At 40.9% G+C, this 144,179-nt stretch overlaps 2 protein-coding genes and 1 long non-coding RNA gene across 10 annotated transcripts; all 3 read right to left on the bottom strand.

Annotated features, from left to right (window-relative positions):
- Positions 1-5,539: 5,539 nt before the first annotated feature.
- On the bottom strand, positions 5,540-11,513 carry FADD (Fas associated via death domain). The gene is made up of 2 exons (XM_013194898.3): positions 10,897-11,513; positions 5,540-10,469 (listed from the first exon to the last, which is right to left on the bottom strand). Exons 1-2 carry the CDS (start codon positions 11,195-11,197, stop codon positions 10,183-10,185), a joined length of 588 nt encoding a protein of 195 aa, XP_013050352.3. The 5' UTR covers positions 11,198-11,513; the 3' UTR covers positions 5,540-10,182.
- A 12,284-nt stretch (positions 11,514-23,797) lies between these two features.
- Positions 23,798-101,668, bottom strand: ANO1 (anoctamin 1). Of its 8 annotated transcripts, none has more exons than XM_048058602.2 (27): positions 101,532-101,668; positions 66,971-67,149; positions 63,533-63,859; positions 61,429-61,527; positions 60,168-60,319; positions 58,843-58,897; positions 56,404-56,455; positions 53,808-53,873; positions 53,254-53,309; positions 51,536-51,577; positions 48,338-48,402; positions 47,611-47,745; positions 46,374-46,534; positions 42,583-42,665; positions 40,802-40,813; positions 39,886-39,957; positions 36,839-36,913; positions 35,792-35,993; positions 34,968-35,079; positions 34,207-34,264; positions 33,998-34,098; positions 33,371-33,516; positions 31,892-32,044; positions 31,076-31,128; positions 29,399-29,583; positions 27,456-27,561; positions 23,798-26,447 (listed from the first exon to the last, which is right to left on the bottom strand). In XM_048058602.2, the coding sequence occupies exons 2-27, from the start codon at positions 67,076-67,078 to the stop codon at positions 26,187-26,189; spliced, it is 2,937 nt and encodes a 978-aa protein (XP_047914559.1). In that variant the 5' UTR covers positions 67,079-67,149; positions 101,532-101,668; the 3' UTR covers positions 23,798-26,186. The 8 variants fall into 8 exon arrangements, with proteins under 8 accessions (XP_047914559.1, XP_047914558.1, XP_047914560.1 ...); XM_048058601.2 differs by lacking the exon at positions 101,532-101,668 and adding an exon at positions 101,096-101,215; XM_048058603.2 differs by lacking the exon at positions 101,532-101,668 and adding an exon at positions 38,008-38,085.
- A 3,505-nt stretch (positions 101,669-105,173) lies between these two features.
- LOC106044748 (uncharacterized) lies at positions 105,174-109,258 on the bottom strand. The gene is made up of 3 exons (XR_010831657.1): positions 107,138-109,258; positions 106,633-106,742; positions 105,174-106,531 (listed from the first exon to the last, which is right to left on the bottom strand). It is a non-coding gene; the product is annotated as an uncharacterized lncRNA (long non-coding RNA).
- Between the last annotated feature and the right edge of the window lie 34,921 nt (positions 109,259-144,179).

Here is a 144,179-nt window from a genome sequence, read left to right on the forward strand (position 1 = left end):
CTGCTCTAACTGGAGTCAGAGTTTATAGAAGCAGAATGTGGTCCTTGACTGGTTGGTCCCTGTGGGTCACTCCCTTCAGTTCAGGCATCTTACCAGAGTGCATTTATCTGCACCTGAGGTCTGATGCAGTGTGCACTCAGTTGCCTTCAAGGTCTTAATGGGTAGTCTTTTGACTCACCTTAGCTACCAACAGAAGATTTGCCCCTGTGTTTTGTCAGATAATACTCTTAGTCACTCTGGTTTTCATTTTGCCTTCTTCTGTTTGCCTGAATGTTCCTTTGTGTAGAGCTATTTACACAGCTTTTATCAAATAATTAATTAATGGCAGTTATTAGGTAAAAAGACACTTGCAATCTAGCTGCTGAAAGATTACATGGTGTGGAGCTTGCAAAATAAATAAGAGGAAAAGATATGAAATGTAACCCTCTCTCAGCTCTTGGTCAAAAGATCATTATTTCTAGGAAGTTGGACAAAAGCTGAAAAAGCCCTGTCATTGTCTTCTCTCTAAGCCACATCAATTAGTTAATCCTTAAACAAAGGGAGAATAATAAAAAAACATTTAGGAAATGGCTGAAAGCCATCCTGGGTAAGATATAATGAGGAATAACTCATAATAGAAAAAACAGCAGCCCTGACATAGCTCATCTATGCTGTAACAAGCAGGGCAAATGATTTATTTCAGAGCTAAATTCCTCGTTCTCCTGAACACAGTTCATATTAAAGACACTTTGACCATACCATATGTGTGCATTGTAATTCACGTTTAAAAGAGTCAACATAAATATTTACCTATGAACAGGTTCTAGCTTCGGTCTGTAAGTTAAGCTGCCACAACACACCTGAGCTCATGTGCAAAGAGGCAGAGAACGTTGCTCTCTTTCCTTTTGTGTGTTGCACACAGTCAGCCAGCCAGCACTCCAAACACAGGTCAGATCCTCTTGCAAATCCAAATAAACATAACTCCCTTTTGTCCCTTAAACAATTTTAGAAGATAATGCCTAAAACTTCCGGGAATTGTTAACATTTCTTCATATACAAACACAAAATATTAAGTCTAGACAAGGTGAGATTAATTTGGCAGTTTCAGTTCAGTGAACTGTTGCCCTCATCACAAAAGCCATCACGGAACTTCGTGCTAAATTGTTCTTTGTACTCTTTATCAGTGAAGCCAAAGAGTGAAGCGGCCAAGACTCACCTATCTTCTGCCTTAATCATTTACGGACAGGCTGGAAAGCGGCACCGCTGCTGAGCTGTGCTGCTTATGGCTCAGGGGTGAACGGCACGTGTGCCACGGACAACACAATTTAAAGTGTGCAGAAGGAGAAGGAGGGATTTTTCTGTTCACTTTGGTCATGTATGCTGCTTCTAAAATGTGCAGTGCTTACTGAAGAATTTCTCTAGTGTCTACAGCTGCTGCCTGCAAGAGCAGGAGTAATGGGGGAAAGAACAGAGGGTTAATGTCAGCATCACAAATTTGGTATTGGCCTAAAGTATTACACTGAGGGAAAAAGCTGAACATAACAGTAAACAATCACTGCTCTAATGTATACTAGGAATTAAGCCAACTTTTGCATTTAAATCTGTGAGAATGAAACTGTATTAAAATCACTTTTGCTCTGCCTAATCTTGAAGATGCAGCAGCTTGCCCTGCATTTGTACTTATTATTTAGCGTTGGCTCAAAAATGCAATCCAATTGTTTCTAGCAGAAGTAGTATACAGCTTACAAGTGATAGACATAAGTCTGAGAAACAGTATTGAGAAATAGCCCTGTCAGGAAAGTCTTGTTTTCCAGATTGTATCAAATAACTTTATTTAAGGGTGTGTGCATGTATGCATATGCATACACACGCTATATATACATATATACACGGAGATGTGTATATACACATACACAAGCATATCAGGATTGGGGAGGCACAACATTTTCGTGTCTAACACTTTCTTTGTCTCATGATAAATCATACAGTTTTCTTTCACCAAGATAGCCCAGCACAAGTTTGATTGTAATGTATCTTTAAGCCGTGTACAAACAGTTATGTTCCCTTCATGAGAAGTTGGCAGTTATGTACTGCACCTACCTGCTATATATCAGCTAGTAAGGGGAATATTCGGTAAAAGTTATCCAACCAAAAAATGTTCTTCAATACCAAATTTGTGCTGTAACAAGATCCATCAAATTTCATACCAACCAAAATCTACAGTGCCAATTTAAAGTTTCAGGTAACAAATGTCGTGATACTTTGCCAGACCGGGTTATTTTATCATACCTTCTGCAGAAAGGTCAAGATGTATGGTAGCTGCAACAGGGAAGGGACTGCCAATTTTAAGTGCTCATAGAGAGACAGCATCTCTTACTTGTATCAGTTTGCAGCCAAAATGCAGCAGAAAAACCTACATACACAGACACCAGGTAGTTCTCCACAAGGTTTATGAGTGCACAAAGTTTTGTTTTCAGCTCCTATGGCTCAGTTTGGTTGCATGATTAGAAACTGTTTTGCCTGCCTTCAAGAACGTCACCTCTAATACCAAAACACATGACCAAAAGAAGCTGGCAGCATTTTTCAGCCAGCAGCAGCCCATTGATTCTCTTTGCATGGAAAAACAGGAAGCTGTCACTGCTGCTGTAACATGTGATGTGATAACATTTCAAAAAAACAGGATATTCCCTGACCTGCTTACAGGTACCGTGGCAATTCTACTGGTGCCCATTTTCCCCTAGCTGAGTCTGTCGTAATCCTGTTTGAAAACATTGAAAACCACTGGATCAGGCTGTCTGAATAACTAGGGATGATTCAAGCAATGTCAAAGTCCTCTTCAAACCACCAAGAAAACCAGTGTTTGCCCTCCCTCAGGCCTATGTGTTATAATTATTCAACATTTAACGATGTGGGGGGGGTGTGAGTTTGCGGGAGGGAGATAAGGGATGAAAGTAACCTTTTAAAGGAGAAAATAGAACAAGCCCATGAGGCACTTCAGGTGCCGTTTAAGCAAAAGAAAGTGTGATCTAATTTCTCCATAATTCTTTCTCTAATTCATCTGAATTAGCCCATGGGAAGTTCTCAGACCTCATAAAACAAATTGAGCTCCCCACAGCTCAAACCTGAGCAGCAGACATCTCACCTTGCAGGCAAGTCCTGCACAGGAGGCAGGGCTCTGCAGTGCTGGAGTCTCTGGTTACTAGAACAGTCCCCCTTAAAAATGCAGGCCGACCTAAATACATCCCTAATAACAACAATCCTCTACAAAGCTGTAAGAATACTAACCTAGGAAATGCATTAGCAATGGTATTACATTATGTGTGAAAGAGAAGTCAGAGCTTTCAAAGGTGTTGATTGACACTAAAAATAGGAAAGCATTCCAGCTGTTTTTGCAGTGGAGTCTACTTTGAGGCTGTTGGCCTAGATGCTTCTGCAAGCCTTAATTCACATGACAGAGGAGAGAGAGGTGAATCTGTCTCAGGCTTTCAGTCTCCAGAATGACCTGCTCTTTTCACACTACTTAGTAGCTTATCCAGAAGGAATGACTACTTGAGAATCAGGAATTCCCAGGGCTGAGGATCTCTCACCCTGACAAAGATCCCTGCACCTGCTCCCACTTTAAGCAACGTGAGGAGAAAGGAGGCATTCCTAGGGAGAAAATGATGGCCAGAGTGTACTACGCCATGCTCCAGCTGCTTCTAGTTACCCACCGAGGCTGCAGGGAGCATGGCATCAGTTACCTACATGGATGAGGAGCTCAGGGGCTGTTTGGGATCTTAGCGCAGGAGGTGGGAGGCACAGAAGCAGCTGGACACCTTCCTGCCATGCTGAACCAGGATGGAAAGGAGGGCCTCGTCCACAGCATCGCTCTTACAGCCAAGTCCATTGTTTGCAGGTGCCTCCTATTCGCAGCCAGGTACTCATGCTAGACTAGCGTAACACACTGCCAACAGAGAACTACGGGGTTCGAATTCTGACTCACCTCAGTGGTCTCATTCAGTCGTGTGAGTAAAGGCTCGGAGTGAGTCAGGGCTGGAGTGCTGGTAACGATGAAGTTCCAGGAAATGAAGGGGAAAAAAAAACCACTGTACAGAACAAAAGGGCTTATACAAACAGTTATCTATAACATACTATAACATTTAATATCCCTTGACATTCACAGCCCAGGTGTGACATTTGCCATTTTGATGTAATGAATCACACGTATCACATATGGAGACATGACAGTCTTTAGCATTCAAAGTGACATTTTTTTGTGAAAATGTTATAAAGAAAAATATATATAATCAAGTCCACTTATTTAGGTAGCACATAACAGAGCGGCAAGTAGCCGTTAGCTAGAAATGTATGCTTTGTTGTTTTTAGCTCTCATTAGTTTTAATTCATCTGCATACATATTAGTTACTTCATGCACAAACATGCAGTTAGACACACAAGTCTGAATTTTACAGCCCAAGTTAGATACAGAAAAGGAAGCACCATATACTCAGCTGATGTTTAGAGAAATGTCAAAAGTCAATTCCTTAATTCTAGGCCCGTGCTCTCTCATGTGTCTTGTCCCAGTGGGGCAGTGAAGGGAGAAAATTAAGTCAGGAATTCTGCTTTTTGTTCCTGCACTTGGAGCTGGGATTTTTGACATGGTCAACGACTGGAGACGGCAGCAAGTCTCCCAATTAGTAACAGCTTCCAAACATTATTCAGCTAGCTGGGATAGCCAGAAGGTAGTAGCATGCTGCAGCCACATGCCCAGTACACTCCAGCGCAGAGCAGTTGCCATGGGAATAATGGCTTTGAGGGCAATTCCAGCTAACCAGGGTTTTGCACACTAGGGACTTTACAACCAGGAAGTCGTGACTAAATTCTGACCCCCACTTAGCAGGGCATCAAGAAAGAATACAGGAGTTAGATCCCAGAAACCATAGGTCCAGACCTGCCAGGTGCTACACCCTTTTCATTCCCATTTGCTCTGTAATTTTTTTAAAATTTGGCAATATGCCTAGAAGCTACAGGAAGTGCCTCTCAGGGAGGCTACTGGTTGGGGAAAAAAAAAAAAAAGATAAGCATTTAGCTCTATTGTTCAGATACTAACTTCTTTCTTATTTAACAGATGGATATAGGTGTGGGATCCTATTTCTTAAAAAAAAAAATAAATTCTGAAAAAGAATGGGAAAAAGATGAGGTTCTTATTGAGTAGAACTGAAAGAAAAACAATTAATACTCAAAAATTCAAAAGGTTAATGACAATAACAGTTTTGTAGCTTATTTTTTATTCAAAACCCTCCTTATTGTCTATTTGTTCACTGTACATAAATCTAGTACCAGGTTTGCAAAAAAAATCACTTACCCACTTGTGTATTGAAATGTGGTCCCCATATACCACTTTGGGCATGTCTTTGCCACAGGTTGTGTGTACACTCACAGAAAAACTTTTAAAGCCATACTAGAAGTTAGATCATAATAAGAAGTACTGACTTATTAAATTCTGAAAATTATTTCCTAAAGCTAGTAGTCCTGCTGAGATCATTAGGAATAATGGAATTAAGAAGCAGAAATGCAAACATCATAAAAAATGTGAACATTTTTAATTGCAAGGTTATTGCTTTGCATAAAAGTTCTGTACAAGTGGTCACCTGTAAATGTGTAGCCAACAACAGAGAAGTCCTGTTTAAGGCTTTATATATCTCCATGATAATGCTCCAAATTTATCCTCCTATAGTTTCACACAGAGGAATAGCCTGGTCCTGAAGGCTTGAATGGTATGAAGTAAAAATGCCAGTTTCGGAACTTCTTGAGACCTGAGACATACAAAGTTGAAATTAAGCTGCTCTCCTTAGCAAAAGTACTTATTATGCTGTATTAGAAATGTAGTCCTCAGGAAGGGCTTTATAGATATATTTTTATATACTGATCTCTTCAGAGTCTTGGAGAATGCTTTCCAAGACCTTAACTTTGCTACAACAGCTGGTTATTCTGTAGAATGAAAGCTGTCCTAAATACTGTGAGCTGCCAGAAACAGAGTAACCCGTTTCTTCCATAAACTCCAAGCTGAAAGAAAGGAAAGCTGTGTCACCATCAACACTTAGGACTGTGCACACGGCCTATTTGGATAACAATGAAAAAATTCTCAACCTCCAATGCTTATCCAATCACAGGAATTGCTGACTTTAAACTCGACCAGCAATACCAACTTAACATATTAAAATAATGTGTATTATATAAAATTTTACAAGAGCAGATGTCTGTTATTTTTAACCCGACTGTTTCAAGAAATCATGAGTAACGTTCTTGAGAAGAAACAGTGGGAGAAATAGTTCTGCGGAAGAAACTTATGCCTCTGCACTTATTAAGAGTGCCCGTGAGTTTATTCCACAGAGATCCGCCCCCCCATGAGCCTGTCTTTTGATTCTGCATTAATCTGAACTTTCCTGGCAGCTGAGCAAAGCTGTGCTTCCTTTCTTCTAAACCTACAGTTCCCAGAACCCATTGCAACATACCCTCTCAACATTAAGTAATCCTCAGCTATGAAAATCGTTATAAAAACAAAGATTCTTCCAAAGTCCTTGAACTTTCATTGCTTGCAGACATCAAAACCCCACATCTCTCATCTGACCTCCATAATTCCTATTCTTATGGTATACAGTTGAGGCAGTGAACTAGTTTCTGCAATTCTACCAGTGCAGCCTTAAAACTTGCGATAAAAACATTGGCAGAGGAAAGAAGTAATAAATCAAACAGGGAAAACAACTTGGAAACATGTTTTCCATGCTGGAACATATTTTAAGAACATAGGTGATCTATGCAGGGGACTGGAAGAATAGCGCAAACCACCTTTTAGTAATTAGGAACGAGACAAAGACAGTGATTAGAAATTAAATTCAAATTGAAAAATACTCAGCCAAAGAGTCTGAATTAAGGACATGCTGAGTGCTAGAGAGAGCTCTGAGATACAGATACAGCATGCATTACTCAGTTTTTTTGTGCTTGACAATTAAACGAAGCAATTAGATTTCATAAAATAGCCGATTACTTTAGGACTGAAACAATGGCTGGAGGAAGTACAGCTGCCTGTGTTTTGGGAATGGAGAAGAAGGAATATAAAACATTGCATTCAAAATATTCATGACAACCAATTTGTATAAGAGTAATTTTAATTAAAAGTCTAGAAAATTTCTTTTACTTCTGTCATGAAAATAAGCGACTTCTGAAAAAAAAAAACGCCATCACAATGTGCAGTATATAATTAGTGATATTTTCAAGCATCATGGGAAATGGCAAGCAAGTACTCAGACTGCAAAGGGACCCGAAAAAACAATCCATCAAAATAAGAATTCTCCTGAAAGAGTAGTTTTCACTGTCAACATGTTTTGATGTGCTGTCTTTTGAAGGCTGTAAGGAAACAAAGACTCTCAAGAGAAATTAAAAAAATAAAAATAAAAAGCAGATATGCAGGCAGACATTCTTGCAGAGTATTGAAGAAAGAATTTGATAAAATGGGTAAAGTCATTTGCCTTATGCATTCAAAGTACATGCTAACACTCTAGTGCTAGTATAGACTTCAGGGAACACCAAAGCGTCTATCAATTTAACTTCTGAACACATCCTGTAGAACCCTGCAGGTTTAGAAAAGAGGCATAAACTGTAATTTTAATTAATTATAAAACAACTACAACACCCTTACCAGAGCATGACTAGTGGAGAAAAATAAGGAAAACAATTTTAATACAGTTATTCATTGAAGGCCTGTCTCCCATGCATACATCACACTCAATTTTAGGCTCCTAAGGGCTGGCAGAGAATTTTTCCCAAGCAACAGCATTCAAAAGCTACTCCTGCATTTATTATCATTTTTTTTCTCCTTTTTCTCCCCTTCTCCTTTTTGATGTTCCGAGGGTGACATGGTAATATAAGACCTGTTTAGCACCACTCCTTTCTTTAAAAGTGTCCTTAGCGTTTATTTTCTCCTAATTAGAGATCTCATCATAGACAGCAATTCTATAAAACAAAGAAACAGTTCCATCTAATTTAAGGAAATAGTTTTAATGAAATATGCACAAAATTATACAGTATAAAACTTTAATTCTAGCTATAAAAGTGAGTCCAAAATACTGATTTTGAAAATAAAGATTGCTGACCAGATGACAACGCATTTCTTTATGAATTACACTCTTCTAAAACTAAAACGTTTTTGTTCCCCTTGATTTTGTTCTTCTCACAATCACCTTTTCAATCTTTAATAAAAATAGTTTTTAATTGGTCCTGAAGTACTAAGAAATTGCTGCAGTCTAGATCTTTGCTTTCAAACAACCACTATGTACAAATCCTTGAGTTTTGCATTTTGAGGCAGAACATTTCTTGCAGATGAGCACTTGGCTACAACATCAGTTCCTACTGATTCTTAAAATACCCTGATCATATGTAGTAGGCAGTATAGTTTTTAATATTCCTGCTATGTTTATCTTTTGTGAACCAGAAAACTTAGGACAAGTAGGTAAGGAAAACACTGGACAGATTGAACTTGGAACTGTTGCAGAGCTGCTTCATCACAAACAACTCATTTTGCTAATTTCTCTTCTACTCTGCTCAGAAAGATAGCTTAGATGCTTGAAGAAAAAAGTCTGCAAATTTTATTCAAATACTGTAGAATGAAGACCAAGTCTATTAGAAGTCACTAAAACTTTTGAACTAGTCATTTAGTTGAAGTGCAGCATTTCATCTTCTACCAGAACTTTGGAATTGACAACTGATGCTGACAAAGTATCAAAGGGAGTACTTAAGGAACTGCACATGCCAAAAAAACAGACAGGTGGAAACTTTTGTTACCCATTGTTCCTTTGCTTGCGTATCATCACTGATACTTAGCACACTAGGATTAAAATGATTCTCACAAGTATTTTTCAAGAAAAAACTCTAATAAAAAGTCAAGTTCACATTACAGCGGTTTCCCTTCTACACTAAAAGCACCAAATTCAATAAAAACTTGAAAATTGTGAGTGTCACAAACAGTAGTGATGCATTACATTCTGACACACAGCTTTCACAGTGATAGCATCGTGTAACAAGAATTTGAAAGGGGCTAAGTCACACAGGTACAGTAGCAAAAATGAAGCCTCTCCCTTCAGGTATCTATTTATGTAGTTAGAAGGATATTTGCAGTAACAATCCTATTTCAAGATGACTTGATATGAAAAATCTTAAAACATTCAAGGCATTAAAAAAAAGTGCTGTAAACATTTGTGAGATGCTTAAAATTTCTTTGATAGTTTCAGGAGAACATTTCCCTGAGGATGATGTTTTCCATCTAAACATCAGGAAGCACTTTACAATTTTTATTTGCTACAGGTGACAGAGCACCGGCACAGTTTGCCTGGAGAGGTTGAGGAGTCTCCATTCTTGGAGATTTTCAAGGTCCTTGGCAACCTGCTCTAGGTGGTGCTGCTGCTTGAGCAGAAGGGCTGGATAACGTGACCTCTATAGGTCCCTTCCAATCTCTACCATTCTGATTCTCTGCATGAAGGCACTTGATACAGACAGTTGATTTCAACAAGTTCATTTTCAAACTGAGCATATTTTCTGCCAAAAAAAAAAAAAGCACCACAACAATAGTTATTAGCTCTTTTGCACTGCCATCTTACAGACTGAGGTTACAGTCTTCTTAGTATCCTTCTACTGATAACAAAGGTACTCAACAAATTATGGAAGATAATATATGCCACCTAAAACAAAAAGAAGACCCACTACACAGCAAAGAGCTCTACCTCCTTACCCCTTTCACACTACAGTTACAAACAGGCCACTAAAAAAAAAAACCAAAAAACCTCCCTATCAAGTTTTAATTTACAGCTCCCTCACAAGTGTCCCATGGATGTATTCACAGAGAAGTTACCGGAAAAGTACTTGCAATAAAGCAAATATTATTTTCAGGTGAGAGGCTGAACTAAAGTGTAAGGATTTTTACACAGGCGAGTTTAGTTATTCTGAATGTTAAAATCACTTAAAGGGAAGCATCAGCTACAAAGCATTACCTGAAAGGAATTTGTTTTTGTTAGTCTTAATCTGACTGCAAATTAAGCTATTAATTTAAGGCACATGAATGAATTGCAGAATTAACAGACCCAATCACAGTGATTTTGGTTTTGAACATGAGAAGACACTTCTGCTTTTTTACTTTCACATCACAGATGTGAATGAGTTTTTACACTGATTTCACTTGGTTTCAATGTTCAGTTGCACGAGCTTCTGTTCAACTAGGTCTGCCACCAAGTTCATGTTACAGTCTCGAAGAGCTTTTGTTAAGTCAGTCACCTTTGCATCTTTCCCCTTCCATTTCTGCCACTCTCGAAGTGACTGAACCAATTGTTCCTTCAAATTAAGGGGATTGGCTGCTATTATTCTGTCCATTTTCACTTCAGAAAAGCCAAGTTTCCGCACCAGCATTTTCCAGTCTCTCCCAACATTTTCACATATGACTTCAATAGCTACCTTCTGCAGACCTGAAATAGCAAAAATATGTTAATGATGGATTTCCAAAAGTAACATTAGATAGTATTTTTATTAAGCAAAATGCTACTACTTTTACTGTATTACACACACTGTATGTCACATCATGTCTGAAAAGCCACTGCATATACCAGGAGGTCCAAGTATATAGCAAACATTCAAGTGACCATTAGGCGTAACAGAGAAGTAATTCCCACTCTGGCAAGCTGTTCACAGCATATGCTGCCCTCATGGTACTCTTCCAGGATATAACACTGTCCTGTGCAGCAGTTAAGTAGCAGAAGCACTGTCAGCAGTGGACTCAGCCACAGCAGGCAATCGTGCTCCAAGCAGACCCATGTCTTGAGGATGTGTATGTACTTATTGTGCTTATTTTGGAAAAAAAAAAATGTCAAAAGAATAAAAAAAAAATCCACCTACGTTTTTCATTCACATCTGGTTGATCATCAGGTACATTAGCTTCTCCTTCCTCTACAAAATGCTCTAGCCGTGTAGTCAAATCTTCTCTTTTAATGACCATAAGCATCGTTTTGAGAAAGTCCACATTGTGGCTTGATATCACCTGCTGCTCGAGGAGGAAGTTGAAGAGCTCCGCGCCGCTTTGGACAGACTCAAGCTTCCTCTTCCCAATCTTGTCCTGGCAGAGGAATTTCAGATCACGCAGCTCCCCGGCCGACAAGCTCGAGGAAAAGGAATGCAGCAGGGTCAGAAACGGGTCCATGGTACCGAGGCCTACAGGGGGGCCGGCGCCAGGCGAGACGCGGGCAGCAAGGGAAGGCTGGCGGAGTCCCGCCTCCGCGAGCGGATTTCGTTCCTGTTTCCGCTGAGCGACTCCGCGGGGAGGCCGGACACTGCAGGGACAAGAAACGAAACGAACCGAAGCGAAGCCCGGCCCGGCCCCCGCCCCGCCGCGATGGCGGAGCGCTGCTGCCCCGGCCCTGCTCCCGCCCGCCGGCAGCCGCGCGATGGCAGCACCGGGCTCCCTGGCGGCGCTAGAAGATGGCGGCCGACGCCTTGGTGCTGGGCGGTTCCGCCCCGCAGGCGGGCCCTGCTGGCGGCGTCTGGCAGCGAGAAGGCCCCGCGTGTTTCAAAATAAAGAATTACGAGGAAGCGCCCCCGTCGCCTACGGGTGCCCGGACACCTCAGCCCACGGGTGTCAGCAGCGGGGCTGCCTGGCTGTGCGCTAGTTCATTGGAAAAATAACCCTCGCCGCCTCTCAGTCTCCGCGTGGGGTGTCTCGGCTGTTGCTCCCGGGGCCGAGTCGCCGTGCTGAGGTGTCAGAGGCGGGCTGCAGCCTGCTGAGCTCCCTGCCACCCGGTAGTGCCTGAGGCGCTGACAGCACCAAAATGCCGGTCGCCGTGCTCACTGCCAGCTGGTCTGTTATTAGGAGCCGCACAGTGCTCTGAATACCTCGGAGATTAACTGACTTGTTATGTGGTACTGAATTAAAAATGTGTGCTTGGAGCCAGGTTTGACACTGCCCGTCTCCTGCTGCACAAGTAGAGCCAGCTCCCTGCATCGTAGGTTCCCCCGTTAAACACAGAATTATTAGCCTTTTCGTGAGACTTATCACTTATTTAATGTTTTACATACCGCCTAAATCTACAAGGGTTATTTTGGGAGCTTTTTTATTTATTTTCTTTTTGCAAAGGGGGGAAAGGAGACCAATTATTGATGAACAGACTTGACAGAGCAAGAAAGGCAGTATCAGAGACCCTTTCCCAAAGAGACACTGCTATTGCCATGGTATCTCTGGCAGCCACCCAGGAAAGCAGCCTCTGCCCTCCACGCACTGGCTCTGCTACCCGCAGAGACCCAAGCCTTAACCTAGAAACACAGGACTTGTCGTGTGGGCCTTGTTGCTCACAAAGGTTAATTGTGACATGAAATAACTTCTGACCTTTACAACAGAAGTAGGGCAAATTTTAAGTCTCCATGTCTTAAAGCCAATTTTTATAGAAGGTGAAAGGTTGTGAACTTTTCTTGAAAGGGAAAGTTCAAGTTCGTGACATCGTTTTGTAGGTCTGCAAAATTCAGATCAACTATAATGGTTTACGGCACAGCATAGATAGGAACAAGGAAAGTCCTGAACTACCTTTTGTTGATTCCCGAAATTATCCCATTACTAAGTTGTTCCCAGTGCATCCTTTAATATATTATTGTTGCAACACACAAATAGAACTCTGGTCCATGCCATAAAGATATTGCAGTCTCAGATACACAAACTTGGGAGTTATCATTTTCCACATCTCCTTCTCCAGTCTCACATTCCGACTTGAGGAACAACTCCTACTCCCAAAACGTTTCTAAAATTCCCACAGGCACAAGCCCTCCTTAGATAAAATTGCTAGATTTTCAGCATCCTGTTTCAGTCTGTTACACAGAGCCAGTCTTGCACATGATCAAGAAAGCCAGTAAGTGGAACTAGCTACATGCATGAAAGCCATTTGTGGACTAAACAAGCTTAAAGCAGATTTTTTTGAGTCCCTAATTGCTGAAGAATGGAGGGAATTAACTTGTTGCAGGGTCACATAAACTGGGATTAGCTGTGCCTGTGTTGAGGGTTGTATTTTATCTCTGCAGTCCTGAAGATTCTTTAATGTGGAGGAATGAGCATGAGTAAAAAAGTGTAGTATGATGCCAAGAAGAAATATAGTTGCAGTGTGTGAATTAACTTAGAAAGCAGATATAAGTCCTAATAACAATGTAAAAAGTACAAAATCCAGTTTAAAAAAAAAAACTCATTTTAATATTGCCAAGAAAAATGACTTCAAAACAACGTGTAAAGAGGAACAAAATCACGTCACCTAGCTTGTGCCTGGTGATATTAGCAGGCGAAATTCAGAGACAAATCTGCACGAAGGGTGTCTAAGTCAGCGTAATTTATGTCTTTGTCACTTGACAAGCAATTGAAACCATCATCAGCTGAGGCTTGTATGAACTTAGTGGCCACATTCAGCACTGCTGTATGATGTGTGAAAGTAATCCTATATATCAGTGTAATTCTCAGGGAGTCTAAGTTAGTAACAAACATGGAACTAAAAGATATAAATCATCATTTAGTTAAGATATAAATCACCACTTAAATGCTTTTAAACTCACTTCTAATGTCTGGCATAGTGATTTAGTAACCCCTCTTGTTATATCTGAACCTGGCCTGTTAACTCTACACATTCACAGATGAAAATACCAAAGGAATGTGCTTTCCTCCAGTTATTTCCTTTGAAAGCGGTTTGGGGCAGGGTCAGTAAAGAAAATATTTGCCAGGGTCAACAGATCATAACGGTTCCACATTAGAATAAAATTTAATATAAATGATTTACTAGATCAGCTCAGATTTCAGTGCAATTTTCCCAGAAATTGAGTGCTATGAATGATCCAGTTCCTCACCACGTAATTTATACGTTCCTTGAGGCAAGACGATTCCTTCCAAAATGCTGCAGAGGGAGCTCGAGGCTTTGGAGTGCTCAGTGCTGAACTTTTTGACTTGGTTTCCACAGAAAGAGCAGGGCAACGAGAACAAAATGATTCATTTCTGCCGATACTTCACAAAGATGTTGGTCACCAGGACATACAGGAACAAACACACATTTAGGGAGTGTGGAAGTGAAGCAGCAAAGCATGGGGCTGCCTTTCTCAGGGGCTGTGTGCAGCCACAGTGTGTGGATATGTGCCGAGTAGCTAAGAGTTGCTTGCGAGGGTTCACGACGTATTAAACAACTGCTTTAAAAAGCAGTGTGTTAGTCTACGTCTTGAAGAGTAAGAATGTTGTGACAAAATGTTTGTGGCTGTCCTGACTGTAGGTGATTTACATCAATTTGCATAGAATTTTTGGAAGATGCTTTGTGCTTTCCAGCCAAGGCAAATTAAATTTTTGGTTGCTCTTCTTCTTTATTCTAGAATCAGTGTAATCTTCTACACAGCTGTGGAAATGTTTGACAGTTTCTCCAGGAGCTCTAATCTGATCCGATGTAATCTAATTTGCTATTATTGCTCATTAGCAAGTATATGAGTGTTTGAGTCCAGCTTTGATGACTATTTTCTCTATTACTGTCAAGCAACTTATTCTTGATATGACAAATAGCTTTCTGTAAATATTAATAGCTTGCCTCTTCTTTTCAGCCAGTCCCTCTTCTCTAACAAGGGATGTGCATCTAGTGTACTGTTGACACAGAAGAACTACTTTTAAACCAGCTATTTTGGGTGCTGGTTGCAACATAGTTATTTCAGCACACTAAATAGTGTGGTCAGATCAGAGATAGTAGCACAGATATTCAAAGAAATGACTCCTTTTTGAGGCCCATAGCAAGGGTTACACACAGAGGTATAGTTTCCAGTGTTAATCTATGTTTATTTTTTTTTATTTTTTTCTTTGCTTTTGTTTTGAGCTACATACCTGCTGCTTTGTATGTATTTTGCTTACCTTTGATAAGTTTGGACTTTATAACACTGCTATCAGGTCAGTCTTGTCCCATAAGAGCAAAGCTCAGCTACCGGGCCTGTAAGATGCAAACGATGAACTTCTGTAGGAATTCCTATCTGTTTTTTTTCAGAGCAGAGGGATGTGAAAGTCTCCATGGATCATGACTATATCTTTACAGACTTGTGAAGGACTATTACTGATATTGTAGTTGATTTTAATAATATGCAGGATGACGAGATGGTCAACAGGTGTCTTCAGAACTGGAAACTGGAATCAAGTCAAGGAGAGCTTGATGTTCTACTGCTGTTTCTTTACAAGCTACTTGTAGGTACTTGCTAGATTGTCTGGGATGACTGTCAGGGGTGAGGTTGAATTGCCAAAGGCGTATTTGTTTCATTTTTTAGCAAATGGAAGCAAAAAGGTGAATATCCATATGGTGGGGGTGGCATCAAAATCCAAAGCATTCCATTATTATAAGATAAATCTATGTGCTGCTGGATACCTTCTAGGTGGATTGCATGGTGCTTTGAAAAGCCCTGCTGCTAGAGAGGGGAGCACCTTGGCCTTTTTGACTAGGTAATGAAAAATGTGGTGGGATGCAGTTCCTAGTTGCCTGAGTCCATAGAAATCAGAGTACTTAGGTGATATCCTCTTTATGAATGAAGCAGCTTTTGTAACTTTTCTAACATACCAGACAATTCAGTAACAACCCAGGGATAATTTAAAATTCTCATCCTTGACAGTATTGAAAAACAGGTTGGACAAACTTCTTGGCATAGACTAGATATATTTAATCCTGTCTCAGTACTGAGAAATTGTCTATCTCTTGAGGTTCAGTCATTTGTACGCTTCTTTTATTGTAACTTCCGTTCTCTCTCAAGGGACTTAAGAGCATCTCAGTTTTTCTTTGTTGTTTTCAGGTTAAGAGCAGTAATAAAAAAATGCAAAGCACTCTCTACTAATTTAATTAGGCATTAATATTTTTTTTGTATATATGCTTGTTTTTTACTCTGTGGTAAATAAACTGACTTCCCTAAAATTTCTTAACCAACCTATTCAATGCCTCACATCTATTGTCTGCAAAATCATAAAACATGTTTTCAGCAAAGAAAATATAAAATATAGTGTTTTTTTTTTTTTTTAATGGTGAATGAATTGAACTGTCCATATTTCCTTGTAAGAGATTACCTCTTTGTTGCTATACTGTCTCACTTAGAAGGAAGTGCTCTCTGGTACAGAAACTGTTTGTGAAGAGACTTAGGATCCTAGAAGAAAACTGCCCATGATAAAAGGGACTATAGGAAATGTCAAATTATTGTGGGTTGAAGGAGAGAAAATCAGAAGCAGGCTGTGGGAAAAGCAAATAAGTATTGAAAAGAAAGTGAACTCCAGCATGAATAGGTTGTATACATATAAAAGATCTGGCCAAGTAACAACAACAACAAGCAATAAGTTGTTAACAGATGCTTGAACTTAATATTGAAACAGAAGAAGTGTTGATATAATTCTGTTGATATAATTCTTTTGTGTTATTGTTGGCAGAAGACGTTAGTTTAACTTTAGGGGAAGGGTAAATCCTAGACTTTTGTTTATTTTCTCCAACTAAAAATCTCTGACTTGACTTTTTTACCTATTTTTGTAGTGACTTTTCATCTTACTGTGTAAGTATGAAATCATTCAGACAAACATTTCACATGTCAATAAAGCTATGTGTATATATTAGACTAGAATGTTTCATTCTTCTAAACTGTATTTATTATTTAGGCTATGTAACATTAATTTTGCACTTTGAAAGACAGAACAGAGAAAACAGAAAATGAGGGTTGTCTACACAGGAATGTAAGTGTAAAATAAGCCACGGAGGAAATAATAATAATAATTAAAAAACAAAATAAAAATAAAACTTCCCTGAATAGTAGTGAATTATCATATCTCTCTTGGGGAACTAGACTAAGCAGACCTGTATAACACTGGAAGTGCCCATGCTCAGAGGGTTACCTCAGCAGCATATAATAGCTCTGGGAGGTAGGTATTTTGAGCAACTTCCTCATGAAGATGAACCTTCAGGAGAATATGATACAGAGACGCCAAAGCTTGTGTTAATCTATGCCAAAGCCTGTCCACGTGCCTGTCTTCCGCAGTGTAGTGCAAAGATATTAGTGTGGATCTGAAGGCAAAACATCTCCATTAGGGTGGTGAAGAGCCACTGTACTGAAGTCATTTGTGTGTCCAACACTAGCTCAGAGCCAATGACTCTCGTACCTACCTTGTACCTACTGGAGACTGTTCCATTGCGCAGTGGTGTGCTCTGTGAGTGACTGAGAATGAAGCAAATGAAATTAAGGTACAATCTGGAGGTTGCTATGAATCCAGGGAAATAATCCAGCAGTTCTGATTGCCAGACTGCTAAACTAATATTAATTAATTTCTGAAGAGTGTATACGTTTGTTCTTTATTCTTCTGGACTACTGTATTGCAGGTTCACAAGCCCAATAATAGCACAAAAAGGTAAATAATTGCCATGTTAAGATTTATTTTCTTGTATATAAAATAAATGGAGGAATTTGTCTTTAGTCTCTTTTGCTTTGGAAAGTACAACATTCTGAGTATCAATAAAAGTAGTTTAAGGTTAGCTTAGCTTAAAATTAACTACTTTAGAGAAAATCAGTTTTTCACTAGATTGCACCACTTGGAAGTATCTCTTATAAGCATGCAAACAGTCCTAGGACTTCATCCTCCCCCTTAAGGAAAGGGGGTTCTTCCCCCTTCCTTACCAAGTACAGCACTGCTCAGTTTTTGTCTGTGAATATTCCTCCTTTAATCTCTTATGAATTGGAGCTAGTCATTGTTATTCTGCATATTGACTGCAGAAAGTGTCATGAAAAATGCAACCTTTTTCCCAGACAGGTTTCTGCATCCATCCTGCAGAGTGGCCTGTTCATAGACCAGAAAATTTCTTTCAGAGTTAGTAAAATTTCACCTGAATGAAAATAAAAGAATGAGCCTGGCCACACTTGCTTGAATTTTGTGTGAAACTCACATTTTGTGAGCTCCCTATGTTGACTGCAACAAACCAAGAGGGGGATACATTTCTTAAAAACAAGTATTACCTCAAATACCGTGATTGGCAACAGAACTACCAATTGAAGGAAAGATCGGTGCATTTTGGTTCTTCCCTTCAAGAATGTGCCAATACAGTGTTTTCCGTCTGAGTCATTATCTCACCGTCATTGAAGTTGGAAGGTGCAAGTTTTTTTTCAAATCCGATTAAAGAGGGAGTGCCTTGTCTGCTTGAACACAGTGTGTTTATTATCTGGAGCAGTCATTTCCTTTTAAAACGTGAATAGTTTTATGCAACCATTAAGTGACACAGGATATGACTAGGTTAGTTACTCACATGAATTTAGAAATAATAAATAAGAAAGCAAATCTGGTTTCATCATGCCCCTCCCTTGATTGTTAGGAGAGGGGGAGTAAAAAGTATTATTTTCTGTTCTCTAAATAAACTCTTCAATTTGAGCTAGTCCTTAGCATTGTAGTCACAACCACATACAAGTTAGGCTTAAGCCACAATTTGGAATTCATTTTTTTTTTTACACAAACACAATGGAAAATTGTTGTTTGTTCCCAGAAATGAAAAGTCTATGAAGCAGCATGGTATGCTGAGAGAAAGGATTAATATCATACAATACATAGGATGTGTATTTATGTATATATACTTCACCTACAGTTGGTATACCTTAAAAGAAAGAAAAGTTGCACATACCACAGCTTTGTCTGCCTACCCTCAAAATTTGTATACCGCATTTTCTTATTTTCCTGAGAAGCTCTCGTTCAGAGACACAACCGTAATAAAGTGGCCTGCAACATGAGATCACACCCATGTTCACACTCTCTCTCGAATACACATATACGCATCCACATTTGTTGTTTTTCAGCAATGTTTGAGTGATTTTTTTAAGCAGAAGTAGCCTTTATTACATCTTTACCAAGTACCTGATCCTGGAAGCAATTAAGCCCCACAAGAAGCCTCAGAGATGACTATCAGCTTAGCTCTCCAACTCTCTTTGGTCAGATCTAAAAGAAACACATTGTAAAGCTGTGGAGAAATTTGATTTCAAAACTAGAATTCAAAAAGACAGAAGTGGAGAGATTCAGTAAAATTTTGGGGCTCTCAGTCTTACTTCTTTTATTCCCTGAAGCCAGGAAGAAGATGTAGCTGAAACTCACATCCGTTTGCTCCCATTGTTCCTTTCCCTGTTACAAATCCCTCTCTCTCCCAACAATGCTTGTGTAAAGTAAAATACCTGACCACTTGTAGGAGTGTAGCCTGGAGTCCACCAGCTTGTAGAGCCACTTCGTTATGCACATAGTCTCTTTGTGACCCGAAGATTTGTGCTTTCTTGGTGGCACAGGGGATCAGCAGAGGAAGAAGAGCAGTAGGTGAGGACCAGTCTGTAATTTGATCTTCACTTTAGGAAAAGTCACTTCAGGGAAACATGTTTTTGAACTCTTTCAAGGTAAAAATGGCTTATACCTCAGTTCTCCAACTCCCTGATATGTGATCTAATCAATAAAAGGCAGGTGTCCTCATTTTAAATTGATTGAAATTTGTTCTTTAGGAACCCACAGTTTGAGAGAAACTTTGGCCTTTAACCAACTTTCTCAACCTTTAAGCTTCAGACAGGCCTGAAACCTCAATTTCTCCACTGGACTAAGCCTTTCTTATCATTAAACCTGGAGCAGGCTAGTCTGCTGAGATTTATTACTTTCCTGCTCGATGGTTAATTACTTGTGAGTAATTATATTTCTTTATGTACAGATGTGTTTGGAAGATTAATATATTAATAAATGTGAGCAGCTCAGCTAATTACACACTCCTACCAGAACAGACGGCAATTCCATACCTGTGAGCACAGCAAAGCAATGATGCAATGTTGCCATCTTGGCTCCAGGCTGTCGGCACAAGCAGAAGCCACTCACCTGCACGTTGTCTGGGAGGCTTTAGAGACTCAGCTGCTGAAGGGGCTGCATTAACTGGGGTCTGACTTCAATGCTGGAAATGGCATGAGAGTTCATAAATCATTCTGAGCAAAGTTAAAAATAAGTGTGTTCCTAGAGGAACATGTGAGAAACACAATGATTGCTCTGGTCTAACACTAAGGACTCAAAACTGGTGTGCCAAATCTAGGATTAATCTGCAAACAAAATGAAAGATGGTGCTATTTGGGTGATTGTTTCTCTTTCTGGGCTTCCGAAAAGAGACGCTTTTTTGAGCAGAAAAGTTGTCTGACATGCTCTCAGTGAAACGCACCTGTTTCACTGCACCTGCTTATTTTCGATTGCCAAGGCTCTCAGTGTTATTTGCAATGCAATACAGTCGGTGGAGAACACAGTCACCAAGGCTTCACTGAAGCCTGAGAGATCTCCCCATTCTTACTGTGTTTGTGTTCCACTTCTCATCACCTTCCAACTTTCACCTGAACATAAGATCAACAGTATTGCACTGCTTGGCACAATGAGACTGTACATTGCTCAGAAAAGATTGGCAAAGGATACCTTGATAACCTACGTACAAGACGGACTTGCCTTAGGAAGCAATCCTCGTTTCAGAAATACAACCTCTGTGACTGATCTGCAACTCACTTGGATCTAAAAACATCAGTCAAAAGTCTTTTCTTCCTCTCTTCCCTATCTGCCACTCTTCCCTAGCCTCTATACTTCAACTAGGAAAGATGGCTATTCTTTCATTTAGAAGTAAAAATATGGAATAACCTTCTCTTCCATTCTAAGAAAGTTGGCTTCACTATGCAAGTTTAACTCTTGCTCTGAAAAATGGGCTTTGTTAAGCTTTTAAATTTGTCTGCACAATACTTTATGTTTTGATTCTTTTTCTCATGAGGATCTTGATTGGTACATTTCCCATTTTGGCACAAATTTTCTCATACATGTGGTACTAAGTAAGATGAAGGCTGTGGCCTCAAAAACCTTCATACTTGTGTAACTAGCTAAGTTAACATGACCGTGTAATGTCTTAGATTTTCTCAGCCCTTTTCCTCATGGAAACTAACACAACGGTATGTAGAACTCTACTGCTTACACAACTCATGTGCATCAATATATTTTGGCTTTAGCTGACCCTCTGGGTTATGATAGTACCATAAAGCGAGTACTAAGAATTTTTATTAGAAGTGGAACCAATCATTCAGTAAGCCATGCTTAGTCTTGCATGGAGTATATTGAAGTCAAAGGGAGTCAAAGAAAACATTTTCCTTGGCTTCAAGTGGCCTCGAATAAGGCTGCATGCATGGCATTAAAAATTAAGGAAGAGCTTAAAATTAAAAAGCCACTTTTATAGTTTTGTCTTCAGAAAGGCCTGTTCAGCTAAAAAAAGAAGGGGAAAAAAGGAACATTATTTTTTCTGTGCTATACTAAAAATGGCATATTGTGTTTTGTCATGGAATAAATTGTACTTGTGTGTGAAAAGAATTGAATCAGAGCTTGAATGGAATCCATATAAATTTTAGGATATGTTTTCTTCAGTGGCAAAAGGGAAAATAATTGTTTACTTTGAAAACTTCATAGGGAAATATAAATGTGCTAAAGTGATCTACAAAACTTCAGGAGAGTTTGGACTCCTGAGGTAACAAGATGAAAAGTAAATTATTTCATTATCTTTTATTGGAAATCAGAACAGCCTATGTGATCATTAACAGCTCAGCACCAGAGAGAACTGAGGGCTTAAAAATAGAAATGTATCTGTGCCTTGACTTGAGACTTATTCACCCTTAAGCTATTTAAGACTGCAAAATATTTGTAACACAGTCTCTTAGAAACACAATGACATTGAAATTCAGAAGATTCAGACTTGTACTGTCAACACAATAGGGTGCATGTGATTTCCTCCTCAGATGTACCAACTGAAATTCTGCCTTTTACACAAACTTTGGGTAGCAAAAAGCAAACACTGTATTTTATCAATAGTTGAAGAGAAATGTTCTACTTAGCAACTTCCAACTGTAATATTTCCTACTACTGTCTGTATCTGCATCTTCTCATGAAGACCTCCACTCTATAACTAAATAAACCACTATAATTATTTCCCTGTTTAAATTTTTTTTTTTTTTTAATGAAGGAAGCAAGGGAGCTGGGATATGGGGTTTTGTACTTACAACTTTTTTGGCAGAAGCATGTCAAAAACAGTTTGCATACAAGTCACGGAGATGTCATCAAATCAATACTGAATTTCGCTGACAAGATGGATACAATATCACTATCTTTCTTCAAGCCTGTCCCATATGGTAGCTGCAAGTCACCATGAAAACTGCTGTTTTCAGTTATTTCTTGGTCACTTCCAGTTCCCTGCTTCTCTGCATTATCTTTCTTGCCCCCTCCCCCCACCCCCCAGCATAATTCTTACTCAAATTTGCTATTGGTAAAAACAAAGCTTGTTTCTGCTTGCATCACAAATATGAAAAAAAAAAAAAACTTTCATGAAAAGTAACACAACAACAGTGCAAATCTCTTTATGGAAGATATTGTCTTATATCTCATGAACTCAACTTGATAGGTTTGTCTTTAAGAACTGAGAAAACCAAACCCGTTTCCAAATAGGCAGTGATTTACCTGCTCCTACAAAAGTTACACAGAACGATGAAAAGTATTTCGGTGCAGAATTTTATGTTTGATATGGATTATTGCTTAACTCAATGACGCATCTTTTGTAGAAAACTAAGGTCTTACATTTGTTTGGATAGCAAACAAATCCAAACATGATATGAACTGACTGAAGTGAGACTACTCATGCTCCAAAGGAAGTATTTTGCCTGATATGTTGTACCTAGCTCCTACAATTTAACAGCTGCAAGATCTTGAGAGTAGTCTAGGAATAGATTTTCATAGACATTATCTCCGAACAGAATTCCCACCTTCTAAATTAAATTCAATTACAGCTAGAGGTATTAATATTTTCTGTTAAGAAAGGAAAAATTGGCATGAAGCTTCACTCTTAGCCTTCTAACAACAGTTAAAAAAAAAAAAAAAGGAAACTGTAAGCCAGACTCTGTGTCCAACTCTGCTTGTACAGGTCTCACAGCGCAATAAAAATGTGAACAACTCAGCACAGCTTTTCTGCTTCCTGTGCTGTGTCACTTCAGGGCTGTCACTCAGCAGTGTGTGGTCAAGGGAATCACTGAGTTTTGTTACTTTAGTTTTACCATTCATACTTTTTTTTTTTCTGAAAATGAATACATTTTTCAATTTAAACAGAGAAACCAAGCAGTATTCTTCCTTGTTATGAGCCCACTTTAAATGTTTTAGTGAATACTCTTACACACTATATTTAGTTAAATACCTATGACCAACGTAAAAAGAAAATGAAAGCTCCCAGGATAGGATTCTTCACTGAATGTTGAGTGTATGCACCATCTATGTCTGTGCTAGAAGCCAAATCCCCCTTTGTGCTCATGGAGATGGGAACATCTAAGGTGGGATGCATTGAATCTCAAAGTGTGATTTGATCCCACTCGATCCCACAAATCTAGAGCAACTACAACACAAGATTTGCAATCTGAGTTGTTAGGAAGATGTCTATAAATCAAGTAGTTAATACCTGATAAAAATCAAGTAATAAAAAGCCCATCTCTATTCTGGTCTCTGTTGTCTGAGTACACAAGGAGCACTGACTGCAAAAGGTATCAAAGATCCAGTTTTAGGCAAACTGTAACATAAGTTACTATATTTCTCCAGTCTAATAGTACTCATAGTTGCACACAGAGCACAAAGAGGATTGGGAACAGAAGCTGTCCCACAGGAGAAACTCTAGCAGATTTAAGTTTATTTCAAATAAATGTTCAAATGAGAAAAAAAAAAAAAGAAGAAAAGAAAAACGAACTAAAAGAGATTTAGTAGATATTTACTTTTCTTAAAAAATGATTCCATGAAAGAGTTTTATATTTATCTAAGTAGTAATACAGTTTTTATATACAAAATTCCATTTCAAACAATTTACTGTACAAAAGAAAGTATAAGCCACTGTTACTATTTCATGATTTCAGCAAACAATGAAAAATTCTGATAAGTATGTGTTCAGGATATAGTTCTACCATTTACAGGAATGTCAGTATTAAGCTGGGAACACTTTCAGATAAGTATTTACAGATGAAATTCCCCTAGAGGAAGTTCCCTATGATGTCTCTTCAGAATAGGTAGTTCATGTTTGGCTTTCTTCTGGATCTTTTGGGCTACCAAAGGATGAGAAAAAGAACACTTCTTCAACAGGATTTACCTAATTTATTTGCACTCATATTTCTACTGCAGTCCATGGGTCTGATCTTGTAAATGTTTACTGCCAGGAATAATGCTTATTGTGTGAATATACCAGGCAGGATTTGGCCCTATAGTTGTAAGATACCATAAATTACAAATTTTAAAAATAGTGACATTCCTGCAAGTCAAAATACAACAGAAACAAGAGTTAACAAAATATAAGCCCTTTATTAATAAAAATCTTTGGTTGAATCAATATTTTAAATAAGTTTCAAGAATATTTGGTTAATACCATTTTCTTTCTTCCACATAATATCTTTTCTGGTATCTTCTTTGGACAGACTACAGAAAAATATCAAGTTTATTACATACTTTAAAACAAATAAATATATCAAAAGCTAGATATGGCTTTTTTTTTTTTTAAGTTCTAGCATTAATCTTTAAATTAGTTTGGCAAAGGGAAAAAAAAGGAAAAAGAAACAAGTAACTGAAAACAGTCTTGACGTCGTTTGGTTTTGTAACAAACCATACAGTAGTTAGACTTTAAAGAAATCTTTACATTTTATTTTATTCAGTTTTATATTCATAATGCAAGTGCCATGGACAAGACAAAGCGATAAAAGAAATGAGGTTAATTGCACCAATATTATTTGGAAGTGCAGTTTATCATTTGACAAAGCAAAACTAAAATGTACTATACTTAAAAAGATTTGAACTGATGGGATTTAGATAGGCTTCTTAAGTAAAGATTTTAGACTTGTACTTTAAGGAAGCTCTTTGTATAAAAGATAGGGTATTTTAAGACAAAAGAAAAGTCCTGTAACTAACTGAAGGTCTGGTCCTGTAGCCCCATTGCAGGCAAAACTTCCATTAAAGACAGTAAGTGGTACATGTTTTGGACTTACTCCTCTGGCATAGCTTCTGGGAAATGCCATTCAGCAGTTCAAAGTCTGCAGGGGAAACTGGCTGTGAAAGATGCGCGCAGACTCCCGTCTCCTGCAGAGCATAAAGGGCTACAGAGAAAAACCTGGCTAAGAAAGGGATGTGCTAAAACAACGGGAAAAAGGGATTCTCCTCAGCAAGAATGGTGTCCGAGTACTAGGCAGGGCAGTGTGACTCACTGCAGCTCTACATGTGCTCATTAATTCAGGGCATTTACCAAAATACTCCATGGTAATCAACCTGCTGGGAAGATCTCCCAGATTGTGCTGCTGCCACCTTGCTATGAGCTAGGAGCCTCTGGAGGACCACTCAAACACACGTGATGCAGTCTGGGGCACCAAGGTAGCTTCCACCACATCGGTTGTTCATTGGTAAGAAGGACTCTTCCAGATCCACTTTCCTGATGCTTGTGAAGAGAGCAGTGCTCAGCGGAGGTGTCAGGCACACAGCAGAATGCCACAAGTGCCCCAGGCATGTGTTTGACTCTAAAGCTCAATGGGAGCTTTGTTTCAGACCTGCGGGTTCATAGATGTCTGCTAGCAGAGCTACACCATATCTTTGAAAGCAAGTAAGTCTGGTAAACTTTGCACGGTTCCTCTCCTCTCCTGCCAAAAGGAATACTAGGGCACACTCTAAAGCTGATTTTGCATACAAAGTTGTCCCACATACTTGCAAGCCAAGGGCTCCAAAAATATTTTAAATTAGTAGTAGTATTATTACTTAAAATTTACCTTTAATTATTTAGTTGTCTAAGTTCAAATTCTTAGAGAATATCTCTATCAAGATGTACTAAGTGCATTTATTAATGCACATCAATGTCAATAGTGTTATCTAATGATGACATACAAAAATTCCCTGCATTACTGCTTGTGCAAAAGAGAAAAAAAAAACACAACACATTATCAGAAATAGATCATGGTCCTCCCCATTTGTAAGAAGAGCATTTCTCACAAAAATGGGAGTAAAATGGCAGCACATCCTTCAACATGCACCAGGTTGTCCATTTGTCAAGTCCTGCCCTTTACATGATGGCTTATGTAACAGTGGAATGCCCCAACATGCTCAACTGCCTCCTCTTCTATACGTCAACAGGATACGAGTGGCAGGAGGACAAGCTCCCACTGTGGCTCCTGGAGAGTCTGGGGCTGTGATTGTTACAGTTTTCACCTTTTTTCTTGTCCTTGTCTTTCCAGGTTTCCAGCATTTGCAGCTTCCCTTGCTCTTCTCTCATGAAGACCTCGACCATGAGAACCTTCTCTTTATGAATCTGCTGACTAATGTCCTTGGGAATGTCTGGGATAATCCAGTCAACAAAGTCACTCATAAACATGACCAAGTTCTGAAAAGTAAATTGTGAGAAAACATCAGCAAGGTCAAATGCAAGGATGACTGTAAGGAAGGGGGCCATTTTCAGTGTATTTGAGAAGGAAGAATGAAGAAAGGACAATATTTGAGTTGGGCTCAACTGCATGTCGCAAATGTGATACTGAGCCAAATCTACCCCGACTTCCTGTTCATCCTAGAAGTAGACAAAAATGGCAGGCACAGATCTCTATGATTTAAGTACAAATATGATCATAGCTATTTGGAAATCAAAAGGAAATACTGTAACTGATAAATAAAGATTAACATCAGCAAGGCAGAAGCACATAGCAAGAGGTAAAACGAAAGATGGCAAAAAAAAAACCATTCCAGTTAAATGTTTCTGATTTAAAATCTTGGTTCCATGAAAGGGAAGTGTTTCACATTAAAATATGTATTTTGTTGAAAAAGGAATAAAAGTTTTGAAATAAGTTGTTTAGATAAGGCAGAATTAAACATTTGTATCACAATAACTAGCATCACTGTTGTGACTGAACAATGTCACAGTAAAAAATTGCAAGATTCTTTTCACTAAAAGAATTGCAAGATGCCTTCTTGTTCAGAGGTGAGATAAAATACAATTGGGAAATTTTGGAAATTTCATTTCTGGGCTAGGTCTAGACATTATTTTGGAAGAAATTTATGCTTCTTCACTATACATGTTGATGTCCTGCTGGAGAAACTGGTGGGACCTAATTAGAACCAGTCTTGTGCTTTCTTGCTCACTAAGGTCATTAAGTTGCTTCTGGATCAAACCAGTTCAGGGAATCACTGAGGACAAAGCCACTGGGGATACATCTGGATTGTATGGGAGGCAGCAGGAATGTGAACAAGGATGGGCAAATTCCTTTGATTTTGCAGGAAAGAGCTGTGAAAGAAGATACTTTCTTTGGCCTAGTAACTTCTTTCCAAAGGCGGCTTGCTCTATTTAGCTGAAGAGATATGGTAACTTTTTCATATAAAAAGTGCAAGCAGTAGAACATACCTGGAAAACTATCACAAATGCTAATCTTGCTGCTAGGACAGCCCAGAAATCCTTTGAAATGTCATACTTGTTTTCAGACCAGGGGGGTTCTCGGTAATCTTTGTATCTGCAAAACAAGACTCAGTAGATTAGTGATGTCATTCAAACATTTTAGCACAATGAGGAATTAACACCAAATGGTTGAACAGTAGATCAAACCATCTAAATGCGAGTTTGCTATGACAGCAGTGCTCTATATAACCTCTCACAAACAAGTTACAGCTGAAAGCCTCACACAGCCTTCAAGTTTTAGTCAAAATTAAAGGTCTGCAATCTTAATACCCTCTGATTATTACAAATAATATAAACTCTGCATAAAGATGGAGTAAACTACACAGCTCAAATTGTTTCTTGGTTTTAAAACTCAACTTTCAATGAAAATAAATTAACATTTTTCAGACTAATATTAAAGATGAAAATACAGATTCAGGTTCATAATGTATGCTATACTATATGGTGTTCTGCTTAGTTCATGACTCACAAAAGACCACCACCAAATTCTGCTGTATAGACAGAATATGACAATTTTGCCTTAGCTGTGGCTTCCAGAAAATCTATGAGCTAATCAACAATAACCTGTTAGGAATGGGACCAAAACCACCACCAACAACAAAAAACATTACATTTAAACCACAGCATCCTGTCAGTACTTCGCAAGAATTAGGGCTTCATATTTTCAAATGATTTAAAAATCCCTGGAAAATGGGAGAAATGATGAAATGGGAAGAGGAAAGGCTGTGACTAGAAGGCAGATAAAGCTGCTGTTTTGACAAAGGACTTTGCCACTAACACTTCCCTTCTTTAAGTTTTGTGCTAGAAACATGTTTGCCAACCTAATTTATCCTCTGTCCAAAGATCACGAGAAGGAAATCAGGAGAAATTAAAAGCAAACAAAGCTAATACATGTACAATTTTGGTTGTTTTTGTCTTTTATCTCAGAGTGATTTTTCAGCTTAGCAGTCATTTCAGCCTATCAAGCTTGCACTATGACAATTTATAAAGAATATAAATTTTAAAATAATACAACTATAAAGGTGTTTTGTTTCCTGGTCAGTCTGTGTAATTTTTCAGTGTATGTATACCAAATAATCTTTCTTTTTATCTTTTTCTCTGTTGGTATGTCTCTTCTGCCCCTTCTTGCCCCCATTTCTCTGTATTATTTAGTCTTTTGGTTTTTGCTGTTCCAAGTGCTTCCACTGTTACATTTGGCTTTGGTCCCCAATTATAAGCTTGAAAACATTTGCTTTGAAGGTGATGCATATCTAAGGAAGCCCAGGCAAAGCACACATTTCAGTACTGACTTAGATTACTTGATAGACTGAAATATGCAAACAATAATTTGTCTTTAACAATTAAAATAATACGTAGAAATCATTACAGGCGTGCACATTTCCTGTACAATCACACTTTAAGTGGGTCTTAAGTTCCAGTGCAGATAAGGCTGCTGTTACTGTCATCAGGAATTTCTACAGAAACCAGATAAGAAGAGGTATACTATGATGTCACAGTCATTGTATCAGTAGCATGTGATACAACACCGTGACATCAGACTAACACCATTTCGTTCCCTTAAAGTGTCATTAAGCTGTTTATTGTTATTTATCTCCTTTCCTGAAAAAGGGAATACATAATCGTAAAAATCTTTACACTGACAAACACGGAATTTGATAATGCTACTCTTTATTTCCCAAAATAAGCAGTACGTCATATTCAGGGTTTGTGGTTGCTTAATCTGTAAGGCAAGTCTTTCAAGGCAACAGCTCTACCTGACAGAAAACCCTACCAAGGTGCTCAAAAGGTATTGAAAGTACAAGGGACCAAGGTCTACCCCAGGAATGTAAGAATTTGTCATGTTCTTAACCAGCTGGGAAAACACTTAAAATTATTATCATTCAAGAGAGTACCTGCATATCTGAACCTCGTAGCCAAGATCCATGGGGTCATTTGGAGCTGTTCCTGCTTGAAAATCGCTGACATTAAAAGAGGATAGTGTATGGTTCACGAAGCCATGCATGGTGCCATTCTCACTGTACATATACAGGTACACGAGGCGTGGAATGAAGTCGGATGTGAATGAGATCACAAATGCCTAAGCCATAAGAGTAGAGAATGAGCGCAATATTCAGGCACTGTTTAAGTTAATAATACACTCAAGTATGTCTTGCCCACACCGCTTGCACAAATCAGGATGGTCAGATAGGGGCTGCTGCAGAAAACAAAAGGGGGAGTGCAGCCCACAGGTCCCTGAAAACGGAGCATTTACTGCTGTAACAAGGTGGTATTTACTGTTGACAATTTTGAGCTGCAGGACACGACATGGAGCAGTTCCACGTTGACTGAAATTTCTGTGTGGTAACAACCTGAACTCTCCGGAGCATGAAGGTGTCGCACCCCCAGCATCAGAGCAAAGCAAAATAATCTGCTGTTTCCCTGCGCCCCAACCACGACTTGACCCTCATGCATCGTATAAAGCCTAACCGATTGATTTACGTGGTCTGTTTTGCTTTTCTGCAAACAACTTACAGTCAGTTGAATCTTTAAATTCTCATTGCATTGCAGAAGCCCATTAACTTTGTGTGTTCTTTAGCTCTACCAAAGTAAAAAGATGAGCAGACTGAGCCAGTTTTATTTTATGGTCACAAAAGTTCCATGTTTGGTTATTTAAAAAGGTTTTACAAAAATGTCGTACACAAAAAGCAGAACAGCCAAGTCAGAGGATTTGTTCACAACTCTCGCTGTTCTCGTTTATCATTACTGTGAAACATTCTCATTGGTATAAGTCTCATGTACACGTGGAACAAACACAGTACAAAATGTTTTACTTATTTTATGATAAAGAGGGATAGTACATAGATCAAAGAGAAAATAACACTGGATAATGATGAAGAGAGATTACAAGGAAGAAAAGAGAAAAATAGAGAAATTATTTCCAAAGGAAAAGAGGAGAAATGGTAAAGACAAGTAAGGCAGCATCCTAAATAACCACCAGCATGGTTTGGCCGTAGAAGACCAGACACCTGCTGGCAAAGCTAAGGGATTTCCACTCTGGACAATATGGAGAAAATGAGAGGGCACGTCCACACATGGTGATAAGCCCTGAGTGGCTGCTATTTTGCTGCATTACGAACATGTTTTCAGCTTGCCATTCTTTATTTTTCATCTTTCCCCAGGCATGGTGCAATGAGGATGATGAAAGTAGATGTATATTTATCTAGGATAATAGAAATTAATATAATGGAAGGAAAGTGAGAGATAATCTGTTCTTATAGCCACAAAATACAACTTTTCTGAAGAATCAAGATGATGCAAGAAATGCTGATATTAAGGTGGGCTTTCCTAAGGGATAGGACATTCAATGTGGAATTAACCAAAAATATCTTCATTGATTTTCAGAGCTGAGTGAGAGCAAAACTGTCACGACCTTAAAGTAAACACTGGATCTGATTCTCTAATATTTTAGCAAATTTCTAAATCACATACTTTCACTGAATTTGAGGGATTTAAGCTGAAACTAAACTAATGGAGCCAAATGGAAAAGCCAGCCTACTGAAGTAAAATTGCATTTGTGCAGAATTACTTACATTTATTATGACAGCAAGCTTTCCTATGCCCCGGAGGATATTATACCAGATTCCTAAGGGAGGAAACAAACTTATGAATATCACGCCAGTCATTAAAATTAAATAAATTATATTTTCAGTTAACAGTGCTAGGACTGTGCCAAACTAGAGTTATATTTTAAATAAAAAATAGCAATTTATAAGAGATTAATTAAAAGACCTGCAAGCAAAGTGAGCCCAACTCTGTCTTTCAAAGCTATACTTAAGCACCTTTTTTTTTTTTTTTTTTTTTAAGGTTCTGAGGGAAGGGGAGGACTGGTTTGCTGCTGCCTTATGACTGCAGAGCCAGCTTCTGGCTGGCCTCACCCACAGCTTTCCAGCTTCAAGAATAAGTAGAGATAAACGTCATTTGAGTGGGGACGAAGAGCCACGTTTACCCACAGACATTCAAGTCTTCTCTCTTTCCCCTGTGTATTTCTCCAGCCCAGTCCAGAGCTGTTATATGCAGAAATTTTTGCTTCTGCAAGAAAACCGCACTGCTAGGAAGAACAGTTGGTGTGCAGAACCATGCAAGATATTTCACTATTGTATTGATCACTTTGATTTGAAAAATGATATTTATCTAATAAAATATTAATCTGAATTTAAAGCACTGGTCTTTCTATTTTGAAAATAAAGTCTTGATAAGTTATGACAGTTCACAGTTAAGCCACAGTCTAATGTTTTGAATTGTCCTATAAATATCTTCCTGTTAATGAGACTAACTCAGCATAATAATATCCTGCCATCAATCCAGGAACAAACAAGCAGGGAGTCTGTGCAGCAATGCACACTTACCTATATCCTTTGCTCTGACTGCTACCGGTCTCCTCAGCTCTGTAACAAATTTTTTTGCATCTAAACGGATTTCAATGATGTTGTTCAACAAAGCAAACAGAGGTGCCAGTGGGAAGGATGCAACAAACAAGGTTACAAATCCAAACTGAATAACTGAGAAGAAAAAAAAAAAAAGAGGAGAATTTCAGTGGATTTGGTGTGTATTTGTCAAATGCATCCATCATCATGTCAGTGCCATTTCACCAAATTCTAACAAAATGACACTTGCTGGGAGACTAAATTGCATTTTCTGCATGAGGCACTGTTTGCCTGGCTGCTGCTCCATTCAGGCACTTAAGGGCCAACTGCCCCTCTTGCAAAAGCCGGGGCTGGTGAGGCAAGACCCAAAAAGTGACCAGAAAGACAGAGAAGCTCCTAACACAGCTTCCCTGTGGGCAATGCTGGCACAGCCCCTGTGCGCCTCTGGCAGGGCAGGGGCAAGGGGACGCTGTGCCACCAGCTGCAGCAGGACTAGTCACGCTCATGTCATACTCATCCCATTACTTCTTTAGTCACATCTTTCTCCTCCTGCTACTTACCCTGCTGATCTCACTAACTGCATATTTTCTAATTGTTAGCTGCTGGTAACATAGCCTTGCAGTCTGCAGTACTAAATTTCAATCTGTTTCAACCACTCTGAACACCAAGATATTCTAATTCACCTCTGTATTTGCCAGGCATGCCCACTTTGGGTATTAGTGTATTTCATTATTCTTTTCCAATATTTTTGCCTAGTCATTCCTGAAAACACTAAACAAGGTTGCTCTTCTAAGACTGACCCTTCAGGAACCTCAGATACTATCACAAACAGCATTATACAGAGCAGTCTTTTCCGCTTTTCCAAGATGGCATGGTGGAAAAGAAATGTAGTCTTAGGACCTCAATAAGGCAGACCTGATATCCAGTGCTTAAATTCCGTATCAATCGCTCAAGATGATACATTACTTGCAACACAATCTATGTAATCTGTCAAGTACAACCTGGTCTACAGGCGCATCTCTGAGAAGATTAAGTCCAGATTTTACAAAACAGAAACAGTCTGGTGGGGGAATATACAGTGGGAACTGTCAAATCTGAATTAAATTAAATAACTTTTTTCCCTTGTAGGGTGTAATGGATGATGCAATCTGGCCCACAATCTCAGGTTTACGCTAATTATCATTGTATTTAAAACTTGACAGTAACATGTCACATAGATCAAAAGAAAGTATCTAAAATATAGTGCTAGAGATAAAGATCATGTTCACCAGATAGCACAAGTCATCTCTGAAGCAGCCCATGACTGGCTGAAATATTCTACATTCTTAGACTATACACTTTAATAATTAAACTCTGCACCATATCCACTGCCTTCCAAATCTACAGTTTGAAAACCTCAGCTCTCCAACGCATTTAGTCAGAATAATTCCGCCTGAAATGCCTTCTTTCCACCTCACTCACTCATTTCCATATATTCAGGGGTAAGTCCAGCAAAAGGCTCCAGGTTGTAGTCCACTTCATAACGCTGCTTTTTTTTCATGTGTTCCTCATGGTCTAAGGAACGCCGGCGCTTTAGTTTCATGTATCGTATAAATTTCTTCATTTTCCTGGGGGATATGGAAGTGATCCAGTTAGCGTGCAGCTCTGGTCACAATGCCCATTTTTCAGATAGATAAGGAGTGACAAGTACATTATTTCAACAGACACACTGAGCTCTGTATCTACTTTCATAAAAATTGTATGAGTGCCATGATATGCTAAAAGAAAGTATCAGGGATCAGCGTACACAGGTATTAAAACGTGGTTATGGTTAAATCACATGTTCAGAATTACACCTACTACTAGCCAGTAGGAAAACAATAGATTTCCTAACTTGTTTCAGACACATGCATTGCTGGATGTCATTACAGTGACATTGGTGCAGCTGCAAAACAGTAAGGATAAAGTATTTGCTATACGGCAGACAGAGGCTCACTGCAAAGGTCTTGCAAGGTTCTTGCCCCTTCATATCAAGGGGCCATAAATACACAGTGTGTTGTACACATCATAAAAACCACGTTTGAAAAAAAAAAAAAAGTCGCTACTTACGGGATGCCAATCTCAAATAAATTGTTCTGAATCAGCTGCTTGCCCAACATGATGATACTGAGCTGGATGCACAGCTCCATCAGGCAACCACCCGGCGCGCACTGCAGCGGAAAGAGGAAAGGGAAGTCAGGACATTTGCTGCACCTTGGCCACAGGGGAAGAGGGTGCTCACACGTGGTATGAGCACAGGCAGGGTAAAATGCAATTACCTCTTCCATTCGGAAAGAATGGAAAATGTAGACATAGTCTCCTGGACGTCCAACAAATCTAGGGCACAATGGGTAGAAATATAAAGTTCATATAGATTTTATACTTTTCATACTTGATTCCTGAAGTCATTTATGTGAAATTCTATACCTCTGGGTGGAACCACCTAATGCTTAGCCCTGAAAAAGGGAAGGTGAGCAATTAACTTGGAAGTTTTCTGTGTTTTTTTTTTGTTTTGTTTCGTTTTAAAGACTAAGTCCTGTTTACTGAGTAAACAACTCAGTAAAAACTGCAAGCCATGTGCCCTACAATAGTATAGGCACATCTTGACAGAAATCCTCTAAGGTGCAAAAAACAGGGAAAAAATCCCAAACTTAAACGTAAAATAAGAGGGATAGGAAAGAACAGCTGGGAAATAAATTATTTGGGCTTGCTTAGAAGAGTGGAGACAGTAAGCTGCCCAGGCCGAGCACTAGCTGTCAACCTCAGCCCAGTTTCCCAGGCTAACTGCATGCTCCACAATCCTTAGGAGTATGCCTGAGCACCATCCTATCACTCAGAAATCACCCCAGAGCCAGAATCTGGCTCGGACTACGTATGGGAACCCAACCTCATTTCCGTTGCATTAGCCAGACCATGCCCCATGGAGTCTATTGTCACCCATCCCAAGGTGTCTTCTTTATCACCCAGCTGTGGCCTTAACAACACTACCGCAGTCTCAAGCAACAAGCTGAAACACCGAACAGCATTTTACATTACTCACCGGCCTTTGAAAAAAGCGACATAGAAGATGGGTGTGTAAGCATTGACAAATTTCAGAAGGAAAGCCTTAAAAATCAGACGCTCTTCAAAATTCTTGTCAGTTTTTGGCACCTCTGGAACCAATGGGACATGGGTAAGAAACATTTGTTCTTATCTGAAACATTTCAAGGTGTTAAAAATATGGACTTTGGAAAACATTTTCAGCAACCCTTTAAACAAAGAGGTATATATTTGCAGAGAGGTAAAGTAACATGGCCTCACAGAGGTCAGTGGTAAATCTGCTAAGGATCCTATTGTTCAGCTCCATTACAGCAGCAACTCCAATGTCACTCCACATCTGGCAGATCTCCATGACAATCATTTGCAGAGTGGACAAGAACTGACTGAACTGAAAAGATTTCTGGACCTTTCATCACTGATGATTCTGATGTTTTGGAGATTTTTTTTTCTGTACTTTTTTTTTTTTCCACTTACAGTTTTCCATTTCTTGACATCTCTTATGCCAAGTAAACAATGGCAGAAAATGAAAGCAGTAATTTTGTGATATAGACAAGTTGAGGTCAAGAATAGGTACAGGAACTTCTGCTGTATCCCTGTCACACATAACTGGGTAAGTGATTAGTACCGTCACTGCTGAAAGACAGATTTTAAAAATAAAGCTGAATCCATGTACACTTTGATGTTTGTAAGTGACTGGTGAGACTTCTAGCCACACATTTGAATTTCCTGGGTTTGCTCACCATTTTTAAGTTAATAATGAAAGCCAGTCCTTTTGGTACTCTCATTTATAATTACTCCAACAAATACCACTTGATCTGCACCTACCGATCTGAGTTAGCCACCTTGCTATGCAGCCGTATACTTCATCCAGGATGATGATGACGACCAAATTGATGATGACAGCAGTGGCAGTGACAGTGACCCTGACGCTGGACCGGCCTGACGGAGTTGAGCTGATTGCCAGTGCTGCTGCAGTGGAGATTCTGTATATTATGACTCCAAACACTATAGCAAATGTCAGCCCCACCTGCAAGTAAGAGCAGCACAGCCCCTTATCAGAGATTTAACTATAAATACTTCGCATGGGACTTAGCCGTGACCTTAAAAAATGTGATCTCTGGGCCACAACCCAAGCCCACCAAATTCTGCATTAAGGCTCCCAGTCACCGTGACCAACTGTAGAACAGATCCTCTTTTGCTAGTAATTTGATCATCACAATCCCCTAAAAACACATGAACGAAAGGGCTTAATCCTTTTTATCCAGTTGCCACTCTGACCTACGTCTGGAATTATTTCTTTCAAAGTTTATTTTATATGTTGATGTTTTATAAGCAAATGGAAAAAAAAGACTGTTCTAATAATTAATTTTCCTCCTTTTCTTCTTCTTCTATTTTTTTCCCAATTAAACATTCTGTTTGCAATTCTCCTGTTGCATGGCATAACCTCAAATTTGACTGATTTAATTAAAAATGTTGGCAAAAAGGATTGTGATTTCCACATCAATTCTTTCAAAAAAGTTTGGCATAAGAATTATGCCATTCTCTACTTCCTGAGTACTTCCCAAGAGCACTCTGCATATGTTTTAAGCTTTGTCCCATCAGTGATGGTGGTAACCTCCATTTCTGTGCCCTCATTTTTCCCTTGCCATGTTCAGATGTGCTTATTTCTTTACTGGAATGAGATGGCAAAGCGGTACTTCAATTTCTTTAAAAGTTTCTATATTATAAAACTAATAAAACATTTGAAATTTTTAACTGGGAAAAAGTCATTGCAAACTATGGCAATTTGATAAATCTGTCACAGTATATTACTTCTGTTCTTTACAGTCATTCAGTAACATAAATTTCAGGTTTTCTCCAGGCGATGCTTACCATGAAGATAATGCCAACAAAATTGGTCAAATAGGCTGGAAAACGATCCTTCCATGTCAGCTTTTCTTTATCTGTCTGAAATTTTTTTGGGGAAAAAGGCACATTTACTAAAGATGAAGCACGTGATTTTGTACATGTGACAAAAACACAGAGGGGAACAAAAGGCTAACAAACACACACCCCGTTAGCAGATGCAAAGACACAGTGTTTACAGTTACAATTCCACACAGGCAAATTGTTTACTCCAAATCTAGGTTCAAATTTGTCAAGAGCCTGCACTGCAAGTATAAATAAAACAGATTTTTCTGTATACTTTTTGAAGGAAACATGCAAATAGCCTGTCATAAACCATGAAGTAAGATCTCTCCCACTGTTAAATATTTTATTTTGCTTTCCCTGGAAAAATTCTTCCTCTTCTTCCCTTGTCCCACCCCAGTCTGTATTTGCAGCTTTGCAATTACACAACTGGTGCCACTGAAATAAAGATTCTACCCAAAAAACTTCAGGATGAGTGTACAGTTGATGGAAGACCTTGTTTTGCAGTGCAATCCACTTCAAATTGCTTCAATGGGAGTAAGTTTTGATTACCTGACTATCCACATGGTATGTGATGGACCATGTCAATGGGAGTTAAGATACACATGTGTAGTAACAGTTTGTAGGCTATCCTAAACCCAGTCAACCATCCAGTGACTCTACCACACTGAATTTGGGGAATTAAGATTTCATTTAGAGCAGTATTGCTCATCTAGAGTCTTTCCTGAACTCTCATGCCGGGAATTGTTTCTAAACACCAGAAAGTAAACAACAAAGTAGCATTACTGAAGATGACGCACATGTTAAAATGAACATAAAAATATTACTCAAAATCCTATTTTTATCACATGCACGTTGCCTCAGGGAAGTGCAAGCAGCTCTTCCAACACACGGGCCATGCTCCACTGCAAAACATAACATCAATCCATCATGTACACCTAAGATTAGCCATGCAGTGCCATTCCAGATGCAAGAAACGTTGGCTAAAAGAGTGCTGAAGAAACAAGGAAGGGGAAGAAACCCAAAACTGAATGTGAATATTAAACAAGGGTTCAACAGCCAAAAACAATTGATTTGTGTCTTCCATAATTACTCATAATTTGAGTTTCCTCCTAAGTTTGAATAAAAAGAACCAATTTCACCCCAGCCATGACTGTCTTAACTCTTTGTCTCCATTTGTTTGCTGCCTCTTCTGGAAAATACCGATGCTTCTGATGGCAATCAAAGGAAACAAAAAAGGATTGGGCAACATAGCATTACAAAGTGATGCTAAATTAATCTATATACTCTCTACTGACTCCACATACCCAGCATTTCAGCCATAAGTCAGCACTCTGTTAGTTTGCTCAATGCTGTGCGCTACGGCTTTAGGTTAATAAAAAATAACAACAGAAGACAAACTGTTGCCCCAATCTTGGAATAGGTCAAACTGTCCTGCAAAGAATTTCCTGTTTTTAATTTAGGATTGTGCCCTTCTTGTTCCTTTATGATGTGTAAAGGAGGAACACTTTGGTCATCCCTTAAAAAGTACATATATATATTTTCAATCAGACTTCTTTTGAAAAAAATACGAGCAATTTCTGGGTTGGCTGTAGATAGTTTTCCTTTAAGTTGTATGACAACTCAGAAATCTGATGTTGAATTTGAACTTGAACACTCTAGATCCCAATGAAAGATAATTACTGAGTCTTTCAGAAAAACTCCTTTTCTCACGTTTCCCAAATTAGTAACATCCAAATTGAACACAGCCCAAAAAGTTATAAATAGTCAGGTTTAAAAAAAACCCTCCCTTTATTGCTCAGCTTTCATATGCTGATATTTTGAGGTCACCATTCATTAATTGTCTGATCATCCCAACCTTCTACATTTAAGAACTAAGTTCCTAATACACCAAAAGGCACAGCAAGCTGCAAATTTTTAGTATACAACAAAGTCTGTGTTCAAACGTTGTTTATGTAAGAGAGCAGCAACCCAAATTCTTTTTCTCCTGTAAGGGATTTTAAAGCAGTGCTGCAAGTCTGGTATTCCACATTGCACTGAGTGGCTTGCACAGTGCAATGCCTAAAGTAGCTAGCAGGTATTGGCATCAGCCTTGTGGCATCTTGAAAAGGGGGCCCAGCAGTACTCAAGCTGGTCAGAGGAACTGCACTGACTGAGGGCGAGATGTGTGTCCCTGGGACCAGCAGCACCTTTATCATATCCCCGGAAAGAGCAAGTTAAAAGCAGAAGTGAGCGATACCTTACCCGGTGAAATATAATGGAAGTTATGCTTTTAAAAGGCAGAAAGTTATTATCAAAGCTGGAATTGGGCAAGAAAACTGGTGTTAGTGTTCTTAATTATGCTCCAGTAATATTTTTACTAACAAAACAGTCCCAAGACCTAAGCATAAAAAGTCAGACCCAGCTCAGCAGCAGGACGCTCATCTTCTACAGCTGTGTTAAAGCAGTGCCCAGTGCCTGATCTACGCTCCCAGCAAAAAGGCAAAAGCAGGTGTTAGGGCTTCCCGGGACAGCCACGACACCACCAGATGCTGCCCTGCGCAGCCAAAACCTCAATATGCAAAGCACCACAGATTTTGGCCCCATGGGTTAACCTGCTGGCAGAAGGATGACAGAGAACCTCTCCTGAGATGCTTTACTTATAATAGCACAGAACAAGACGTTTTGCTATATTTTTTCTCAAACTTGATTTGTTAGCCCAACAGAACACCCCTTCCATCAGACTTGATGAGCTTTCTTAAACCACACCTCTGTATCTGACAATATCATTGAAGACATCTCTAGACTTAATCAGGTCTTGAGTAAGAGAATGGACAAAGTACCATATGTATGCCAGGACTGAAAACAACTGGAATTTAAACACATTACGCAGTCTCTCTCTTTTTTTTTTTTTTTTTAACCCATTTCCATTCTTTTTCCCGTAGTCTTGGGTCAGCACCTACTATAAATGACCTTCTTTTTCAAAGTTTTTTTTTTTTAAAAGGTGAAATAAATTAATATTTTTACCATACCTCTTTATGTTTGTGTTCTTTTCTCAGTGATTTTTCTAAAACCTTTGCTTCGTATTCTGCTCTTGGATGATCCTGTAAAATAAGTCATATTTAATAAAAAGGAGTCATCTGTTTTCTGTATCAGCTACACATGAATCATTTGCAGGTCAATTTCCTGATAAACTCCAAGTTTCTAACTCACTCAATATGTCATTTATGTCAATTGATGGGATGGTCAACTGTACATTTAACAAAACGTCAAATACCTTATCATTTGCAGTACTACAGCAGCAACCGTAGGGTGATTTGCTATCAGACACCTACCAGTAACCCTATATACATTTAAATTTAATACTTAAGAGTATACAGCACATCCTGCAGGCAGGTTCAAACCACATGACATTATGCTTGGATTTCCATGACCTGCCTTTCTCATGAAAATTAGATTTTGCATTAACTGTAATTTCAGTGACACTCAACTCTTGAAAGAAACACTTATTTGCTGTAAATATGAAAAACACGTTGCTTTGGGATCCCAGAAAACTGTCATCTGGGGCCTTCCCCTAATCCTGTCTTTGACAAAATCCACACAATTACCCATGTGCATTGCAGGAGAGGGTGTAGGAAATGCTCAAAAGTAAGAGACAGCCAAAAGATTTAGAAAGATTCACAGCTTCAGAATTCACAATAACTATGCATTCACAAAAGATGCAGAATTCACAGTTATGCATTGGATGGAAAACAGAACAGATCTGAAAAAAGTCTGAACAAGTAGAGAGGGGGAGGATGTAAAGGAAAAGCAATCAGTGGGAGTTTTAAGGAAAATTGGAAAATTTGATGCTCGAAAAAGAAGAGGTGGAGATCAAAAGATGGCATTCATCAGTGGACATGTAATAAAAAAGGCAGGAGCAATTAAAAAAAAAGATGTTTTCCAAACCTTGACTGCCTCCTTCAGGAAACCAGAAAAAAATAAAAAGAAAAAAAGAAAACAAAAATTTGATTACTAAACTGTTGCAGATTATCTTGGATTTATATTTTTAAAATTACATGGAACAATCACAAGTGCAGTGGATGGCAAACACTAACAGAGAAAATCAGTCTACACATGTTCTACGATATCTGTTAACATCACTGTACATGCTGCATGACATAGGTGTCCCTAAAAAACACCGGAAGATGAAACACTTTTTATTTTAGTATATCACTTAAGACCCTGGCTCTTTACGATGATACTAGCTTAAGTTTCACCAAAATCTGAAATAGGAGGGGCTCAAATTCTTTGCTAACCTCATGACTGTATTATCTAGAATTGCCTATACAAAACAAAGAATAAAATATACTTTTTTAACAACTGCTGCCTTTGGTCACACAAGGTTTTAGGCTGTAGAGCTCTGAACTTGAACACGAAGGAGATAGCCGTCAGAAAGATACAGTTAATCCTTTCCCCTTTCATGTACGCTAACAGCAAGTTGCCAAAAATAAAAGGGCAGTACAGTATCCAGGAAATAAATCCCCGTATTCTCTCCCAGTAGAATAGGTATGGTCTAGCAAAGTGCATGGCACAGAGGCCGCTTGCATAGCATGCCTAAATATATTAAGGAGGAGTTAAATATTTTAAGAGGAGATAATTCAAGCAGAAACATTTTGGGCGTGAGGGAAGCAATAACTGCCCAAGGCTCAGCAAGCTGCACGGCACCCCGTAAAGCCCACGAGGTTTTTGTTACGAGGGAACAATATTTGTTGTGTACCTACTCAGGACAGCTCGTGATATGACAAGTGCAGCCGTGCTCCTCTTAAAAACAACAACAGCAAAATATCCGGACATGCAGGCAGCCGGGCAGCGGCTCCGTGCCAGCTGGGGTGCTGCAGCCACCGCGCCACATGCCAAGGGCAGCGGGGTGACACAGGGGGACCCATCTCCCCAGCCTGTACCTGAGACTGCTTCGGCTGTCACTGTACTGGGAGCAGGGCAGGTGAGCACTTTTTGTAAAGTGTGATATTAGAAACAAAAAGGTGTGAGCATTTTCTCTCCTTTCCTTCTAGAACTTCACTGATTTTTTAATATCCTTTTTCATACAAATTTGACCCTTTCCCCTTTCAAGCTATTTAGTGTATTTATTATAAACCTGGGTAAGGATTATTATTTTTTTTGGTATATGAAAAAAAAAAATACGCCTTAACATTTATGTCCCTCCCAGTGCCCAAAGCCCACATGTCTGGCAGTATTTTCTCAGGTATTTGCCAAGTCAGAGCTTGATCCTGCATCATTAAAGTTAATAGGAATTTTTCAGTGCCCTTTTTCTTTTCTTTTCTTTTTTAGACACAATGCTGTAGCTATCAAGTTCCATACATTCACTTCTGATTTACAGCCGTGTGAGATGAACAAGGTCTGTGGTTGTTAGCGCCCTGACACCAGGCAGGGAGTAACATGTGAGCCATATATTCCATGCATGTGCTGCTAGGTGTGACCTGGCTGCACATTCACCAGAAGAAAAAAAAAAAAAGAAAGAAAAACACTAGTTTTTGTAGCTATACAATTACGTTTCTATGGCAATAATACGTACTAGTCATACCCTTGCTATAAAAACCTCAAACGGTTCATGCATGGGATTTTCCTGTCTTTTAAGCACCCCATGAGCCAATGTCTGGCGGCTCAGGGCAAGGAGGGACTGGTAATGCCGCGGTGGAAAGCAAAGAGTCAGAAAGGAAGGGACAAACCTCCTCCTCTTCAAACCCAGTCAGGTCCCACCTGTAGTTGAGGCGCATCTGCTTTCTCTTCCAGTGTTCCATAAAGGTAGCAGCTGAAACAACAGGTTGACAGTTATTTGGGAGTTTCACAAAAAGCTTCGGAAGTCATACCAGCCTCGGGGACGTGCCTTGAAGCTGCACCTGCCAGGAAGATGCCCATGTGCATGCTCCCTGTTGCCACCGGGAGGTCCCAGCAGGTGCAGCATTACACAGCACACCCGGCCAGCCTGACTCCTCTGTGGCTGCTCGCTCATTCAGCGGTAACGTCTGCCTGGGAAGTGCCGGTAATCGGTGCTAGCAGCCAACTTTTCTACATGAGCTAAAAGAAAGGGCATTTGCTGTACCCACGTGGCTTCATGCAGAACGATGCATGCAGTTTTTTAAGGGGTCTAAGAAAGTCAGACTCCTAAACTTATTTAAATATTTGTGTGTGACTAATGATACTGCTTGTCTTCATCTGTACGTAATTCTGTCTGTGAGCCCAAACAAATCTGTCTTTCATCTCTACAAAATACGACTGATTTAACTAGCCTAGTACTGTTGGTATAGTTATTCCCTCAAAGATATCAAAATAAACCGTTTTCATATTATAATTCCATCCGTCTAGTATTCTTAATAGTACTGTTAGCTCTTATAATCACACCCAAACCAAAATATTCATGCCAGTGTAAAAGCTGCAGGTGGGCAGGCTGTTAAAGAAGCCTTTTATATATATATATATATATATATATATATATATATATAATTAGTAGAACTAGAATTTTCTTTTTTATGGGGAAGAATTCCAGAGAAGAAACCTCATTAATGCAGTTCTTGAGTCACAGCAAAAGATCCCAGTCTATATCAGTCTATCTGCCTCTGAGACAGAGCAAGTTCTCAGAGGACATATTTAGATGCTGGGAATACACCAGTACCGTATAATAAATAAGTGATTATGAAAGAGGCAAGTCTACCCAGAAGTGGTGTTCCCAGGGGAGCTTCCCGCAGTGAGCATTAACAGATGTGCTCAGAAACATTCACCCCCCACATTCAAAAAAAAACAGAGGCAGGGAGAGGGCAAGAAGGTTGAATACAGAGGAAAGGACACCCTCGTGACTGGAGCCTGGCTATGGTCATGACACTCATTCATCTTCTAAGTGAAACTCCCACCTGCCAAGCTTACAACTGAGTCCCTGCACAGGCCATATGCTTCCTGTAAATCTGAATCACCATAAGCGTCTCTTGAGAAAGACCACATTGGGTTTCCAGGGCTCCTTCCCCATCCCATGCTGCTGCAGCTCCTGCCCTGGGGTCTGCAGTTTCCACCCATAGTGAGGAATACGGGAAATGAGTAACACCTCATTTCTTAGTGCTACTAGGAATCATTTCATGGCACTGCCTTACAACGATGCAAAACGAAAATACTGCATCTGAAATGCAGCCAGCTCATTTCAAATGCAGCGGGCGCACGTGCCAGGTAAGATGCAGTAGCGGAGCACTGCCTCTTCACCGGGCATACTTGCATTTTCATATTTCATCTGGGCCCACCAGCAGAAATGGAGCTCAACAGTTGCCAAAGGTTACTGTCCAGATGATGTTATTTTCTGAGTTTTTTAATGACATTTAAGACCACAGCTTCAGGTTTACTCCTTTGGAAAAAAGCCAGTATCACTCAGTACAAGGTAAGATTCAGGGCTGGGCCAAGGAGAGCCTGCTATTTTGGGGAGCAGCACTGGGCTATGGTCGATATTTAATGCTGAACCTGTGACAGAGGCCCAGCTCAGTGCTGTAGCTGCTGTAACTCCCACACGAGTAGAGTTCTCCAGGTTGTTGTAATAACACTGCAGAAAGAAAGCCTGGCCAAGTGGTTGCTCACAGGGATACCTCCAAACCTGGAATAATTTCTCCTTTGCTATGCCAAAGAGACCCTGAGTCACCCAAGCAGGTCAGTTAGCTTCCCTCTGCCTCACTACTTCAACTGCACATCAGCCTAGTAAAACTTCTCCTTACAGGCAGAGGTGCTCACAAATGGATGGCACTGAAGACTACGCGTGTACCTACACTTAGAGACAGACAATTTTCCTTAAAAAATAAAGTGTTCCTTTCATTTTTTAAAAAAATACTTTGACAAATCCTTTAGAAACTGTTTGCAGTAATGCAAATTCATAACCTTGTGGAAAAAGTTCAGATTTCCCAATTCAAAATGACATTTTTGAAAAAAACAAACATTTATTTTACATGGTATTACTCCAAAATAAAATTTTATGTTGACCCAGAACAACTCAGGAATTCACATTCCACTCCAACACTATCTCTAATATTAAGCCTCATTTTGTACACAGCACAGAAACTGGCTTCTGCTAATATTCCTGCCTTTGCCCAAGAAGGTTGAAAATGGATGGAGGGACCCATACCTTTTTGCGAAAGAAAGGGAGGTAAACAGCCTCACTCTTTGGATAATAGAGCATTATGTGCCAAGAACTGTGTGTGGGTCACGATAACAGTGAACGAAAGAGACCAAAACTGATACTTGACTCTCCACATGACAGCATCAGACTATTTAAAGCCTCTGACATGGCACCCTGCTTTGGGGTGTATCACATTTCTCCCTGTATGTTACACGCCCAGATGATCCTGAAGATCGCAGTCGCTCCTCCCTGCTGTAAAGTGGTTCAGTTCAACCTCCCCAACTCTCCAGCTTTCCTTCTGAACCTGTTGCACTCCCAACACTCCACTGCCCCTTCAATCTATCTGCAGGACTCCTTTTCCTTGCAGTCATTGACAATGAGCTCTTAGTAAGTGGAGTTACACCAATGTGTGCTGAAATCAGATCCGGTGAATGTGAATGTAAAAAATGGTACATTACAAATAAAAACCTGTGTTGGGTTTTTAGGATTAAATATTACCCAAAACAGTTTCTTTGGTAGCTCACAACAAGGTTGACAGGAGGGACAAATGTCTTCTGCCCCTCACCAACACTGGGAACATGTAGCTGTTGAACTTCACAGCTGAGGGGAATAAAGCACACGTCCCTGTTCTCCGCAGCATCTCTGTACAGGGCTCCCAGTTACAACCACAGGTTTTGGACCCAACAGTTCCCATTTATCTAAACAGGCCCCATTGCCTCGCAGCAGGGATGACCACGGCTCACACAACCCTCTTAACCGCCCCTGAACCACTCTCACAAAGGTTTCACAATGCTTTTAAATAAGTTCCCCAGATGAGAAAAGAAAGGTTAAGTGACTGGCTCAAATACAGGGCCAGTCAGCATCAGAAAAAATACCTATAACAACATGGTTGCTGGTCCACACGCATGATGTCTGCTTGCTGATAAACTTAATTGCTTCTCAGATCACACTCAAGAATCAATCTTGGTTTGTCCGGAGACGTTTAAAGGCCATTACACTTCCCCGCGGAGCCCTCCCCTCAGCCCCAAAGTACATCAATACATTTCTTCTGTAATGTTCTAAAGTGGAAGCTGGCTCTGCAAATAGATTTTTTTTGGCAAGCTATGCAATCCAGTTAATGAAATTTTGACATACCATGCTGCAGTTTTATGACAGATGCTTAACAATCTCATTTGATATTCATCTTGAGCAACTTTTTTGAATTTTAGCTTTCGGTCCAGAATATAAATTTTGGGGTGACAGTTTCATGTTGGGGGGGAGAGTTCTTTACGTAATTAACTGTCTGGGTATAAATATACTGCTTTATCTCTTCTGTTTCTTCCTGTTGTGATTTAAATAATTAAAACCTTAACATCAAGGCATTTATCTTCTTACCCCAGAGAGCCATGAAGACTGAGAAGAAGACAGTTGCAGGGTTATCAAAAAGATGACTTGCACGAGCTGTTGCACAAGCAGAGCTCATCTTCCAGTAACTGCATGTTCTGTCACACAAGGGACACATGGTGATATTGTTTCTCTGGTCACACATTTCCATACTGCAAAGAGACAACAACACGTGTGAAAAGCAAGGTCAGTACAGCTCATCTTCCATACTCTGACAATATTTTTTGATGGGCCATTCTCTTTGGCACAGCATCTATTTCTGATCTTCAGGACCATCAAATGCTACTCTTGTAGTGATTCTCTTTCCTGGTCCAGTGAGAAGCTCTGTCCATAACCTACACTGATACAGGGGCTGAAATAGGAGATTCATAAGGGTCTATGCTTTTTATTACAGCAACTTAAAGCTAAAAACATAAAAAATAAATAAATCATTCTTGTTTTAATATACTAAGGACAGCAATAGGTAAGGTAACAAGGGAAACATTGAGTGTTAAGAGATGAGCTAACGAATTTAACCTCTCTGCACTCCAACTCTGAAATAGCAATAGTGACGCTCTCCTTGACTTTCTTCCACAGTTGGAAAAAGTACAAAAGGAATATTAACAAACAAAAATAAATTAATCTGCATTAATCTGCTTTGTTAATCACTGCTTATAGTTGTTGCACAAAGTATGTTATTTTCATACACAGCTGATGATGCATGCAGGACAAAATGCAAAATCATAGGGCTTTAAAAATTATTATAATACAAAACTTAGTAAAGTTTAAAAATAGTAGGACATCAAGATTTTGTTAATCTGACCACAATTGCTTAGTTTAGACATGTATATTCTTTATTTATCTTCCTGCCACACAGCACACTTGTCAGCATTTTAAGATGGAAAGCACTAAAACCTATCATTAGCAGCATTTTGTTGGTTTGTTTTAACATAATGATCTTAGTTAGGAAAAAAAATACCTGAGCAAACAGCCAAGAATTATTTTTAGCACATCAATGCAACTCAACAAATAATATTAACAATAATTGCTAATGATTTTAAAATACACTTCAGTTCTGGTGCCTGCGCTCAGCTATTGGTAAGTCTCCATTGCTTATTGGAAACAGGAATTGTTGAGACTGGGGGCTCCCCTGGCCCGGGGAACTTGCCCTCACCTCAAGTGCACCTCCCAAAAGATGAAGCATGCAAAGGAAGACAAATCTGTTTTTTTCCTCTTTGTTTGTTTTTACCTTGGTATATTCTCATCCACAGTTGCACAGCCATATAGGAAAACAATAATCCCTACAATGGAAGCTGGAATAAGCATTTGTGTATAAACTCCCAGCCAGGCAAAATATAGTCCAATCTTCTCTCCAAAGTATTTTCTGAAAGACATTAAAGATTTAAAGAGAGAGAGAGAAAAAAAAATGTTTCCTATTTCTTAAAATATATCATGGCTAAAATTATGAATCACAGCTGGATTTAGCATGGAGAAAGTAAGATCCAATGACCTGTGGGAATGTTTTCCCCTCAGAGGACTCTCTTTCTCATGATGCTTGGAGTTAATCCAGTGATGAAGGCACCATGAAAGCCAGTCAGTCCAACTGGTCATTTTTTTCCCGTCTTTCTGTCGTGTAAACTGGTATCTTTGGACCTCCTGAGAGCTATTCATCTTACAAAAGCCCTGCATTTTCTGTAACTCAGTTGCTCTATAGAGTCTCCACTCTCACCCAGAGCAAACAACACTCACTGAGAGCGCTGAAGCCCTACACAAACTTCCTCCCTACCCAGCCCTGCTCCCCTCTTTTCCACCAGGCTAGCCGGAGATGCAGACGTGGGACTATTCCTGGGCACAGCACCACAAGCTCACAGTCGTCCATCCTCAGCAGGATGGGCACCAAGGGACCCGCACGTGCTGCAGAGCATGGGTGGGAAGGGCTGCGGCGCGGGAACCCGACCTTGGGGCTAAGCTCTCACCTCACCAGGTCAATGGGCTGGTATTTATAGAAGACTCCATAGCTCGCCCACTCCTCGCACAGGAGCTGTAAAAGAGAAAAGAAGGTCAAAAACAGAAGCAACACATGCGTGGCTGACTTCTCCTTTGCAGTGCTCGTGCTGTGATCCAGTCTCACCTCTCTTCAATTTCAAAACATAACTCAGATCTGCCAATACACAGTCTGCATTAAGTATTAAAAACAAATTTGGTGATCTGGCATGCTATAATGCAGTGATGAATTCTAGTACATTAAAAGGCTCTTCAGCAATGGAATTGATGGATAACTACAGCAGAGATGGGGAGAGCAGTCCTGATTTTATGATCTGCAGAAAGTATCTAGCTGAACAGGTGCAAAAGATGAACATGCTTTGAGTTACAAGATGGAGAAAACTAGCATAAGTGGGTTTGTTTTCACAGCGTGAATATTCAGCATCCATCAAGAGGAACTGTGCAGAGGTGCCCGGAAGGCTGCATTTAATAGGTGTTCAGCTTTAAACTAGAAGAACGTGATGACTTCCACCCATCCTTCTGGTTAGGATACAGGCCAAGGAAAACAATGATCCCCACTAGTGATTTATAAAATTAAATCCCTCACAAAAAATAGTTTCCTACAAGATCTTCAACTTATCCTTTACTTTCTAAAACACAGAAATAGTGCTTCTATGATCTGATTTTTAAAATATAGTTCAACTAACAGAGTGAACAAGAAATCTGTGTGTGTGTCCAACAAATACTGGATGAAATAACCGTGCTCACTGGCTACCTGTTGCCATCACCTTCCCTGGGATGAGGGGACTGGCCTCTCACCATCTGCTTGTGAATTCACATCTTTACTTCTTTCCTTGCTTCAACCCAGTTACAAGAGCTAGGGAGCATGATGTTCCTGAACTAATTACTAATATTTCAAGGAGATGCTCCGATGGTAATTTCTGAGACCACTTCTTAGGAGACAAGCCCAAGCAAGATGCCACTGATCAAGTCCATACGCTATGTTATTGCAGCAGGGAGAAGGCTTGGCATATGTGGCTGTGCTCCTCCAGTGATGCGCAGCAAAGCAAGGTCAGGCAGGCTGGTGCTCCAGCCTCTGCCACACACAGTCCCCCTCTAGCATTGTACCACACAGCCAGCAGGGTTTCTAGACTGGGTCTGCAATTCTTCTGCCAATTTATCAATACAAACCTTCCAAGCTAAACGGCTGTACCGCACTTTCAAATCATTCAGACATACAGCCTTCCTTCTACAGGAATGTGATGTCAAAAATACAGGTGGACTACGGATCTTCCCCTCCTTGCCCAAAATAATTCATCTTTATTAGTTTCCTTACAACCACAAGGGCAGAAACTGAAACCTGAAAGGCAGGCTTTTATTAAATATCAACATTCTCGCAAGTGTGATTTGAATTCTGTTCTAGGTTTCTTTCAACCATGTTTCCAAAAATTTAAGGTCAGCTGCCTCTGCCTGGGAAACATGCAATGATTCAGATACCTCAACATCCACGTACATGAGCAGAGGCTTTTCCTTTTATTATCTGGAAACAAGATAATTCCTCAGTGAGATAAACTGGTCAAGCCTATCAGGAAACAATAAACTGAGGAGATTTTGCATCAGTGTCATTTTTCACTTTTGTACGGCACTTCAAACAAAATTTGCATTTATAGTACAAATGAATTATTTCATTTATCCTGACATTTATCAGCCTGTTATTCAAAGCACAGCTTCAAAGACATGATAATAGAAGATCAGTTTGCTAGTCCTAAATATTTACTTCATTTCTATGCTTCAAATTTAATTCTGTTGCAAAAAAGGCACAGCCTGGCCTAGCACTGGATTAGATTAAAGAAAACTTCAAGAAACCAGAAGAGACATGCCAAAGCACACCAAAGGATTATTTGAAGGAACTGGAAGCCAAAGCAAAGGTAAACATTTCAAAACAGACAGTGAACTTGTGAAATAAGTGGATTTGCGAGGTTAGTAGTAAAGATGATAATCCAGACGCTTTACAAAATGCGGACTTTCATCCTGTTCTTGTTTGAGAGATGTATTGCTCAATGATGACATGACAACCATGTGGTATTTTTAACACAAATCAATGGGGGTGGATGGGTGGGAGGGAGAGAATCAACAGCAGCTGTCCCTTGGTGCGCCACTTGCACATCAAGGCCCAGCAGACCTCTAATTTTGGGTACGTATTTTCATATGGCCACCCTTGAGGGCTTGAGATCTGCTTCTCCCATGCCCTGAGCCACACTTTTCCACAGAATCTTTCTGGGGATGTGATCATGAATCAAGTCAGAAAGGCAAAGGCAGGGTGGTGGTGCTGCTAGTCTGGAAGCCCATGTATGTGGCACCAAATTCAGAAACTCCTCCTGGAAGTGGGGAGGTTATGAGTGGACTTAAGCTCTCATCTGCCACACTGAAAATGAGAATTTGCTTTAGAGAAGCGTGGTCACAAGTATGCAGCACTTCCATTCTGAATTTAAGAATCTGACATTTCTGCACAGTGTAGAAAAATTTGCATTTTCTGATGAGAAGTATTCCCTCAGAATTGTTCCTAAACAAATGCCCTTGAGTATACAGACACTAAAAACAACTTAAGCCACAGACTTATGTGGAAAGTGATACAGGGCATCAGCATACAACCATAAGACCATCTCTGGCTGAACTCCACAGTAAAGCTTAGATGCAAATGAGAATTTATCAGGAATGAGCCATTCTTTACCCTTCCCAATAGCCATCACCTTCACACTCATACTTTGGGTGGTCCCCTCCTCTGTCCAGAGCAGCAGCACATTAATTCACCAGAGACTGCAACGCTTTTTGCACAGGTCGCTGTGGCATGAAGCAGGGTTTGTTTCAGGTATGCATATCAGAAGATGGCTGAGCATATTCTCGTCAGTGCAGGCCTGACATTACATCACCCCAACTTTAGCAGACATGTCTAAATGCTGTCAATACTTGCCAACACAGCAAGTAATGCATTACCACCAGGCTGGTACTTTATACATAGCCACATCGTGCTCCACATTCAGGCAGATTGAAACGTTAGGAAGTATTCATGTACTTCTGCACGGCATTTTCATGCTATTTTGTGTGAAATCCTGGCAATGCCCGGATCCCAGTTGGTGACTTCAGGCTGTGACTCTGGCAAGAACCTGTTAAACCCCGTTACATCCACTTACTTTTCTGTCATTGGGTTCGACGTTTTCACCTTCATAGTCACCCTTTAAAAAAAGAAAACTTGTGTCATTCGGAGAGTCGCACCCAGAGCTGCTATGCCTCCTGCAATGCCCGTGTATCCTGCTCACTTAATGCATCGAAAACAGAAATGCAATCTGTAAAATAATGCTGTATTTTAGGAGTTCATTTGTCATAGCACACTTTGTCTCTTGTCGTTGGACACATTAAGAAAGAGTAATGATGTCTGTCACCAGGGAAAAAGGAATGAATAAGTGATAAAGGTGGCCTAAAAATGTCCAGGGAAAGGATGTGGTATTTCCACGGTGTTTGGGGTTCATCTCAGTCCACTTGACAGAGGAGAGAGCAGCTGAGAGAGCCGATCTGTATCCAGACTCTCCAAACACTCAGGGCTGATTAGATCTGAGGTTTTAATATGGAGCTATTTTTAAATACGATAAAGGAGTAAATGAAGACAACTAATAAATTGCTTACAACAGAGCCTATCAGTAGCTGTCTAAAGATGGGAGGCCAGTACATGCAGAGATGTTTATTTAACCTTTTTGGATTTTTAAGTGATATCACTGTAGCTTGCAAGTGCCTGATGTTTGTGATAAGCATCGGGCAGATGACTAGCCTGTTGTGATCACTGTTACTCAGAAATAAAACACTCAAGACAAAATGAGCAGGGCAGAAAACTAAGATGGCACACTTCATCTGCACATTTCCCATGGGGAAATCTGCACTGGGCTCAGTACTCTCTGTATGCTTACACAGCCAGCACATCATGAGCAGTATTTCTGCAATGTCCCCTTGACATCTGCCAGGCCTTTTTTGCAAGGCTCTGGCTGAGGGTGTGTGTTTGTCAGTTCTAGCTGTGCTGTGAACCCCCAAGTTAAGGTGACACCAGCACCCAGCTGTTGCATGCCTCCCACTCAGGGAATCACAGGATGGCTGAGGTTGGCAGGGACCTCTGGGGGTCACTGATCTAAATTCCCTGCTCAAGCAGGGACACCCAGAGCAGGGTGCCCAGGACCATGTCCAGGCGGCTTCTGAAGATCTCCAAGGAGGAGATGTCATCACCTCTCTGGACAACCTGTGCAACTGCTCTGTCACCCACAGGGCATAGCAGTGCTCCCTGGTGTTCAGACAGAACCTCCTGCGTCCCACTTTGTGCCCGCTGCCTCTGGTCCTGGCACCGGGCACCGCTGAAAAGAGCCTGGTTCTGCCTTCTTTGCACCCTCCCTTCAGGTATTTATAGACATTAATAAGATCCCTCTGTGCCTTTTCCTCTCCAGGCTGAACAGTCCCAGTTCCCTCAGTCTCTCCTGAGGGAAATGCCAGAGAGGTTTAGATCTGGGAGTGAGCCCCTTGGTGCCCCAGGAATACATATGAATCTCAGCAATGATGCCAGAGACCTTGGGAGCAGGCCAGAAAGTAACAGAACCATTCCATTTCCCAAGCCACCAAAGCAACTCCTCTAATATCATTTTAAGACATCATCTGTGATCATCAAAAGTAGGACAGAGGTGGGGAATTCATTAAAAGTGACCACAGTGATGGAAACAGCCTGCAGAGGTTACTATAGTCATCCATCCTACAAGCAAGCAGGAAGTCAGGGTCCTGAGCACTGATGTTTGGGATGATGCCATTAATACATAACACAATAAGGACTACTTGTGTCAGACAGTAGACATGTAAAATATATTCCAAGATCACTTACATCATGCAAAGGATATGCAGCACTGTAAACTCCATTGGCAAGCAGGCTGGTGATCCCTTGAAAAATAAAGACATAATAGTTATTTACAATTTCAAGGCCAGACAGTCTCATGTCATCATCCTTCCTGGAGGTTTCCCTCAAAATAACAGTCATCTGCTCAGATAATGATTTTTCTGTCATCTCATTCCTTTTCATGTACTTTCATTTTTAATCATATAGGTTATTAAACATAACTCATTTTATGAAACGGAAAACTGCAGAGAGCAAGAAGAAGTCATATATATTTGAGAATCAAGAATTAGAAGCCAATGACTTGAAATTAGTCATTATAATCAACTGCATTTTCTGAAAAGTCAGTTTGATTTAAGGGCAAGCCTGCAGATTTGAAAGTGTGTAGCAGAAGGCTCGATCACAAGAAGAATACAACTGGAATTGATGGCATACGGGACCACGCATACGCACTCACCATACACACAGAGTTTTGAATTTAGATTTCAGATTGATTAGAGAAATTGTAGGGAAAGCCTTTGCAAAGACCTTGGCGTAATACTTACCATATTTACCACATTTTCGTCTTTTATTTAAAAGGGTAGTTTCCTTCTTTCTTCCCTCTCCTTTCCCTGTTTACACATCCGTTTATTAGTTACATGCATGAGCCTGAAAGCAGTTAATGCTTCATCTACACACCGTATGTGGCACGTGGGACTCTGAGGTCCTGCCCTCTCAGGTGCGGCTCCGCTCCTTCACCAGAGCCAGAGCACAGCAGCGACAGAAGGATGGGAGAAGGCACAGGGCCAAGGGCACGTCTGTGGTGCACCTCTCCCAGAAGTCGCCTGGCCAGACCCGGACCTCTGAGGGCTGTAGGGCACAGCCTCTCACACGCTGCTGCCTCTGCTGGCATTCATATAGCTACTCCCAGTGATGGAGCGGTACCCGCGTCTGAACGTGTTATCTGTGAAGGTAGGTTGGTGATCTGACTAACTGGTTTGGGGTATGGAGTCACAGCCTGTTCAGGTCAGTCGGTGCAATGCCAAGCAGTTCTCTTTGTACAAGGCTAACTAAAAAAAAAAAAAAATATCTGGCATTGTGGAGAATTTCAAAGGACTTCAAACAAAGAAAAATGATGTGCTACGGTGTGCTCCACGCTGCCTGTCTGTTCATTGCTACCACGAGTGCGGGACAGCGAGCATGAACCAGGAAGCAGATCACTGCAGGTTCAGGAGACGTTTTCAATTGTTCTTGAAAGAACAATTTTTCAAGCTCACTAATATTTTCAAGTTCACTCATATTTTTACTGAGCACCTGCTGCAGGAACTGCTCCAGCAGTGCTCGGTATGCTGTATCATTATTTTTTCAAAGTGCTATTTAAGATTATACAGTGCTATGAATTTTCTGCAAATATCTCCACGCTTCTGGCAGAAACAACTAGGGAACAGATGAATTATTCTTCCAAGGCTGTGCTACCAAATAGCTACATAATATACTTGCACGTATCAGCATTTAGCAACTATGATACGTTCACATTTTCACAAATTTGCAAAATAAATAACAAAGACTGCAGTGTTTGCTGTGCTGCTGCCTTTTTCCTGCTGGACAGAAGTGTTGCAGCATTATCTGTGTTTGCTCAAATCCGTTTGCAACCTTTGCTGGGTTGTAACCCAGCATTCCAGCGCTGTAACACAAAGGACCTGATTGAGTTATGCTGATTATACCCTTGGACATGCCAGTCTAATGACATTTTTATTAGGTATACTTTGTGACATTGCCAGTCTATGGAAGAAGAACAATCCAGGAATCCTAGCACTTTACCTTCCTCTGCCTTTTCAACCCACCTCTAATTTGTTTCCCATTTTTGGACCCCCCAAAAAATAAAAACAAAAAAGGAAAAAAAAACCACAAGTGAGCAATCAACTCTAAGGCAAGAATTCAAACTGAGCTATATGATCTTCCCCTTTCAAGAGTGTAAATACATAATTTCCAACAAAAATGACCTGACATCAGACTCAAAAAAGGGTCCTGTAAGTCACAGATGAATTTGGATTTCCCATGCTAAAGGGAAACAGAACTTCTGTTAATATTGGCTGAACACCAAGTAAATTTAGTGTATATAAGGACTCAACAATTGTACATTGTATGTTCTCACTTCAACAGAAAAGTCAAAGCAGGGAAATGATTTCTGGCGTAATTATTCTTCTATTATTTGATGGACTTCTAAATGGCTGATGGGTCAACATTGAACAGAACTACCTGTAATTCAAGTTCTCAGTGTTTTACTTAACTGCTTGTAGACAAATAAATGCTATAACAGATTCCAACAGTTATCAAATGCTTTCTCCCATGTTCATGCATTTTTCTCATCCATATATGTTTCTTCTGGTCATCTGAAGGAATTCAGCCTTCCATCTTATATAATTTGGTGTACCAACCACTTCTTACCTTTGGTCCCCCAGTCAAGTATAAACCTCTGCCTCACAATATTTGAATTCATATTTACTTGTATTAGGAATTTAGTTCTTAAAACACCATCCCTAGGGCTGAAATCCTAAAACCACTGGTTGTGGCAGAATAAACTTCACCTGCAGCGGCTGTTTTGAGGACCAAGGGAAGGGTCAGCTTCCAGTGCACACCACAGCCCTTGGCCACGGGGTTAATCTTCCACTTATGACAGTGCTTTGGGCCATCACCAGTTAGAAGCATTTCACTTAAGTCATCAAAAAGCCATCCCACGATAAAAATTTGAGGTCACCACTTAAAGGGAACAGAGCAGCCCACAGACTCTCACAGCAGTTTTGGAAGCGCACAGTAATGCTCGCATCCACTGGCATGAGTGAGAAACTGAACCAATGCAGAGCACGTGTTCCCATGGCTTCAGATCATCTTCCATCCCTGCCATAAAGGACATAACTAACATCTGAAGGGGCTACATGGTCACCTATCATTTAATTTACAATTGAATCTACATATTCACATTTGAAAAAAAATATGAATAGCTACATTAATTACATTAAATTTCCGAATAAAACAATTATATCTACATACATCAAATCAGAGAGCAGAAGAAAAACCTAAACTCCACATCCAGTTACAGCACGCAATTATTTTCAATACCTGAAAACGATATTGATCTTAAACCTAAATAAAATTCCTTACCCATGCTATATTTTGCTTTGGTACATGTCGTTCTTTTCAATATTTCATAAACCTACAGAAGCAAAGTAAAAGAAAGGAAAGGGTTACTTCGGATATGGCCAGTGAAAAGCATAATCTTTCTGTGCACAGCTCAAACATAAGCATTGGCAAAACTGAGATGCTGATGAAGTCATCATTCTTTAATAAAAGTGGTGGCATTCAGGACAGCAGAGTTAAAGATTTCCTTACACAGCTAGCTGTACAAGAGAGGAGGGCTGAGCTTGCTAGCCAGTTGCTATGACTGCTGTTGGTTCGAGGGGAAGGGGACCACATTTAAGCACTTCTGCCACAGAACAGCTGTTCCCCCTCACGTTGACCACCTTCCCTCGCCGCCTGCGCTGCCCCTGGCTGTGCCCTCGCTGGCCACCCTCCGGCCCCGTGGCGCTTGTGCGGCACACGGCAGCTTATCAGAAACCAGGCTAAACAAAACAGCTTGACCTTAAAACTTCAGAGCTTGCACGATCTTGGTGGCAAAACAGGTGTATTTGTTTTACAATTTATTTTCATTTATTGTCAAATAACCTTTGCACATTGGCGCGAGGCTGGGACGGCGGCGGAGGGCAACCTCCGGCTTTTCAGCAGGAGCAGAGGCATGTCCTGCCCACTGCCTGACCTGCCTGGGGAACCGTGGCCGCTGTCCCGGGGAGGTCCAGGGCTGCACACAGCCCAGGAGGGGCAAGCAACACAGCCACTGCCTGCCATGACGGTTTTTGGAGGGCACATGAGGCTGCTCCTCTGCCCGGTGCTGTCTTTCAGCTCCAGCCAGCTGAAGGGCTGTCATGGAGAGATTGCCAGTTATATAACATAGTTTTTATTTTATTTTATTTTAGTAAGTAAAAGGTCCTTGGCTTAGTTTCTATTCATCAAAGCCTCACAGGGAGTGACTGGATTCCTGTTCATTTTGCAGTAGGCGGGAGGGTCAATATTTGCACTGTGGTTTAAAAATACATATGGGAAAGGCAGCAGGGAACTTTAAGAAACAAGAATACAAAGAGAAATGCATGCAGGATAAGATGATGCCGGGCACCACTCAATATGCCTTTTATTACCAGGTTATTTGCAGGGATTTCAAACAAAGCAACATACTATCAGCAATACTGTTATATGCCCAGCGTTCCTTGAGTGGTTTTAAAAAACCATCCCACACCCCTCTTCCTCCCAGCCTCTGCCATTAGCTCTGCTTGCTTCAGCCCATTGCTGCGTTAGCTACCAAGGCTGACCCTCTGGCTCACCTTGTTCTACAGGGTCATTTTGGCTGGCTGCCTTTCTCAAGCATTCTTGTCATGAATTTTAACTCTTCACCTGCTCCCTTAAGTTTCTTACCTGTACCTACAAGGGTTTTTTAACTCTATACATAGACATAACAAGAAAGTCTGCAAACAAAAGCTATGTATTTTTCTCCCCAATCTCAAATGAAATATGCTATTGCAAATAAAATTTGATTATCATCTTTTCCTTTCCATTTCTGTCCTGCTGTATCTGCCTGCCTTGGTCAGACTCCCTGAGCCCTCACAACCTGTGCTCAGATAAATCTCTGCACACCACGCTGCAGGGGCACTGCATCCCGGGGGGCTGCACACTGGAATTTCGTGGCAGGAAGGGGAGGTCAGATATCTTACGCCCCTTATCACCGCAGCAATAAAGTGCAGCTATAACGTGATATAAGCTCTTTTCAAAACCACTTAACATCCAAAAGGCTAACGTTAAATACGAGATAAAAGCATGCTTATGGTCACATTCCAGTGGGCCGATTAGCAGCCCTGAAAGGGGGCAAGGAGTCCGCACTGTACTTTGAAGAAGTGCTGCAGCAAATGCTGCATGGCACGGTCCCTCTGACTGCCCTGGATACCGTGTGGGCTTTCCATTTAAATTCCCCTTCAGTGGCTATAGAGGAGACTGCACCTTCTCCCCTTTCTATTTTATGTTCCATGAGTCACAAGGAAATACTCGGATGTAGCTTGTACTATTTTATTCCTGTGTTAGGCTTCATTTCCATAAGGGATCTGCAGAAACTTGTATAGTTACAACACAAAAATGTATGGTTAGGGAAAGGGAAATGAGACACAGAGGTCCAGGTGGCAGAACCAGTGGCAGAGTCTAAATCTGTTCCTTCCTGGTTATATGGCTACTAGGAAACCATGTCCTACATTCACCTTGAACCAAAAAGAAGATCCAAATTACTGTCTAAAGGTAGCAACCTGTTAGCATCAAATGCTATTCATCATACAAGCTAAAGCTGGAAATGCTTAATTTATTGGTTAAATAATTGATGTCACAGGCATTCCCTGGCATTTGGTACAGACAAACTTGCAGTAGGCTTTTCCCCAAAGCTGGCAAAGGGGCTCTTAACACCAGGACCAAAGCACCATCCACCATAAATTATTTACATACTGTACTTACTATAGTACTTCTTGTTTTGCTGTCAAAGAAGGAATCTCTGTCAGACAAATCAAATCTGTTAAAAGATTAGAAGGAAGCCCATTAGGTTAAAAAAAAAAAAGCCAGTAATTTCCTGTTCTCGCTGACCCCTTCAATGTTATCTTTTCTCCTGGGGATCCCTCATAGCTAACATTAAAGAATAGCTTGTAGAAACCTCATTAAAAGAAAGTCCAACACAACTCTCACATTTTAAAGAGGCTGTTATATGTTTCACTCATTTTATATATTTATAGGTTTTTACACAGACACACAAAAGGCTGTTGATGCTCATTAAAGTTGAATTCCTGCCCACTACCGGTCTAAGATTTCTCCTAATAATCTACATTTGGGCTGAACCTGCAAACCTCTAAGAGCACTTTGTGCTGCTTTATTCAGCAAATATCCAGATGGCCTCACTGAAAAAAGCCACCACTGCAAGCAGTGTAAGGCACTTTCAAACACAACCTAAGGACCATCTTTTGGGCTTTCTCTGAGCCATGAGGCTCCTTTTCTGTAGGAACATCCCACATGCAACACCTGTATAAATACAGTTCCTGCAAGTCTAAGAATACATCAAATGTCACATACATTGACTAGCCCCACCATCAGATATGTGAATCTAATACAGAACTCCATTAGCGTTCTGCATCTCTTTATTAAACACAAAAATATACATATCTAGAGTGAAGAAATCCTGCCCTAGGACTGGTATTTGTTCCAGCTGGCACACACATAAACATGGTCTTCAAAGCTTCTCCTCCGGGATGCTGGCCAAGGAAGAGCAGCAGCAAAGCGATCCAGGGCAGCCAAAACTTAGGCTGGGCCCCACCTTGCGATTTTTTCCTCCACCCACGTCTACAGCTATTCTTACCAATCCAAAATCGAAGGCAAAGCTGCCACTGGCTTCATATCATTTACAAGTCAAGACCCGGTTTGCAGTACATGAGTGAGCTGCCCATACCAGATGAATGGAGTTACCCTTACTGTTATCAACCCACATCTCTGCCCAGAAATTTTACTGAGTATTTTATTTTAAATGGAAAAAAGACTACTGTAAACCACACTAAGTTTTGTTTGGCAGTCTAAAAGTTTAAGTATATGCTTATATAGATATGTAACATATATCTTAACAAGAGTTAAAATGCACAAGGATTGCACACAGAAAAAGTAAATTTACTGCAAAATGGAAATGTTTTTACAGTAACCACTAACAAAGCATCGGCATTTGTTCTCTTTTCACCTTTCCAGGTGCTATCAGAAAAACCCAAACCTGCTGGCATGGCTGCTGCCCCCACGCAGTCACTTACAAGTGCTGCTTCTCCCTGGAGAAGGGGTAGGAGAGGCGCTTCACTGTCTGCGGCTTGTGTTCGGCCACTTTGGGCTGGATGGGCTCTGTTATCTTCTGGATTACGGAGTTGATCTTTTTCAGAAGCCCATGGGTCTGATTGATCTGATACATCTGAGGGGGCAAACAGAAAGACAGTAAAATGTCATCGCTTTCTGGTTATCCACAGAGAGACTGAACTGTAAAAAATGAATTAGATAAATACATCTGCCTAAACTGTTGAGGAGCACAGCTTACCTTCTTGAAAACATCTTAGAACACATAGATGGATGGAAAAGTCAAAGCAAGGCAAGAAGAGGACGCAATATCCTGCAGCTTCCAAGACTTTCCCCCCTTCCATATAAATGAAGAATATTCAAGATACTTTGCTTCCACAACAGTGAAGTCACTAAGACCATTGCAGTTCTCTTTTGATCTGATTATGCTTCTGATTAAAACTGGTGGTAAGTGAGGCAATAATCAGGATTAATAAAAAATCCAAACCAAACATGTAGTTTTAGTCTTCTACTAAGTGATGCTGAGCTTTGAGACTGTCTCTTGTTCCATTATAGACTTTCCGCTGCAGTCTGCGACATGCACTTAGTATGTTTAAATATTAATCTATCTCTAAGCTATGCTCACTGACCAGGTAGTTATCTATCATGGATGATTTAGAACTTAGCTCATAATGAAAATACACCATGATATCTCTAATGATATTTCAATTATTCTGAGAGGTAATTTATTTTGTGGTAGAGTAGTCCCAACTCCTGCAAACATGACTGATGATGTGTAAGTAGTCACCTAAACCCAGTGAGACTACTGCACACAAAGTATTACATTCACTTTTTAGCAGTCCATCCTTTCAGGTGAGAAAGAAAACTCCAAGATATACAAGTAAGTTTCATTATCAATTGCAACCTCTTTTAAAACACACCGAGATGATGAGACTCTCTACAAGATCACTCACATCGTGTACAGATAAAGGCAGGAGACAGGAATTTGTGATTTCCATTCCTCCTTCCACTTATTCCTTCTGCTGTCCTAAGCAAGAAAGTTCATGACTCTCTTGCTTTTCCTGTTAAATACAAGGGGAACACCAGCCTCTTTGCTGGGCTGTGCAGATTAAACTATTTTAAAAACGCTTGTGGGAAGAGAAGTCTACGTTTGTAAGGTGCACAAAGATGAGAATGTGTTTAAACCATGCCTTCTGGGAGGGGAGGAAAAAGAAAACTGGGGCTTACCTTCTTTGTGGGCATCTTGAGCTTAAGAAACTCTGCCTCTCGACACAATACATTCCACGGTGCATGTATTTTTACAAATCCAACCCCATGGATTTTCGTCTTAAAAAAAAAAAAAAAAAAAGGCAAGAGAAAAGGTTACCAGTGAGAGGAAATTAAATACTTTTCCCTTTGCGTTTCATCCACGTTTAAGGAACAGTCTATTACAGCCAACACTGTAAACCTCATTTGTTTGAGATGACCAGTTTCTAACAACAGGACAATCACTGGGCACCTTTCTGTGTAGAGCCGATATAAAACGTGACTCAGAAATGCTATTGTCTTCTAGAACAATCACCACTAGGTTAAACAGATAAGAAGATAAAAACTGTTTGGGAAATAAAAGCTAATGACTATTCACAAATACAGACTAAGCCAGTTAAATTTAATTCACAGGCACCCAGCCAAATGCTACAATTTCTTGAGTGCGTTGTAATGTAAGGGTCACAGCTGCAGCACGAAAGGAGAGCAGAGGCTGCAGATGCAGGCATCAACATCTATGTTAAAACACCAACCATTTTAATTAGGAAAATTGGTTGGAAAAATTGACCACCACCACCACCATAAATATCAGGGATGACAACAGCAGTATGTGTGGATCCCAGCAGTTACCCCAGCTGCGGTTTTCTCTTGCCCACCCCTGCACCCACGGGTGCCTACCAGCCCCACCAGAGAAACCACCTCCAAGACCCTGGACAAACGATGTCAAACCAGCAGGGGAGAAGAGAAAGAAACACTAATGAATCTTTCTAATGCTGTTGCTTTGCACATTCAGGCATTTTTAACAGCTAGCTTTCACTCAGCTATATTCCCTACCTGCCTTCTAGAAATCCATTAATTACTCAGAGGGCATAACTAACTGCCAGCCTTCTAATTAGGCATCGCTTCCAAACCATCCTTGAATTTATTTCACAGAAGAGCATTTAAGTGACTTAATAAACATCATCTGCGAACAAAACCCTTGTTCTTTTTGCAGTTAGTGAGGCCACCTACACAACTCCCAGGCATGCCTGTCAAGCTCCAGTGACTGCAGGTTTCCCCGTCTCTGATGTGCTGGATATGGAAGCTGCTGTAAACCCCCTTCCCTTTCATCTCTATATGTTTCTGATCTGGTCTGATATCTGGTACTAAGAGATACACGCTCTCCTTCTTCGTGGTGCCCTGGCTTGAATGCCAAGCCTTCTGCTTCGTTTGAAATCATATTACATGTCATGGGAGGGGACCTCCCAGCCCACTCAGGACTTTCAGTACCTAGGACTTGGCACAGGCAAGTTTCCAGTTCACTACAACAACCTGACAGAAAGCAATATGTATTTTCACCTGAGGATGGAGAAAAGGAAGATATGTCACGCTGTACCATCACCCTTCCCTAGAATTTGTGAGTTATGTGTGGCAGGTTTATTTGTTTATTTAACACTCTGACCACAGGTCTAACTGCTTAACCTCAATTTTTACACCCTGTGAACAAAACCAACATGAACGTTCACCCTCCCTCACAGGAATTTCAGGCTTATTGGTTGGATCAGTTAATTGTAATAGCTTTCTTTGAAATTAATATGGCTGTGGCTATTTCTACTAATCACACACTGGCAGTACTTCAAACACATGATTTTTTTATGTAGTCTAATAGTCTTTTAATAGAATATGCTGTTTTCAGAGTACAGGTGAAGGGCATTACAAGCTGTACTGTTCACAGCTGAGAATGGAAAGAGCAAAACTGCAGCACAGAGCCACATGCTTGAACCACAGCATTTACCAGAACTCCCTGCACAAATGTGATTCTCCTGAAGGCTGCACTGAGGTGTAAAAATTTCACTGTCTGCATCAGATATTTCTCAGAACCAGAATTACCAGCAGATCCAACCCACCGCATACTGTCAACCCACCGACCTCCGATTAGTGTTTACAGACACCTAAGCCTCGCCTCTAGCTATGGTAACACATCCATAAACCACGTGGCAATAAGGCACGCGCCACAGCGAGTGCTGCCCAAGGCAAGCTCAGTATCTCCCTGGATTCGACCACCAGTCATCCTCCTTATCTTTAGGCATCTGACGCAGCTCCTTACATCCTCGTCATGTTCCAGTTCCAGGCCAGCCTCCACAAGGTTTCCCTCATATTCCTCCCTCCGAAACCTCTTGTCGTCTTCATGAGAATCCGCGGGGGGTTCGCTCTCCCCCATCTCCAGCTGCACGCTCTTCCCAGGAAGCGGGTGGTCCTGCTTGGTGCTTCGCGCACTTGTGTCATTGTGGTGAGTTCTCCTGGCGAGCGCCCTCCCGGACGAGGACTTCTTGTAGTGATAAACTAGGATGTAATCTACCTTTCTCTTGCCGTCTCTGAAGTAAAGTCCATATTTGCAGTCAGCATCTGGATTTTTGGATAGGGAGTTCAACAGCTGGAAGTAGGGAGCAGGGGTGTGGAGAGGAGAGGAATAATTAGCAGAGAGCTGACATCGGCACCAAGCAGAACACATCCTCATATCAAGCACCCCTCCTCGCTGCCCAGAGCACGCAAGGGCCTATCTTCAGATAGCAAGCCTACAGGAGGAGCACCCACATGCTACTTACACAAAACAATTTTGCAAGTTAACACCTGCAATTTTCCTGATAGCCAGCTGGGATTTCATTGGCCAGAAATAAATAGATAAAATGACTGGGATTTAATTTAATTCCCAGCATGCTAGTTCATAATTTAGCTACTGGGTGGATTTGGTTGTCTCCGTTGAGGGTTAATTGCCACTAAGATCATCTGTCCTTTTCCACCCAGGACATCTGTGTTTCGGTTCTGACAAACAGATTAATATCATGTGCAAACACTTCTCACTTCTCTTATCTATCTCTGTGAGTTTGTACCATCTGAGAAAGAGATCATCCCAGATACAGACTGAAGGGAGCCAGCTGGTCACCAAGCGCAGCCAACAATGCACGTGGACTGCAGCCAGGGAAGCGAGTTCGTTGTGACCAAGTTCATCACCTTTCTCCCCGCTTATAAAACCCATGCCACTTTGCAGTCCGCGGGTGGCAAAGGCTTTATTCCTGCTCTGAATTAATGGTGTGCAAATTTGCTCTGCAGTGGTGCAGGATTCCAGAAATCTAAGTCTCAAAACCAACAGCATTTTCAAGTATTTTTCTGAAATTTGCACAGGACAACTGTAGAAACATACCAAAGTACTAACAATTATTAATTTCTGCTTGCAACAGCATAATGCTCATGCATAATTCTACCCTTGGATCATTTAAAAAGTGAAAACTTACAATTGGCATTAGTTTTCACAAAAATTACTAATCACAGGAGTGGCTTTCCAAGGACCAGGAACATTTTCAAGCTCCTAATTTTACAGGAGAACTTTAACCCTCGTGCAAGGAAAGGAATCCTGCTCCAAATGACAGCAATCGTCTCTCATTTGCAAATCATGCTGGTCAAAATCTGCTTGGGATGTGCACTCCTTTTGCTTGTTTCATCAAGAAAACTGGGAACATAACAGATCTGCAAACAATCGTCTCCAAACCCAACTTCTAAGCCACAGATAAAAAGAGCAGCCCGTGAGCTGATCACAGCCAACACACCTGAAACTTCATCCAAACAGCCACTTACTCGGCAGATCCCACTTACTCATTGGAGGGACTGAGCTGTGGAGGGCTGATCAACGTTATTCTGTCCCTCGACCCCAGCTGCATGGAAAAGCTGCTTGTGTTTGTACCACATTGAGACACTACTGTTTAGTTCTTAAACATAACTGCAGTACAGATCACTAATCACTATTGCTTTCTGATTGCTTCATGATTAATGGCATGCATGCATTAATCCAGATTTATTTTTTTTTTAAAGCAAGCTGACAGTGTTTGTGGCCAGCAACTCAGGTATGCAATCTTCTATAGGAACAGAATAGTAAGAAATAGAAACTAACTAGGTTTCAGGATAGTCTCTTCAAAATATTGCTGTAAACAAGATACAGGAGCACTGGGTTTTCTTTCAAGATAACTAATTGTACTATTTTTTTTAAGATTTATTGATCGTATCAATTAACTAAACATCACTTGCTGAAAAATTGGGCTGAGCCCATAGATGTCCAGGTAAATGCAGGAAGATAAAATGAGGAAAAGACTCAGACCTCAAGCACTTCCTACCCTCACTGGCCTGACTTTGTGGGGACAGCCAGCAGCAGTCTGTCCATCTGTCTGGGGAGGAATAAATACAGGAGAGAGGCAGGACTGGAGATGGCTCCTGAAGGTGACAGCAGTGAGTGTGCTGGGTGTTTCTGGCTGCTCGGGGCAATCCAGACTGCTCAGCACACCCTGCCCACCGCTCCTTGTGCCCTGGAGTGCCCTTCTGGTGGAGGCTGAGGAAAGTGGCACTGAAAATGCTGATTTCACTAGTTTCTTTGTGCCACCGCCACCAGGAAGGGATCAGGTCACACTGCAGAATCTGAACAAGCTGCTTCCCATTTCTTCGAACTTTGTTGTTGAAAAGCTGACCATCCTGGGGACTCGCTGATAATACAGATGAGCCTGCTGTGCTGTGTATATGAATGCCTCAATACATTTACTAATGAAAAGAATAGTTACCTCACACTGTAAAAGGGATGCAGCCAAAGGAATCCAAAGGAGCCTGTTGGTCCTCATTTAAAGAAATAAATAGAGTCTTTTAAGGATGTGGTCTTAATGCTGAAAGGCACTCAGGAGGCCACATCCTTTCTTGCAGTGCTGCTGCACTGAAGGAGAGAAATGCATTGGCCAAGACCATGCACGGCCCGTGCGCCTCTGGTTCCAAGCGAGGTGCAGAAAGGGCATCTCAATTTTAAACCAGCAGAAGGGGTATGTGTGCCCTGACACAATTACTCCACCACACTAAACCCTAATTAAGCATAAGCACAATGAATCAAGCATTGCTTTTTATGGTGCACCTTTCTCTAGCAAGATCTGTTGTATAGCTCACTCCACCTCAATTTCTTCACCTGAATAAACCTTTATTTGTGCATTTATGACTTAGCCAACTCCTAATCCTATTGTGTGTTCATGTTACTAACTTCCTTTAAAACTGCTGATAAAGATATAAAGAATTTAACTAAGGCACGATTAATAACACTAGAAATCTGTCCAGTGGAAAAACCTCTCTTGTGTGCTACAGATTATTTGTTTAGGGTTACCGCTGCTAACAATAGCTTTTGCATGCAGTTTTAGGCACTTCTGTGTTTCGCTCAATACGGGCAAAGAGATTTAAAGGTTACCACAGCCTTACTGCCAGATTACTTACTCTGAGAATAACCACCCCTTTTTAGGCTACAGGTTAAAAAAAGGATCCCTTGCTTCCCTTCAGCAGCCCACACACCAAAGCACAAACTCCACCAAATCAGCATGTGCTGTGGCTGACAGCAATCCTCCTCAGAACCTCGGAAAGGGGAGGGAGAAACCTGCAGAGCCTCCAGGGAAAGGAAACACTTGGAAATAAGGTAAAGAGTAAAGAGCAGCATGCCAGCTGTTACACTTCTGTCAAGTCCTCTACTCACTGTGCTTTCATGCTGGTCATATCCTATATCCTCAATAGCTCGGATGTTGATGATGTGGATCCCCTTCTCCTCAGCAGGTAGGCAGGAGTATTTCTTGTTCACCCTCATTCCTGTCTCGTCTGGAGCCTCGCTGAGGTCGTCTGGCAGAAAATCCACCCCATGAAACTCACTGTCTCCGTCTGCAAGGAAAAAGAACAACTTCATCAAGACTCTTTAATCCCAACACTTGCTCCTCCCAGAGCCACCCATGCTGAAACGTATCCTGTTCCTGCCCTCGTCTGCCAATGAGCCTCCATGCGGGGCTCCCACCCCTTGCCTCCGTCTCAGCGAGCCCACAGCCCTGAGCCCTACCTCCTCCTCCTCAGCAGGAGTGCTCCCCCTACACCTTTGCCACAGTGCTGTCCCACAATTAGGTTACCACGCAGCCTCTTCGCCTTGCAAAGATTTGATTTTATCTCTTGGCAAGAGAGGGGAAAAGGGGGAAAAAGAAAAGTAGTCTGAGAATTAGCTGGCGAATAAGGGAGCATGGTGTTTTCCCCCTTTTACAGTAAGCATGTTCTCCTTCAATAAGCAACTTCACTTGTTCATGCTGAAAAAGTAAGTGTGCTTCCCCTCAAGTACCTATGTATTGCATAGGATGTGCTGAACCATTCCTATTTAAGGAATCTTAAGGATATTCTGAATATCAGATTTCTTCCCTCTTGCCCTGCCAGAGACTCTTCCTGTTTAGTATTTAACTATATAGACGGGCTAAAGAATCTCACATAAAAATTTAAGTACAAACTGAGCAACCAGATAATTGATGAAATACAAACCATTGCTTGTATGTGTGAATTTATGCATTCAATAGAAGGCAGAGTTTTCTAAGATTTGACTCATTTTGACGCTGAACCAGAATACTGCAGCACTATGCATTTTTTCAAACTGTTTGGGAGCAGAATTTGCTTGTCTGAGGAGTGGAGATAAAGCAGGAATTTTAGAATTTAGCCTTGAGTGGATACTAAATTAACTTTCCCCCTCAAAAAACAAAAACATGCGGAGGAGCACAAGCTAGCAGCTAGACTGCAACAGTCTCGCTGTAGCTAGCCCAGTGCTCAGTCTCTGGAACAGGGATCTGCAGGAACTGAACAAATTACACACACTGCCCCTGGGCCTGACACAGAATTAGCCTATTAGAAAAACTATTGCCCTCATACCTAGAGCTGCCACTAAGTTTAGGGTGAGGTGAAGACAGACATCACATTTTAACCAGCAATTTCTTAGCCTAAGAGGAATGCTACTCCTCTTCACCAAACCACCCGTCTGGTTTTGATGGAGCTTCAGGGATGACATAGCAAGGAGAGACAGGGAAGATCTCATGCCCCAGCAAGCTTGCAGATGACACAGAACTGAGGAAAAGCTTGGTAGGCTGGAATGTAGGGCTGCCACTTAGCAGGGTCTCGACAGGCTGGAGAAATGGGCTGAGAGCCGCCTTATGAAGCTCAACAAAGTCAACTGGGAAGCCCTGCGCTTGGACAGACCAGTCCCATGCAAGGAGCTGAGTGGATGAAAGGTGGCTCTGCAGACTTGGCGGTCAAGAACAAAGTGAGTCATCAGACCTTCAGTGGAGAGGGATAACTGCAGACTGGACTGCATTAGTAGGACAGCAAAGCCAGCAAGGCCAGGGAAGTGATTTTCCCGTTTAGCACCTGTCAGACCACAGGTGGAGTGCTGTGTCCAGTTTTGGCTTCCCAGCACAAGAAGGACATTGACAAGCTTGAGCGAGTCCAGTAGAAGACCACCAAGGTGGTCAGGGGGCTCAAGCCCTCAATATATGAGGAGAGGCACTTATGCAGCCCAAAGAAGAGAAGGTAAGGGATGGTGCCCCACTCCTGCCCTCAGCTGCCCACTGAGCAGTTACAGGCATGGCAGGGCCAGATTCTTCTCACAGGTGCACAAGTTGCAACAAGGGACATTGTGACAGGACATTAAAAAAAAAAATCATTAATTCTTTAACAATAAGTGCAACAATACAATGGGAAAAAGTACCCAGCAAAGCTGCAAATCTCCATCCACCCCTGGAGACAGTCACAACTTGACCGCACAGGGCCCCGAGCGACCTGACCAACTTTAACACTGTGGGGTTGGGCACTGCATCAATCTGCAGCCCATGTTCTTCTCCACGATATGCAGGGCTTAGTATGGACAACACCTGCAGCAGCAGAGGAGGAAGGTGTGGTGCTTTTTGGGCTTGTCAGTTCAAGGAAAGTGTTCTTGGTAAGAAAGTCATGCTTGTCTGGCACTGTCAGACCCATTTCTCTGGAATTTGCAAGTCCCATGAGTTTGTGGATCTTCATTTCAGCCTCTGTACTTGGGAAATCTGCTGCCTCAAGTGACTTAAGTAACTTTCTACAAGCTCCACAGTTTCCCTTGGAGGGCTGAGGCATTCCTAGAAACTGCAGCACACAAATCTGATGTCTGCTACCCACACTTTTTTTCTGTGTAACTTCATAAATTGAGCAAATCACTCCTGGACCAGGCATGGAATTTTAATTCTGACACCCCCCTTGTGATCTTGCGGCAGGATGTTCAAACTCAGCAAATCATCTGAATAACAATTTATAATAGTTAAATAACCTTTTTTTATGGAGTAATACAGAAATGCAGCCAAAAATCTGCTATATTTTAGGGAGCAACCAGCATATTTGTAACAATTCCCTACACATCTATGCCCTGTTTTTCCCAACATATACATGCATACACACACCGACTCCCTGAACACTTAAGAACTTATACATACATGATCAGCTACAGAATCCTATGTATTCATGCCTTTGTTCCATAGCTGTAAAATACTCATATAATAATACAGCAACTTTTGGAGCTTCTTACACATAACAACCAAAGCTTATATTTGGAAGTATGCCTGAAAAATACCTAGAAAAAAATACCTTAAGTGCTATAAAACTCCTCTTTCCTTCCTCCTCCTCTCACGCGTACAAAATAAAACCCAGGTACTCAAGTGGACTGCAAGGAACATTAGAAGAGAAGCACCAATTACTGACTCATGAATCTGAACATTTTTCCTACCTTATAATAGGTCTGTGAACTGAAAAGTGCTAGTTTAGAAATCACAGCTAGGATGAAAAATGTTTAGAATGGAAAACCACAAGCTTCAATGAGCCCAAATGAGCAGCCTGTGCTCTCTTGCACTTCTCAACTGCATTTGTTAAGTCTACAGTACAGAGCAAGGAGACCTGCTCCAGTGATTCAGTACTATTGTGCAAGTCCAAACAATCACCCATCCGCAAGCATATATTTACATTTCTGTTTACACATCAGTAGCCTGGCAATATCTGAAAGAACAAGTGCTTAAGGTAGGCAATGAATCATAAAATTTTGTTTTATTATGACTACTGGAAAAAGATGCAAAATATGAGAACTTTATTGATACCATCTTAATTACAAGAAGTTTGATTTGTGCACTTAAAGATGATGTCAGGATTTAATGCTAAGTAAAGCCATCCAAACCACTTTGGTAATTACAAACGCACAGGGATTATAACATATGCTGATTTGGCAGAGGTCAAAGCATTCTGTTGCAGAATACAAAACCTCTTCTGGTACAGAACAGAATATTTCAAAGACTTATAAATCTCTATTTTGCATTAATCATATTACACAAGGACAATAATTTAATCTAAAAATAAATTTATGTTCATAATTAGTTAGGACAAGATAGTAGACATGATCTGAAGAGCACAAAGCATATTAACATCCTAATTCAGCTACGGTCACATCTTAATCTCTTTGTTGGGAGCTGAAAGAGGAGGAGTATTGTGAAAATTGTTAGCTTTGCAGCCTTCTAGCATTGACTAACCCACTCTTTTTCTATTTAATAACCAGAAAATTCTACAGCAAAGACCTGAAGAAATGTTTGACACATTTCAGCATAGCCATATAACCAGCCAGCCATTTACCCTCCCTTTCCACACTTGACATTGTTCAGAAACCCATGGATTTCAAGACAGCAGGAGTCCCTAATATTATAAAATCAGACCCACTCAGTGCTTCTCCTACACTTTATTATGTATTGCTTTGTCATTTCTTAATGTTTGGTATAAATCTCAGAAAACCCTGCCAAGTATACACTACATAATGAAATATTTTAAAGTACTCCTTGCCTGTCTCCAAACATACACATGCTGTACGGGTGCAGAATGTTAAAAAGCCATTTTGATAAGACTTGATACCAATTTCAATCTATCCCTGAACCGGGTTTGAGAAAGTATTTGGTCAATGGTGCATGTGTATAGAACTTCTCTTTTCCTTACCACAGGCACTGAAGGGTAATTCCTATATTTGTTGCTGCTGACCGTGTGTTTTTCACAGGTGGTTCAGAAGAATGGACACAATGGGCTTCGTGCCGTTTCCAGTACAATGTAAGCAAGCACTACATCCAGCTCAAGTAGATAAACTTGTATGGAGCACAGAGATGAGAGCATGAGGACAGAAGCTGCTGAACAAGATCAGAAAAGACAGCACAGAGGACCTGTGCATGTCCTGCATCTTTGGTCCACCTAATTCTTCCCTTGAATCTCCAATGAGTCTGTCACTGAACAACACTGGAAACAAGACTCAATTACTAAAAAATAATCGCAAACATCTGCTTCTTTGTGCAAACTTCAGCTGCAGAACATCCATGAGCAAACTCCTCTCAAGTTTTGCAAAAATTAACACTAATTAACAACAAATTTTCTACCACAGAAATGTGGCACATTATGCTGCAAGCTGCAGACATCTAGACAATGCTTCTTCATTGGACTTTAGTGACCAAGTGAACAAGAACTGAAAATCCACTCTAGAAATAAATGAATTTTTTCCACTACTAGCCGCAGCCTTGATCGACTACCTTCTCAATATCATAGTCATAATCTCTTATAACCACTAAATATTCTCTAGGAAAAAAATATATATTTTTTTTATTAAAATAAATGGAAAATTGCATCAACACAATGTAGTTTTATAGAAACGTCCTGCCCTCGTTCTAAAACAAGCATAAGTATATATAAACAACCAGACAACTATTTCACTATTCAGCCTGAAATTCATAGTGTAGCTGAAACTGGCTTCTCTTATATCCTTGTTTTCTTTTTTTAGGGAGCATGTTTAAGAAAGTGACTAGAACAAAAAAGTCATAAAAGACATCTAAGCTAGCTGTCCCAGTTGCTCTCAACAAGGAAGAACCAGGACAGTTACAAGACCATGTGATTTAAGACTTTCTAATCTCCAGATTGTTATCTTTTTGCCTTATATAAACAGTGAGAGAATTAGGAAGGAAAATTCAAAAATTATTCAGGATAGGTTCCTTGAACTAGTAATTTTAAAGGAGCCACAACAGGAGCTCTTCTGAAACATTAGCACATGATTTTTAGATTCCTTAAACTGAAGACATTACTTTCGTATGAATTATGATGGAAAAATGCTGTGCATATGCCCTGATATTGACAGTGATCCTACTGCGACGGGGAGGAAATATATTAAGAAAGACACACACACACATTAAAACAAAATACAACACACACATATACATATAAATATATGTATATAGGTTGCATATTTTATTTATACTATCCTTTTTCTGCAGAAGAAATACTAATATAGCAAACTGTCAGGTATTTTTTTTTTTTTTTTAAACTTCAACAGATACAGAGTGAAAACTCTTCAGCGTGTTTTTGCTTAATATATATTGCCCCCTAGCAGCAGAATCCTCCTTTAGCAAAGTCTTACCCATTTCTTTACTTCCTGTATAGTCCAAATTCAAAGCTACAGGTTAATACTTGGGCTAGGAAGGAGGAAAAAAAAAAATCTGACAACTGACTCGCACATTACTCTCCCTTCCTCCTTCCTCCCCCCCTCCTGATTCATTAAAAGGTTTTGGCTGCCAGATTTGGAGCCCGAAATCTCTGCTTCGTCCTCACGAAAAATAAGGCAAGGCAAATGTCAAGGAAGCCTCAAACATGCCTTCCCACCCATGTGTCTCATTTCTGACCTATGGGTCACCCCTCCTGACCCACTAAATCCTGCTGCAAGCACGCCAGTGAGGATACCCGCTGCTGGCACAGGGGCAGTTCTTTTTTGGGAGGCTGACACCTGTTTACGATGTGCTGGCTGGAGACCAATGTCCCGGTCAGGAACCACTGCGATCTCCAAGGAGCACTCGTACATGTCCTGAACTTTTGTTCTGTTCGAAGTCAGGGAGTTGAGAACTGATTATATCCACATCTGGGACCCTCTGATTTAAACCTTCCCTTGCATCTCCAGCCACTGGCAACCAGCCACTGTCTCTGGCTGCACCACTTCTGTAGGTGCAGGAGGCTGCACCAATACCATCAACAGGCAAAGGGCTGCTGTAAAAGGCAACCGACCTATCCTTGGATGAGATGAATGCTTTCGGTGATGTCGACATCTTCTCGACCTGCCCACAGAGATGTGACTCCCTCTCCCTTTCATCTTCTGTGGCAGCCTGCTAAATAGGACACCCTGGAACTCGCCCATCTCCTTGCTTCTGCATTTATTTTAAAACTTGGCTGTGGCCTGGGTCTGTACAGAGCATTACCTTAATGAAGTGAACAGAGAGGTATGATCCAATTCATTTAAAAAATAAAAAATAAAAAATAAAAAAAGTAAAATAGGGTTGCAAGGAGAGTTTCCGTTGCAGAATAGAAATACTTCTAAAGCAGAACAATTTTCATACATCTGAAGCTGACAACTTCATTAGCACTTCCAATTATACTGAACAGCGGAGCCCATTTAAAGACTTTGTTTGTATCCAGTATTTGGGAGTCTGAAAACCAACCCCTGTCACATGGGTGGAGACAAGTCAGCTCCTGGCAGGGTTATTTGAAACATCAGCTTAGGTATATTTCTCAGTACAGACATATCAACAGTGGGTCTCCAGAGCAGGGCTGGAGTTTTCCTGGAAGGCTGTCCACAGCTTTAATGTTATTGATCTATTATTATCAGCAACATGTTAAGAGGTGGCTAGAAGGACAGACAACTATGGCAACATTTCTATTTCTGCCCTTCTATTTTTGCTTTTAAAGATTAATTTACCCTCTTTACAATATGCAGGCCTAGGTTTGAACACTTCTGACCTGACATCGCCCTTGTGAAATCTGAAAATAAAGAGCACATTACCTAAAATATATAATGATAGTAAAAATGAACATTTGGGGTGAAATGGAGTTTTCAACAGCACATAAAAGACCAGTGAATATCAATTCTATCACAAGTAACGAAATTCATCCTACCAATTTATGTTGACCCTGGAAAATCCCACGTTTTATAAAAAACAAACAAACAAACAAAAAAAACCACAAAGCCTCCCCCCCACACCCCCACCTAAGACAAAGTGCACTTTTTTCCTCCAATTACCAACAGCTATTGCACTACTTATTAAGTACGTCTCTTTTCAGATATATTTCTAAAATAGGAAAATTCAAGCATGCTTACTCTTCTACCACCAGACACTGGAAAAATATTTTAGATTTGCAACTTTTGCTATTCCAAGAAAAGTAGTATTGGAGACCACTTTCAAGTCCACTGCAGTCTGTTCTTTGTAATTACAGTTTTATAAATTATTTACATACTTCTGTAATTTGATAGCACTTTACAGAAAAGTAGACAAAATAAGCAAAATTCTTCTCCCAGTTACTTTGATACATGTACAGAATAATCCTTGCAACATTTTTTTTGCATTTCAACTAGTTTTAATGAAAACAGAAGCACCAGTGTGATTCACTGAGATGCCCTGGAACTGAAGGCTGTAACTCTCTTTCTTACACAAGTTACGGCTGCCTTCCAACCCACCTACTGCTTACTTCCTTGAATGCACTTTGCAATGTCATGTCCTTATGCATCTCATGGGAACAGACGGGTGCAATAGGTAAGGAAGACCAATGGCATCTGAGTCCTATGGATCCTGGTAGGCACGTTTTGATAGGTTATGATGCTAATCATTTTTGTTTGTGTGTTCCAAGTGAAGGCAAGTGTTATTAAAGGGAGCGGTAAAATGAAAGGAAACAATTACCAATTACTAGAGAAGATATTGTGAGGAGAATGTTGGTGAGTATTAGGACAACGTATATCCAAACTCTTGTAGCTTCTAAAGATACCTAAATACATTTAAAGTACTAAACACATTTTCCTTTACCAGACTATTACAAATAGCTCATTATACTGAATATATGAAAATGAGGATCCAAAGTTTTACTGTTAAAATATGAGGTATACACCGCAATCTGGGACAAAGGTCGTAGCATATACTGACTGGTAAACCTGCTCTTGATCCAAAAGGTTTCCATCTTTTAACCTTGAAATATTGGCACTTACGTTTAAATTTCCATCAAGGTCACAAGGGCATTCAGACAGTGTAGACTTAGGCCTTAGACTCATGGCAGCAGAGGATGTGGCTTAGAGAAGACAAACTTTTATGATAATCAGAAATACACAGGACACCTCTTGAAATGCTACAGTTCCTTGAACCTCCTCATGAGTCTAAGTGTTCTGGAAGGTTTTGGCTAGTCCAGTAAAGATGTTTTTGACTACAGTCACTACGTTCAGTAACAGGAGCTCTCCTACATTTGCACTGAAAGAGCCAACGCTCTCCATCTGAGTCAGCCTGGGTGGGGTCAGGTTTTGCATGGCAGAGCTCCACATAATGTATGTTATTTGGGTGTGCCAAAACAGGTGGAGCTGATTTGATAGTGAGGTGGTAGTAAGTGATTTTTAACCGAGGTCCACTACAGCCTTCAGCTCTGTGCTATTTGAGGTGTCTTTCCACAGGAAATCAAACTAAAATCCTGGGCTGGGCAAAGCCTGAAGCTATGCTACCCAGCTTTTAGCAAGTATTCTTCAAACTGCTGCAGTTTTAACTAGGATGCAGAGAAAAATTTCTGTGCAATAACGCACTGCAAAATTTCACTGGCAATTGAAATAAGTCTTTATCTCTCACTGAGCAGGTAAGCATAAATGAGTGAGGGGGAAAAAGCTCTATTAACTCTTGCCTATCTGAGAGAATGCCATTCTCTGTGTTCCTCAGTCTTAATCCACCAAGCCTAGGCATGCCAGAGGCACAAGACTTAAGAAGTGACTATGCAACCAGGCAGTCTCTTTCATGTTTTTAAGAAAGAGCAGAGATGTGGCTGCCACAAACAAGGTGATATTCCAGGGAGACGCCACGCCAATCAGCTAGCTTGCCCAGTGCCTGAAGATGCAGACACGCTACAGAAACGCAAGATACTTCTGTTTAGGACTTCTGGTGGTCCCATCTTGGGTTGCAAAATTCTTGGAGCACAGAACTAATCCGTGAGTGAAGCCAGCTTCCCTTGGGTGCCGGCAAGAGCAAGAATTGGGCCAGGGCCCTTGGTAAGGCATGTCGAGACCCCCAGATGAAAGGCACACTTTAAATGTTTGAGCAGAGACACACATTCCTCGCAGTTTGGCCATCAGCAGGGAAGCTGGTAATGACAGCAGCACCAAGCCTAGACTCACCAAGCTTTTGACAATCTTTTCACCCTTAACAAGCTTTTGACAGTCTTTACTATCTGTTACATCTCTATATCAAACAAGCAGTCAAGACCCAGTGTAAGTGTAAAATGCTGCACTGTAGATTTTGTAACAGGAGACAGACTGATTAAAGTCTAACCTAAAGGGACACCAGTCAATCTACATTTCCTACAGAAGAGTGAAGAAGAGGACTGCCAGGAAATTCATTTTGACTATAAAATGGTAAGAAACAGAGTCAGAAGAGTGTGGAGGAAACTGTGGGTGCTGCAGTTGGTCAAATCAGCTAGGCCAGAATATCCCAAATCTTAGGTTTCATTCCCAACTTGCTCTTATTTGTTTGTTCTGCAGCAGTACTTTTCCAAAGGGAGATGAGAATCCATATCAAAGAGAATCCATATCAAAGATATGTGCCTTGAAGAAGCATATTTCTGCTTGAAGGCAGTCTTTTCCACGGCTGCTATATAGGCACATAACACTCCCTCCTCCCCCCCTCCCCCCCCCAAAAAAAAAGACAAAACCCTATGAATTCATATCATAACCTAAGACAGACATATTTTGAAAGACTATACTCAACCTGTGTATAAACAAGGACATCTTGGCAGAAGCAAAGAGATGCACTCCAAAAAAAGAACTGTTTTAATGCCACACACTTTACAATATGCAGTAATGAAACCAGAACTAATGAAGGGCAACTGTAGTCCAGTATTTTATCTCAAGAAGTGTGAGATAAATAGCAAAAGAGAGATCTGTTTCTATCTTATGTATTGTTCTTTGAGAAATTATGCAAAGAAAGAGACCAACAGCTGGGACAACAACCTACAACCAGCAGGCAGTCGTTAGTCTTCCCATGACATACCCTCAATAATACCCTGTCTTCAGCACCGTGTACAAACCCTCTTTCCTTTAAGAAACAGCTCTGAGCACCATAAAGGTTAGACTCACCAAAACAAAAACTGGAACTGATACAATTTCAAACAGTACCTCTCTTTTGTAAACAAATATTCAGCTGATGCCCAAATTTTAGCTGTCCTTTTATGGTTCAGCAAGGGAACGGCATGAGTCTCTCCTGGACGGTACAATGTAAGGCTCCATCAACAAATGTTAAAATTTAATTTCTACATCTCTGACACAAAGCATTCAAACAACTTTTACTGTGCACATAAAATGTACTGCTCCTCATTAAAGAACAAGGACTAGCTAACAAAATTAATGATCAAAAGGTATTTTAACCACTGCAAGCCTTTAGAGAAGAGATGTTAGTGAAACATAACCACAAGGCAGACAAAACACATCACACCCTCATAGCCCGTGATGGTCTGTCTGAAGTTACTCTGGGTAAGAAAGGAAATGGCAGCTCCTGCCAAGAGCCAGCATTTGGCATAAAGGCAGATATAGAGAAAGAGAGAAAACATCATTTGTTTTCATATTTCCTGACAAAGACATTAGAAATGTCATAACTTTGTTATTTGTAGAAGGCCAAGGTTTCATTATAGAATTTAAAAGAGGAATTTCTTTTCCTCTGATGTGTGATTAAGTTTATAAGTGTAAGGCAGTTTTATTATGTTTTTTCTGTTTTGGTTTATAGAAAAGCAATTCACTTGCTGTCATTTTTTTTTTTTTTAAGAAAAGGAAAATGTTCTGTTCATTTATCTGGTAAATGTTTATCAGATCAGTGAAAAAACTAAACAATAGAATAAAACAGAATTAAACTTTAATATATTGCATTGAAACATTTAAAAAAAAACAATATTCCATATAAAAAAAAGTTCTTGTTTTACCAAAATATTTGGAACAAAATTTTATTTGGATACTGTCCTTTAGCATAGCTATTATTCTGTGAACTTTTTGAAAATATATTCTAAATTGCTATTTGTAAACTTTATCACTCTTTAATAACACATACTTTAAGTTGTTTGATAAGTTCAACCAGTTTACAAAAAGCATGATACATTTTTGCCAGGTAGGTTTCAAGTCTCATGAATATTCTGTTCATATTTTTTTAAAGAAATTCTTAATTCTCTATAGAAATTACTGGGAAGTAATTGCTTTTAAACCCGAAATGCATTTGTTGTTGATTAAGAGGGAAAAAAAATTCTTCTCCCTGACCACACTAATTATGTAAATTCTGGTATTTAAAGGAATAGAGGGCAACTAAGTAAATATAAATGAACGTGATACAATTCTAACTGATTTCAAATCTAATGGAGATAGCTCGCTAGTAGTGTCCTTGAACTGTTTGTTTCACTAACCCTTTGGATTTCTGGAACCCATAGCTGTTGCTATTTTTTATTACTAGTGGCTAATATTCTGTGAAGTGATGGGATAGAGCAACAGTGGTTACAGTGGAACAGGTGTCATAATGCTGGATCAGCTATTGCACAAAGCATTAATTTGGGAGTCATATGATATTTAAAACATTTAAACCAGTTGTAGCGGTTGAAAAAAAAATTCAAGTGGTTAAGCACAAACTGTTATTTTCACAGACACTCTTCATCCCAGCTCAAGACCAACGCACCTTTAGACTAGATGCCCTCAGAAGACATACAGACTTTACACCAGAATATGGGCCCATTTGGTCCCCAAGACCATGAAAAACAAGACAGCCCTCCAAGCGATGGAAATTCTTTTCCTGACAATGCGGGAGCAATCAAAAAGCAGCAGCAATGTGTGGGACAAAATGTGTGTGCTGCTGATTTCCCTGACTTTGTAGCCTGTAAAAGATTATACATGGTAGAAATCAGAGGAGGCTTGGATAGAGAAAGCTAAGTCAGATCTTTCTGAGGAACAACATCCTTCCAAGAAACTCCTTGAGCAGCGGCCTACAGAGGAAGAAGGAATTTAAGAGCTTTGCATACCACCAATATACATCTAGGACATTAGTGCTCTGAAACAGTGGACAGTGCACACACCTCTATCAATAGCTACACATACTTACCTGAAGAAATATTTCAGCATTACAACACGTGTAAGGTTTTAGAGTTTATTTTCTTGACCTAATTTTGACATGAGGCTGACTTCTGTTTACATGAAATTAAGACTTCTTTCCTGATATCATTCATCTCTAATTGCATTCTTCCAGGAAGTATTTATAACTCAGATCAACAATTTATATTCATTATTCCTTGCCTACCTGCAGGGCTGGCTCTTGCCTGTGAAGCCCTAGTGACTGCAGACAGGAAGGACAGTAAATGCCACTACAAAACAACTCCAGATAATGCGGTCCAACAAGATGCTTCAAGGAAACTTCAGAGAACACAGAAAGTCTTCCTGATTAATACCCTGCAATAGTAGAGGCTTAAAGTACACAACAAAACTGTGTTATGTAGAAAGCTAGATGCTCTAATTCTAATGAAAATTGGAACAAGGTTAAACTTAGGTATGACTTGACTGGACCCAAAGCTGTGGAGTGCCAGCTCTCACGTAAGAATATATCTACAGACTAATGCTGTCATTGCAGAACATGATGTTCATTGTGTAAATGCTGCATTGCACCTACTCCAGCCTATGCAGAAATTCTTACAGCACCCTATCGGGATCTCCTTGGAGAAGAAAATATCAAGTGCTTCCTCTGCTAATCTCTAAGCTTGCTAATCAGGCCTCAGGCTCTCAGAAGGGACTCAGCCTGTGATCTTTAAAACAAGATTTAAGCCAAACACCAGTATCAGCCAACAATAGAAAAATCTGTATCTGAAATGCTGTTTTTCATACCAAAACAATTACTTGCTTGTTTGACAGATAGGGGCATATCTTGCTAATCTTGAGGATTTTTAGTACTTGTATCCCGTTTGGCTTCTCTCCTTATGCCTGTTTATTTTGGAAATTTATGGTGTAATTCCCAGAAGTTTGGATGGTATATCGCTTACCCACTTCAATAAACAATCTGGAGTACTGTTTAAATATGGAAATGCTTCACAGCAGCACAACCGAAGTGAAGGTATGCCTTAGGAAAATGGGGGGTGGGGGGGTGGGTGGAATGGAGAGGGGAGGAGATGTTCTCATGCAGATACCCATTTGTATGTCATTAATTCAGCCACATCAAACAATTGTAAAATTTACAAATTGCAAAATATTGATTCAATTCAGCAAATAAAAATTTCCACCTAGCAATGACCTCTTAAAACTCTGCCCTTTGGAGCAGAGCCCTGTTGCTTCATCAGGAACCAAATGGGTCCAAACTAGGCACGCTGGTAGTGTCCAGGTCCATTGGGACACTGGATTTCTTAAGCTTTTCAGAGTGCATGAAATACAACCACATATGAGATAAGCCATACATGATCAAGCAGTTCTTCAGTTTTCTAAATCTGATCTCTTGCCTAACCTCCTGTAAGAAATACCTCCTCTCAGAAACTGAACTTACTGTTCACAACGCAGACGTGTGATTTCCCCCTACTGAAACAAGTGAGGTTTATTAGCTGTGTATCCTCTGAGTCTTTATACTGCTGCCTTATGATGTTCACCTCCAAAAAACAATTCAGATTTTTCTTGCTCAGTCTCTAGAAAATCTCACCTACTACATCAGCTCCTTTCTCAACTACCAGGAGACAACCTTCCAAACCTATTTGTCTTTGTAAACCAAGCAGGGATTGGTTTTACCACAAGAGCAACTTCAGGTTGCTGGATGGCTTGAGACTCCTCATGATGGTGTAAGACTGCTGACACAACACTCCTCTGCTCCCACAGCCACCTCTGTATTGTTCTTGGGAGACGATGTTGAGAACATCTGGTGGTCACAGGCGTGCTCTCAGAATAGAATAGCATGTATTTAAACAGTGTCAAAACAACCCACGGCTAACACTTTGTGATCAAACTGCACATCCACCGCCTGGTCACCCAGCACCCAAAAGCAACAGGACTTCTCAGTTTCGGTGAACACCCACAAAAATATCTTTCCTGTGACTAATTCCTTTACAAATCCATCAGGGCTCTCAGGACAGTGGTATGTGGTTTCTGCTCAACCACAGGCTGTTCCTAATCTTCTCCAGGGGTATCACATGGAAGCTCTGTCTATCACTGCAGATACTTTGGGACTCCTTCCTTATAAGTTAGTAAATCACAGCACAGCTAATCCTTCTGTGAGGCACAGCTCAGAAAAAAGGCAAATGACAATTTACACTGTATTGAACAAAATATTTCTGTTAAAGATGAAAGAGCAACAGCGGTGTTCCTCTGGGATACTGCTTGCAGCTCTCATCTCTATTCCAGAAACACGAATTCAAAGTTAAATGGATGCAAAAACAACTGAGGGGGTTGTGGCAGTGATGGAGGGAGACGCTTGTCTTTGCAGAAGATGATGAAAGAAGTTGGATATTTTAAGCTAGAAAACTATCTACATGGATTCCATTCATTACCCTCATTTCCCCCCATATAGATGGTCAGACAGCCAAAGAGCAATGAAGAACAAATAAAGTATACATATGGTTACAGTAATGTTTAAAACACTCAAAGATGGTCCAGAGATGAGGTTCTGAATCACAAGCATGCATGAGGTTCAAGTCAGAGCAATGGAGGCAAAAAAAAAAAAAAAATCAAACTATTTTTATAATGGTACTTGAGAAATTTATGAATGGGATTCTGTGATGTGGTTGCCCGAAATAGCAAAGATTTGGACATGATGACCTAGGAGTTCCTGAAGTAGCTGGCATGCAGGCCGTCATGTGTGCACAGAGGGTTTCCCACTGCTTCCTTTCCCCTCCTGTAACATGGACTTTTCCCTACAAGTTCCAAACAAATGTCAGCATTAACATACAGCACCTCAGAATAGGACAAGAATAATGAATATTCCCCTACATACAACAGTTCTACCTAGAAAACCAAATGGAAGTTTGTGCAACCAGTGGCAAAAGCCACTCTTGCACTATTGTCTTTTGAGATGTATTTTCTTTTTCTTTTTTTTTTTTTTTCTCCTCTCATTTTTGCTGCTCTTCTCTCAGCTTTAGGCTGTATGATCCACACTTTTTCATAAAAAGATGCCCCAAACTGGGTACATTACTCCAGCTGATGCTTTTCCATCCCTCAGAAGAATTATATCATCTCTTGGCTATACCACTCAATCTCCTACCCAAAAAAAAAAACAAAGTTGCGGATTTATATTTGGTTTGTGACTCCTAGACCTTTTTCTGAGGAACTGCTAGTTAATCAGCTGATTATTCCTACCCAGATGGAATAGTTTGCACTTGTCTGGTTCTCAGCCCAACCCATGGGAGCACATCCTTTTCCAGGAACATGAGCAACAACAAGTCTGTAATTTAACAATGTAAAGTGTAAGGCTGCTAGTACCAGATCCAGAACTCCACAGTCACATAACACAAAATGTAGAACTGTAAAATATACTCAGTTCAGGTTTTTCAAAGAGATTTTTTTTTTTTTCTGGGGCAGTATAGTATCAGCAGGCTTTAGTGCAGATCTTATACCAACTGTCCTGCTACAGTCAGCCTAATTTTGACATAAAGGAATAGAGCTACCGTTAACTCTTATTTGGGTTGCTTTGCTGAATTTGATAGAAACGCAAACCACATGTGCACATGTTCAAATAAAATTGCACCAGTACTTTGTGTGACTTGATAGTACATAGATTCAACATCTAAAATCGTGGAAGCAGGGCAAAAGTTCGTTTTTGACATAGTAAAACTTAGCTTCGTAGATACTGGACAAGATTCTTCTCTGTAAACATGACAGCACATCTGATGCAAGATAAGAAAGAGAACTTACAGTGACACATAGGCTAATTACACTGAAAAACAGTCAGCACTCCAGAACAGATAATAATGAGAAATGAATACTGAAGGAAATTTCGATGTACTTCTTAGATAACTGTGGTACTTTAAAACTGGATTCAGTTCAAACATTTAAAACATCTCAGTCTGAGATCTACATTTCAGATTGAGAATGTGTTGATGCACAACCAGATTTTAAAATAAATACATGGTGGAGCAGAACACAAACACAGATTAAATAAAAAAAAAAAAGCCCTCTTCAGTTAGAACTCCCCCTGTTCAAACAGCTTTAAAACCACTTGCACTTCAAGTAAGCTCAATCCAAATGCAGAACTCTTCAGAAGTCATCCTTAACCGTTCAGTTTGCAGTATGGATTGGCTGAGATGCGTGTTGATTCAGTGCAATTTGAGTCATGGGTGCAACCCAGGTGAGACTGCTGGTTCCTGCTCTGTCCTCTTGACCACAAAGCCTTCTTTATACAGAAGCTGAAAGTAAGTAAAATTAAGGACAAAGCACACCTATCCTCATCAAGGAAAACACAAACCTGGGCATGCTCAAGCAGACCATTTGCCTTGCTTAAGCTACGTGAAGATCTCTCAGACTGGACAGGTGTAGTTCATTACCGACTAACTTGCAGGACCAAGCTGAAAAAGCATTCCCAAAAGCATCCATGTTCCAGTAATGACAAAGGTGAGGAACACCACAATACAAAAGGACAGAAATTCAGAGTCATGCGAGCTACTCTAAACATATCCTGTAGATGTAAGTTATTATACTCCCATCTAGCAACTAAATTATTTTTCTTTAACACCCTTCACCAGAACGTCACCTTTGACATAACTAAAAAGATACGAGTTTTTCTAAGACAACAACTAAGTTAAATAAGTGAACACAAAAGCCATCCGCAAGACAGGATTTAATTACACCGCTGAGCAGAGACCAAGCGGGCACATAACCGCCCCAGGGACAAGCACAGGACGTGAGCAGACCCTGCCTTCTGAACGGCACCGCTCACGTGCCTTGCGTTACATACGTGCTCCACAAACTGCAGCTTGTAAAAGTTAAGCAAATTAACCAGCGGCTCTCTTTAATGCAGCCAACCTTAAGGACATTTGAAACGAGGGCACAGGGCAGGGTGTCAAAGAGGAGACAGGGCACTCTCAGTTGCAAGCACGCACGGGCTTACTGCCACCAAAACGTCCCCAAGCATTTCCATCATGTTATTCTCGAAACAGCTGCTGCCCACCGGTGCTGCCCAAGTGTTTTATTACATGGAGCGAGCATTGTGATCCCACTGCTGCTTCTGCTTCACACCAAGGCACCTGCCCCCTCCAGCTTTCTCCTGGAGAAGGGGTGTGTTTGTGCCAGTGCAAGGACTGGCACCAACGCTGGAATACTCAAGACACAAGTCCCAGCCTCTCGGCCCCAATGGCAGGATACAGACGGTGGCAATCGCCTGCAGCACAGGTCTGGGTGAAGCCCCTTCCTGGCACAGGGACATCTTCCTGACTGCTGGGGCCCATCCCTTGACCTCGGTGAAGCCTTGGTGCCGATCTGCATGCACAAAGTTTCTGAAGCCACCCAAACAAGTGGCACATGAAATTTGAACACATACCACCACAAACATTGGTTTAACATGCCCTTGCCTTAAGAGGCAAAGGAATCAGCTCTCATATTCCTTTTCAGGGTGCAACAGCAGCTGGTACCAAGGAAAACAGAGGTGGAAATACTTTTCTAAAGCCCTTTCCAAAACATTTGCATCCACATCCTGGATGACAGAACACGTTCACACGCTATGTGACGCAGGGAGCAGAAGAAGGATTTCTCATTTCAGGACGAGTCAGGAGTCAAACACTTTCCAGCGAAGGGGCAGCTGGTGTTTCCTTCTATTACCTGCGTGCTTTCACTCAGCTCCAGTCAATGGAAAACACTAACAGGAGGGTTTACAAAATCCTACAGTTTATAACTCTTATTGTCCAAATTCATTATCTGAATGTGTAAATCTGGTGAGGCAACATGCATCTTCCCCTCTTCCCTAACAAATAATTCTTGGATCCCCTGCTGCAGACTCCCAGGCAGGGAGTCTGCTCACAGGGGAGTTTGAAAAAAAAAATAAAATAAAATAAAAAAATCAGGGCGCCTCCTATGTTTATAATTATAGCTTTAATAACATTCCACCCTCTTTCTAATTTTTCTTTCAGGCTCCCCTTTTAGGCCTGTTCTCAGTGACAGCCTCTCGCAGACATTTCCAAACTGTAACACATGCTTTGGTGACTATCAGTTTCACTTGCTCCAGACAGGTCTTTACTTGACTTTTTCCCTCCACTAGAAAAATAAAAGTGAACAGTCGACAAGTTTTTCCCTCATAAAGCACTATAAAGCAAGTTTAAACGATGACTTTCTCCTCACTGCTTTTGGAAAGGTTTAGTACAGCAGCAGGTTTTAGATGTTCATGTAGCATGATCTACCTTTTGGATGGGGGTAACTGGACTACAGGAGGCTATTAGATAAGACACTACAGAGAGTTTTGAAACAAAAAGAAGGGGTAGAAGTGAAGTGTTCGTGGCAACAGACAAGACACGTGTCCCCCCATGTTGGTGAAGCTGTAGAGCATCGATAGGCTCACAGGGAGAGCGCTTGCTCAAGCTAGAAGGCCTTTGCAGCCTTCCTGGGTCATTTGAACTACCTTAAATAACAAATGAGCTTTCTGCAATTGCCCGTTACACACCCATCTGTTTACTTTTATCCCAATTTTTTGGTTGGGTTTAAGTTTTACATGTGGCTAGCAAGGAATGACAGGATAGTTGTTTTAAACTGTAAGAATATTATGTAAGTTAGTGTCAAAAGCAATAACGCCACCAAGCCCAAGGACAGGAGAAGGCTGCATGTCCCAGAGCCAGAAACAATCAATTGCTTCAGTAAGAGGATCGTGGAATGGTTTGGGTTGGAAGGGACCTTAAAGGTCATCTAGGCCAAACAGGATGGTGAGAACACAGTAAAATCTCTGCAGAGCTGCGAGAGGCAAACCCACTGGGGCTGGCCATGTGGCCCTGATGAGCTGAGGCTGGTAAGAGCCCTGCTTCTCAAGCCACAGACAATGGAAAGCAAGATGCTTGACTGATATACTGACTCAGAAACACTACAGTCACAACTCTTATGGCCCAAGCTTATCATCTGGGGAGCTCCAGCCTGCAGGAACACGTCAGTTTCTGCACCCTTCAAATTCAGTGAGTAATTATTCTAATGCCTCATCTACCTGCAGTGCCACGGATGCATAACACATCAGTGTAAGATGGGAATCTACAAGGGACAGAGTAGCATCATCCACATTTACCTACTTCAAAACCTTTAAAAAAACAAACAAACAAAAAAAACTTCCTCCCAGGTGCAGCCTCTCTGGACTGCCCTTACGTTCCTGTGTTGGTCCCCAGAGGACTCTTAGGTTTCTTCTGCTCCCAAGCGCTCGACCCAAGCAGGGCAGCGAGCCGTTGCCGCAGTGCAGCTGCCTGGCCCTGCCTCTGACTCACTGCCCCCCGGGCGCCCTGCGGCCGTGGGAAGCGATGGACGAGGGCACCCAGCACCCCTCGGGGTGCTCTGTGCGTGGGGCTGGGGGAGCGTGGCCGGGCGCAGGCGGATGGCAACGCGCCGGTTGCATTCAGCATGCCCACTTTGAATGTTTAAGTCTCCTTTTCACAAGCACCCTTCGGATAACCTATGTTTTTAAGCATCCGGTCCACCGCGGAACAACAGCTCGGTTTGAGACCCTGCTGAGTTGAGACAAAACCGCTCAGGGATGGCTTGGGGCTTGCAGGAGCATGAGGGCTGCAGCTGGCCCCAGCAGCACGGCTCTGTAGAGGGGTGTTCGCCCCCGCACTCACCTGGCCGAAGAAGGAAAGAGAAAGGAAAAGAAAAGGAAAACCTTTACGTGAACTTCAGGAACAGGTCACGAATGTCATCTCTCTCCTGCAGACAGAGATTGTACAGTCTCTGAGCTCACAGGGCCAGGGAGGTTTTTTCTGTTGTTTTGTGTGCGTGTGTTTTAATGAAAAAGGAAAAATATCCAGAGGAAAGAAAAAGAAAGAGAACAGACACAAAATTAAACAATCTACCTTAAAATAAACTCTGTGGTATTATCTGTCTCTTGTCAAAAGTTATTAGGGAATAAAAGTGACAGACTGTCTCCTAAGATACATCCCATGTCCAAGTGACATACCTAAAACTTGTCAGAGATTTCCCTCTGTTGATGTGTCTGCTTATCCTTAGTGCCCACACTTGTTACACTGCTGTACATTCTTGTATGGTGGAAGCACTTGATTTATTTGTTGAAGGGAAAATAACACTTTTTTCCCACCTAATTTTATTCTTCTGATGCTGCAGGTCTTTGTTCCTCACATAAAACAGAAAAGCCCTCGACTAAAACCAGACTCCACATAATTATTTTTCCTTAAAAATAGAGTCAATAAAACTAGCAGATGCAAACAAAAATGGAACCGATCTATCAAATAATTGTAAACTGGTCTTCCTTCACTGCACATTCTTCACATTAAAAAATTACTACTGGTCAATATTAAAACCAGACAAGTTACGTGGTGCTTTGCTGAAAGAGGGGATAAAACACCCCATGTGGACAAGTTACAGGAACGGATAAACAAGATGTTGCTTCAGCCCAGACAGCAAATAGCTTTTGGGAGCTTCGTGTCTGCTCCTCATCCCTCACTGAATGTTGCAAGTAGGGTCTCTGTATAACATATCAAATCAAAACCGAAAATTCAGACCTGGCCAACTTGGGGGTTGTTTGAAAACTGGACTTCAACCACAGCTTTGATGTGGTTGTGGAATGGGTACATTCCCATGAAGTTTTAATTCTTGTTAAAGCTGCAAAAGGGTGGCACAAGAACACTTCAGGAGGAAGGATCTGCCATGAGGGCAATATGGAAAGGGTTTTCTATGTGATGCCAATATATTGTATAAACAAAAACATTCAAAGAGATGAAAAAATACGTGCAGTTGAAGAGCTGTATTTTTTTGTTAGAGGAGACTTTACACGAAAATTGAAAAAAGCAAATAAAGCGAGCTACAGCTATTGGACAGATGGGACCAAACCAAACTGCACAGCTTTTGCCCGTATAAACAAAAGAATAGCATGCAACATCACCATGATCTCATCTCCATTTCTTCTCAAGAAGGCCCACCACCAGTCCCTGCAGCCCTGTGCCGCATCAGAGGACATCACAGTGCTGTGACAGACCCATAGCCTGGGACACCCTGCCTTCCCCAACAGCTCCTCAGAGTACCCAAGCACCAAAACACTGCTTCATGGGACCATGCCGTCAAGTTTCACATCTGGTATGGAGTCAACCAGAAGAGAAAAGCGTCTTCAGATTACGAAAAACCTCCAGCATCCTCCAAGGTAGCACAGAATTCAGTTTATGGCTGAGCCATAAAAAATGCTGTGGTCGTGGAGAGTTTCAGCTTTTAATATGGTTTAGATTAAAATCCTATCTGCCTCCATGACTTTGATGAAATTTTTGTTTTCTGCGTCAAGGCTGAAACCGTCAAACTAAAACAAAGAACTTGACACGTACAGTCTCCAATATGCAAACAACTGATTGTTTCCATAGAAAATTAGAGAACAGGGAAACTGAAGTAACTCTAAAAAAATGAATCCCTAATTTTGTAATAAAGGCCACATGGTCTGCTCCACTGAGTGCAGAACTGGAGAAGCATTGCCGCTTAGTTTTAACCAAACCTCACTATTGATTTTGCCCATGGCTACGTGCAGTTTTTCTCCACCTCAGGACACGTTCCTGGGTCTCAGTGAATGGGAACTAAAGGGCTCCCTCCTTACTTGATGGAATGGATGGGGAATTAATTATTGAACACTTAATCAGATCAAACAGTGAAGGAACTTGCTCCAAAGCAGATCATGAGAAACACCAAATGAAAACAACGTCATTGCCTGAACTTTTGTGGTTGAACTTGAATCTCTTATCTGTATTCACTGAAACAATTTTGGTCTGGGTTGCACGCAGACATTTGTGCTAAAAAAAAAAAACAACAACAACAAAAAAACCTAATGGAAAACCTAAAGCAGAAACATAATGGAAATGCCATGTTGAAGTTAGATATTACAAAAAACACCTTTTGTGAGATTTTATCACCATTACATCAGACTCTAGATTCTATCCTAATCTGGTAACAAACCAGTATTCTGAACCGCATCTTACAAATACCACAAATCCAAACTTGACCTGGCCTCCAGAGGCCAACATTATGAGCAAAAAGTCACTGAAGAATAACACTGGCCTAGAAAGTTCACACAAGGAAGAGTGCTTCCAAGGGCTTTGGATGTGAACTGAAAACCCATTTAGTTAAGAATATTTTATTGTGGAAAAGGATGTGGAAACACAAAATAAATTAAAATGATAAAGAGACCTGAATAGAAAATCTGTGGTTATAAATGGAACAGTTGCTGTAAGCAGATAGTTCTGTACATCCACATCTGTTCCAGTTCAAAGCAGTTCATGTGAACCAGGGGAAGAAACTATTTTTTCCTTTAGTTCCACTGCTACAAACCTATCTGCATTCAGGCCAGGGCAGAGAGTAGGAAGAGAGAGAAACCACCATCAGTGTACTGGCTGAACCCACGTTTCAACATGACAGAGCGGTCCCTGACATCTCTTCTTGCCTTTCCCCACTTCCCCCATATTAAAACACTTTTAGAGGAGAGCAGCAGCATTTGCAAATACTTACAGCAATTAAAGTTGTTTGTTTTTGCTAAAACCAAGGCATCTGTAGCTTAACAAAAGCTCTGTTTTTGTTTCTCTACTCATAGATAGTTTCTGTTTCACAACTGTCCCTTCTGAGGCCACTTTGATGATAACGTGGGAAAAGCAGACTGAACAGCCAAAAAGGGAAATAAATATATAAAAATAATGAGACTGCTCCAGAACTCATTCAGGTTCCAGAGGAGTTCAAATTTCCTGCCTGTGGATATCTGAAACACTTTCCCTCCCCTTCCCCAGTTCAGTCTCCATTTCTGTGATCTCTTTTCTCCCCCTTTGGAATCTTAAAACCAAAAAGAGTAAAAAGGAAAGCAGCTGGGAAAAGGATGTGGTGCAAAGAAGTAAGAACAGCAACAGTATCAAACCTGTCAAAAGCTGAAGTTAGCTCCCCACATTGGTCCGACAGCAATACCAAACTCAAGAGGAGGGCCCCTCCCCTGCAATAATCTAACTATGAGAATCATTATTTTCCTCCTTCCATTACTAAATGACAGCCTCTGCGCACCCTTCACACAGTGCCTGAGACTTAAATGACTTTTCTTAAAAAAAATTAAAAAAAAATAAATTGGTTGTTCACACAGAGGTTGAAATAGTCCCTGAATTTATTTTCCACCGGCAAAATGCGAAAGCTTCCCGCAACTGAGTCTCCGTACAAAATTCTTGCTGCTGACAGAGTGTGTGCTCAAGCCAGTCAATACAGAGTAATTGCTGGACTGGAATCAATTGCAAGCTCCCAAGAACTGCTTCGACTGGATTTTACTTTAAAGATTTATTGCCATAACAAGTGAGATACTGCACTCCACAACTACCCCTCCTCCTTTCCAAAATGAAGATGAACAGCAAAGCCCCTGAGGCCTAGAGCAGAGCTCATGAGAAGCTCCCTGAGAGGCAAAGGGCCCTGTGCTTCGCCGTGCTCAACCTTTGAAGAAGACCTTCCATGTCTTTCTTCATCTAAGTAATTGTTGAAATCCCTTAGAGAGATGACTGAACAAAGAGGCAGGACTGTATGATAAAATATTGTTACTGGTTGGTGGAGAAAACACCATGCAGAGTGGCAAGCATAATGCAGATTTCCCTCAAAAATCCAGGGGCGCGGATGCCATCGGAACACGCAGGAGGGTCTTTCAGTTGCCTGCTTTCCACCAAAACCAGGGCTATTTGTATGCTTAAGTGCTTCACTGGCTGAGGGCCAGAGGGCACAGCAAATTGCAGGATGTAGCCCCTACAAACTATTCTGAGAAAATACACCGAAGAGAAAGAGAAAGGGGAAAGCTTTCATTAATTTCTATTATAAAGACAACAAAGACGTTGTTTTGGAAACGAATCTTGCTGTTTTAACTGGAAGTTTGTTAACAAGATGCTACAAGGAGAAAGTTTAGAAAATAAATTAATTCATCTGCCATTTAGAAACTATTAGCTTTAAAAGGCTCAGATTTGATTTCTATGCCTCTGGTACGATACCAGAATGTTTAAAATCTAAACTAAAATCTATTTCTGCTTCCATTGGTAATCAGTATGTGGGTTTTGTTATTATCCAACTACTCAGTTATATTGCCAGATAAACTTAAATTGCTCATATTTAATTAATAATACTGTAACTGCAACACACAAAAGACAGGCTATTACGGCCATGTAAGAATGCCACCGATGTGCATGATTTCTCTGGCCACTAATGACCTTAGACTCTTAGTCATTCATTCTTGAAGGAAAGCTCTAGACTCCATGTTTAAAAATTAGATTATTTTATCTAGGCTGACACTCAGCAGCCGCCTGCAAAGCAAACAGCAGAGTGACCAAGCACGGCCCGATAGACTAAAATCCAGTTCTTAGCATAGGAGCACCCAGGACAATCTGATCCCGTTTGATCCGGGCAGACCCACGGTGCTCCATTTCTTCCATTCCCACCCACACAACGCACATGGCTGTGCCCTGGGCAAGCATTATTTCTCTCAGCTGAATCCATTTCAAGTGAACTAAAATGACTATTGTTTTTTGATACCTGCCAAACCCCTAAATTCAACATACTCTTTCCTGGCATATAACAAAAGTTCTGCCACAGCAAATGAAAGCAATGAGAAAGGAGGCGACAGGCTCTCCTGAAGGCTCACTGAAGGTTACGGAGTCCTTTAAGATCAGTAGGTAAAGAAATACTTTGCACTTCTAAAGGACATACGAAAGCGCTAGGACAGGGTGTCTGTGCACAGCCTTTGCCTCTCAGCCTGGCTTCCCCACCACGTGAGCTAAAGGAGGACATGCTGAACATCCTCCCTCACAATTGTTCAGAAACAGGATCTGTTCCTATTCTGAGAGCCCAAATGTCCTCTTGTATCTCGGGGCACGCAGAATGAAATATTTCTACAAAGTGACTGAATTTGAAATACCAGCCCACAGTAGTTGTCCTTGTAGTTGAGGTATGTCCTCATAATGTACCTGAAGCTGTTCTCTCTGGCCTTTTAGCCAGTCTCAGCTATCTGCCAAAGGGGTTATTGACAGCAATTGTAAAGAGAAATATACACTTCAAAATAACACTTCAAATCCATGCCCCCACCAGTGTCAACGCTAAACCCTGGCAGACTGTTCACACGCGGACTCAAGGAGCTGACAAACACAACCCTGCTCTGATGCCCATAACCCTAGAAACTTGTGACCTTGCAGCAGAGTACTCTGGACTCAGTACTGACAGAATAACAGAATGGTTTGGGCTGGATGGGACCCAAAAGGTGATCCAGTTCCAACCCCCCTGCCATGGCCAGGGACACCTTCCAATAGACCAGGCTGCTCAGAGCCCCCGTCTTCTTATGAAATACTTTGGTTTAACTCAGAGGAACTGCAAACATGGACCCAGGGGGAAGCTTGCTGTTTTCTGAAGCTTTATGTCCTTTTAATTAACAGTTAAGAGAGATGCACAGAAAGCTTTTGCAATGTCCCACATAACAGTTCCCAGAGAAGCTTTCATGTTCAGCAAGCAGTCCCACAGCGACTCCAAGGGCAGCAGTGGGTGAAGCTAGATAAGCATGGTTACTGAAGAGGAGAGAAGGGAAGGAAGCAAAACTACCCATAAGAAGCAATACAGACATATAGTACACACGAAAATGTGAAAAATGCATGTATTGGCAAGATCAGAAAAGATACATGGGGGGGAGGGGGGGGGGAAAGAGCAGGGGAGTGAAGGAGGGGAAACGTTCTTTTCTACTACATAGAAAGTCAAATGTTGCATCCCATTATGCTGCATGGACTTTGAGTAGAGCTGAACTAAATGTATTTAATCATCTGAAATGAAAATGAACACTTACTAGATTCACATTCTCTGTACAACCAGTCATTCTGATAAAAGAGAATAAAAGTGGAATATTTTGACATTCACCCTGCATTTTTCGGCCTGCTAGCAAGTGCACTTCTTGCGCAGGACACCAAGTCAGTCCTATTAGTCATACCTACACACTGCGGTACGTGTATACACACAGCTTCAAGACAGCACAGATTGAAGTTGTCCTGTATACCTCACAAGGTGTCTTTGCTATTTAACATACACTGTAACATAGAGATGTGCTGCTTTGCAACAAAGAGAGGCACACCCAAACTATGTTCTGGGAAGGAAGATAATGCTCAGCATGTTTTATATACAGTAGTGTTCATATATATATGTAGTGAGATACCGCAATTTCTCACAAGTAAACAAAATTACTGTGTTATGTTACTGTTGTGGTTTAACCTGGCCGGCAGCTAAACACCACACAGCCGTTTGCTCACCCTCCCCCTTCCCTCTCTGGGATGGGGGAGAGAAACGGGAAAGTGAAGCCTGTGAGTTGAGATAAAGACAGTTTATTAAGACAGGAAAATAATAATAACAATAATAATAATAATAATACTATTACTAATAATAATGTGTATGAAACAAGTGATGCACAATGCAACTGCTCACCACCCGATGACCGATGCCCAGCCTATCCCCGAGCAGCCGGCCCCACACCCCGGCCAGCCACCCCTATATATTGTTTAGCATGACGTCAGATGGTATGGAATACCCCTTTGGCCAGTTTGGGTCAGCTGTCCTGGGTCTGTCCCCTCCCAGCTCCTGCTGCACCCCCAGCCTGCTCGCTGGCAGGACAGAGCGAGAAGCCGAAAAGTCCTTGGCCTGGTGTAAACACTGCTCTGCAACAATTAAAACATCAGCATGTTATCAGCGCTCTTCTCATCCTAATCCAAAACATAGCACCCTACCAGCTACTAGGAGGAAAATTAACTCTGTCCTAACTGAAACCAGGACAGTTACCATAGCACAGAATGGCCTTCAGTTTTAGTAGGCAATCACCACAGAAAGATTATTTCCCGAAAACCCCAATAACTAATTGATTTTCAGATCTGTTTGATGGAAGTGTATGATTTGTTTGGGACACAGTATCAGCAGCATGATGAATTGACTACATGCCCTGGGAGACTAAATTTAAAGTACGTTGCTCAAGCTGATTAAGTGACAAGTAACCATTGGTTTGGATGCCGGCCTGATCGACAGCAGGGGCAGTGCTGGGGTAATAAACTGGAGTCTCACTCGGGTATTATTGCTTTAGGCAGTGTCTCACCTCACTGCTGCCCACTTCCCGCGAGAGCCCTGCGGCATCAGCCCAGGGCCAGCCCGCTCCATCCCCGGGCTGCAGCTGCAGCTCCTGTACCTGGCTGGGAACCTAGGAAACATGGCCCCACGTCCTCATTTGTGTCGCAGGCTCATCTCTGTTTATACTCCTGCGAGCTGAAGAATGATGATGACTAGTAGCTATATAGATAAATAAAGTATATTAAGTCACAGGAAGTAAAAAGGGAAAACCATTAATTTATTTTTAGAAACCTGTTCTTGCCATTCATCAAAAAAAGAACATTCAAAAGTATGCAGCAAGATACAAGCATCTGGATGAGGTTTGCTGACCACATACCAGCGTTCAGACTACACACAGAAAGACATTTTCCTTCTTTAGACCAGGCTCAGAGCCGGTGCCAGAGAACACAGGATACAGACAATCATGTAGTAGTTTCCACTAGCAAGCCTGGGGAATGGATGCCTCCACCGCACACAGTACGGCTGCTCGGACATGGTCTTGTTCATCTTGTCCTTCCAGTGGTTCCACAGCTGGTAACTCCCATCGGATACACCGTGGTACCCCCCAGTACATCCCAAACTACTAAAGCCATGCCATCCATCAACAGCATCCACACAAAATTAAACACGAGGGAACAGGTCTCGAGCCTTGGGCCAGTTTCTCCATAGAAGTACACCATGCCAATGCTAAACAAAAACAAATATATGATTTAATGTAGAGCTGGATGCTCGACTCCAAAAAACCTAGCAGCAAATGCGGTACGCCCACACAACCCTTCTTTATCCTCCTATTGCTGGGTTGCCAAAATAGCATGCATACATCAGTACAAAACCTTTTCAAGACAATAGTGCGGCAACACAGCAAGATGAATTTAATGGTATTTGCATAAAAGCTTCCATCTTTTGCAGTCTGCAGTAGATTTCTTCTGGGCAATCATACCAGAAGCATAAAGTCATACCATATTTTGAATCCCTGCCTGCCAAAATCCGGGAAGAATCGCAAAGCACACTCATTGACATATCTTGTGGTACATCGCCAGCCAAGACGCTATACTACAAATGAGCAGACATAAATAACAGCACAGGTTTTTTCTTTGACTGTTAACACTGCACTGGACCCCCTTCAGCCACTTTTCTTACGTCAAAGAGTAAAACCCTAAAATTTTGAGTGATGCCTCCTTCACCCCAGAACTTCTACCTTGGCTCCTGTTACTCGTCTTTACAGCAACTACCAAACTCCCACAGCATCACATTTAAAGAGTTCTCAAGTGAGCTCAGAAGACTCAGTGTTCATGACTTTCACCTCCAGGATGTTGCTGAAGTCAGTAACTTCTCACTTTCCCTATTTACTTTTTCAAAATGCATCCTGAATCTGCACTGGAAACATGATTCAATTGCCAGCCTTATTTTTATTTTTTTTTTAATAACTGAGTGCTGTAAAACGTGTTTTTCTTTCCCTGCACAGTTTTCCATGCTGAACCTTCCTTATCAACACACAGATGCCTACTGCATATTCCAAGTTTGTTCTGCAAGCAGGACATCAGCTGACGTCAATGAAGATGTACAAGAGGCAACAAATATTTGCAATGTGTTTACAAAACAAAGTTCTTTCTCCTTTTCTGTATGCTCATCAAGTTTCCCCCTAAGCAGGATACAAATAGCGGGTGAGGTGAGACAGCAGGACCAGGAACCAGAAGCATAGAACTTGTAACCACTGATGCCAAGATACAAGTTAAATAGTTTATAAAACGTAAAAAGAGCAGTTAATGCCTGCAAACTACTTAACCTTTTCATAACAGATTTTGTATTTTAAAACTCCCTCAGAGCACTTACAATCATGCATAAAAACTCATAGGTGCATGCCAGTTTACCAAAAAAAAAAAAGGTTGCGTTTTCTGGATTGCAGTCTGAGAGGACAAATTCAGTGATTAAGTATATTATTAATATTCCTCTCATAGGAGTAAGAACGCGCAAACCGGCTCTAGCACAGACGCAGAGCTGCCAAGAACAAATCAGGTATGCAGATAAGGCAAGCAGGCAAAGATACTGCAAGGAGATGGCATGGGATCTAGCGGTACTGCTATCTTTTCATCGGGTCAAGTCTGGAAATAGTTTTTGTAGTGTCTGGAAGAACAGACTGCCAGGCGAAGGCTCCGAGAGGGGAACTGGGGGAGCTGGAAGAAGGGGGAAAACAGCGGCACATGGGGCAGCAGTGGGGGCAGCGCAGCTCTGAGGACAAGCCACCACAGGCAGCAAAGCAAGTTGGCGTGGCAGAGCAGGACACGGGGTGAGCAAGGAGCAGGGATGCTGTCGGAGACACAGCTCAGCTGTCCTCAGATAGCGGCTGGAGGAAGGCGAAGGGGTACGGGGACGGGCTGGCCTCCCACCGGGATGCAGCACTGCTCTCAGAAGCAAAGGGGCGAGGGATAGGAAACCAAAGGCTAAGCCAAATAAATAAAAATCTGCTTCCCTTGGCAGCACACGGGCTGGGGGCTGTGACTAATGCAGCTCAGCACGGGCAGCCTTGCTTCCTGTGCCTGCAGGGCAGGTCAGCGGTCTCTAACAGGCCTGCGTGGGCCATAAATTACCTCATGGCGACAACCGAGGCACCGCTGTCTTTTTGCTCTTCAAAGTACCATAAAAAAGCTGCACACCACCACTGACATCACCCTGCTCCGTGACTTCGATCCAGCAGCTGGCATGGGGTGACTTAGCACCGCCGAGCCTGGCGGTGTGAGGGGTCCCACCACAGCACACGGGCTGCCCAGTCCCCAAAGCTGCTCACTTGTGCCGCCGCTCCTGGGGGTCAGCTCTGCCTGCGAGGGAGCTGCAAGCCCTGCCGTAATGTGAAGCCTCACAGCAAACGTGGATGAGGTTGGGAAGGCAAATAATCCCTTACTAGCACCCTCCGTCCCCAGAGGAGTTGCTCTGTAACCTCTGGAAGCAAGCAGAACTATTTCACACCTAACTGGGCTCATGTACTAAAACACGATGGTGTGTGCTGAGGTACTTTATCAGAATCCCTGACAGCGATCCCAAGAAATAAGAAAAGAAACAGTGGCTTCTGTTCACGGATCTCACCAGGCTGATGGTTCACCTGTACAGTGACCGAACTACGTGAAGTGAAGTGCTCCAGACTCCCAGCGCCGTGCCGAAGGATGGGGCTGGGTGCTTTGGGCAGCCTCTCCTCCAAAGCCTCTCAGTGCCTGCCCGGATCTCCGCACCCCGCTGCAGCAGACGGAGCCAGCACGCAGGGCTCAGCCCTTTGACAGTGCAGTGAGCGGACGGACGGGTGCCTCAGCACCAGGAGCAGGGTGCTGAGCCCCCTGCAAAGGCTCTCTGGAGCCCTCCCCGCAAAGCTGCGCGGCACAGGACAGCCAGGTATTTAGTGCTGCCTCCTGGACCGGGCAGTGGCCAGAGGGTGGCTTGCCGGGGACCCAACTGTGAAAGATGCCAAGTGTGCCCCAGTGGACGCTGCGCGTCCCTACTAACACTAAAACGGGGGCCAGAGATGAACAAGTTCAGCACCTCTCAGCTTTTCACACAGTAAAGTCCTGAAATCTGTCCTGTCCACCAGTCCCCTCTGCTCTTCCCTCTCCCCAAAGTGAAGCTAATTTAAAGCAAACCGGATTTTCCAACCACAGCACATCCCCAAGCATTTCCTTTTCTCAAAATCACCAAAAGCCAAAGGGTACAATTAAAGTCAAAAGGGACATTTTTCCCTTCTCAATGCCAATAAACACTTACTTCCCAGGGTCACTCTCCTGCCTTCTGTTTTGGCACCCTACTTTGGCAGCACGCTGCACATCCCAACCACACAAGCGTGACCTCCCCAGCGCCTGCGCTCATCTGCAGAAATTAATAAGTTATTACTACAAATTAAAATATTAAGTTAATGATGTGCGTGACTGCGAGTTACAGAGCTGGAAAAGAAGTCCTAATTAAATCAATACGGTTATTAGTCCCTTGTCATCTCTGATTAATTATTAGCTTAATATGCTTCATCATTTTCACTGGTAATGGAAATAGCTGCAGTGCTACCACGGGAAGCTGGGTGATGCATAGTAGAAGCTATGGAGCTGTGCAGGAAGTCCCTGCTCAGAGGTGAGTGATGTCTCACAAAGAAAAAAGAGGAGAACACTTCAGTTTTTGGGACAGTAGCGTGACTACATAAAAAATCCCATTGTTTTTCAAAGGGGCCAGGTGTTCGCTTGGGGAATTTTTAACTGCTGAAATGCAGGGGGCAAAGACGCGCCTGCTGATGCCACGCTACGTTGTGAGCACCAGTCCCAGCGACTCCGCACCCTCCCTGAACTGACAGGCTATCTCCGTGGCCCTTCCAGCAGCCAGCACGTCGGCACCTTTCCCCAGCCCACCCCAATTCTGACCCTGGCCCCTTCGTCATCACACATACTCCCTGACCCAGGACGTGAGGAAGGAACTAGCATCAAACAAGCTGGGAGACATCAGCTGTGATGTCTGGGTCTCCAGGGCAGGGATGTAGCCGAGCACACCTACCCTTTCATGCCACCAATAGAGCCAAAAATAATGTACTGATGTTACTTTGGCCAACTTATCGCTAGAGAAATGCAAAACAGTGTTTTGGCTGTAGCTGATTCCAAGTATTTACCCAGAGTAAGGGGGCTATAGACTCCCCTTCACCTTCCTCTCTTCTGTCACCCTCGCATTGACTCCAGCTTTTCCCCAACTCCTTGTTCCATCAGGTTTCCTCAGCTGTCTGCAGCAGGGCTTTCTGAGTATAAAGACCATGTAAAAACATCAAGGATGGGTGTACACATGCCTCTCTGGCAATACATGCAAAATTTGCCCAAGAACTAGCTGGGACTAATTGATCATGCTGCAATGCATGGATCCATTATGTAATTAGACAGGAGTTTTCATCTTATAAATGGCTTTTACAAACAAGCTTTTTTGGATAAGTTATCAACAGAAAAACAAATACACGCTTCCAAGAACAAAACTGCTCCTTGAACTTACTAACGAAGCTGGTACACAGTGTTTGTGCTGCTAATAGGTGATTCAGTAAATTAAATAGAGAATGTCACTGCAAACCATTCTGTAAAGTTTCTCGCAGATAAAACGCCACTCCAACAACTTCTCTGGACTCCCGCCCTATTGCCGTGATTGCCTCACGATAAATTGCCACCTGCCCCATGAGTAATGGTAGAGCTTTCTAGTGCCATTTCTATCTTTCAGCCCTCTTGCTCATACCTCCGTTAATGTACTGCGATAACACCTCAGCACCTCAGGCTTTCCCAGCTCTCAATTTCAGAATATACCCCATGGTCAGCTTTGAAGAGTTCCAACTCCTTAATTTAACTAATATGTTAACACGGGACACACAGTGGCAGTCAGAAACCCCATCCCCGGTATCGAGATACAAAGTCCAGCTGTTTCATGTCAGACATTAAAGAAATAGTTCTCTTTTCATTCTGAGCACTCTGGCTACCCTACGGTTTGATGAGTGTACAGCATTTCTTTTAGAAGTGGGCTGAACTCCAGTTAAATATTTGGCCATTTAACGAGTAGACTCTAGGATAACGGTTTTCATGGGAATCCAAGAAAGAGGGAGTAAAGAAAAGGGCTCCCCGTGCTATTCTTAGCTGCAAATAGTTAGATTTGGAATTTTGATTGTAAAGCATGGAATTTATAAATGGTGCCATGCTAAATTTACTTCATTTGTATACAATTCAGCTGGATAATCAAGTGTGTTACAGCACGTTCCTGGTTAGCATCTCAGTTCTAGTTTTATAGTCTCTAAACTAGTAAAAAAATGTGTTCAGTAAATAGTGCTTGTAAAAATCTGTGTTCCAATGCGCGTGAAGATTTTATATAAATGCATATGTGGGTGCACATGCATGCACGCAGACACCGAGCTGTGATTTATTTCTAGAGGGAAGCCAAGGAAATTCCCACCCCCTACCATTTAAACGATCTGCTCTTTGGCTCTAAACATTCTGTAACTTCTCAGCCAAGGAATGTATTTTCCCTTTCCAATATATATAATTTATTTTGCTGCACACATTAGTTAATGATAGAGATACGCGATATAGCCAGTTCTGTAAAAACATTACTGACAACCTGAGACAGACCTGTTTCAGTTGGTAAGACCTTTCTTTGCTGGTCTTCCACAGCACAGCGTGAATTAAGAGCAATCATCGAATCGAGGATTTATCTCATCTACTTCGCATCCCAGCAGTTTTTCATAATTAGACTAGCATCCCGGGGCCAGATGAGCTTTTAATTGCTACATGAATGTAGGTAAAGGGGACTTTATGCCATTCTACGCCTTGAGGGGTCGGGGCGGGGAGACAGCTATCTTATTTCCCCGCTACTTGGCGGAGGTTACTCCGGGATTTGTAACCGCCGCTCCCCGCCGAAAGGCTGCCGAGAGATGGGCAGCGGGGCGTCCCGTTCCCCACGGGCCCCCCGGCGCCCCGCACCCCGTCCCCGCCGCGGACTTACGTGGTCCCCAGGGCGCGGCGGCCGGCAGCCTGTGCAGGTGGATCTCATCCTTATCCATCGCCCGCCGAGCCCCTGCCGCTTGGTACCAAACTCAACTTCCCAGGCTCCCTCCTCCTCCTCCTCCTCCTCCCTCTCCCTATTTTTTTTCCCCCCCTTTCCTCCCCCCTCCCTCTCTTTTTGCGGGCAGGGCTCGCTACCCCGCCGAGCGGCACCGCAGGGCGCAGCGCCCCCCGGCCGCCTTTAAATACGGGCGGCGGGAGCGCGGCGCGGCCCTCCGCGGGGTGGGAGCGGCGGGGAGGGAGCCGGCCGGCCCTCCAGCCGGCCCTCCAGCCGGCCCTCCAGCCCTCCGGCCGGCCTCCAGCCCTCCGGCACCCCGCCTCACGCCGCCGCCGCCGCGCTGCCTCCCCGCTCCGCCCGCGCAGGGCTCCGCGCCTACCTGCTGAGCGGCCGCCGGTGCCGCCCTGACCTTGGGCACCGGGCGCCGGAGCGACGGCGGCAGCTGCTGGCGGTGCTGCCGGTGCTGGTCGTGCTCCCGCTGCTGCTGCTGCGGCGGCCGGGCGGGGGCAGCGCGGCCGCCAAAGGTCAGCGCGCCCCGGGCGCGGCGCTGGGGAGTCCCCGGGGCTGAGCCCGGTGGCCCTGCGCTGCCCGAAGCGGAGCCGGGTTCACCCCCACCGGCCCGTTTCTTACCGTGGTAAAACCTCGTGCGCTTTGCTGTTAGAGAAAAAAGGGGGGGAAAAGTATGGCTCGGTGTCCTGCCAAAGAGATGCCGTCATTTGGGGCTGCCGCGCTGACAGGTCTCCCCCGCCCAAGGCACAGCTGGGTCTCACCAGCTCACCCCCGCGCCCCTTCCCCCCTGCCCCGCGTGTGCTGGCATTCACCTCCGTCTGTCCACGCTCAAACAGCCACACGGGACACATTTCCCGGGCGGACAGTGCCTGCTGGCAGCATCCAGCTGCCTCCCCTCCCCAGGCCCAGTGTGCAAGGGGTGTTAGGAATATCACGGTACACACCAGCAAACTCGGGACCTCACAAAATACCACCTCTTCTTCATTTATGCATTTACTTATTTAAGTGCGGGGTATAGAATAGCTGCCACTCACTTTTTACACCTTCAGCTGGATGGCCGCAGGAGTTGCACAGGACCAGGAGAACAGGATCCCAGACCTCTTCATCTCCCAGGGCACAAACCCCTTGGCTTCTCTCAGGGCTGTGCTCCCGCTCCCTGGGGCAGCCCCAGAAGCCACATCTTGCTGGTGGTTCTCTGACCCAGACTACAAGAGAACTGTGGGGCCAAGCAACCTCCTCTTGCCTTCCTGGGGAAGGAGCCCCTGGGGGACTGCGCAGGGCATGTGGCTCCCTGCTGCACAACCGGGACCGGACACGGCTCCTGCTTAGGTTGCAGTCATCAACCCACTCTCTACTCTCCTTTGTTACCCAAAACGTAGCAGGTTGTGGCTTCAGTATCTCCATGGGACTGCATTTTTCAAGTTGTAAAAGAATCTTTCCTGGTGATGTTGGAGATTTGACATGACAGGTAGAAAACACACTGAGATAAACACACAAACAAGGGAATTTACACGTATAGATTTCTTCTTCATGGGCTATAATCCCCAGAGGCTTTGAAGCCAAGCCAAGATGCTTTTAGTCTAGATTTCATATCTTTTTACTCCTTCTTAACTTTTGTGCTTTTTTGAGAAAGTATGGATTTAGACTATTTTTAAAATGTGCTTTACTCATTTTATTATTAGCAGAAGAGCAGATGAGTGGATCGTGTTGTATGAAGCCTCACTTACTGGCTTGCTTAACTGGAGATCAAAGGCATTCGAGAGAGTGCTCTTTTTCCTTTGCTTACAATTAATTTATTTTGGACAGAGATTTGCAGCAGAACCAAATGTGGGCACAAGCCCAACATATATATTTGTCTTATGAACGTGAAACACAAAGAAAGCTGGAAACAATGCCGGATTCCAGCATCCTATCTCGCAATGATCCCAGGCTCTGTCAGCAGCCGCTGGCTACAGCTGGGCTGGGAACCCAGCCTGGACACACACACCTCAGAGCCGGCAGAGCAGGCTTCAGCCACGGAGCCTGCGTCCTCATCAGAAAGTGGCCTTTTCTGCCCACTGCTCTCCACTGCAAGCCCAGCCAAAGGCAGGTCAGCTGATCAATGACCTCATTTGGTAACGGGGTTTAGGGAGTTCTAGTCTGACAAGCAGTGTTTCAGAAATTAAATTTATACTTCAGCCACATGCATGGAAAAAAAAAAAACAAACAAAACAAACAAACAAAGTAGACCTAACACTACCGCCTCACTCCAGGTGTTTAAGTGTTAATGAGTGATCATTTACTGTTTAAAAAGTGTCCTGAAAATCAAACCACAGTGATTGCCTGCCATTAGTTTAGAAGGTCCTGGGCTGGTCAGGCACAGATTTGCATGCAAATGGATGACCTCCATGTGTTGCGGAGGCTGTGCCACAGCCAGCAGTACTACCAGGCAGGAGAATTTTCCTTCCCACTCAAATGGAGGAGCTCAAGCTGGTCCTCTGAATGCTTTGGAGAAGCCCATGGCTGGACACGCTACAAGGAGAAAGGGGAAGTCATGCCCCTGGATGGAGGCTGCCCAATGTCCATCCCTCCAGATGTCCACACACCATGTCATGGACCTGCCACGGCTCCCTGGGCTCCTCCCTGTGCAGCGCAGGGACATCGGCATTGGACTGACATCAGTTGGACCACTCCTTCACTGGAGGTGACAACCGAGCAGTGGGACCACTCAGACTGTGCGCGAGAGCAGAGGAAACAAGATTTGTCTTCTCAAGAGCCCCATGAGCTAAAATAGGCTGCTGGGCTGATAGGAGACAGAGGCTCCAGCTACAGTTTTCTTCCTTACCATGTGATAAACCCATTGTGCCATCTCAACACATACTTGTGAGAAGGATGGCAAAGAGAAGGAGGATCTACTTGTCTATGCAATAAAACAAAAATTCTTTCTTAACAATTAGGAAGGAGACAGTGCTACTTGGCACCCACACCTATATTAAGTGCATTTGCTGGAAATATTTATAGTTTGCTCCTGCAGAATGTACTGTGTACCTTCATAACAATAATAATTCAGTTCTCACCTCCTGTGATCCGGAGACAAGTAAAGGCTCCGGGTGCTCGTTCACTGGAGAAATGCTAACACCAGCCCCATCAGCCCAAATGGCAGCCCACCAGCCCCTCTCTGCCTCCGAACTATTTTTGTGTACTCTCTTACACCTTTGCGGGGCGCGCGGTGAAGGCAGGGAAATGCTCCAGCTCTCCTTTCGGCTGGGGCACCCGGAGATAAGAGCCCACATCCCTGGCAGCTGCTCGAAATGGCATGAGCGCAATCACATGATGGTGGAAAAAGCTCCTGCAGGGGCGTACCCCTGCCCCTTGCCTTCTGCACCCTCCACAGCATGGTCCCTGCCCGTCATCCACACGTACATGAGAAAAAAACGAGTTAATGGACGTGCTGTGGGTGCGGTAGAGAATGAGGTTCTAGAGAGCCCTAAAATCACAGGCAAGGCGGAAAAGGGGGAACGATGAGTCATACTATAAAAGCTAAGGCATACCCAGAGAAATTAGCAGGTGGCAAGGTTAAGACAATCAGGAGGTAGTATTTTTTCCATCTAACATATTGAGTGCATAGTGTTATTACATAAATTATTCAATAGTATTAAATACAGCAAAACTATGGATGCCAAGCATTGTGAGATTTTCATGCAGTACAAGTGTGGCCAGAAGCATAGCTTTCTTTTTGCCTTTTTTTTCGTTTCTAGAGGATGTGAAACATTCATGAAAAATAGGTTCAGTGGTGTCTACTGTACAAAGCAGTCTGGATATAATTTTCAGCTGTGTAAGCTCTTAAGCCCCTGGTTGTTGGAAAGGCATTTGTGGGGAAGGATGTTCTGTTTCTTATCTCCTTTCCTTGCTACTTACCACTGACAGACACTGGGTCCTGGGCTGGGTGGACCTCGGATCTGACAGAGTATGGCAAGGCTCTTGTCTATATAGCGCTTTGCCTTTATATAGAGCTCACGTACCTAAAACACAAATAATTTGTTATGATCTCATTTAAGTCAAGCATAGTTGTGTTGGAATTAAGCAAATACTACTAAAACATTATTTTATCAATGCCTCAATCTTCCTAGTGCTTCTGTACATGCTTATATTAAATATTATCTTCAACACTCCTGGCTTTTTGTTTTAACATTTTGCCAGAGGTGAGTGAGAACAGTATTACAGTTTGCAAATGGTAATATCTAGTATGCCAAATATATGGTCAAATCTGAATGCAATTTAAGGACTGAATCAAACAACGTCTGTAGCAGAAATCATCCACTGCTTCATAGCTTTTTGCCTGTGCCAACAGCAGAAGCACATTCAGGGTCACCACACATTCCCTAAGTCAAGAATATATATTTGGGATGACTGATTCCCGCAGTTTTAGACGATGTAATCAAAATGAAAAATTAAGTTATTCTGCATAAGAGCAAAAAAAAGTTCTAAGACAAAATACACTGCTTTCTGCATGTGAGAACGACTCCCTTTGTCATTTCCCCATGAAGAGATTGCACTAGTTACTCTTAGCCATTATGGATACATGCAGGGTTTTCCCATTAATGCTGCTGAAGTTTCCAAGTGTCATTTTACAAAAGTTTGAGGAACCTCCCACTGCTTCCCTCTGCAATTTACAGTTGAAGGCAACACCACCCAAGATCCTGGCCAGGACTTTGAAATTAAATTAGAAGATGCTGTAAACCGTGTTCACAGGAACAGCAAGGGAAAAGATTTGATTCAGACCATGTGAGTCACAGTCAGTCTCAAATTCTCCCCTTGCTACTGATGGAAGGAAATTCTTACAGCTGTGGCACTAGCCCAGCTGCACTGCCCGAAGGGGTGGGGAAGCAAAGCAGAGCCCACTCCATTTTCTTTAACCCTTTGTCTTTGGGTCCAGTCCCTCTCTATCCCAAGAGAGATTCAAATGGACTCAAGCTACTGGTGATCTGAGTTTTCCTGGTTCATTTTTATGAGATCTCCGTCATCTGTTTCAAGCTTCTGGGGAAATCTAGTGCTGTACATATAATGATCCTTGCACCAGTTTCTCATCTCAATCCCTTCCTCTGTAGCACAAGTCCATCGATCCATAGCCATTTGCAACAGACATGAAAATGTACATTCCCTTCTCTTTGATCTCTGTGGCTAACAGTTAACAGCAGCTATTGATTACCTTCTTGAACTGGAGCTTGAGGTAACCGGGATAGGAAGATTAAGAAGAATTTTCATGGATCTTTCTTGTTTTCCTTTTTGTGGCGTACAGTCCAAAGCAAAAAAATCAGCCTAAAATGTTTTTGTGCAATCTGCAGTTGCGTGCTATGACCTGACTCAATATCTTTGGTCTTAAGCTCTGAACTTTAAAAAAAAAAAAAAAGAAGAAAATTGCTTCCTAGAAGCGACTCTCATAGCTTAACTGCCATTTGAATCATACAGAGGAAGAAGGGTGATATATTTACCTGTGACTCGACATGTCACTCTACATTTATAGAAGACAGCATCTCCCTTGACATGCATTTAGTATTTGTGATCCACTCTGACTTCTGTGAGCCTGCCACGGTTGCACCATCTGTAGAGGAAGCAGCGAAGTTTTTTTCTTTTGAGATACAATGAGACACTTAACCGTGATTCAAACTAATGCTCTTTAAGTAGCTTGGATACTAGAAGACCATAGCTCCTGTGCTATTCAAGACATCTACAGGGCAGAGAGGCAGTAGAAGTAGCACCCGGCATAGACTGACAGCCCACTAAGAGACACATTTTTAGCACTACATTAATAACAGCGAGAGCTCAGAGATCTGATCATGGATAACGCTTCCCGAAGGACCTGCTGCTGCTTCCAGACCCTCCTCACAGCCACCTGCCCTCCCAGGGCTCCTCTCACAATGCTCTATGAGGCACTTACTCCCTGGAGGAACAGAGATTGCCCCTACAGTCCCGGTACCCGTGCCCCCCAGCACTCACCTCCCAGGCAGCCAAGAGCCCAGACCAACTTCCCCTTCCTGCAGCCAGCCCAGGTGCCACAGGAAAAGTAGCCAGAAGCCTCCTTGTTCCCTGCTGATATCCTTCCCACGGCTCCCATCTTCCCGCAGAACAGGGCTGCCCCTCTCTACCCAGCTGCTTCTACAGCTGGGAGGATGCTGGGGTCTCCGTTAGCTCTGCCCCAGCTGCTGCCATTGCTGCGTACCTGATCCCATCACAAGAGTGTTTTATGCAGTGGCAACTGGTAATTTAAGACCATTATTTTACAGCAACACTTCACTAAAAGTAGTAGGTTAAGACTTGCATGAATGAGTTAAGAGCTGTTATAATAGTACCCGGTTGTAGCACAACTAATATTTGGATAACATTATGCACAATCATATGGCTGCTTTTTCAGAATCTAATTACTTAGCACAAGTCTCACTGATCTATGCCTAGCAATTATTTCCCAGGTAGCATACAGATCTTAGAAGGTCCTTTCATCAGCACTGAAATTACACATAGGACTGTCACTGAATTGTATATTTAAATTCTGGACTTACATATACTCAGTTACAACTGCTGGTCACAGGTGTTTGCTAGGCTTTTGTTGTTGTTGTTGTTTTAACTGGTTACATTATCTATTTTAATATCCTCAATCTATTTCCAAGGAGCTTGTGGTTTAAACACATGAATCATGAATTTAGCCAGGCCCTCTGAAGATTCCCTGGAAACAGGGGAACAACGTGCTCAGGGTTCAGCCCAGTGCTGTGAGTCAAATGCAAATTCAGAGAGATTCACCAGTATTTGCCATAACACAAATATCCAAGGACCTGCATGAAAAAAATCAAGGATGATGAGCTGGTTAAAGAAACGGTTGTGCTCACTTCTCCAGCCTCCAGCTTCTGTGTTTCTGCAGGACAGGTACTGAGAGAAATAAATTTAGGAAAATTTTAAAGAAGAGTATTTTTCACATGCATTTATCCTGGGCAGAGTTTGCAGATCTTAGCAAGACAGAACATCACATGCAATAGATGAGTGCTTGCCTTGTTAATTAGGTATGGCCGTCAATTTTGTTGTTGTGAATTTTGGTTGATCTTGGAGAACTGGCTTATGCTCATGTACATATTTTTGAACATAAATGGATACAAGAAAGAATATAGACATTTTTATGTTGTGCTTTGAATCCATATAAATAAAATAATGCGGCAGTGATTGTTTCCTGGTCAGACTGAACACAGCATACTTTCCAGCAATACATCTGTAAATATAGATAGCTTGTCTATGTCCAGGCAGATAATTAAGAGTAACAAAATCACGTCACTTGTTATTGTACACAAAGTGCATCACTGACAGCCCTCAGCACGCACTGGTGTGTTAAGAGCACACAGGCGATGCTGGGTCTGGTGCTTTCCCGCTGCTGCTCCTCAAAACATCATCAGCATAAGTCAGGGTGGAAAGTCCAGCAAGTCAGGAAGGGACAGCAAAACCAAAGTGACACTGAAGCCAGTAACTATGGGCTAGGCTGGGTGACGAGAAGAGAGGGTTGGACGAGAAGGGATAGAAGTAAGTCTTCGTACACTCATGGTGTCTTATTCACCATGACTAAACTGAGGTAGAACATCGCCGATCAGCTGTTGCCACACATCAGAGTAGGTGTGACATCCAGGCCACTTCTCTGGCTTTAATGTCACCTTCTCCACCTAATCTTAATAAATCTCTTTAATTGCACCACTCAGGAGTTAATATGTCATTTGAGAATTTTTGTAGATCATCCTCGAGACTGTCAAACAGACATCCGCCTGCAATTAATGGATCAATACTATTTTTGTCAGGGTTGCAATCCAAGAGGTACGAGATACAGTCATTTTCTTTCAGAGGTGAGCTGCCCTCCAGAATTCAAATCACAGCAGCCTCATGCTGACCACGGGTGAAATTTGAATTTGAGAGGTTTTTTGGAAGATCGTTGCTTATGTAGATCAAAATAGGAAGCAGGTACAAAAAATTCTGGTGATTCATAAACATCTCAAAAACAACTTTTGAATATTTCCTTTCAAAACACAGGATTTTCCTTCAACAGCTCACAAGTTTTCTGGATTCTTGTACTGTGCTAGGATGCTTGCCACCCACTTACCCTGTGTCTGGTCACTGCTCTTCTAATAACTTGATGCCACAGTCTGGTAGTTTTCTTCCAGCTCCTGGCTTGCTGACGTGCCTCATCCTATGCTCCTAAATCACAACAGACTAGATGAATGCAATTTTCTGCCGTTAACCAGGACCCCCGCAAAACATGGATTTGGCAGCATGCCTGCTGGTCCGAATCTGTTTGTGTTCATTCTGGGACTGAAAGACATGGTGGTTCTTCTTGTTGCACACCTAAAAACCCACATGCCTTACAATAATGAAAACAAGTCCTCAGATGTCTTTCACCATCATATAATAAAGAGTATCAATTAATTCACTGATTATATACATGAGAATAATATACCTGAACAGAATAAAGAGAAAAAATCCCAATGTTTGTTTTGGCCATTTGTGTAAATACTTTTAAAAATACAGTTGCTAGAAACTTATCAATATCTTTAATTTGTTAGTGGTTTTGAAACATCTGAAAATATCTAAAAATTATTCTGAAAAAAGAAATGTAAGCTAAAAGTCTGTTTTCAATTCCTAAGAAAAGGGTTGTTTGTGTTTTTTTGTTTTTTTTTTTTTGTTTGTTTGTTTGTTTTTTTCCTTCTGCACTAGTATCCATACCTTGATCAGTTATAGTTATTTAAGTTCTTCTTCAGGAGGAATCTTGTGTCTTAAAAGATTGACAAATACAATAGATATTTATCATGTTCTTTTAAACACAAGGGGGCACCAACAAGCTAGTAGAGCAAGAAATAAGCTGTTCATATACAGTAAATTAAAGGAAACTGTTACACCTCGATAATTGTTTTTGTGTTTGTTTTTTTTTTTCAAATGAGACATATTTTGAAATTAAAGGAAAGCTTTATCATTCCTTCAGCTGAAATGACTTGGAAAGTAAATCCCTGGCATGTGCATATTATGCTGCCTCATTTCTTTTCCTAGCTAGACAGTGGATTATTTCCCACCACAGATGGTTCACTCATAAGATGGAATACTGTTTCCTTTGTCTTATGAAGAGGCAATTCATCTTCTAAGAAGAAAAAAATACTGAATACCCCCCCCCCAAAAAAAAAAAAGCAAAGTTGAGCCAAAGAACTATTAGCATTTTTTTAATATAGAAATATCAGTGAAGTATGTATTATTCAAATTTCTAGTCCCCTTTTGATTTCTTTGTATTTGCTCAGTAAGAGTGACTAAAGAGAAGGTCTTGAAATACAAATGAATATGTGAATAAAGTAGCACAATCTCATCAATTGAAGTATGCGCATCTGCACATACAAAAAAAGTGGAATTTTCCCCCATGCAGAGGGTGAGCTGGAGACCCAACACGATGCAAATCCTGAGAGCAGAGCTGTGATGTGACAAAAGGGCAATCTAAGATCCAAGTGCTCACGTTTCAAACTGCTGAATTTCTGCCGTGCTTTCCAGCCCCACTGAAAGATCCCATGTCAGGTCGTAAGGTTACATATGTGAAAGATCAGTTGTTACTCATTTTTCAACTGTTGCTCATAAAAGATAGCTAAATTCAAAGGAACATGATGTTTTAGTGCACAACTCTTCTGGGACTTCAGTGAATGGTTCTGACAGAGTACCTTTCTTTCTGACTTTTTCATTTTTCTCTTTCTTGACTTCAGACACTGCGGGTTTCCTCCCTAGGTGCTTCCTTCTTTGTTAGGTGGGCTCTCATTCTTCCTGGATTTTGTATGTTCTCATTCTCAAGGTAATCATCCAGCTAGCCATTCCCTCTTCCCAGCCCAAACAAACAGAAGTAGAACTGGTTTTCAAAAGAATTAACACTTTCCAGGTGAACTTGAGGTCTCAAAGCAGACTGCTTTAAGTATGAGCTCACTTAGACAGAACCCTCAGTTCAGCAGATAACAAGGAGGAAATATGTTGTTTTCAGGCAACAACCTGGTTTTGCTCATTTTAAATCACAACTGAGTCCTGCACAATCCTGTATAGAGTTAAAATGGGTTAGTAATGTAGTCATACCATACCTAGGACAATCATGCCATTCATATAATGACGATCCAATCATGAAAGTTTTAATCTTCTATTATTCTGCTTGGGAAAATGGTTCTACAATGACACAGATCTCTCTATTAAGATTTTCCTGATAATTCACCGTGTTTGGACCTGCACAGAATTGTTTTCCCCATTCTCTCTGTTCAGATAGCTTACAAACTGCCTCTTCACACTCATGATAATCTGACACATTTAAGATGGATTTATTAGCAGATTTCAACTCGTGAGATCTGCAGATGGAATAACTGGTTCTTCCAAATTACCTGTCCCCAAACCAAGGTAGAGGTGGCTGTGCAGAACCAGAGGCAGAATGGCTGTGGGGAGGCTGGGGAGGCCAGGGGCAGGGTGCTGCTGGGCAAGGGGGATCTTAACTAGAATTCCCTCTGCATTAACTGCATACAGGTATAAACTTGACAGCAGCATAATCACGTATCTCAGGTTTCTTTGCCCTGATAACCTCCACTTTGTAGACATGAAAATATTGTTTCTTATTTCTTACCTACTTCACGTAGGTAGAACTGCTAATTAATGGTTTCCAGATTGAGAAAGCTCTTTCGGCTTTGTAAATATAGATGTCCTGAAAAGAAGTAGTAATGTATTCTTTAAATTCATTGTAAACTCAGAAGTATCCTGTGACTTAAAAATGGTTTTGTGGATAAAACACAGAAGAGGGAGTCAAGAGATGTGAATCCTTTTCACACCATTAACTACCTTGCTTGTGGATGAGTCAGCTAACTTGTCTGTTTTAGTTCTCATGTCTAAACGTTTACGCTGGACATTACTGACAACAGGCCCAGTTACTAGGAAAAAAAAAAAAAGACCATCACTCCAGCAAACCTGAGACTGAAGCCATGTTTTTCCAACTTTAGAACAATGGCATCCAGCTGCTCTTACCAGCCCCTTAAATCAGGGACGTCTTAGGCTTAATAAACTTTGTAGGCATGCAAGAGGGGGCTTTTTCATAAGCCACTTAGTCTGAACCAGTTGGTAGGTTGGAGACAATGAGAGGAGCAGGTCAGTTTTGGAGTGTCCAAATGTTGTGTAACCCAAATTTTTCTCCCCCCCCCCCCCATTTTATTTTTTTTACTCAATTCTGAAAATACTGGTGTATGGTGTATTCACTGTGCATCTCCAACTGGTTATGATACTTTTTTTTTCCCTTTTCCTTCTTCTGTGACTGCTAATAGCAGTGTTAATTCCTGGACTAACAAAAGCTTAAGTTTTACTTGTGCTGAACTCCACATCATCTCTTCAAACAGAGCTGTTCCTGTGTTATGTTGTTGAATATTTGACAGTCGGTTCACCCACTACTACTGCCAGCTAAATATCACCTGAAGCTTTTGTTCAGGGCTTTGATAATCAATATTCACTGACTTCCTCGTGTTTTCCTTACTTTTAAAAAGTCATTGTTCTTTCAGTTTTTTTTCATATTTACATCCTCTTCTTCCTGTAGATAAATACATTTGATTCTTTTTGCTTTCCTTTCATTCATATTTTTTTCCCTCTATTATCTACGGATATTTTACACGTGTATCCTACCTTTGAAAGATGCCTTACATTAAACATGACTGAAGCATCCATCTCTGCAGCGTATCCAAACAATATACAATACATGTGACAACACCAGGGAAGCTAGCCAGGGACACCAGAGCAATCTCTGTCATTGCAAAAGCTGTCCTGGAATTTTTAACATTCACATAAAACATCTGTTTCTCATCCATGTGTAGTACTTAATAGACCTTTCTCGGGCATATGAATCAACCCTTTGGGCATTTGAATACATTGTTTAAGGGAAGCAGGTTAGTCCATACATGACATACGTGATATTGAAATATCATGATTATGGCTCCACATGGATACTTTTCAGTGGCAACACTGGCTTTGTCTGTACACGCTGGGCCTTTTATTGCTGCACTCGCTCCTTCCCCTGTACTAAGGTTCCCCATGCATTTGAGAAAATACTCATGTAAATCAGCTGAATGAAAAAGAAAAAGTGTTGTGGTTTCTTGTTGTTGTTGTTTTAATTATTTTATTTGTGTGTGCACATGTGTTTTCATCTGAATCAGATGAAACCATCTCACCACAGACAGCATACATGCTAGTGATGGTCTGGAGTGGGAGGCAGCTCTACTTGTCCATTTAGGACAAAACTGAAAAGGTTGTGCTAGAGCCTGAATGGGAATCAGTCAGAAAAGTTAGAAAATGCCCTGCTGTGAATACTGATGCTTCTGACATCTTGGATGTCAGGTTTTCTGGCATGGAGATTTCCTGCAGGTGAGAAATGCTGTTACTAACCAAATAAAAATAAAGTCAAATGACAACAACAACATAGTTTTCGTTCTGTTAAATTTAAATTTCTACCCAAGACAACTGAACAAATGGAAAGATGCTGTTGATGTGATAAAGATAATGCTGCTAAAGCAAAGTACCTTAACCTTGCCAATCCTATGCTCTAGAGGTTTGCTGCAGATTTCCCATTTTGCATACTGAATTCATACTGATGGCAAAAGGAACTTTGACCTGCAGACCTGAATTCTACTCCTGAGCTCTAGAGATGTAGTTTAAAAGGAATCAGCATTTCCTGAATGCATTTGGTATGCGCAAAAGTCAAAAACACTTAGAAACCTCAAATAAAATGGACTCCAAAATATACCAGGGAACCAGGGGAAGGTAATAATACTGAATACGGAAACACACAGTGCTCGTGCAAGTCATACACAAGCATACATTCCCCCCTTCCCATTTCCCCTATACACACACACTTTCCCACCCTCTGCATTTGGCACTAATGTGCAGAAGTCCATTTCCAGTGACAGAGGTAATAGTTGCCTCCTCTTTAAACAGTAATAAACTTGTACTCCTTGCCTTAAATGAACCCATATGTGGGGAAAAAAAAAGGAGGGGCCAGTGGTAATTTCACCATTCTAAGGGTTCACGGTTTTGCTGCTATTGAACATCAAACACTCAGATGATGGGAACAACCTGAGCTGGCAGAACTATACCAGCATCGTCCTAAGCGACGCAAAGATTTAAAAATTACACCTCTTGGGATTTCTGTCATGATTGAAAAATACGGCCTTTCATCCTGCAAGCACTTCATTGCCCTTGTTCAGTGAAAGTGAAAAACCTCTGACAAATTTCCTGTTCTGAAAATAATGTGAACTGGTAGCAGAGAATAAAATCCTGAGGATTTGGCATGGGTCTGATGCCAAGAACACTTCCAGCAAAATGAAGGGGTAATCAGCACCAGATAGCACTGGCATGACAACCAGGAGAGCCCAAAGTAGCGCTGTTAAATAGCTACTGGACTTGCAGGGTAAGAGAAATATAGGAAAAGAAAACATTCAATGAGGAGTTCATGGCCTGAATCTGTCTCCTTTCACTGATATAATGAAATTAATTCCAGTTAAGTCAATAAAGTTACAATGGTAAGTGGGAATAGTAACAAATGTTTGGTCATTAAGGAACTTCAGGATGATGTCAGATAATATAATGTTTAAATTTTGATATGAGCCTAAAGCAGTTTGAGAGTCATCTATTGTAGGGCTCAAGTATTTACACATATTTTATTAGCAGTCATTCCATAATTACCAAAATGTTATTGTGCCAGATGTATATTTATAAATATCACCGGATTCACTGCAGCACCAACTTTATTTATGTGATAAATATTGACTTGTTTGTCTTCAAAAATGATCTCTTTTGCTTGGGCCTCTTTAATTAGTTCCGCTTTCTGTCAGTCTCTGGAATTGATTTCTGCATGTTTACTCTTTCTGAACTTCAGTGTGTACAATCCTTGTATAAATGCCAGAACTTGGGTGATATGTTGCTCATCTCTGAAGCTTTGTTAAAGTGTTTTGAAAAGTGAAAAATGGAGGTTTCTATAAATCTGCCAGAGAGTCGTAGACAGTTTTTTTAAGAAGTTAAAGAAACTTGGAAATGGGCAGGAAAAGTTTAAATGTGTTTTCTTTAACAGTTTGAAACATCGTATTTCATGTAGCTATTATAAACAGTGAAATGCCCTATTACCTTATTTGGTTAAAAAAGCAGTCAAGCTATATGCAGTGGGTATTCTGCTTTAAAGACCTTTTTTTACAACAATTATTAATTACAGTACATGATGGTTGGCATACCGTATTGGTGCTACTGAGCTGAGAAGCCAAATATTGAAAGTTTCTGTTTGAAGGTTCAGTTCATAACCCCTCTGTTTGGATTAGCAGCAGTATGTTTGTGTGATTTTTTTTTTCAAAAATTCAAGCTTCCAATGTTTAATGGAAGTGGTATTATAACAGGCCATGTCTCCAAATTCATCTGAAAATGAACAGAAAAACAGCTTTAAATGCAAACACATTCCATAAACTTCGCTTTGACTTTTTTAATAAGGAGATGAATTTCACAGCTGGCAAAGGAGAAATTAGTATTATGTCCAACAGGCATTCCTTCCTGATTTTTTTTTTTAAGCTTTGTAACCAAGATTTCTATTTATCTCAGATTAGGCAATATTCAGTAACTAGAAGGCTAGTCTGTGTAAGATGTTTGCATCCCATTTTCTAGGTTAGTTATCTGTTGCAATCTGTGCCTAGGCACAGATATAGCATTTAAAAGTTCTGTCCTGCTCTACAGTGTTCAGACAGGAATCACCGCATGACTCCCAACACATTAATGGCATTTATTCAAAAGGAAGAAGCTGATCTCACAAGACACGTGTCAGTGCTTGTCCACGTGTTGGATGTCAGGTCTGGTTTCTAGCAGTGTTAAACAACAAAATGTATGAATATTTTTATATGAATATACCATAAATGTAAAAATGGAATGAAAAACAATTGTGGAAGCTTGAGGAAAGAATTCACCCGATAAGACCTTGCTCATTCAAGGTTCATGCAAAGCACAATATTTTAGGGGCAGCAAAAATAACCCACTAGCATGATTCTCACTGGATTTTACAGGACAATAAGGCATTTTATTTCAAAACAGAGACTGTACCTGTACAAAAACACTGCCAAAGTTCATCTTCAGACCCCTACATTAAGGCACTGACATCTGAGCTTAACATACACACAGATCTGGAATCTTGCCAGAGACTGTCTAGAGAATTGTCATTCTGGTATGCTCTGACCAAATAAAAAACTCAGGCTTTTCCACTGAAACTTGAAGGTATTTTTGCTGTTTTGCATAAAGGACCAAGTCTGTCAATAGTTTGCTAATAGTTGACATCACCTGGCTCTATAAATGCCTGTATAATTACCAGACAAGTAATTCAAGATCATTAGGAAAAAAACAACACTGTCTTTAGAGGTAAAATAAAACCCTTTTTTTTCCTTTTTGAAATTTTCAAATTCAACAAGATTTTGTTTTCTTTCCAATTTTCAATTCCAATAACAAAGGGAGTTCAGTGATTTTAACTTGCTTTAACTGTTCTTGCTTACAGGTATGCAAAAACATGTCTATAATAACAAACCTGCAGATTACCTGGCTATTAGTATGAATTTGAACTCTAGATTCCAAACCAAATGCAAGTATTAAAGCGTATGGTTTGGTTTCATTTCAGAGAGATTTTCAGTTTTGTTTCTGAAAATTATGGTCACTGAAATGCAATTATTTGTTGTGGTGGTAGAGTACAGGAGCTAATCCTGCTGCCACTAACTTCAGACACAAGGGACAGTAATAATATCTGAATTCAGGCACAGAACTCGAGATGTGGGAGCATTTTCTTCTAGGATGTGTGCCCATTACACTTGCAATTGAATCCAAATTGCTTACCTAAGGGTTTGCAATCTCTGGCCTACATACTGGGACAGACATCAGAACACATCATTTATGAAGCATCTCCCTGGAGTACTTCCCTTCGCTCAGCAGAGGGCTGGCAAAGGATCACTCTTGTTCCTATTTGGATCTCAGAGAAGGTGCAGAGAAGTACCTAACCCAGCATGTCCCTTGCCTGGGAGAGAATTTCATTTCATCAGTTAAAGAAAAAAGGCTCCCTGTTCATTTATCAGCTTTTCCAAGAGCTCTTAGTGTATACACATGAGTCTGGCGGGAAATATAACACCAGGAGTCACCAAATTTCTACTCTTCTGTGAGAACTGGAAGAGTTATAGGGCAAGTACTGAACACAATATTAAACTGTGCTTCTGTTTTGAATGCCTGGAAAAGTGTCAGCTTCTCACTGTGTGCTTGGAATCACTCTTCATCTAATAGCAGCAGATTTTACCACTTGTTACTGCCAAATCTGAACAGCCGGTACAACTGAAATATTGAGCTAGCATCTGCTTGTACATTACACATAATCAGCAGAATGGTCCATTACATGAGTAGCTTCGCATTAATAGAGTTCCAGGGGTCAATGAGATTAAGAAATATCACTAAAGGCATTGGGTACACTGGCAAATCTGTTGTTTCTTGTGCAAGTGTGCAATTAGAAATTAATCCGATCTCATTCTTAGATCTCAGACTGTGACTGCAAGGTCTGCAGAGGAAGGAAAAAACATAGCAATCAGCTCCATGCAATATTAGCTATTACCATCACATTGCTGAGGACAGTTACAATTGAAATTTGGGGGAGTGAATAAAAGCTTCTAGGCAAAACAAGTACCACCAAAACTTACATTGTACACTCAGAATTAAATCCACAATCTGGGTCGGTTTTCCAAGATACTTTTGCTCAACACCTGCGTCAGTCTGGAAAATCCAAGCCTCTTAAAATAGAAATATAATCAGAGTAAGCAGATAGCTCTTTCCCTTGCTTCTCTTGATTTAGCTAATGTATCTCCAACAAGATGTTTTTAACTTTTTTGATATATGTAACAGCCGTTTCCGAATTAACAGAAGGGAATGGCAGAATGGAAAATTATCAAGTGAGTAGAGCTAACAGACAACTCTGAACAAGTTTTGTCAGCAGTGTTACTGGCTTGTGAGAATCTGAAGGGTCTTGTTTCTGGGATGTCAAGTCACAGTGGGGGAGTTACCAAAAATAAAACAATTTAAGAATAAATATAAATCCTATCTAGTTTAGAAGAACTCGTCATAGGGTAACTGTTTCCCACAGGCTTGAATACAGTTAGGGCAATGGTCCTTGTAAGGACATTTCCGTTCTGGAGGAATCCCCCTTCAAGACTAACATGTTATTACAGAGTCACTATCTCCAGCTGCCAAGAAGAGTCCTATGAGAAAATGACTACCCTGACATTTCCTTCTGAGGTCTCTTCTTTCTCATTTTCCTTCTGGATAGCTTCTGCCTGGGATTGCGAGTCAGTGGTAATAGTGGGGTTTAGCACATCATAGACTGGTCTAACACAAAAGCACGTCTTTTCCCTAAGCTCTTGTACCCCATTCATTGCCACTTTATCCAAATGCTTTTCAGCAGCAATTAAGCAACATGATTAACATCTGTCACACACTTGTTCTCTCATCCTCTTCCCAGTGGGAGAAGAATGTATAACAGTATATTGTATAATATGCGCACACATTCACAAACATACATATAGAAGCACACAGAACTATGTATGCAAATTAGAGCAAAATCAACATCCAAGATATGTTCCCTGCACTTTGGAAGGTCAAGACAATTAGGATGGTCACCAGTCCGTTGTGAAACCGCTTCATGAACTGGTGTGATGTGCAAGGTAGCTTTGCTGATTACGTAGGTGAATTTTACTCTTGCTGTACCACACCAGGAAGGACCACCTGTATCACCCTAGATAAGGATGTTATCGTATGTTAGTCACAGCAGTTGCTATGCAGTAGTTAATTGAGAGCCCTGGAACATTTCCAGTCAATTCAAGCTACAGACAAACAATTCTAAGACTTTTAGCCAAAGGCATCAAAATATTGCACGTTCATTTTCACAAGTTCCATCAACAGCAGATGACAACATCCACACTGCAGGAAACAGTGCATCTGAAAAAGCTTTCATTACAGCATGATTAGGCCTGAATTAAAGAAATTGAATTTGTATGAAGTAGGTTTAAAATGTGATCATTATTTAGAATGAAGCTAAAAAAGAAGCCTGGCCTTTTTGTTCACAAACTACTCAAGATTCTTATTCTTGTCTCTGAGTGCAAGTCCATGGGAGTTTCCATATCCTGAGTCTCAAAGGGATCTTAAGAGTACAGCAAAGCTTGCAGGGAAAGGGAGAGCAGGGTAGTACTCAGAGGACATGCTTTCTGTTACTCACGTAATATACGACCTTCAGTATCTCACTTTGCCTATATCTTTTTCTATTCTTGTTCTGCTCAGATTGTACCTTCCAAGACTGGGAAAAAAATCAGCTTTAGAATTCAAAATTGAATTTAGATTATTTTGAGGTTCACTAACTCCTCTAAACTTTCTGGTAAGTCTGCATCTTCAAATAGTGATAAACTGCAGAACTAGACGAGCTGAATATATTTTCATATTTTGCTATCTGAACTTCACACAGCTCAGATGTGTTTTGTTTTTTTTTTCTTTAAATCAACTACACCTCAAAGGATTTTCTATTCTAGGTCAATAATTCCCAAAACCCAAATCTGAAATCCTTATGAAGTTAAAATGCATTAGCCTTGGCAGAAGAGTTGCCCAAGCATGGATTCCTGTACTCAATCCTTGCTCAGTCTTAAAGTTGGAAGCATCATTGTTACACACATAACAATAAAGTCAGAATGAGATACTGGCATTGTGTCTTTCCCAAAATAATCCCATAAGTACTTCCCTCAGTCAATCCTTCTGCTCATAAGCAGAATTTGGGATGTTAATAAATCTAATATCAAACTGCTACACAGGAATATTAAGTCTGAAGTTTAGGTGGCAGTTACTGTTCCCTCTTCAGTATTTACTGTGCCTTAGAAATTAGCCTTCTCTTCCCACTGTAAAGAAGCCTCCTTTTAAGAGCATTTCCCTAAGGAAATGAGAACATGCACATATTTAATTTTAAAAGTTTGAATATAACTGTGTTTTGGAAATTTTTAAATCTGATGAACCACTGTGATTCTTACTACGCTGCAGACACCATACGAAAACAAACAAAAGTATTTGCTGACACTCTTTGCTCTCCAAGTGGATTTGCACTCTTCAGAGGACTAATACATAAACATTCAAAGGCATAAACAGAGGCTACAGACTCCTTAGGTAAGAGTCTACAGCTTTCAGCTGAGTCACACCAGGAATAGACACACTAGGGCAAACCTACCTCAGAAAGGAAAGAAGTTATTTCAGTTACTGCCTAGAGGTGCCCAGTAACTACTCTTCCAAAAGCCTACAAGACAACACTTGGTGCCTACAGGCTGACAGAGAAAAATGTTTGTTTTACTTATTTCACATGTATACAGCTCTACATTATCATTTTTACTCTTCACAGTCAGTAACTCTTCCAAACTACAGAGAGTAAAAAAAAATAAAAGAAATCCATGTGTTCAGAAAGCCATCCTTAAACCCAGCCTAACAGCCTCTCTGCTCAGTGAATTCTTACCTACTTTCTGCTTTGTGACTGTGAAGGGCAGCTGCCTTCAGGTCCAAAAGGAAACTAAAATTCTTGTTTTTTTTCCTTAAATAAGACTTGCTATTAAAATTGAAGAAACTTCCTAGTAGAATAAATAAAATATTTTAGTGTGATAAAATATGCCCTCTTTCAACTGACCAGATCACCTTCAGAAAGGATCAACATACCTTCACTACAAAAAGGTTCAGTCGGGTCTTTCTACCACTCAGCAGACAGCTGAGCTTCATTTGATTTTAATGTGAATTGGTCTCACCAAAAATGGAGACACCTGTAGCAGCCTTTTAAAGTAATGGGGAAATTAACCTTCTGCTTTAACAAGATCAAAATTTAATAAACTTTAAACCAAAATAAAGACACTAAGGCTTTTTGATATAAGGGGAATATTGGATAAACACAGCTAGCATATCGTAATTGTTGAAAGCAGGTAAGGGGTAAACATCTGAAATGCACCTATATTTGTGCTAATCTCAGTTCACTGAAGATGATGCAGGGGGAAGGGGAGGGAGGGTTGTGACTTAAAACAAAAGACTGCATGACCACACAGAAGTAGGATCGGTTTCTTGGCTGCTTTGTAGTTGATTTAGCAAGGGATGAGATATCTCTGATACTAGAAAGTGAAACAGATCTTGGTTCAATCATTGCCAACCATGAAATGTTCTAAAAATCACTTTTATATTACCTATTTCTAAACTTTATATGATGGCTTGATGCAGAGACGCAAAGAAAACACTCCAAGAAAATCTCTATCAAAGATTTTCAACTGGGGAAGAAACATACATATGGGTAAGTTTATTTATTTGAAAAGATTCATCTAGTCTATTAAAAAATCTGAAGGATTCCCTTTGCTGAGTTGCTGGGAAGTGTTTTAAGCCAGTAATTCTTGGAAAGACTTTCTGAAGGCTGAGTGTCCAAGCTGGCATGTCACTAATAATCAGGTACCTAGCTGAGAAGTATAGGACAGTAGAAAGACGAACCAGAAGAAGCTGGATTCACTTTCTGGGCATGACATGGTTACTTGTAAAGCCAGGTATATACCATATCTCAGTTTTCCCTATCCATTGGTAATAAAATGCATCAGTACCACCCCACTGACTGTTGTACAAGTAAATTGCATTAGACATCACTGGGTTGGAGCTATTTTTCCTTACATATATTTATATGGAGAGAGGGAATTTGTCTGAATCACAAATGAGGAGAGATGAAGAAAACCAAGTTATTTCTGTTTTCCATTTCTTATGCAATGGAAAATTGGCCATTTAAATGAGAGATTATGCAGGAATTAACAATGATGAAATATTTAGACTCCCTGAAAATAATGTTAAATGTGATGTTACCACTGCTTCACTTCAATCATTCAAAATGCATTCAGTTCTCAAATGCAATAACTTTCTTGAAGACTTGTAAGCTTAGAAAATGTTAGTTCTTGCATATTCCCAACTAAATTAAATAGTATGTTGTGCGAACTACACTACAATAACAAAGTACACCCTTGTCATATACAGCATCCAGACTCCTTTACAAATATTAGTTGTTTCTCTATTATTATAGAAAAACTTTTTTTATACTTGATTTCCCTACCTTTGATAAGCCCTTTTGTTTAAGAACAGCAGTATACACATTTTATCCCGCTCTGCTACTCTGTGACTACTATTTTAGACTATGTGAATAGCTAAAAAGGTTTGTATACCTTTGGGTGTATTGTGGGTTACCTTTATGTAGATGCTTTTTAGTATGAAGAGTTTATTTATTTATTTTAAATAAATCTACCAATTCTTTTAAGCATTAGGTATTTATGCTAAACTGCCAGGATATCTGAAAGCTTTATTCTCTAGTTTGTGCTGTCTCTTGGCAGTATTACAATTCAAGTAGTATTTGTGATTTTTTTTTGTAGATACATCAAAAACCCTGCAGAATTGTTCCTGTAACATATATTATCTAAAAGATACAACAAGAGCCAGTAAACTGCACATTCTCAAGGCTTTCCATAGGCTCAACTAGTATATTGAGTCAAAGACCATCTTACTGACAGAGTGCAGCATACAGCTACCTACACACATGCATGACTGGATGTTCATGCCTTTATCAGGCCAAATCCTGGCACTTCCAGGTACTCACATGTTCTCAGCTTACATTTTCTTTTAAAGTGTTTGCCCTTTGATGAAGTAGATTATTTCATCCTCAAGGATGCTTTCATTCGCTTCCTTTTACCACCACCACCTACATCACTCCAACAAGCAGAGCTACATTCTGGCACTCCTATGGCATAGTGGGGCTGCAGTTACACCAGGGAGCAACACACCAAGCTCAGGATACCTGAGGCGCACCCAGCCCCAGCCCTGCAAGAGGGCATACACACTGATTAAGTAGCACATGTTACAAGGAGAAGGCATTTTTGTACCTACATAATTGCTGTTTCTGCAGACCAGCTTGGCACAAACTTCATCCAAATTTGAGCAAGTTTCAAAAGGCCTACAGGATTCACACAGCTTCCCTCAGGACGTACTGCTGACCATATCAAAACTCTTGAGAGTTTGTTTCTTTTTTTCAAGATCAAGCAGAACTTCCCAGCTCTCTCACAATGTTCTGCTTCCATTATTGAAACATATCCTGCACAGAGGTTTTAAATCCTGGCTAATTCTGATTGACCAATCAGTATTAGCCATGTAATACCAACAGATGGGAATAATTTTCTACACCTGATATTAAACTGAAAAGCATTTAGGACGTATACTTGGGATATAGGGCTGTGATTTTTTTCCTAGCTTACTACTGCATAATTCCAATTAAGCATGTCACTAAAGCCCTGTGAAGATGTGTAATTCCTCTTCATAATTCTCTTTCTATAAAGAACAACTATAAAGAGTCTATTGTGCCTTGCTCAAACTTAGATGCATTGCTGAATAAAAACAGATTTACCACAGCTTCCATTTTGATTATCTCAGAAAAATACTTCCTTTCATCCTTTCCATTCTTTGAATCTACTCAAAAATTGCCATCATAAAACACATTAGTAATAAGACAAACTTAAATAGATCTAGCATCATTCACTTCATACTTGTTTGAATAACTTTTGCCTGGAATTCACACTGCAGATCCCAGGAGACCTTCCCATCATACTGACATTTCCTCGCACAGCTGGGTCAGAAACTCTGCACTAAATGTTCTTGCGCTACTTACAGCCTTTGCTTCTGACAAACACCAAGCTGTGCACAGGCATGCAAACAATTAACACGAACCTAAAAGCTTGCTGAGCTCCACAAAATATAAGTAAATTCGGTTAAAGTTTGGGCCACAGTTTGTCATATAGTTTTAATGTCATATAGTTTTAAAATAGACTAACCTGGTTGTCTCCAGTTAAAGAGGACAATAACCATAATTTGAAGGCCTCTACTTAACTTTCCTTCAGTCCTTATTCAAATAGTTGTAAACAAAGAACTAATTAATGAACAGAAATGAGTGAGCAAGTAAAGGGACTGTTCAGAATAACACCTAAATAAGCAGCAAAGTCCAGTTCAGGGAACTTAATTTTCTGTTCATAGCTGATTCGCTTTCTGGTTGTTGCTTTCCAATGCTTGAGTGCAGCACAGCGAAGTTCTGCCCTGCCTGAAGTTAAGCTAGGCTAAAGTGATTTGCTGCAGACCTAATAAAAGAAAACTTGGGAACTTCAAAGACAACTAAAGAGGAAATTATGTGTATTAAAGAAAAATTCAACTTCCTCTTTTTATTATAAGCAATTCAAAAACATTAAATCCTATCATAGACTCATTTAGAATATCATGTACATAGGGGTCAGCAAACGTTTTACAACCATGTTTATCTTTTGTATTTATTAACTTCAGCACTTTACTGTGTATACTCATTTCCATCAAATATAACATACTTGATAACCATCTGTTAAACAGAGATCTTAGTTTAACAGTGTTCTGTCCAAATAATATTTTTGGTAACAAACGTGATTTCTTCATAACATTTTAAATGTTTCCCCGGTTTCTGAAATGGAAAATGCTTTTAACAGGTACATTTGCGCTATTATCTCTAGCACTGAATTCAATCAAGTATAAGTTTATCTACTACTGCAAGCATTAAAAAAAAAAAAAAAAAAAAAAGAGGGAAAGTGTTACTTGCATGGATACTAACAGCAGAATACAGCAATCTAGATGAATGCTGCTTGGAGGCTGGGAGTTTTTTGATTGCTCCAAAGGAATCTGTTGAGAAAACAGGACAATATTTGCATAATGTATCAAGATGACTGTTGGTTTTCCTTCATGAAGGCACAACAAACTTCCTGACACAGATAATATCCTAGCAACTCTTTGTGGTAACTGAGACACCATTACAGCAACAGAAATATTTACAGTATGTTTTTATGGCACATTAAGTCTCAGCTATTTAAAAAGCTGAAGGAATTGTTCTGTATTTCTAAAAATGGATACTAAGAGTAAACCCTTAAAAGTATGCATAGTTTAGAATCCAATTGTTTCTTTTTGTTAGATAAAGCGTGAATCTGGAGGAACATTTTTAAGTGACATGATAGTTCCCGTCATTATGTATTGGTAAATATTTTAAACACATTTTCAGTATTATTGTAATTGTTTGTTAGAAAAAGCTTAGAGAGGTTAGAGTAAGACTAGCAAAGTGGTAAATTTCAACTTCTTTTAAGTAAATTATATTATAAATATATTCAAAAATAAAACATCAGCAAAAAGCTGGCATAAGCCATGACTGCGCTGATCAGAAAGTTAAAAAAATCTTTATTTTAATATCTAAATTTTAAAATATCAAATTTTCCTAGACCTGATTTACTTAAGGATTTATTTAAGAATATCATCACTTATTATTCATAGTCTATACAAATAATTTATCAAATAGTCTTAATTTTATACATAGTTTTAATTTTTAAATTAGCTAAATGTAGAAAATGTGTATGAATGCAAAACTCTTAAATGAACAACCAAAGAAGTGAGACAACAAAAGGCTAGTTTCTGAACTGCCTTTATACTCTAGGGTCATTACTCATATGACCCATACCACTGGAGTCAAGGGGACTGCATGGGTGAGAAACCTCCTGAACTCCCTTTTTGAAGAAAGTGTTTACTGCATGAGCACGGTTAGGTAAATGCATAAGTATCTCCTGAATAACATTTGCTCAGAAGTATAATGACTTTCCTCAGAAAGTAAATATGTAACCAGTTTAAATCTTCATTACAATTGCGTATGCAATACCAGACTGAAATTCAATATCCACTTGTATTTCAGGACAACATTATTCTTTAGGTGTAGATATGGCTATCTCATCATTTCTCTTGTGTTTCAAAACTAATCAGAAAAATACTATGTAAATGAAGAAGTGCAGCCCCATTTACTAATTTTTGCAGCCCAGAAAACCAGCTATGTCCTGGGCTGCATCAAAAGAAGCGTGGCCAGCAGGTTGAGGGAGGTGGTTCTCCCCCTCTACTCTGCTCTTGTGACAGCCCACCTGGAGTGCTGTGTTCAGCTCTGGGGTCCCCAGCACAATTAGGACATGGAACTATTAGAATGAGTCCAGAGGAGGGCCACAAAGAGGATCAAGGGGCTGGAGCACTTCTTCTATGGGGACAGGCTGAGAGAGCTGGGGTTGTTCAGCCTGGAGAAGAGAAGGCTCCGGGGACACCTTATACTGAATGGCCTTCTAGTACCTAAGGCGGGCCTATAGAAAAGCTGGAGAGGGATTCTGTGTCAGGGAGTATAGTGATAAGACAAGTAGCAAAGGTTTTAAACAACAACAACAAAAAAAGAATATATTTAGATTAGATATTAGGAAGAAATTCTTCACTCAGAGGGTGGTGATACACTGGCACAGGTTGCCCAGAGAAGCTGTGGATGCCCCATCCCTGGAAGTGTTCAAAATCAGGTTGGATGGGGCTTTAGTCATCCTAGTCTAGTAGAAGATGTCCCTGCCCATGGCAGGGGGTTTGGAATTAGATGATCTTTAAGGTCCCTTTCAACACAAACCATTCTATGCTTCTATGATTTACTATGAATGAGCTCACACGTTTCACTGACTATAAATTGGGTGTTTCTAAAACCTGATGATATGTCTTTGGAGAACACCACATTAAGAATCCAGCATGGCAAACATTTATATATTTATGACTTTCTCATTGAATGAATTAAAGTCTTCATTTGCTTAATGACCCAAGTCAGGAAAATGCATGTTCAAAGTACCCTGTAATATATCATTTTCTTAACTCACAAATATATGTCAGATCCCCATGAAATTGACCAGTCCACTGGGTCATGGTGAAAACTGTAACTTTTGAACAATTAAAAGAAGTGGCTTGTAGCTGTAAATAGTGTTATAAACTAATCCTCCATTCCTTGAGATACAGAAGTCAAGAGTAAGCATGTCGGCTTATGATTTTTAGAAAACACAAAATAAAGCTCAGCATGCTTAGCTACCACTGTAACTTGGACCTGTAAGAATTTGCAAAGTTTTCTTTGAATACAGGAATCTGTGTGGAGTTTTGTCTAATTTGTTTCATTAACTTAGTCAGGAAATATGATATAGTACTTAGGAACGTAAACACTCTGACTTATGACAGTTTGTTGCTATACAAGTAAAAGGCTCTTTTCTCAAAGTCACAGCAGACATGAGCATACACAAAGATATTCTGCATAGCAGAGAAGGCCACCCACAAAGTTATGTGAATTTAATTTTTGATTCACATTCCTTTTCTCCCATAAAAGCCAAGGTGGGCCATGGCTGTTTTCCCATAAAGTGCTGAGAATGTTCAATCCCAGTCTTCAGGGCCTTGAACAGAGAACATCCCCCCACAAACACCCCGATAAGAACCTCTTTTTGTACATACAACAGAGGAGCAAATTCCCCAGAGGAAGCACTCAGACTGAGGGAAACATTACAAGGATGTTATCCTTCTGCATTTTAAAAGAAATTTCCTGGCTGCCATCAAACCTGGTTCTTAATGCCAACCAAAGGACCAGTCGTGGGAGATGCCACTGCTGGAGAAAAAGCATTTTGGTTCTTGGCACCTATATTTTCCAGCTGCTAAGTATGCACTGTGGGTGGTCGGAGCCATTGGTTTCTCTTCTGCAGCCAACAAGAGACAGCAAGGGAGATAACAGCGAGGCAAAAAGGAGAGAGAGAGTCACAGAATGGAAGCTCTAATCTGAGACATGTGGAGCCAGATTCTCTGGAGATATAAATGAACTTGTCTCTAGTGATGTCAATTTATGATTTTGATGTCTTGTAAAAGTACATTTTTATGTCGTGAAGAATGAAGGAGTAAAATTAACCCCTGAAAGCAAATTACCATTGGGTACATTCCTCATTCTTAACTTCCACTTCCACATTAGGACAAGCAAAAAATAAATCAAGAAAAGCATAAGCATATTTTCCTAACATAGGTAAAAAATCCATTCCTGTTCCTTTGCTATTATTTGTTGTTTTATTTATCTGAAAATCAAACAGACACTTTTGCTTTCTATGATCAGCAAGTGGCACTGCTGGGGCATACAGAGTTACTAATCTTCTTATCCAAGTGTTTTTAAATATATGCAAAACAGTTTCTGGCATTCCAGATATGTGTATACATAGTCATTGTCAGACCATTTCTTTTTCAGATTAGTACTGGCTTCTAACAAAAATCCCAGAAAAGGGCTTGCTTTAATTCTCTGCAAATATATCTGTTTTGGAAAGATGAAATTGGAATCTTGAAACCTCATTTCTTGGAAGAAGTTGGGAAGAACTTAAGCCCAGCAGATCTACCTCAATTCTGTCAACATTCTTTCCCAAAAAAAAAAAAAAAAAAAAAGAGAAAATGTGCTCTTCCTTATGATCGTGACAATATTGGTGCCTGGATTGCAGTGGACAGCAAATGCATAGAGAAAATTTTAAATTTTTTGGAGGGAAAACAAATTTCTCTGTTCCCCAGTTTCTTTTACAGAAAAAAAAAATGCTTTCAGTACAATCTTGTGCTTCTAAAGGAAGTTGTGAGTTCTGCATAGATAGATGTATGGACACTGGCTTTAATCTGTCTAGCATAGATGATAATGGGTGGAAGTGAAGATGAACATGTTACCCAGAGAGGTTTTCAAGACCCAACTGGATAAAGCTCTGAGCAACTAGGCTCGACCTCATAGCTTGACCCTATTTTGAGCAGGAGCTTGGACTGGAGACCTCCTGGGGTGCCTTCTGGCCTGAATTATCCTACGGCCCTACCATCCTGTTTGTGGGCATTGTGGGCAGAACAGAGAACAGCATGCCTGCCTAGCTAGAGCTGCCAAAACAGTCATCACTCACTTTTAGTTTTCTACAAAATGTTTGACATCCCCAGCAGTCCCTGCTCACTGACTAAAGATGATGCCTCTACAAAAACTCCAGCCCCAGCAAGCTCTGTGGTCCTTTTATCCTTCATGCGACGCTCAGGAGTGTGAGCCAGCAGTGTGCGACCTGCCCTTGGAGGCAGCAGGGGGTGACAACAGGGAGTGAGCAGGAGTCCTTTACACTACGTTTGTGGGAAAACATTTTTGGGAAGGCCACACATAACAGCCACATCTCTGCAAAGTTCACTGACCAGAGGGGCCAAGAAGCAGATGGAAACCAAATGCAGCAGCTGTCTCCTCCCCTGAGGGACATAGATGACCCTGACTTTGTGGTGCTTCTGCCTCAAAGGGAGTAGAGTTGCCTGGGATGTTGCAGATGGTGGCCATGGGAGTCAAGTGTCTGGTGTGTAAGTTCAAAGAGCCTTATCCAGAAGCAGCCCTGTTGGCCTGTGAGTGCTTGGCTGCTGTGTGCTGTGCTGCAGAGCCCGGGAACTGGCCTGAGGCAGCTTCAAAGGGCAAAGCCCGGGTCAGGAGCAAATAGGCGGGAAGCCCAAAAATAGATGTCCTACTGTCCACAGGCTGCGAAGTTAGCTTTTTCTGTCCAAAAATGTGCTGTTCAAACAGTGGCTATCTCATTCGGGGAGACAGCTTGGTTATTCCCGTGATCACGGATGATGGACTTCCAGAGGGGAGTGCTTTGAGTTCTCTGGCAGCAATGAGAAGCCACCGAATCTGAGACTATCCTGAGCAGTAAACCTTGTTCATGTCTCGGAAGAAAAAGAGGATTCAGATCCCTCGCCTCGTCAAATACTGTGGCAGTTTGTCCCTCACAGAAGTAACATGGAAACAAGCTGCTAATACAAAAATCACCAGATACATGCTACCTCAGTCTTGACAGAAACTGTGACCAAAACTGCAGTCTTTGCACAGACATTTATCATTCTGACTTAACGAATATAAGGGCTTGATTCAGTTGCTGTCACATCATTGTCTTGTTCCCTTTGACACACCCCAGCCCAGGCAAGGTACCCACATGCCAGAAGACTTATAGGACCCTCCTGGATTGCTGGGTGGAGGCCAGGCAGGATACTTCAGAGCATCTCAGATGGCACTGGATGACTGTAGGCATCAAGATCTATGTCTTTGCATTGACCTTCACTCTCAGAACTGAAAAAACCCCACCCTGTCAGACAGCACACAGTGACAGGCACCATATGGGAGGTGGATCCCTCTCTGTATATAATTTTTCTCAGCCATGCTTATGGTCAAGTCCAAACTTCTCTTTATCATCACCTTGTTAGAGCAACTGTTCATTTACTATAGCAAGATCTGAGGTTTCCCCGTGTAACATGAGCTTGTCTTCCTATGGGAACTTGTGTGATCTCCAGGAGTTAACATCCTGAGGCTGAATTAGTTTTAGCACCTCTTTATTGGGTGGGTAAATATTTACACCAAATTGTCCAGAGTTTAGCATAACAACTTCAATTCTTCCTGGCAAGAAAGTCAGCCTGGGTCACTTTGTCAATGACAAGGCTTCTAGATAATTAAACAACACTCACTAGCTACTAATTTATATGCATTATAATTCAGACTTAAGAACCTAAATAGACCAATAGAATAAACTCCACAGACACTAAACACTTATTTGCTGTGACACTATTTACATTCAGCACTACAAAAAGCAGTAAATCAACAGAAGACTTTGGAAGAGGAAGAAGAGCAGACAATCTTCCTTTTCCCAATATTACTATTTAATATCCTTTCAGACATATGCAATGTTTGGTACAACTGCTAGAATTGCGTTTAATATAGAAATGTTAGATCAAGTCAACATTGGTTGACTTGTATGTGACTTGTATGAGTCAACTGATGAATGTTTCTGAAAAGCACACCTTGAACTTTCTTTTAAAGTACTGAGAAGTGTACACAGAAGCACACAAAGGCTTTTTTCCACATATGACACATGAATAGCCCTTTAAAGCTCCCTCCCATGAGCATGCACGGAGCTCCTGTGTATGGACAGCAGCACATGGACCCTGGGCTCTTAAAATTCTCTTGGCCTGGAGATTTCACAGCCTGGGCTCATTCCCTGGTGAGTGTCTGTCACACTTACCACACATACTGTGACCTGATAGCCCAGCTGCTTTCGATCAACACTAAACCTGATCCTGGGTACACTTCTGTTCCTTTTTAGAGAGCAGAAACACACCTGAAGTACTCTTTTCTCCATTCCTCCAGTCCTTACTCTGAACTTTGCTCAGAGGCTTCAAAAACCATTTTGAACCAACTCAACAGCAAAAGATAATTTGGTTTACCAATATCCACACTTCTAAATGCTGCACTTATGGAAAGGAGATCTGGAAAATAATTTTAGTATTGTCAAGAAAGCCTGATGACAGCCAGTCTACCATCCAGATAGCCTGATATTATGATGTTTTTTAGTAGGGGATGTGGCCATCAGTTAACTGTAGCAGTAGAACCTCAGCTTGTGACCAAAAAGTGGAAGTCCAGATCTGATCTGTGCCTATTTGTGAAAAGAACTGCCGCTGCACAGCTGCATATTTACAACAACAGTTGTAAATAACCCAACCCCAAACCATGTTACAACAATGCATAAAACAAGGCATAAAATAAAAGAAAAAATCCTAATAGCAATAAACCAGAAAAATTATGCTTTCGCTGGCATAGTGACAGGGTCTACTGTGAGCTTCTAGTATTTGGTATGAAAAGAAGCAAAAGAAGATAAAAATGTATTAGATATAGCTGCTCAGGTGGCACAAAATTAATTTCACAAAATGATTTGCAATTGTTACCATTTCTTCTCTGTTTGCAGTGCAATAAGTTAAAGAGCATAAAGAATACAAAGAATATTCTATCAAAAGGGCACTCTCCACAAAATTGAGATAGAAAATGCCACCTGGAGAAGCAATGGGTTTAGGCATATTTTTGTTTTTGTTTTCCTGTTTTGTTTGTGGTTTTTTTTTTTGTTTGTTTGTTTTGTAAAACTCTTTGTGAACATTGAAACCCATGAAGCTGAAGTAGAAGAATGAGAGGTAGAATTCATGGGGTCATTCATCTCCACCATGGTGAAATAAATAAACCAATTTCTGTTAATATTCTTGTTTTATAGCCCCTGCTGCTTAAGTTATGTAACCATTTTTATTTTCCATTATAAGATTTTAATCAAACAATTTTAAATTATGTAATTTATAACCCTAACACATATGGAAAATCATTTCCATTCATTTTCCTCAATACAGTAATAATCAAATCAATGTATGAGTTTCTTTTTGTTTTGAAGCTCATACATATGTATATCTCAAGTTGCTTTATTTCAGGAAAATGATCATGAAGAAGATAAATTACATTCTTCATTGCTTTTGTATTTCCTTCATTGTAAATTTTACTCCTTTTGGCAACAAATCAAAACCATGATAGGTGTCTTCTAGTTGCAAACAGAGAGTTTTATACATGCCTTATCAGATCATTAAATCAGTTGTGTTAGTGATTTCTCAGCTTTTCTTGGCTGCTCTTTCAATCATTTTTTAGTTTTCCCAAACATAACAAGGTACAATTAGTGCTAGTATTCACCCATTATCTACATCATTTTTCAAATGGGAAATCTGTGATACATTTTACAGTACAGGTCTGTCAATTAATAAAGTCAGCTGAAAATGCAGCTTATTCTTAGTTCTAAGCATTATGTCTTTACATCCCGTTGGGTACTGCATAAGTATATGGCTTAAGCCTGAGGTAGATTTTCTTTTGGGGCACATATGAACCCAAGGTACAAGCCCAGCTGGATTTTTCATGGCAGCAGACATGTCAGCAGACGTTTGTATTTAATCCCTCTCAGGGCACTGAGATACCTCGATGCCTTTCAGGACAGACGCGTTGGTGATGTTTCTAAATGCCAGAAGAGATTTCACTATCATAAATATGAGACCATAACTCCCACACTGAAAATTAAACATATTTACAAAAATGTTCTATCAGATCAGATGTGTTAAGAGGCAGTCTCTTAGCCCCACGGGTGTCAGTGTATGTGGTGCTCTATCACACAGACCAAGGCTCCAGCAAGTCGTGTTGCCTCCTAGCAAGTGCTGCTGCTGCTCACTGCTTCCCATATTAGGTAGGGAGCCATGATAAACTGTCCTGCTCCTCAACTGTTCTTGTAAAGACAATGTCCCGATGTTTTTTAAGATCTGTATTGCTACTGGATATGTGTACTTCTGTTTATATACATTTTAGATTCAGACATCTCCCCTGTGCTGGAACACATCCAGTCTCCCAAGTGAGGTCACGTTAGGGATAGATTTCTCTGACAGCTTCTTGGGGAAAGGATGACCTTTTTTGTATTTTCTGTACTCAGAGCCCTGAGCTACAATTCCCGATTACAGGAATCTTTGGTGGGGGATAAAATATGTTATAAGCATGCAAATAAAAATAAATAATTTGGATCCTTGGCCATATCGTGGCATGATGTCATGCACTCACCTCGTACTTCCCCATATTGGCACCCACAGCAGTTGGAAGTTTCTCTTCTACTCAAAAGAAAAAAAGCAGTAGCACAGACCCTTTTATCACCCCCTTGAAAAGCAATGCATTTGTTTTTGTGTTTATTTTTTGCTTCTCCCACTACATTTGAGGAGGTAGAGTAGCACACATGCCTCCCCTCCTTTAAGAAAGAAACTCTTGGAGAAGTGACCACTGCTATTATTTACTTATGTATAATTTTTATTACCACATACCTAAGAAGATATTACCTTGCGTCACCAACCCATTGTGCCACACAGTCCAGAAAGCTGACCCCTGTCTCTGGGTGCCTATAATCTAAGTATAAAAGACAAAAGAATACTCAAATATAGATGATTCAGAATGAAAATGGAGGAAATAATATCACTCATCGTGTCCTGATCCCAGCTCTCAGACACCCTGACATTTTTTAGGCTTTGTAAGTGGTGTGAAAAATAAGAACAACAAACTGATGTTGAAGATGTGTATGGTATCAAGAACAGAGCTAGTGCAAAAAATAACTGTGTCTTTTTGAGCTGGAAGACATGTGAAAGTGCTGGAGCTGATTTCATCCATATCAGGCTGGAGACAAAGCAGGGGCTTGTGACTCCCCTCTGACATTGCTCCTGCATGTATCTTACAAGGAGTAGCTGTGGCTACACAACCCCTGCTCAGATCAAACATTCTGCTGTCCAAACCCCAGTGCAGTGCCCAACTTCAGAAAAAAATATTACTGGCAAAAAGGCTTCATTTATTTTTCTGAATAAGGTCACATAGTAGTTACCTTTTGAAACTTTGCAGTGCAGTGTTGAGTGAAAGGAAGTGAAAAAAAAGAGAGACAGGACTTCTGGTGCTGCCAGGCACAGCAGTACAAGTGGCTTAAATATGGATTTCCTTATTACTTCTCCACTCACTGCATTTGGAAATGAGGCCAATAATTTTAGATTTTGAGTAACATCTTCTGAGTGCACTTCAAAATGCTGCAGAATATAAGGATAGATATATTGAATACCTGCACATATCAAAACTATCTATCTTACATTAAAATATTCTGATCTCTACAGTACAAAAACAAGTGCTTTGATTGTACTATTTTAATTTAAACAGTGGTGGTTTTCAGCCCTCCTTTTTAATGATAATTTTATAGTAGCCTCGGGCAGATCATATTACTGCTAGATTTTTTATGATGCTAATCCGCATTTTAGTTGGCTCATTTTTTTCCTGGTCATACCAGCTTGGGGTTTAATTTATCTAGTGATTGAAAGTGTTGCTTAATAAACACCAGCCCAGAATAACTTATACAATTGTTTTCTAAGACCTTCAGATTTGTCACTGAAAGACAGAGCAGTAGAGCGACTATGTCCCAGAGAGCTTTAAAGCTAAAATAGAAGTAATAATACAAATACACGTCAAAAAAATTATTTTTTTTTTTTTTTACCATTCCTCTATCCCCTCCTCATTTCTTTCTATCCCAGCTATGTTCCTCTGTAACATTCTCCCAACATTTATGCAAATCAAGTAATTACAGTTTCTAACTTTGATGAGACTGCTCCCAGGCCTCAGATTACTACATGTTTATCTCATAGTGGTTTGAACTAATTGCAAGTGAACACGTCAGTCCAGAAAGCTATCTTAAAGATGTGTGTTGTTCAATGACAGTATTACAGAATCAGACCAAGAGCAGAAAACGAGAGTATTTTGCTAGATGAGAGAAGACATCACATAGAAATGCTTGACCGGTGTACACTTAAGGGCTTTTAGGTGAAGGAGATGGAAGACTACTGAAGCCCACCTGCAAGTGGGCCCAAGGAACACCAGAGAGCATTGCCAAGCACACAGCTTTAGTGACAGGAAAAAGCAGGCTGGGACACCCATGAAGCAAGTGTCTTTCATATACCTCAAGAATAGGAATGCATAAAACTTGTTTAATTAAAAATAACTGTTTCCACAGACACATGCCTCAAATCTTAACATAAAGAGCATCTGGTGGTGAAAAAACCCACAGAGATAGTCATCAGGTATTTTGCATTCTGCTTATTACAAATGCAATACATGAAGAGGAAGTCAGTGATCTTGCAAAAATTTCTCTACTTTTCTGACTCTGCTACTTTCTCTTATGACAATGAAGACATGAATCTGATAACACGCAGTCTAATTGAGCTGCAACAAGTGTTCTGACAGTGAACCCTTCTCAAATGTCAAGTGCCATAAAAAAGAATGAACTTTATTTTAACAATTTATTGGCAAAGAAAATGGGTGAAGAACCAGAGGACCTGACATGATATTTACCAGCCTATAAGGTGATCTGAAATTACAGGAGTACAATTGGGAAATTTGCTTTTTTCTCGGATTCCATTGTTTTTTCCAGTATGACACGTAAACCACAATCCAAATTTTCCAAAACAAACAGGGCAATAACCCTCTTCTTGAATTTCCTATCACAGAAAAAAAGCAAATTTCAGCTGTTCTTGGCTTTACCAGGCTGAACTGAAATAGAACAGTCCCATCTGTAATTACAAATTCGTAAATCACTCATCCAAATTGTATATTTTTTGTAATTCAAGGTAGGCAGGATGTGTTTTACTAACTTACAAATCCAACCCATGACCTCCTGTGTTTTGTGAACAGTGCCAAAGATGGAGCTGGAAAGTGCGTGTCTTGATGTTTTAAGACATACTGAGAATTTGTGAAATACAGTTTGGAAAGCATTGCAGAGTGGCAGCCATGCACAGGAAATTTGATATGTAACAGATTTAGAACAGTTATAAGGAACAACTTCCTTTATGATGACGTCTAGGAAGTCATTTATCATCTCACAGAGGAGTCTGGCACCTTAAAGTGTTTATCTAAGGAAAGGAAATGAACTCCTGTCATCTAATAGAAACAGTATTTGATCCATTTCACAAAGAAGTACACTGGTCAAAGGAATTTTAAATAATCCCTGACTCCAGCATTTGGCTATACCTGCTTCTCGTCTCCAGGAAGCTCTCAATCCATTACTTTCCTGGTGTTTTCCTTTCTTTTCAATCCTTTCCTTATTTAGACAATCTCGGGGTTTGAAGATTATCCAAGATTTATTCCTTTTCAGATTAAATTTACAAATACATCCAGCTACATTGAATGAAATGGCTGGTGTACTTTAAACATATCAAAAATTTAGTTTCCAGGAAGCAAGCTAAGTTGGATTCAGTAAATCTTCTTGAAGCCTATCCTGCAGACTGTAACACAAGGCAACCACAGGGGGTACCATACTTACTGCCCAATGCACAGTCCATTGAAGTCTTCCCACGGTCTTCAATGGGTTTTGCTTAAGGCTTTATCATCGCTATGATAGTCTGAATAGAAGTCAAGAAGTGACTTCTTAGTCATTGCTATGATTGCTATGATTGTCATAGCAATGACTAAAAAGTCACTTCTTGACTTCTATGCTTGCAAAAACACAGTGCTGACTCCAAAGGTCATTTACAAGTCTTGGAAGCAGCAAGGAACAGAGTAGTGTGAAGACTGTAATATTTCACTTACAGCCTTAGCAGCTTCTTTGCCAATGCATTTATTTACAAATGATTCAGAGCATAAAGGGATGCAATTAACTGTGAAATCCTAAAATAATTTGGCACTGGTACTTTTTCTTTTCGGGCTGCTTGAGAATCTGTACTATAGATCAAAAAGTTCATCATCCTACAGTGAACTAATTACTGCCAACAGCCTCTGATTCCACAGGTGCAAGCAGTGTCTGTAGCTACTCTCATGATGCTTGCCCAAGAAGCAGGTTGTGCATCCAGCCAGAGAGCTGCACAGAACATCTTTCTCAGTATTAATAATGTTTTTTCAAAACAAAGCAAGCAAGTAAACTACAGACCAGTCTCAAAATGGTTGTGGTTGGCATTAGCATTTGGGTGGGATTAACACTGAAAGCTTTACCAGAAGAAGTGTGTTCTGAAGAGGATTTTTTTCCAAGTGAGCAGAGAATGAAGAAAGAAATCTGGAAGAAAGGCGTGTTGACAAAAGGGAGAACAGAATGAGAATGGGTTTGATGGGAAGTATAAAATGGAGCAAAAATATCAAGAAAACTCATGAGGAGCAATGAGAGCCAGAACATGAAATAGTAGATTTATTAGTCCTTTGAGGCAGAGAAGGAGATTTAAAACTGATTTTTTAGGGCTGAGAAATCCAAGGAGGAATCTGAATAGAAACTGAGAACAGCAACAAATTATGATGACTCTTATCATAGTAGCAGGGATGGATGAGAAAGTAAATAGGAAGGAGATCGGGGAAAAGACAGCTCCACATGGCAGATTTCACCAAGAAGCTATAGGGGAGAGGAGGGTGTTTCTAGTGTTATCTGCTAAGTCTTGATATTGACAACTTTCATACGTAAAAGGAGCAGCCTGATGAAGCTGCAGGCCTGAGTATTCAATACAAAGGTAGAACTAAATGTCATATGAAATTTGGCATCTCTTAGGATATTTCCATTTTTTACAGCTTCATCTGTACAAAATGAATGACTGTAGAAGGGATAACAGCACAAGTGAAAGAAAAGGTTAGAGGGAAACCACCTCTTATACCTGGAAATGAGCACAGCCTTCACATTCAGGCATGGCTAAAGGAGACCAGTACTGAAAGTTGTAGCAACTTCCTAAAAAAATGAAATAGAAAAAAAATGGAAACTGAAAAATTGGTCCTGGGGATCCAGGCAAGAATGCAGAAGGGATAAGAGTTGTAAGACTGTGGAGGAAAAAAAAAATTACAATTAAGCAGTGATTTCCTTGGAGATTCTTTTTGTCTAGTGCAATAGACACAAAATATTCCTGTGAAGTGACTGAAAATAACTGAAAATGTTACTTGAACTTGTAGTTTTGGGACAATATTTATTGTCTTTTCAGGTAGTGCAGGTGAGCTCTACACCTTCCAAGTTTTTCTTTCCCTGGGGACCCACTACATACATACAAGTGTTTTCCTTAAAAAGTAAAAATAAATCAATGAAGCAGAACAAAGATTCTCAGTTATCTTTCTCTCTCTTTCCATTTACTTAAGTCTCCTTTTCAACAATGCGTGTTTGCTTATTGTGACCATCACCAGATGACCCTTTTGAGTCTGCCACCTCTAGGAATCTGCAGAGTTCAAAGCTTGTGATACTTTTCAAATCCCAGCTAGTCCTGACTCACTGGTTCAGCAGCCCCCTTCTCCTTTTCATGACGCTCTTGGCTGCCCCACCAGCTTTACACCTCTTGGACTCTTTGCCTTCCCTCATCGCGCAGACAGGTGCTGGGATGTTTTTCAATGGCTTGCTGTTGGTGCTAAATAGCTTCTTGGTGTGATGAAGCAAGGGGCTTACAAGGGTTATTCTGGCAAATTCCATTCCCTATTCACTGACCTTTTCCTCTCCCCTGAGACATGGCCTTTGCGGCTGTTTACCTTCCACTGCCCACTAACTTTCAAATATCCCCCACTCCATCCATAAGACATTTGAATCATTTGACCACCTTTGCTCTTCCCTGGCCTCTGAAAGCAATTCACCAGACTGTGATGCTTTTTTGACTCTTGACATTTTTATATGTTTCTTCCTTATTCTGGAGAAAGTGCTATCTAACTTCAGAAAAATGATAAATCAGTTCAAATTCCTCTCTGAGGTAACTTGTTCTTTTCTCTAAATTTCAGGGCATTTACACTGAGAGCTCATTTGGCTGCATTTCTCCTACCTGACTCAACTGTCCTTCCCTGGCCCTTAGTGTCTTTGTTTAGTACAAGCAGTCAGAGACAGGAGTTAAACAGGCACTTTGCTGACCAGGAAAGGGTGCTGAGACCAACAAGCCTTTTACATTTATTTCTTTTCAATGTTCTTGCTGTGCCACTAAGTCCTTAAATCTCCTCTCTCAATTTAAAAAAAGTTTGTCTTCCCCATAAGTCATTACACTCTTTTATTTTTTATTTTTTTCTCTGCTGACCTTCTGTGTTTCCTACCTCAGTGAAATTTCTGAGTGCGAATTCCTACCCTGGACTTCATTTCCACCTTCGTTCTGCTCATGTCATTCTCAGTTAAGTTTCCTGTTCAGTTTTATTACCATCCTTTACACATTTTCAGTACTTCTATAACTAAATCTCCATCTTTCAATGAATTCATTTGACTTCTTGAAATAGATAATCTGATTTTTCCCCGTTCTCTCCTCACTTTTGTCCTCTTCCTCCAACAGATTCTGGCTAATGTTTTAGAAAGTTTTTACTGGTTTGCAGTGAGCAAGGATTCCTGAGGAAGACTAACTCCTATTTAGCTCTGTGAAGCAGATGTTATGGCCAGGCTACATATTGTTGTCATGTAAGCCTAAATAAACCCTGAATAATCTTACTGAAATAAAAGCAAACAAAATTTTAAATGATTTATCTCGCATTATATATTTCAAATGCTGAGTTTTATATAATTTCAGAAGAAAAGAAGCCAACCTATTGAGTAGAAAAAACATTAAGACTGTTAAACTCTCTATGGGAGGCCAAGAAAAAAAAAAAAAAAAAGCATTGTAGAAAGGAGCTGTTATGTTTACCAGCAGCAATGAGGGCAGTCTCAGTCCACAGCAGCCACCTTGGAAATGACTGCTCAGCTGCAAGTGAGTTGCCTCATTTTTCTCTTCTTCACTGACCTCAGTCCAGTTGAAGTGAGGAGTTCACCAAATCAATGCAGGACTGCACTCAGTCCTGGGGTGAGTTTCCAAAGAAAGACCTTTGTTTAAGCTGGACAGTTTATCACTAGTTATACAGGGAGACAATAGGGAATGGTTGAATTCTTCCTCCCCTTTTCAGTGGTCAACAGCTGGGGAGTGGAAAAGCATGAAAAGTGCAGAGTGAGAGTACAGCAAGCCAGTTACTTCTTTATTATTAAAGACCTTGTAGTTATATGCAGCTCTTGTAGCCTGTTGGGATGTCCTGCCTGACTGCAAGGCTAGAGCAATATGTAATAACACACATATGCTTTATTTCATGGAAAATAGAAGTTCACATCATGTGACTTCATATGTGTCTGTATTCAAATGTAATATTTTCCTGCTTTTTAATCCTTCTTTAGTGTTACCAGAAGACTGACTCAGAGTTATATAGTACCATAATATTTTATATGCTTCCTGACCTCTCCTTCTGATAAAGAATTTGATGGCAATTTATCATAGAAACTTAGAATGGTATGGGTTGGAAGGGACCTTAAAGATCAGCTAATTCTAACCAATTTACTACAAGTACCAGTCAGTCTGAAGCCTAAATGTATTTTTTTGTGTAAAACATTCTCTGTCCAAATTCATGTTTGGTACAAATCCTTTTTTTTTTTTTTTTTTTGGTATTATTTCTATTCTGCAAGTCTTTGACTACAGTAAAAGTGGGCCTCTTGTCTTCTTCAAGGGTAATATTTTATGCAGTTGAGTCATTTGAATGGAGCCAGTAAATAAAATCATTTGGTATCACTTCAGTGTGTCAGACTTCCAATACACTCATCCAAAAATTTCAAATCCTTTAAAATCTTCCACCATTCATCAACATTTCAATGCTTCCAATTTTAGCAGCTGCCAGCTTTGCTTGTTGGCGCTCTCCCATCATGATCATTTCTAATATACTAATCATTTGGTCCTCAAGAGTAAGGGGTTAGAGAATGTCTAAAAATATCACAAAGGATGTCATTAATTTCAGTCACTTCCCTGGAAATGCAGACACTGCACATTCTGTTCAGACGTTTGTCCACCTCAGACCACTCAGCCTTTCCACAGTGGCTTCTCCCTGCCACCAAGAGCTCTCACCCAGGAGAACAGGGAGCCTGATGCGGCTGTCCCGGAGCCCTTCATGCACTTTCTGCTCTGTAATATCAAAAGCTAAATATTAGTGAGATAATTCTGTCATTGCCTGGTAGTGACTGAGAAAATTATTTCCTTAATGTTTTGGTTCCTCATCTACTTTCTGCCTACTCTGTATCTATAAATAGGTTTAGTGTCATTTGAGCAGGGAATTACAGCTTCATGCTCAAGGTTTATTTCTGCTCCTCTAATCAACTGGTAATGGACTATGTTGTAACATTCCTCTGCATCAAAAAAAAAAAAAAAGTCGGTATTTACTATTACTCCAGAGCCTGAAGTTGTGCTAACTGTTTCAGAAAAGAAGTAATAACCCCTTGCCAGAGAACATACAATCTACCATCACCAAGTTGAAGGATATATAACAACACAGAGTAGGTGAGCAATAGCAAATAGAGAGAATGGTGAAGCATGGAAGAATGGCAAAGATGACAGCGGGATGATTTGGTTTCTGAACAAGGCCGTGATCCAATGTCACTGAAATTATCTGGATGAGCAATTTGTGGTTTATTCAAAAAAAGAGATACTTCTGGATATTTTTCTGTACTACTAACATTGCTTCTTGTGTGCTCACCAAGGCAGAAAATAACTATTTGAATAGTTCTGAAAGTTGTAAAGGATATAGCTCAGTCCAAAATAAATTTTCCAAATGGGAAGGATGAGGCATGAGAAAGAGCAGAGTTGCTTTCAACTGAAACAGAGGAGAACTATTATCAAGGACACGTACTGATGTCAGTTGCTGAGTACCCTATGTAAGATCACTAGAATGAGATTTAATAGCAGGTAGGATTTCTCCATATTGTTTTCTTCCTATTTACAAAAATCTACTTGAAAAAAAGAAAATCATATAAATCTTTCCAGTTCGACAAATTGTGTCCGCCTGCAGTCAGATTGTTTGAAGTCAGAATTGTTCCTATGTAACACTGTGCTATCTCTGTAGATGACTGACACCAGGCAAGACTGCATAGCCTTGGCAGAAGGGCAAGGGCAGCACTGCTGCATTATCTGCAGGAACATGACTTCTCTATTTCCTCATGCTGAGAAAGGGTTGGGAATAACTATACAGCCCCTACTCAGCAAGGCCTCAGTCCTCTCACAACCTCTCTAATCTGCAGCATATTTAAAGATCAGACCACCTTCAAAGAATCACTTGACTTTATCTCTCCTAGTGTCTGTTCACACTGTCCTGGCCAAACTATTTTACTGCATTTTATCTGCAAACTCACTGTGACTCATGCTGAATGCGGACACCCCCTCCTACTGCCGATCATCTGTCATCTTCCTAGTTCAGCTCTGTTTCTGTTGCTATTACTGTAATTGCAATGGCATTTGCTCTAGTTAAAGATGAAATACAGCTTCCATTCTAGCTCTCAGCTTCCCACAATATCCTTTAGTTCTCATAATTTCTTATGCATGTTTTACTGAGGACTTTTGATCTGGTGTTAGTCCCCTCCCCATGTTACTCAAGATTGACATGTTGGTTTCATCTGAAAACATTCAAAATCAGGTCCTAAAGGGAGACCAATTTCCTAATCACTTTCAGTTTCTAAGTGTTTACTATTGTGAGTTTTTCTCTAGTGTTTGATTATTTTTACTAGCCACATTTTGTCCTGCAGCACAGTTTACAGACCCATTTGCTAGAGATTTGTTGGGTACAAGCTGCTTATCTTCATATCAAAGAACTTAGAAGTTAGTTAGCCACAGAGCTGATGCTCCCCTCAAGGCTGTTTGTAAACTCCTTGAGGGGGAAAGCCACCTGGATGGGAAGGTGGTAGCAGAGTGCAAGACATGGCAAAACTTATTCACAGCAACAAAATAAGCCAAAAGGAAGAGAAGAGAAGTAAACATTACTTTTCTGATTCAGGTACGAATTCACATGCTGTAGTAAAGTGCATGTATCTTGCCAAGAGGTGCCAAGCCCCATCTACTGGCTATTAAAATGAACTTGTAACTCGGTATGCTGAGGTTTGGGTCCACCAACATAAAACAAACAAGTAAAATAATTGTCTTTGTAGAATTTCAGTTATTTTAATCTTATTTAAATATTTGCTGTATTTTCAAACTATTATATTGATTTGTGCTGTCCTTTGCTGAGATATGTGAGCACAGGAAAAAAAAGACTTTTATACTTACTGCTTGAGATGTTCCATTTATGTATAAATAACATTTTCCACGCAGCTAAAACTAAGCAAAGATTCTCCTGCTCTGTTTCTTATTGTACTCATATCACAAAGTTAGACTTTCCAGAAGGCTTTGACTTGCCTAGTTCGTACTTAATTCAGTCATTCAATACACTCTTCTGCACTATGAAAGGAGGACAAAAAAGTACTTATACCTGCAAATACTTACCTAAGCTATTAAATAGGGAGAGGACATATCCCTTCAACAGCCATAATGTGAGGGAGGAGGGCATGACAGCAGCAGCTGAGGAAATGTTTCCTGCATAAATAGACACGGTCTCATCCTTTGACCAAGCAGGCAAAGGGAATATGTTTTCCATCAGCATTTGTTGTCTTAAAGCCACAAATTCTGTATGCCTTTTCATGTGCACTCTTCCTGTTTTCAAACATAAAATCTCACTTAGGGATTGGAAATAAGCTCAGTAGTCATTTTTAGTAAGTGTAAGGGCTAATTTTACCTTCAGTTTTTATGTCAGGTAGGACATAAAATAAATAAAAGCTAGTAGTACATTAGTCTAAAGTTGTAACAATAAAATAGGCACCACTTCAGCTGTATGTATTTATGGTAAAATAAA

The sequence above is a fragment of the Anser cygnoides genome, chromosome 5 (genome assembly GCF_040182565.1).
Source record: "Anser cygnoides isolate HZ-2024a breed goose chromosome 5, Taihu_goose_T2T_genome, whole genome shotgun sequence".
NCBI classification, from domain to species: domain Eukaryota; kingdom Metazoa; phylum Chordata; class Aves; order Anseriformes; family Anatidae; genus Anser; species Anser cygnoides.

Bases quoted from the DNA above. Each gene is read 5' to 3' on its own strand.
- FADD (XM_013194898.3), bottom strand. From the start codon at position 11,197: ATGGACCCGTTTCTGACCCTGCTGCATTCCTTTTCCTCGAGCTTGTCG. The intron at 10,470-10,896 runs GTAGGTGGATTT...TTGCTATTTCAG, and splicing joins ACCAGATGTGAATGAAAAAC to GTCTGCAGAAGGTAGCTATT.
- ANO1 (XM_048058601.2), bottom strand. From the start codon at position 101,153: ATGGATAAGGATGAGATCCACCTGCACAGGCTGCCGGCCGCCGCGCCC. The intron at 58,898-60,167 runs GTAAGTGACTGC...ATCTTTTAACAG, and splicing joins TCCAGGGAGAAGCAGCACTT to ATTTGATTTGTCTGACAGAG. The intron at 31,129-31,891 runs GTAAGTGTGCAT...TTCCTCCCTTAG, and splicing joins AGTCAGAGCAAAGGATATAG to GAATCTGGTATAATATCCTC.